The 121,524-nt window shown below is 42.7% G+C and overlaps 1 protein-coding gene across 1 annotated transcript; it reads left to right on the top strand.

Moving 5' to 3' along the window:
• Positions 1-37,743: 37,743 nt before the first annotated feature.
• On the top strand, positions 37,744-97,903 carry FOXO1 (forkhead box O1). Its single transcript, XM_070732786.1, has 3 exons — positions 37,744-38,683; positions 92,241-93,593; positions 95,025-97,903. The coding sequence occupies exons 1-2, from the start codon at positions 38,111-38,113 to the stop codon at positions 93,582-93,584; spliced, it is 1,917 nt and encodes a 638-aa protein (XP_070588887.1). The 5' UTR covers positions 37,744-38,110; the 3' UTR covers positions 93,585-93,593; positions 95,025-97,903.
• Positions 97,904-121,524: the final 23,621 nt, after the last annotated feature.

Here is a 121,524-nt window from a genome sequence, read left to right as displayed (position 1 = left end):
GGCCAAGTGTGATTGGACACACAAGGAATTTGTCTTTGGTGCATATGCTCTCAGTGTACATAAAAGAAAAAGATATATTTGTCAAGAATCGTGTGGTACAACACTTAATGATTGCCATGGGTGTCAAATAAGCAATGAATAAACAATATTAATCAAAATCTTAGGATACAAGCAACAAGTTACAGTCATACAGTCCTAAGTGGGAGGAAAAGGATGATAGGAATGATGGGAAAAAACTAGTTGAAATAAAAGTGCAGACTTAGTAAAAAGTTTGACAGTGTTGAGGGAATTATTTGTTTAGTAGAGTGATGGCGATCGGGGGGAAAACTGTTCTTGTGTCTGGTTGTCTTGTGTGCAGTGCTCTGTAGTGACATTTTGAGGGTAGGAGTTGAAACAATTTGTGTCCAGGACGTGAAGCATCAGTAAACATAATTTTTAAAAATTATTTTATGTTTATTGTAAATTCCACTTTTTGACTAATTATGGCACTTCATTTAATGTTTCTATATTGTTCTAGCCTTCTCAATAGTTTTCAAGAGATCAATGAATATACATTTTAATCCCAGTTTAAGTAATAGTACTGTTTTACAAGGACAAGATAATGGCACTCATTTATGCAAATGAAATATTTTCAGTTCAAAGGAAATGCTGGTTGTCAAGCACAATATTGTAGTTTATTTACTTGGTTTTTAAGATTCCTATCTTACTTTTCCTTTCTCAATTGGAGGCATCATACAAAAATGACAATTACTGACATGATGTGTTGGTTCTCTCCAAATCATTGGCACTGCGAAAGACAGGAGGATTTTGCGTTTTATAAACCTTACTTCATTAGTTGGTTGCTTATATCATGGAAACTAGAGACAATATACATTTTTAAATGTTATTTTTGTTTTTAGCACCCCAAAATTATGTAAGAACAGCTGTTTTCATGCTTGCGACTTTTTACCATATAAAGGAAAAGAAGCTATGCTGCATCACATTATCTCTCCCACAAGATGTCAGTATTTCACCTTGCTATTAAAGTAAACATCTCCACAGGCTCCAATGGAAGAGTAATCCTATAGTAGCTAAGCAATAGCTTTCAAAAGAACTAAAGCAAGATACAAGGAAAACATTTCTGATTTTTAAAAAAAATAATGATTACTTTTACCTCTGTTTCTAAATGTAGCCTTTTTTTTCTAGACAAGGCCACAAACATTTGAATTTACCTCCTGGCAATCTAGTTTGGTGTAGTGGTTAAGGTTCTGGCTAAGAAACCATTATTTTATCTTGCCCTTTGTAGATGTAACTCAAGGTGGCCAACATACCTAATATTCTTGCCTCCTATTTTCCCCAGACAACTCTTTGAGGTGGTTGTGCTAAGGGTGACTAGCCCAAAGTCGCCCAGACACCTTTTGTGTCTAAGGAGTTTTCTGTCGAAATCACCCTGGTATTCCCAAATATGGGAAGAAACAACTTTGCTTTCATTTAGTCTCTCGGCCCCATGCCATTCCAAGGCAGATAATTTTTTTTTTATAGTCGACTCGACAACTATAATTTTTACATGGTTACGTATTTTTGCTGATAAGGGAAAAGGAATAGAGCTTAGTATAAATCTATTTTCACCTTATGGTCTCATCAGCCAGACTTACCCTTACTGGGATTTGAACCTGTAGTGTGCTGTATGCAAGGCAGGATATTAACCTCTGTGCTACAAGCTCACCTCCAAATGAGCTTTTACCAAGGAAGAGGCATATGGTTGATTTTCTGTCAAAATTACCCAATTGCTGAGCCATCAAACCACACCCAGCCACCAGTATTTATAGAAGGAATGCAGCTCAGGTCTCGCAGTGTTCGCCTGAGAACAAGGACAGAAACACCAGCTTGAAGATGACGAGTGAGACCTCGTCGAAACGTCGGCAGAAATTTCCAAATCCTACACGGGAAGAAATCCGAATATACCAAGACCGTCATACCTGTACCCGTGAAAATCTACGAAAACATATATATATATATGTGTGTGTGTGTTTTCGTAGATTTTCACGGGTACAGGTATGATGGTCTTGGTATAATCGGGCTTCTTCCCGTGTAGGATTTGGAAATTTCTGGCGATGTTTTGACGAGGTCCCACTCATCATCTTCAGGCTGGTGTTTCTGTCCTTGTTCTAGGGCGAACACAGCGAGACCTGAGCTGTCTTCCTTCTATAAATACTGTACTGAATATATATATATACCAATACCTGCTATCTTGTACATGTCAAACATGTACAAGATAGCAGGTATTGGTATATACATAAACATAAGCAAAGTAGGTACAGGTAAATTAGGACCAGTAGGACAATGAGGGTGGACACAATAGTGCGCTTATGCACTATTATTTTAACACCAGATTTGCTTTAATTATGTTTGTTGGTATGGATGTTTGTTAGATTGTTTTGGGGGGATGGGTTATAATTTGGGTTTGTTATGGTTTGGGGGTTTTATTTATTGTTGTTTGACATCTTTATTGTTGTATCATTGTACAGTGGTACCTCTACTTAAGAACACCTCTACTTACAAACGTTTCTAGATAAGAACCATGTGTTCAAGATTTTTTTGCCTCTTCAGAACCATTTTCTACTTACAAACCCGAGCCTCCGAAGCTGTAACAGGAAAAGGCAGGGAGAAGCATCTGTAGGGCCTCTCTAGGAATCTCCTGGGAGGAAACAGGGCTGGAAAAGGCGGGGAGAAGCCTCTGTGGGGCCTCTCTTGGAATCTCCTGGGAGGAAACAGGGCTGGAAAGGGCGGGGAGAAGCCTCTCTGCGGCCTCTAGGAATCTCCGGGGAGGAAATGGCCTCCACCCTCTTTGTGGTTTCTCCAGTCGCACACATTATTTGCTTTTATATTGATTCTTATGGGAAAAATTGCTTCTCCTTACAAAACGTTTCTACTTAAGAACCTGGTCACGGAACGAATTAAGTTCGTAAATAGAGGTACCACTGTATTGTTTTTTATTGTTGTAAGCCACACTGAGTCCTACGGGATTGAGCGGCATAGGAGTCGAATAAATTAAATAATTGAATTGAATTGAATTGAATTGAACCATATTGGATAAGTCTCATCAGAGAAGCCAGGTGAAAAGTGTCTCTCCCATAAACAATATTACAGAAACACATTCCATTGGTCATCATCCAAGCCAGCACGAACTACGCTAGATGTTGGAGTTCCTGGACATTTAGTGACCCATGACATTTACAAATCAGATCCACTGAAATCTGGAGCACCACGTGAACACTATCGGCAGCGACAAAATCGCCATCAGTCAGTTGCAGAAGGCAGCTTCACTTGGAACAGCTTACATCTTATATGACAATACTTTTAATAATATTAAACAAGATCTACCTAACCCAGGTTCCTGGAAAGGATTTGAAATGGCAAATCCAGTTTAAACCTCTGGCCTACAGAGGCCTCCCCATCCAATCCTACTACGCTCCCTCGTGGTGGTGAAGATGTTCCTGGCCGGCATGAACAGAACACCAGGAATACAGTATACTCCAAGGAGAATCACTCAAGATGTGAAAGTCATTCCAAGTGGCCAGCTAAAGCAAACACGCTCCTATATTTTATTTATTTATTTATTTATTAGTTAGTTAGTTAGTTAGTTTCTTGTTTGCTTATTTATTTATTTATTTATTTGATTTGATTTGATTTGTATGCCGCCCCTCTCCGTAGACTCGGGGCAGCTAGCAACAATAATAAAACAGCATATGACAAATCTAATCTAATATTGGGCAGAGATTGCTGGTGGGTGGACGATAATTTTAGTGACAATTGCAAATGCATTATTTCATTTTGCACAAGAGAAGCTGTTTAAGCCACTCCTATTCCCCCCCTAAAAAACCCCCCTACAAGGATAGAAAATATTAAATTATGCCAATATAGTGCCAGATGATAGGGCTTCTCAGGTCAGATGGCACTAAGGATGAGAAAGAACTGAGGACCTCAAAGTACTAATGTTGTTTATGATGTGGCTAAATTAAAGCCTTCAGGACATTGAGTTGCTGATCAGTTGCCATGCAGGAGAAAAACTTCCAAAGTGCAGAGAAAGAATGGCAATGGGAAGATGAAATGTAAGAAGCATAAACATTGGAAGCCTCAATGTAATGAAAGATAAAATGAATCAGTTATATATTGACTTCTTAAGCATCAACAAATTGAAATGGGTTGGAACTGGACATTTTCACTCATGCTATTTCCTACTCAGATTAGAACATGAAAAAGCACCAATGTTGTTTTCATAGTAAGGCAGAATCTAGCAAAGGCAGTACTTCAGTTCAACACAGTCAATCATTGGATAATATAAATCACATTTTACAAACAATCCTTGAATACATCAACCACTCAAATTTATGCTCCAATCATTGATGCAAAGAAAAGGAGGCTGATAGATTTTATGTGCAAGTTCAATCTGAAATTGACAACCTAAGCAAGTTGTGAGACAAGTTCTCTTGCTAAATTTTAGAGAGCTGAGACAAGTAACTGTACTACAACATCTGTAAAGATATTGAAAATGGAATGGAAAAACAGGGAAAGCCTTACAAAAGATTTCCAAACTCAGAAGGATTTTTCCTTTCCACCCAGAACTGGCACGCTAAAGGATGCCGCTGGATGGATCGTTATTGATTCAATGCAGATCAAAGAAAGAACGAAAGGATATACTATAGAGATGTCAACATTCAAGACACCTTAGAATATACACTGGTTAACACCAAATTGGAGGTTACAGGAATTAATGAGGAATCTATGGCAAGATATTTCAAGAGACATAATAGGATGTGCATTATATGTTATTAAAATAATGCTTAGGATCATTCAATGAAGAGTAGAACTCCAGAAAGAAATGGATACTTCAGATGTTCAGGATGGTTTTACAACAGGTCAGAGAACAAAGTACACTTTTGCTGCAGTATAGTGGATAGTTGAACCAAAAAATATGCCCCTAAAAGTCAGTATACACACTTAATTTCTGTTGCTAAGTAAGATATTTGTTAAGTGAGTTTTGCCCCATTTTAAGCAAATCTCTGTGGCGGCCCCGACTCTCTGTAACCAACTCCCCCCAGAGATTAGAACTGCCCCTACTCTCCCTGCCTTCCGTAAAGTTCTTAAAACCCACCTTTGCCGTCAGGCATGGGGGAACTGAAACATCTCCCCCAGGCATCTACAATTTATGTATGGTATGTTTGTGTGTGTGCTTGTTAATATATTGGGGTTCTTTTTAAACTTTTTAAAATATTTAAATTTATTTGGATTTGTTACAATTTGTTTATGCCTTGTTGTGAGCCGCCCCGAGTCCGCGGAGAGGGGCGGCATGCAAATCTAAATAATAAATAAATAAATAAATCACTGCAGCTGTTAAATTACTAACATGGTTCTTAAGTGAATCTGACTTCCCCATGGGCTTTGCTTGTCAGAAAGTCGTAAAAGGGGATCATATGACCCTGGGACACAGCAATTGTCACAAATAGTATTTTTTATACTATTTTACTATACCAGCAACTGTTATTCATATGTTGTAGCCTCCAGTCCCTTAATCATCTTTGTTGCTCTTCTCTGCACTTTTTCTAGAGTCTCAACATCCTTTTTGCATCCTGGTGACCAAAATTGAATGCAGGATTCCAAGTGTGGTCTTACCAAAGCCTTATAAAGTGATATTAACACTTCATGTGATCTTGATTCTATCCCTCTGTTAATGCAGCCTAGAACTGTGTTGGCTTTTTTGGTAATTGCTGCACACTGCTGGCTCATATTTAAATGGTTATTCATTAGGACTCCAAGATCCCTCTCACAGTTACACGGTCGAAAGAGGCTGGATTGGAGGAAGATAAGCATTGTTTTAAAAGGGGAAGAAGAAAGATCAGCAGCTTATACAGTGCTGATCACACAGCTTAAACAATGCAAAGGATCTCCAAATTTTGCAAGACAAAGAACCTAATGATAAGGAAATATGATTAAATATAAAGGCCAAAGTAATGACAAACACAACTCCTATTGTAGCCTTAGAACTGATAATGAAGATGCTGAAGTGGTGGATAGCTTCTGCTTTTTAGGATTGCCTAAAAGACCAGGGGTGTCAAACTCATGGCATAACACTGTCGTCATATGATGTATCACGACTTTTCCCCCTTTCGTTAAAATGGGGGTGGGCATGGCCAGCACGTAACGCACCTGGCCCAGGCGCGGTGAGTTTGATAGCCCTGCTATAGATCCTAAAGGATAACCAGGAAACATATATCCCACAGACTAAAAGTTGGCAGAGTTGCAATGAAAGCCTTGAAAAAGATATTCAGATGCTGCACAATTCTCACCTTTGTAAAGAGAATTATCTAGGGCAGTGTTTTCCAACCTTGGCAACTTGAAGATATTTGAACTTCAATTCCCAGAATTCCCCAGCCAGGGAATTCTGGGAGTTGAAGTCTAGATATCTTCAAGTTGCCAAGGTTAGGAAACACTGATCTAGGGTTTTAACACTCTATGGAGCTGCTGGTAAATTTCCAGCAGCTGGAAATGTTCTGTTCTACATGGAAAGCAGAAAGGGGCTGCAGAGCTTGTGAGTTTGGCATTTACTTATTTCATTAATTGAAGCTTTAAAAATAAAGATAAAAGGTGGCAAGCTCAATGAAACAAGGAGTCACTTTCTTTTACCAAACACTTGGGTGATGAAGCAGTTCTTTACAGCTCTTCTAAACAACAGCAGAGTGAGAACCATCCAGATTTTACAGGGGGGAAAGTACCTTCATAATTTAACCCTATAAAGTAGCCCAGTTGGGTGGCCTAGAAATCTGTGCAACCAACCAGTCAACTAGGAATACATCAGATAATGGCTGTTAAAGCTACAACTGCAGCATCTTAAACATAAAGGGATGTTATAGTGTCTAGTGAAAATCACACTCCGATGCATCACTTGTGCTGGTTTAGTTCTATTGCTCTGTCAAGGCCAGCAACCTGATCAGAAGTAAACAGTATTGCGAGATGGTTGGTCAGCATAGCCTGGGTCAATGAACTCATGTTATTCTTTCCTCCCATAAACGTGAGCATAAAGTTGCTGGATTCGCTATCAGGTTTCTCCCAACTGATATTAGAAGCCTTACAGGCAGTGATTCAAGAATGTGGATCTTTGATAAACTTATGTTTATTGCGGAAATAATTAAAGCCCTCAAAGTAGAAATCCAGCAATTGCCAAGAGTAAGATAAAAGCCCCGTATATATTAGAAGGAAGGTTCAATTTGAATGCTTCTTTCTTTATTTTATGGGGCATTATAGCCTGAGACCCTTGGTTTTCTTAGTTGAGAGGAGCAGTTAGTCTTTAGATATTGTTTCTGTAATCAGTGTTCCCTCTAATTTTTTTTGGGGGGGGGCGGAAAAGTATAGTGTCTGAGCGGCAGTCCCTTTGGGACTGGGCGGCACAGAAATAATAAACAAACAAACAAACAAACAAACAAACAACCCTGTTTAGCCTCAGAGAATTTCAAAATAAAATACTGTACTGTGTGTCTATAACAGTGAGCTCATAATAGGGCAACTCTATCAATATCAAAATGCCACTTAAATAGTTGAGCTAGTTTCAAACCAGATTTTGATTTTCTTTCTCTCTTCCTTCCTCCCATTCTTTCTTTCTCTTTTCCTTCCTCTCTTTTTTCTATCTGTTTCTCTCTCTTCCTCTCTTCCTCTCTCTCTCCTTCCCTCTCACTCCTTCCCTCTCGGCTTCTGGGCAGGTTTGGAAAACTCTGAGTTGATGATGATTTTTAAGTGAGCGATTGCTCACTGCTCAGCTTAGAGGGAACTATGGCTGTAATAGGCCTGTCTGATTTCAGGCTGTTTGCTTCTGATCTTTCATACCATATTTTTGGGACTATAAAACACTCTGGATTATAAGACGAACCTAGCTTTTGGGAAGAAAACAAGATTTTTAAAATCTGCCTCTTCCTCCCAACAATTTGCATCCTCGCAAGAAACAGCTCGGTCAGCTTCAGCACAGCCAGATTTAGCACAAGCAGCTGATTGGGGTTTGGTTTAGCCTCCCGGAATACTGACAATCAGCTGTTCCAGGCTGTGGGGATTGCCGCTGCAGCCTATTGCTGCCTTCATGTACCCCATTTCTGGCCTCCCCACATCCCATTTTCAGCCTCCATGGGCCCTATTTTTAGCCTCTACGTGTCCTGTTTTTGGCCCATTCCAAGTGGCAGGGATTGCTGCTGCCTGGAATGGCCCCAAAACAGGACATGAGGCTGAAAATGAGGTTCTCAGAGGCCAAAACCAGGACATGTGGAGCCCAAAAATGGGGTACACGGAGGTGGCGATAGGTGGCTGGGTCAGCAGTGATCCCTGCAGCCTGGAACAGCTGATTGTCGGTATTCCAGGAGGCTGATCCAACTGCCAATCAGCTGCTCATGCTAAAGGCAGGCTATGCTGAAGCTGACCAGGCTGTTTGCTGCAAGGAGGCAAATTGCTGGAGTCAGAGGCTGGCGGGTGGACGCTCTGTAAAAAGAGACATTTCAAACACTTTTATGGGCATAGGAAGTGAGTCTTATAGTCTGAAAAATACAGTAATCATCTCATCTTCATAGATTGATCATTTGCCCTGTAGGACATTCCATATGTTTGGGACAGGCTCAAAGCCAGATCCTGTACATTGTAATGAATGCAATACATAAAATATTCATACCGCCAACAACGGCAATATTTAACAAGGAACTGTTTTTATTATTTATCAGTGTCATCACTAGCTTACAAGAGTTTATACAGAGTACAGATTCTGTGACAATGACAATAACCTGCCAGGTCCTGGAATCTTCAATTCAGTACTAAGATAACGTTCCATCTCATGGTTGAAGTTCTTGAATTACGGTGGTACTTCCAATAATATAGCACAGAATGCCACCTTTTATGCCCAGGAAGGAGAAGGCCTACAGGATGTAGTCAGGGCCGGGCTACCATTCCTGGCCCTACCAGAACAGGCTGAGAGCACGCACCTGCCCCCTATGTGTGTGTGCGGCCACACACGTGCACGCCATCATGCAGGATTCAGCTTCTGCACATGTGCAGAAGCTGAATCTCATGTGAGGATGTGCGTGTGCAAGATTTCCAGGGTTTTTTTGCTTCTGCGCATGTGCAGAAATGAAAGGAACCCAGAAATAGGCAAAAGCAAGGTAAGTGCCCACTTGCCACTGCCCGCCACTGTTTGCCTCTCCATTGTCCGCTCTGCCATGTCGCCACCCACTCACCACTGTTCGCCCCATGCGCCTCTCACGGCAGCTTCCCCATCGTCCACTCTGCCATGCCGCTGCCCCCTCACTGCTGTTTGCCCCATGCACCTCTCACACCAGCTTCCCCCCCCACTCTGCCATGCCGTCACCTGCCATGCTGTGCTGTGAGCGGCCCGCCCGACCCTTAACTTAGAAACATAGAAACATAGAAGTCTGACGGCAGAAAAAGACCTCATGGTCCATCTAGTCTGCCCTTATACTATTTCCTGTATTTTATCTTACAATGGATATATGTTTATCCCAGGCATGTTTAAATTCAGTTACTGTGGATTTATCTACCACGTCTGCTGGAAGTTTGTTCCAAGGATCTACTACTCTTTCAGTAAAATAATATTTTTTCATGTTGCCTTTGATCTTTCCCCCAACTAACTTCAGATTGTGTCCCCTTGTTCTTGTGTTCACTTTCCTATTAAAAACACTTCCCTCCTGAACCCTATTTAACTCTTTAACATATTTAAACTTGCTCCGGTAGCCTCCTGCAGGGGCACTGAGAGCATGTAGTCTGGGTGGCCCCAAGCTCCGGCCACGCGGCCTGCTCTGTGCTCTCCTGCGCGGCAGGCATCTCTCTCCTGTGGCGCGAGAGTGCAGGCGTGTGGCCGGAGCTCAGGCAGGCCACTTTAGCCAGCTGAAAAATTGAAAAATTGGGCTCAGTCATGTGATACATCAACTTACAAGCACACATATTCCCCACAACATCCCTGCCAGTTAGGTTGGGCTGAAAGTCAGAAACTGAGCCAAGTCTCCCAGGTTGCTTCTAAGGCTAAGGATGAATTAGAACCTGCTTCTCCTCAGGTCCAACATCTGTGACATACAGACATTTTGGGCAAATACATGATAAGCAAGAAAGCCATTTTGAAACATTCTTCCATCTATAAAAACTGAATTTGGCGGTAAGGTAAACATATTTTACTCTTCTGGATGCTCTGACAAAAGAATATATTTCCCCCCTTTTCTTTTTTCTTTTTAAACTAATCAGTAGCTGCCAAATGGTTATGTGTAGGTTTGGTTTATATATAACCGCAGGTGGCAGTTTTCCTGCTCCCTGCTTGATAACATTGTTAAAACCAAAATACAGGGTTAATCCATTTTTTTTTTAAAAAAAAGCCTGACACAATGATGCTTTGAATACTTAAGACAAATCTTAAATTTCATGCTTTTCACAGCAAAGGACTAAACACAGAGCCAAAGGCCTCGCACAAATGTTGTTTGGAGTTCTTTCAAATATCATTTAACAGTAGTGGGAAGCTACAACCAACTCTGGATCCTTGGTGGGTGGCGGTAATAATTCTGGGCAAGTACAAGGGGGTTCATCGGTTGTTGTGAAGCAGTAATGGGATGAGTGAAGCTTGCGTAGCTCCAGGCAACAGTTGCCAAGGGACTGGGATTTTGAAGGGGAAAGGGGGTGGGGGTGGGAAGGACATCCAGTTACCACTTTGACAGTGTGCTTCTGACCGACTGCATGGGTTTAATTAAGTATCCTCATGCAGATATAAGCTTAGGAGATCAATTTTCATACTCACAATAACATTCAGGATGCATCATTCAAATGCCAGTGTGGAAAGGTGATAATATCCCAAGATCTGTGGAAATGGGTGGGAGGGAGCCCAGGGGTGGGGAGCAGGCAGGACGGGGTGGAACACAATTCCACCGGTGGAAATGAAGATGCGTGCACAGCTCCAGCTGATTGACAGCTGTCACTTTCTGGATTACTGATCTCAGTTTGGCTCTCCTTTTTTCCCCTTTTGCTGCTGCTGTGTCTGTGCTCCTTGCTTTTTTCCTCTTTCCTCCTTCCTGGCCTCGGACGAGCTTCCCTCTCTCTGGCCTGGCTACCCTCCAGCCTCACACGGCCACCTCCTGCCTGAGGTGCAAGCAGAAGGTGTGGGTGGAAGTGGCACTGGCAGCATTTATGCTTCTGGCATCACCCATTCACCTAGCTACCCTGCCTGAAGTGGGGGGTGACCTAGGAAGGAGAGTGCAGGAAGCGCGAAGCAAATTGTCGCCCCAGCGAGCGACACTGGTAAGGTTGTAAGTTGAGGACTTAACAGTTCACTTGAACGATGATGATCATTCAAGCCACTCTCATCTGGTCCTATGGCCGGCAAGCCACTCCTAATAAGTCGGAAGAAGACCCCTTCGGAAACAGGCAATAGTGAGAACTGGTTTATTGAAATCGGTCGGCAGAACTCAGCCACAACTAACTTGACAGCTATTTATACAGGAACTTTGCTGACAGAAACACCAATCATGTAACTGTATTATGCCTGCCCAAACAGGGCTTCCCCAACAACAGCCAATGGCTGCAGGGAAGGTTTTATCCAATCAGATCGGCTGTGGATACATAACACTCCTTCCCCTTACGTTAGCACAAAAAGTAATCCCGAAGATACCCTGGTGGCCGCCGATCCCTGTCTGAACGACAGAGAGGGGCTACTTCCCCGGCTCCACCCAGGGGTTCTGCAGCCGGCGGAAAGGTACTGATTTGTTCAGGCTCGGGCCTGTTAAGGCTAGGGATTTCACCCGACTCTGTTGGTACTGCGGGGAAAACTTCAGGAGCCGGTGTAGTCATGGGCCTTCCAGAAACGATGGGTGGCACCACACTCTTGAATCCAGACTCAGGGTTGACTAAAGGAGGGCCCCTGCTAAGAGAACTCTCACTTGGTGGACAGCGGGGGCGGAGCTGATCAATGTGCCGGCGCCAACAACGCCCATCTGATAACTTAACATTGTAAGAGCGGGGGCCCCTTTCTGTGGAAATCGTTCCCGGAACCCAGTTCTGATTCCCTGAGTAGTCATGGGCATAGACTAAATCTCCCGGACGCATACCCCGGGGAGAAGGAGCCGGCCAAGGCGACTCCTGTGAATAGGTTGGGTTTAGGCGGTCTAAAATGATACGGATTTTACGGCCCAAAAGGAGCTCTGCCGGTGACTTCCCTGTAGCGACACAGGGCGTTGAGTGTTGGTTAAATAGCAACTCCGCAATCTTACACTTCCAACTGCCGTGGGTCATTCTCTGGAGAGCCTCTTTCGTTGAGCGCACCATCCGCTCAGCCTGTCCATTAGAAGCGGGGTGCCAGGAGCTGTTAAGGCATGACGGATGACGGCCTCTGCTAGAAAGGTTTCAAATGCTGCAGACGCAAATTGCGGGCCATTATCTGAAACTAATAAGTCCAGGTACCCGTGAGTGGCAAACAAGGCCATGAGGGAATCTCGTACCACCTGGTTAGTGGTAGAGGTCAGAATAACGACCTCGAGCCAGCATGAGTGAGCGTCCACAACTATCAAAAAGGACTGCCCTTGAAATGGGCCAGCCAGATCGATATGAATCCAGGACCGTGGCCCCGCCGGTGGCTCCCAAGACAGGGGAACCGCCCGAGGGGACATAGGTCGCGACTCCTGGCAAATGGCACATGAAGCCACCTTCTGTTCGACTTGCTTGTCCAACCCCGGCCACCAAACATAACCCCGGGCCAAGGCTTTCATCCGGACTATCCCGGGGTGACCTTTATGGAGGAGGGAGAGTATCCTATGGTGAAAAATCTGAGGAATAACCACACGGTCGCCACGAAGCAGGCAACCTTGCACAACCAACAGTTCTGAGCAGCAGCGGAAATAAGGAAGTACTTCTGGAGCTATCAATTTTGGTGGCCAGCCCCGTAAAACCCATGACAGGATAACAGACAGAGTAGGATCCCGCTGAGATTCGCAGGCCACTGCCGTAGCCGACAGAGCCAGTGGGTCATCAGTAATGACTAGGACGGTGGAAGCGGGAGCGGGGTCATCCAACACTATGGGTAGTGGGCAGCGGCTGAGAGCATCAGCGTGGGCAATATGATGCCCAGGGCGATAGAGTAGGCGATACGAGTAGTTGGCCAGGAAAATGATCCAACGAGCCATTCACGGGGAGAGGACAGCTGGACTTTGGCGGTTGCCAGACAAAAGGCCTAAAAGTGGTTGGTGATCCGTGACAAGGTCAAATGATCGGCCATACAAATAGTTGTGAAACCGGCGGACACCTGCAATAAGCGCCAGGGCCTCACGGTCAATGTGGCCAAAATTCCGCTCAGCTTTAGCCAGTGTCAGTGAAAAAAATGAGATGGGTACTTCCGACCCATTGGGCAGTTTATGGCTTAATACCGCACCAACACCAAATGGGGAGGCGTCACAGGTAAGGATAAGTGGCAGATGAGATGAGTATTGAGCCAAAATGGCTGTTGACGTTAGCGCACCTTTAACAGCCCTAAATGCATCTGCCTCTCGGGGGGCCCAAAACCATCTGGTATTCTTATCCAGGAGGCGGTGGAGGAGTTCGGCCAAAGACACTTTGTGTGGAATAAACACAGAATAAAAATTGAGAAGGCCTAGGAAGGCCTGTAACTCCGCCTTAGACTGGGGTGAGGGAGCATTCTGAATGGCAGCTGTCTTCTCTGGGGTGGGTTGAATCCCAGCGGCATCAACAATGAACCCCAAGGACTCAACCTGTGGAACTCCAAACTTACACTTATCAGCCTTAATCTTTAAACCAGCCTCCTGGAATTTGGACAATACTAACTTAACCCTTGTAAACAGCTCCGCTTCAGAGCGGGCAGAGACCAACATGTCGTCAAAGTAGGGCATGGTTCCAGGGACCCCGTAAAGTAACCTCTCCATCAATGACTGAAAAATTCCCGGGGCTGTAGACACCCCAAATTGTAAGCGGTGGCATCTGAAACCCCCCCTGTGTGTGGTGATGGCTTGGGCATTTGCGGCTTGTGGATCCACAAGCAACTGCTGATAGGCCTGGGATAGGTCTAACTTTGCAAAAATGATGCCGTCACCCAGCGAATGCAATAGGTGTTGAACCATCGGAACCTGGTACGCGTGGTGTGCTAAGGCTCGGTTAATCGAACACTTGTAATCCCCACAAATGCGAATCCCACAATCTGCCTTGATTGCTGTGACAATGGGTGTCTCCCAAGGAGCCTGATCTATAGGCTCCAGTACCCCCTGGGCTATTAAACGATCTAATTCAGCATCCACTTTTGGCCGCAGGGCTAGGGGAACCCGCCGGGGTTTGAGATGAATCGGCGGAATAGATGGGTCTAGGCTAAATGTGACAGGGGAGCCCTTGTAGCAACCCAACTTACCATCAAATACCTCAGGGAACTGGTTAGCCAATTTAGAAAACGACCCACCATCCCCGACCAAGTTAACGCCCGAGACTGAAAGGCCTAGAGAAGTAAACCAGTCCAGTCCCAGTAGACTCATGAATGGCCCATCTACCACTATAAGAGGCAATTTCCCAGATAAAACTTTGTAACGAACTGGGAAACGCCCCTGACCAACGACAGGAATTACTGTCCCCTGATAGTCTCGAAGTTTCATAGGACAGGCAAATAGGTCGCACTTGGACAAATGAGGAAAACAGCGCTTCAATGTACTCCACGAAACCAGTGAGTGGGCTGACCCCGTGTCCACCTGCATCAAGCAAGAAGCAGCACCTAAAACAACACCAAGTTCAATATTTTCTGTGCAGGAAGTCGAAGTTTGGCGGATGACAGTCGCAGCGGGCTCATAGGTCCGGTATATGGCATTGCAGTCAAAACGGCTAGGAGCACCATCACAGGGCGGCCAACGCGGCGACGACGAAGTCTGGTCACGTGATGAAAACGACAAAGATGACGCATACGATGTAGAGGACGATGGAGGTTGACGCCGAAATCTGCATACCCGGGCAAGGTGGCCCCAGTTTCCACAATGACGGCAGATGATGTCTTTAAAGGGACAGCTTGCGCAGAAATGGTCCCCGCCGCAGCCGCGGCACGGAGTGGGCGGAGGACGAGACCAACCCCCAGCAGGCTCCTTAGTGCGGGTAGGAGAGACACAGCAGACCTCGTCTTCTAAAGTTAGAACCCATTCCAATTCCTGAGAGAGGCGGGATATTTCTGGGCTGGGAGCAGACGCTGTGGCGTTAACAGGAGAATCCATAGCTGCCAAGGACTGGGTGGATAACTCGAATGCCCGTGCTTCGGCCAAAGCTGACTTAAACGTGAGGTCTTGGATGGCTAGTAGGTGGCGCTTGAGACGGCCGTCTCGCACCCTGAAAACCAGGCGATCGAGGAGGTAATCCTCCAAATCATTAAACTCGCAGTAAAGGGCAGCGCGGCACAAAGCCGCCACAAATTCATTTATTGACTCACCTTCGTTCTGGCCACGGTGAAAAAACTTATAGCGGCGGGCGCAACGGGATGGTGGTGGGGCGTAATGATCTTGCAAGGTTGACAAAAACGTTTGCCATGGAACATCGTGGATAGAAGTGGGAGCAAAAATGGCCCTTGCAGTTTCAAACATCTCAGGCCCACAAAACCCCAGAAAATAAGACCTTTTCCTATCACCCGAGATTTCTGTGTACCCATTTGAGATTAAAAAACAATCAAAACGGGCAACATACGAGTCCCAGGTCTCCCCTTGAGGGCCAAAAGGGGGAAAAGTCAATTGCGTGGACATCTTGACTTACTAAAATAACCGTTGCAGAGGAAGAAATAGGAAGAGGACGCATAGGAATGTTAAATCCTGGTCGCCAGTAATAAGTCGGAAGAAGACCCCTTCGGAAACAGGCAATAGTGAGAACTGGTTTATTGAAATCGGTCGGCAGAACTCAGCCACAACTAACTTGACAGCTATTTATACAGGAACTTTGCTGACAGAAACACCAATCATGTAACTGTATTATGCCCGCCCAAACAGGGCTTCCCCAACAACAGCCAATGGCTGCAGGGAAGGTTTTACCCAATCAGATCGGCTGTGGATACATAACAACTCCTACCCAGTCACAGGACCATTAAGTCACACCCATAAAATAAGCCACACCTACAGTGGGGCAGTAACAATTTTGACTGCCCATTACTGGGGGAGCCTAATATCTGGCATCAAAATGGAGATAACTTCACAACAGCTGCTCATCTAGATGTCTGAGAGCAGCCCACCTCATTAAAATGTCACTCTGCTAAACCTCGGAGGTTAACCTAATTCCACCCATTCTTGATATCAATCACAACGGGTAAACATGAATGTCTAAACCCTGACACAGTAGTTTAACTTAATTGCTCTTTTTCCATTGTCTTGTCCCACATCTAACTTGGTTCTCTTGTGCTCTGTTTTGGGTGAGTTATTCTGCTGAGAAATGTCTGCCAGTGGTGGGATTCAATTTTTATAAACTACCAGTTCTGTGGGCGTGGCTTGGTGGGCATGGTATGACTTGGTGGGCATGGAGTGGCAGGCATGGCGTGGCTTTGTGGGCATGACTTGGTTGGCATGGCAGCAGAAGGATACTGCAAAATCTCCATTCCTTCCCGACCTCAGGGGAAGGTTACTGCAAAATCCCCATTTTTTCCCAATCCGCTGGGACTTGGGAGGCAGAGAATAGATGGGGATGGGGCCAGTCAGAGGTGGTATTTACTGGTTCTCTGAACAACTCAAAATTTTTGTTACCGGTTCTTCAGAAATTCAGTAGCACTCAGGGCCCTTTATTTCGCTTAGTTTCTTTTGAATGTTTTGTTGGGTTGCATTGGAACAAATTTAAAACTATGAGTGGCTTTTATTCAGTGCTGTTTAAAATGAAGTTGGAGTAAAATACAAGGATTTTATATATAAATAGGTAAAATAAATAAAATTATATTGTAGAGGTAGAAGATTTGGCTCATATACTTGTTCTGCCAGGCTCTCTGATAGGATCCTTCTGAAAATTCAAGGGTACAAATTTCAGACAAACACACGTTTGAAAATTCAAAACAATGTCCTTTATCGCAAAATTCAAAATAAACAAAGCACTCTTTTTGTATTGCAAAGAGCACTCTTCCCAAAATAACGGGGTAGTCTGTACAATTTCCCTTAAGCAGTCATTAAGTAATTAGCTAGCAGCTGTGAAGAAACTTCACACCCCTTCTTCTTCCAACGAAGTCACACACACACACACACACACACACACACACGTTGCTCTGCTTTGGTTTCCAAGGCATGAAAAAGCAACAAAGTCTAGCAACACAAGATTCCTGACGAACTCTGATCAGATATTCTTCCACAATGGCCAAACCCACATGCTGCTATTTATAGCAGCAGCCCTAATTACTGGAGCCCCACCCAAACACAGGTGGCCTCACTTATTTCCTGTAATATGTTCTTACTTGGTCTCTTTTAACATAATTCTGCGCTTGCATGGGTCCAAAATGTCATCATCTGAATCAGCGGAAGATAAGGGAGAGTGAATCTGCCAAGCCCTCCTCTGCCGAGTCACTCCCACCTTCTTCTTTGTCCAAGGAAACTAAACTCTGAACTGATTCTGTCGGCAATAACACAGGCCTGTGACATGTTGAATTTTCCCCTGCATCCACCTCCCCATTCCCTGGGGCAGGAGCTGGGCCAGAGCCAATCACAACATATACTATTTGACTGTTGTCTGTATAAGAGGGTGAGAGACAGGTACCTTGGTTCATATATTAAACAAATGACCTATTGGGAACCCCGTATTAAAACAATATGCCTTACATGCAGTCAGAATCCAAAAACAACATTTAATATGGCACATGTCTTGCATAAAATGGTTTGACATATGTGGGACTGATTGTGGCAGGTTGTAGGGGTGATTCTGAAATGTAACTGTATCTTATTTTACATATTTATATATCAACTTATTGTATTTTACTCCGATTTCATTTTAAATTGTTTTATAAGGTTTTATTATTAATTTATGTTGGAACTTTGTATTCTGATATGGCTAATCAATAAACTAAATACTGTACTGCTGTTTGGAACTGTGACGACAAGTAGCCGAGAAAAAAATAAAAGTAACCTGGGATGGCAAAGAATATCACAAGGAGTCAGTTTTGTGACTGATCAAGTCTACCACACCACCCATTTAATGCGAATGCACATGATATGCTTTTAAAATTCCACATTTGTCTCCCAGTCCCTAAAGAACCAAACAATTTTATCATTGTTCTTCAAAGCTAAAATCTGCTGACGGTTAGGACTGCAGAAACAGAGCTGAAGCTTTTAGAAAATACAAAGACAAATATGAAAACAACAGAAAATGCGTTACAATAAACTGACCTTATTTCATCTCATTAAAAGTAACTTTCCAGATCCAATCAAATGTGGGGAAAATACGCACTTGACACGCAATGCCAATAAAATTTCATAAACATCTGAAGCCTATTTGGTAAGCAGTTAGAACAATGAACCAAACCAGGTTCCTTAGGGAGCATAATTGAAGAGTTTTGAATAGTTCTAGATTCTTGCATATGCATATTTGGGAGCCCTAAGGCAGCTGTGGTATTACTGCAGAACATATTTGGAGAACTTGAAACCATGTTAAGCTTTGTATCCAAAATGATGATGGGTATGTTGAAAGTTAACTTTCCTACAAACAAATACAGTGGTACCTCATCAAACGAACTTAATTGGTTCCAGGAGGAGGTTCGTAAGGTGAAAAGTTCGTAAGATGAAACGATGTTTACCATAGGAATCAATGTAAAAGCAAATAATGCGTGCAAATCCTTCAGGAAAATCCCAAACTTCAGAAGGGAGGTGAACAGAGGGCAGGGAGGAGCAGCTAAAGGAGGTGGGTGGAAGAAGCAAGGCTAGGCTAAAGGGTGAGTAGGAAGGAAGAAAGGCAAGGGGGGTGCCCCTCCCTTTTCTTTCTTCAAAAGACACCGTTTCAGTGCCTCTGCAAGCAAGCTGTTGTCTGCAAAATCTTTCCTCCTCCAAACCGCCCCTCCCTTTTCTTTCTTCAAAAGACACCCTTTCAGTGCCTTTGCAAGCACCTTGTTCTCTGCAAAATCTTTCCTCCTCCAAGCCGCCCCTCCCTTTTCTTTCTTCAAAAAGGGGGGGAAAAAGAAACCCCTTCATCCCAGCAGCAGCTGCTTGGGTTCGTAAGGTGAAAATAGTTTGGAAGAAGAGGCAAAAAAATCTTCGGGCTCATATCTTGAAAAGTTCGTTAGAAGAGGTGTTCGTAAGATGAGGTACCACGGTATGCTAAATCGTAACCAAACCCCTTCTCGGTTGCATTTTATTTTGTCCGTATCTTATACCGAAGGGAATTTATTAAGAATAAATAAATAAAAAACACGATTTAAGTATTGCCCACAAGATCATATTTATTTATTTATTTATTACTTAGATTTGTATGCCGCCCCTCTCCGAAGACTCCTACCGGTCAATGACTACTTCAGCTTCAACCGCAACAACACAAGAGCACGCAACAGATTCAAACTTAATATTAACCGCTCCAAACTTGACTATAAAAAATATGACTTTAACAATCGAGTTGTCGAAGCGTGGAACTCAATAGTGTCAACCCCTAACCCCCAACATTTCTCCCTTAGACTCTCCACGATTGACCTCTCCAGGTTCCTAAGAGGTCAGTAAGGGGCGTACATAAGTGCACTGGTGTGCCTTTCGTCCCCTGTCCAATTGTCTTTCCTTTATCTCACATATCATGTATATTTTCTTCCTTTCATATATCTTCTCCTCTATTTTTACATATTATCTTTATATATATTACTTCATGTCTATTCTCTTCCATATGTATTGTGTATTGGACAAATGAATAAATAAAAAATAAATGAAAATAAATTAAAGCTGCATGAAGTCTTTATAGATATAGTATAATTATGTTTGCTTGTGCATACCTCTGTGTTTATAAACTAGGCACCACCCGGGGGGAAAATAGATATAGGCTCTTCATTGAAAATATGCTACTAATCTACTACTTTCCTGTTAAAAGGCTCAGCCAGCATCCGGTCTCAAAAGTGCTACTTAGGGTCATCTCTAATTTATTGGACTGGGGTCTCTCAGTGAGATTTGCTTCTGTGTTAAAAAGGCTCAGTGTATGTAAATCTGAGTGAATCATACCAGTTACATTTCCCCACTGTATGTATTTTATTATTGAAGGAGTTGGGAAGCTCTGAATCTTTATGGAAGTATGACTCTCCAAGTTTGACAAATAAATTAATCAATACATCAATTATTTAGTAGCCCAGTTGAAGCTTAATGCTAACATTGGATTTACAATTATATACACGAGTCAGTTGGGTGACAGTGGTTAAAGCACCAGGTTGGAGACTATGAACCAGTGGGTGACCTTGGGTCAATGGGCCAGTCACTTTCTCCCAACCCTAGGAAGCAGGCAATGCAAACCACTTATTTGTTTGTTTGTTTGTTTGTCCAATACACAATACATATTGAAGAGAATAGACATGTAGTAATATATATATATAAAGAAAAGGATAGAACAAAAGATATAAAAATAGAGGAGAAGATATATGAAAGGAAGAAAAGATATATGAGATAAAGGAGAGACGATTGGACAGGGGAAGAAAGGCACACTAGTGCACTTATGTATGGCCCTTACTGACCTCTTAGGAACCTGGAGAGGTCAATCGTGGATAGTCTAAGGGAAAAATGTTGGGGGTTAGGGGTTGACACTACTGAGTCCGGTAATGAGTTCCATGCTTCGACAACTCGATTGCTAAAGTCATATTTTTTTACAGTCAAGTTTGGAGCGGTTAATATTAAGTTTGAATCTGTTGCGTGTTCTTGTGTTAGGGTTAGGTTTAGGTTTAGGGTTTAGGGTTCTGACAAATTTTACCCCCCCCAAAATAATAATAATAATAATAATAATAATAATAATAATAATAATAATAATAATAAATATTGCAGGGATTAATCCAGATAGAGGCTAAGAGTTGACTGAATCAAAGGAACAAAACAAAACAAAGGGGGGAAAAACCCATAGGTTTCAAGTTGCTCCCTTTTCTTTCTCTGCTACTGCCATGATTGCAAATTAAATTCTTTGTTATACTTAAATTCAGGTGAGTGTGGCAAGTTTTAACATGTGAGCTAGGGTCACACACTGCTCTTTGATTCTGTCTTTTGCAGCAATCCTTAATCCTTCCCTCTACAATACACTTGTAAATGCTCTGGCAATGCTGACAACGTGATAGGGTTTTACAACTTTTACTGGAAACACTGCTCTGAATAGAGGTTAGCTTAACACTGTTCCCCAAAATAATTACCAACAATCTTTTGAAAACAATTAATTTAAAACCCTGTGAGTACTTTATAAAGATCTGAGTTTGGTGGTCAGGCCAGTTTCATAAGATTCATGATCGTGCAGCCTTCTTTGACTTTGACTTATTTTGAGGATAGGCTTAAAAACTTATATAATTCTTTGTTGACCATGTGTGAGTGGACACACAAGGAATTTGTCTCTAGTCCATAAGCTCTCAGCGTACAATAAGTGTCTTGAAGAGCTACACTTTTGAAATTGTTGCAACGGGAGATATCCTCGGCAGTTGCTATAGCTGCAGTTTTTCCAACCAAATCATCAGTTCTGAGTGGCAAATGTTGCTATCTAACTGAACTTCTGAACCATTAAAGTCTGATAGGATAAAATTGCAACATAAGCAATTATCTACTTGTCTTCCCTTCACATGCAAGGAGAAACTGACAGTTGAAACGCAGAGAGAGAGAGAGCAAAGCTGACTAATTTCAAAACTTGCTGGTTTTGTATATGTCACGTTAACAGATAAAGCATATGTACAGGGGTGGCCCAGTGCTGGTGGAACAGGGACCACAGAAGGGGAATTGGGGAGAGATAACAAAACAACTGCTTTAATATAAATGGATAATATTTGAAGGGAAGGTAAAATTATTATTATTATTATTATTATTATTATTATTATTATTATTATTATTATTATTATTAATTAGATTTGTATGCCGCCCCTCTCCGCAGACTCGGGGCGGCTCACAACAGTGATAAAAAAACAGTATACAATGACAAATCTAATATTAAAAGTCTATAATAATAAATCTAGCATTAAAAGTCTAAAAAGCCCCATTGTTTAAAAATCATACATACAACATACCATACATAAAACTGCATAGGCAAGGAGAGATGTCTCAGTTCCCCTATGTCTGACGGCAGAGGTGGGTTTTAAGGAGTTTACGAAAGGTAAGGAGGGTGGGGGCAATCCTAATCTCTGGGGGAGCTGGTTCCAGAGGGTTGGGGCCGCCACAGAGAAGGCTCTTCCCCTGGGTGCCGCCAGATGACATTGTTTAGTCAACGGGACCCGGAGAAGGCCAACTCTGTGGGACCTAACCGGCCGCTGGGATTCGTGCGGCAGAAGGCGGTCTCGCAGATATTCTGGTCCGGTGCCATGAAGGGCTTTATAGGTCATAACCAACACTTTGAATTGTGACCGGAAACTGATCGGCAGCCAATGCAGACTGTAGAGTGTTGGTGTAACATGGGCATACCTAGGGAAGCCCATGATTGCTCTCGCAGCTGCATTCTGCACGATCTGAAGTTTTCGAACACTTTTCAAAGGTAGCCCCATGTAGAGAGCATTACAGTAGTCGAGCCTCGAGGTGATGAGGGCATGAGTGACTGTGAGCAGTGACTCCTGGTCCAAATAGGGCCGCAACTGGTGCACCAGGCGAATCTGGGCAAACGCCCCCCTTGCCACAGCTGAAAGATGGTTCTCTAATGTCAGCTGTGGATCGAGGAGGACGCCCAAGTTGTGGACCCTCTCCGAGGGGTTCAGTGATTCCCCCCTCAGGGTGATGGACGGACAGATGGAATTGTCCTTGGGAGGCAAAACCCAAAGGAGAAAACAGGAGGGAAAAGCTTATTAACCAAGTTACAAATTGATGCTGAGTTTGCATGAATTTCTTGATTTTGTTTTTCAGTTTCATCCTTCATTTGTTAAAATCAAGCATTTCATTGCTGGACTGGAATGAGTGGAAATGCTGTACCCCCTTACTGCTACAATGCTTGTGAGTTCATTGGGAAAAGTTGTGCATGAACATTTGCAGAGTAATTTAGGGTATATGTATATCTCTAAATGTGATGTGTGGTTGTGACTGAGTTGATTGACTGTTTTTAATATGGTGGAATCTTAGCTTATAGTTTTAATTAGATTAGATTTGTATACACATTGCTTTTGTATTGTACCCTGTGAGCCGCCCCGAGTCTTCGGAGAAGGACAGCATACAAGTCTAATTAATAATAATAATATTAATAATATTAATATTAATACTACTACTACTACTAATAATAATAATAATAATAATCATCATCATCATCTATATATATTTCTTTTTATTCTACCAGAGAATGCATGCACAAAATAGACATTTACTGTGTCTATTCTCCTATAAAACAAAATACAAAAGGAGCACACAACAAATTACAAACTTTAAATTCTGGGGAAAAAATGTTAATTCTGGCTTACATGTATGTTCTAGTCCTAGGCAAAATGTTTGAAATGTATTTATTCAAATATAAATTTTCATGTGATGTATACTTCCTCCATCCTTAATTCCATGTGGAAGGAGCTAAGGCAACAGAGGCAGTCTCAAAAAATATAATTTGAAGGGACTTTGTTTAGCTTCAGCAATATGGGTGTTTCAAAATTGGCCACACCCACTTTTCTAGGCTGATGGCACCCCATGTGCCCACGAGCCTGAAAAGTTAGGCTCATCCTGAGGGACCAGAGCTAAACCACATGTGTACAAGCTGATCTCTTTAGCCTGCATGTGAAATCTAAAATGTTGCCTTCAACCTTTGAAAACCTTCCAAAGTCATTATAAATGTGCAATTTTTAATGTGTCAGAAGTATTGGCTACATGGCTGAATATATTATACTGTATACATTTACACTTAATTTAAATATATAAAGTCAAATTTAGTTTTCCTCTTCGTCACCTTAAGGAGTCTGATGCTCAAAGGTCAAGGGTAGGCTTCAATCCAGAACAAACTGGTCATTCCTGATCTAAATGAATAAAAGGCACCTTTGGCTATTACCATCAACTTAAAGTTCTCCTACAATAAAAAGATGAAAAGACCCTGGAGTCAAGCAGGACCCTGGGGCATTGCTTAGACATAAATGTGTAATTTGATTTACAATAATACTGAAATGCTTGCCATTAATGCTTAATTCCCAGAGTATTTCTGGAATGTCCTTGCAATCTTCATCTAAATGCCACCCAGGTGTAGCTCTGCTTATGTCTTTTATCAATAATAATAATTTATAGCAGTATTTAAATAAAGTGTTGGTTGTTACATTTCTAGAACCTCTCTCAGTCTGTTATAGACTTTAAAAGGGTGTCAAATCTGATTAATTTCTACAAGCAGGCTAAAAACAGTGCTTTGAAGGACGCTGGGGACCGATTTCAGCAACTTCATGCTTCTTAAAAATGATGAGCACGGTGACATTATTACATCATGATTTGTTGGATTATATGCTGCAGAAAATGGGAAGAAGTCAAGGAAGTAAACAGAGTTGTAAAACATTGAAAGCGACATTTTAAAAAAGGCTAATCCTCTTGCAAATCTGACCTAGACTTTTTAAAATTAAAAATCAATTGGGGTGTAACGTGTCAAATATATTATTTCCTGGTTATTATTCAAGCATTAAAATTGTTTAATATATACAAAGGTGCTCTGAAGGATTAGACTCTTCCAGCATACTGCAATACAAAAATAAACAAAGGATGGCTCTCCGAGGTGGTATGCGGGCAATACTATAATAGCTGCCCAGCACATCAAAACAGCAACATGATACCGTGAAAAATACGTAGCTCTTAGTGCTGCATTTATTCTCAGGTACATTGCCCTTTGCATATGGGTAGACTCACATCATACAACCAATACTGAAACATAATCTTCTTTTTGCGTCTTGTGGCTAGTCCTGGCTTTTATTAAAACAGATGAGTTAGGGGTGGGTTTTGTTTTGATTTTTTGTTAAAAGGAGGTTTATTTCAATTATGTACAAAACGTTTCTCTTCATTTTAACTCAGGGTGATGAACAATGCATGGCAAGTAATGAGCTCAAGCAATAATTTCCAGAAACGTATTTTTAGGTGTTTTGATACTGCCAGATGGTAATGTCTTAATGATGGGGGAGTGAGGTGATTGGATAACCAGGGGAATAGTCATAATTTAGTATGCGCTTTGAGTCCCTACAACCAGGCTGCAAATCTCTACAATGTTTAATTGAAACAGCATTCATAAATTATGCATTTGTTACTGAAATGGATTATGTCGGTTTAAGGCTGTATACAAAATATGGTCTTGAATAGTCAGCGGTGACTTGTTAATTGCATCATGTTACTGACACTCCTTTCAAGATGGACAGCCAGCCGAGCCATTCTGACATGAAATGTTCCATCCATTCATTCATCTGCAATATCAAACAGACCAAGGAAAGGCTAGGATTATAATAATGACTCCCTTATGGTCCTCCTCCTTTAAAGACCCAAGCTGAAACACAGATACCTAAACAACCTGGAGAAAAGGGTTATGTCAGAGTTTTGAATGAGAAGCTGGAAATGCAGATAGCCCCAAGACCAAGACCTGCATGTACTCAAAAGCAGAGATAAACATCACGCTTCATTGAAATGGAATTAAAATGACACCCCCTGCCCCAAAGCCTGGAATTCAGCAGGTGTGACGCTTTGCCTACATTTCTGCAGTTACCTTGCAGGTAGACCCCGACTTGTCATCACAAGTGAGCCCAAAATTTCTGTTGCCAAGCGAAACATTTTTTAAGTAAGTGTTGTTCCATTTTGCAACCTTCCTTGCCCACAGCTCCTAAGTGAATCACAACCACCGAGTGAAGAGCTACCACAATTTTTACTACCACATTGTGGGCGTGGCTTATGCAGGACGCCCAGAGCGTAGATGAAGGGCCCACAGCGGTTCAGGAATATAGTCCGCTTCATCTTGTTACTGGCATCTTCGTGGCCGGAGGCTTCTAGGAAGTTTTCGAATTCCTCCATGTATGTGTCCCAAGTTTGTTTTATCTGGGTCGAAAAATGCTGGCGCTTGGGCTACCAGAGAGGCTTCCATGACTTCTCTTTTGCGTTGGTTTGATTTTCCTTCAGCGCCAATGTTAGATCGGAATAAGCAGAAGGACACACTTTGGCCTGATTTTTTTTATTAGGAATGGGCAGGCAAAACAATGTAGCAGTTACAGTGACACAGTTAAGTTCGTGGCGAAAATCGTGCAGTGCTGCTTCCCCATTTAAAGGGCTTCCTTACTGTAGGCGTGGCTTTGACAGCCATTTGGATTTTCCTGCCCGCTGGCTAGCCAATCAGCAGCCGCGTATGCAGATGAACCAGTTTAAACGTATATTAGCATAAACTATTTACATATTCCTACTTACATGAATACATAACACCCTGCATTTTCTTTCAACATCTTTAAGTGAAAATTGGGTGCTCTGGCGTGGAGCTCCATTTTCACTACCCCACTGCGTTCCCTCTTATCCGGGCAGTAGCCCATCTCTGCAACCACTGTTGTGAAGTGAATCATCCCTGTTGATTTTGCTTGTCAGAAGACCACAAAACATAGAAACATAGAAGACTGACGGCAGAAAAAGACCTCATGGTCCATCTAGTCTGCCCTTATACTATTTTCTGTTTTTTATCTTAGGATGGATATATGTTTATCCCAGGCATGTTTAAATTCAGTTACTGTGGATTTATCTACCACGTCTGCTGGAAGTTTGTTCCAAGGATCTACCACTCTTTCAGTAAAATAAAATTTTCTCATGTTGCTTTTGATCTTTCCCCCAACTAACTGCAGATTGTGTCCCCATGTTCTTGTGTTCACTTTCCTATTAAAAACACTTCCCTCCTGGACCTTATTTAACCCTTTAACATATTTAAATGTTTTGATCATGTCCCCCCTTTTCCTTCTGTCCTCCAGACTATACAGATTGAGTTCATTAAGTCTTTCCTGATACGTTTTATGCTTAAGATCTTCCACCATTCTTGTAGCCCGTCTTTGGACCTGTTCAATTTTGTCAATATCTTTTTGTAGGTGAGGTCTCCAGGACTGAACACAGTATTCCAAATGTGGTCTCACCAGCGCTCTATATAGCGGGATCACAATCTCCCTCTTCCTGCTTGTTATACCTCTAGCTAAAAAGGCATTCACATGACCCTGGGATATTGCAAGCGTCATAAATATCAGTCAATTGCCAAGCATCTGAATTTTGATCATGTGACCAGGGGAATGCTGAGAAGATTGTGTGGAAAAATGGCCATGAGTCACTTTTTTCCAGTGCTGTTGTAACTTCGAACGGTCACTAAATGAACTGTGGTAAGTTTAGTTACAATGCTGTTAATTTTAATATGTCAGTGTTCTGAGTAACATACCCATTGAAGTCCAAGGCAGGTAGATTCCTCAAAGAATTTATTTTTGTTTTGAAACATCAGCTGGTCTATCTCCTTCCCTCCTCCCTCCCCGTCTCAGGGCTTGTAGCAACTATGAGGCAGCAAAAGATGGCTTCAGCCAGGTTTGGTTCAGAGTTGATTGGCAGTGGGTTCTAAGACCCTTTACCACAGGTTCGCTTGTGCGCTTCTGTGCATGTGCAGAAGCCTCCTGGGTGGGTGGGTGGAGCCTTCTGTCGCTAGCGCTACCACTTCTTAGAAACAGGCCGAACCAGGAGCAACCCATCGCTGGAGTTGACATAATAATAATGTCTATGTTGGGCTTCTCATTGGGCAGTAAGGTAACTGCCTTACCCATTGGGGTACCAACATCAAATGGCATCACGTACTCAGAAAGAACAGTCTCTTAACTCCAGTCTTTAATAAATAATCCAAAACAATACCATGTTCAAGAGCAGTGAATCAATATCATATAGAGATGTGATAAGAGTAGAAGTACACTACACTCATCTAGGTGCCAGTAAACAAATTTTGGGGGGCCACCAGCCTGGCAATGAAATCAAAACTCTTAGAGAGGGAACCTACAGGATATTACATAATAGTACTCTACCATGGTTGTTAACCAAAATCACTTATAGTGACTTCAGATTCAGAGGAAAAATACATCTTATTCCTATGGTATATCATGGCAATCCACCCTCCATTTCCTGACCTTGGTATAGTGGCTGGTGTGCAACTTGAAATCTGTCTTTCCCATTGGGGGCAGGTAAAGCAGTCTCCTAAGACAGTGTTTCCCAACCTTGACAACTTGAAGATATTTGGACTTCAACTCCCAGAATTCCCCAGCCAGCAAATGCTGGCTGGGGAATTCTGGGAGTTGAAGTCCAGAAATCTTCAAGTAGCCAAGGTTGGAAAACACTGTCCTAAGATCCCTGGACATTCTTTTTTCCTGGACAGAATTATACTTCCCAGCAGCTCCTTGACTCACTAACTAGCCTAAACGTAGCTAAGCCAGTCACAGGCCCTGAATATTTACAACAGCTGTCTACAATGTCTACAACAGCTCCATCATCTGTTTTATGTTGGGGAAGAAAAGGATGTAGCCATCTTTGCAAAATATGGCACACTTTTTGCCAAGTTTAGTTTGCCAATCATGGCTCTAATATAAGAGAAAGAGCTGTCTAGGACGACAGTAAGGGGTGTGTGTGTTGTTATGTGTTTCTATGTTTCTTTTTCTTTTTTCTATTTCTATCTGTTCTTTTTGATTCTATCATTGTTTGTGCAATTTGTGCGATTTAAGACATTGTACAATACAAGATTAATGTAAATAAATATGAAATAAAGATTATGTCTTTTTTAATGTATATACAGCGTTCCCTCAATTTTCGCAGGGGATGCGTTCCAAGACCGCCCGTGAAAGTCGAATTTCCGCGTAGTAGAGATGCGGAAGTAAATACACTATTTTTGGCTATGAACAGTATCACAAGCCTTCCCTTAACACTTTAAACCCCTAAATTACAATTTCCCATTTCCTTAGCAACCATTTAGATTATTACTCACCATGTTTATTTATTAAAGTTTATTAAAAAAAATATTTATTAAAGGCAGACGAAAGTTTGGTGATGACATATGATGTCATCGGGCGGGAAAAACTGTGGTGTAGGGAAAAAACCCGCAAAGTATTTTTTAATTAATATTTTTTAAAAAACGTGGTACTGTGTAGACTTTTCGCGAAGTTCGAACCCGCGAAAATCAAGGGAACACTGTATATTCAATAAAAAAATTTCTAAGAGGAAAAAAGAGATTTTAATGTCTTTTCCTATTGTTTTGGTTTTCTGATAGGAGCTATGTTGGGGAGGGGGGAAGGGAAACAAACCTTACTGTAAGATTCAAGAATCTATTCTTTAATACAGTAGGATAACACTGCAAAAAGGAATAGTTCTTCATAGAACTATTCTTCTTTTGAACTTCTTAATAATCAAAATGCTTTCACATGCATATTTTTTTTTCTGAGGGAAATGAATCTGCGCTTTGGGTTGTGTATTTGGTGCACATCAGGAGTCTGCAAAGCAAGCAACTTGACCAGATGCATAGGTGCCTCTCTGAAAAAAAAAAAGCACAGGAAGGAAGTGACAGCTTACTTCACCCTTAAGAAGCATCCTTTGGGGTTTTCTTTTCAATCATTTCTATCAAGCAGGCAGGCATTTCCCAATTGTGAAATGAATTTCTTAGCCAGGTTACGTAAAATTTGGCGAACATTTGCTGCAGGTTGCAGCACTAGATGCACATATATAGTTATATAATTTCTTACAAAATGGAAACAAAAGAGACTTTTCAACAAAATAATCAAAAATATTTTATTCAATTAAAATATTGTAATGTTTGTTTCAGAATCCAAGCTGCCATATCGAGATGGTATGTTGCAAATAAATAAAGCCAAGTTTTGTTTTTATTGTTGTTGTCCCCACCTATAGGGAAAATTCAAAATAAAAAGGGAAACAGGTAAAAGCAGTTTTCCAGGTGGGAAACTGCTGGATTGCATAGATGGGGTTCTATGAAACTGTGCATTCTACCACCTCTGGGAGAAAGTTAGAGTAAACTGCTCAAAAAAAATATAAAGGGAACACTTAAACAATAGAATATAACTCCAAGTAAATCAAACTTCTGTGAAACCAAACTGTCCACTTAAGGAAGCAACACTGATTGACAATCAATTTCATTTTGTTGTCAGCACATTCAACTTTGTACAGAACAAAGCATTCAATGAGAATATTTCATTCATTTAGATCTAGGATGTGTTATTTGAGTGTGCCCTTTATTTTTTTGAGCAGTATACTGTAAGGGCCTTCTCAGTCAGTACTTCTGACTAGTCCATAAAACAAATTTCTTTTTTCAACTACCATCATTCTTTTGTTTCTTCCAAAGTCTGGTAGTGTGAGACTTCCTGGGAATCAGGCTTGTTGTAGGGGCCTCTTCAGGTCACAATAGACAGATCTGTTCCTGAATATAACCAAATCAGTTGTACCGCACCAGCCTGTTTTAAATGTTTGCTATTGACTTTTTAAAAAATATTAAGCATGATAATGAAATTATAATGTATAGTACATGAGATTTTCATGAGGGCATATTTGTGTTAATTATATTTAACCCCATTTAAAGCTATTCCTTCTTTCAGCAGATATGTACGTGTGGATATACACACTCATGCTGTTTCTTGACATTGCTATTCGCTTCAAGCATGAAAACAGGGACTTGGTGTTCTTCTGGATAAACTTGTGTGTTTTCCTATATGGGAAATGGAACAATGGTTTAGACTTCTGGCAACACAACCTTTTGCACTTTTAATCTCTCCTGAGCTTGAGGAACTGACATCCTGCAGTGTATATAGCCTTTCCAACTTCATGGTTGAAATTAAATGCATTAAGCTCACTGTTCCAAACAAGCCGATATATAAATAAAGGAAACAAAGCATACAATTAACATTTCCACAAATCATAAACTCCTGGTATGGCTGTGTCAATACCTCTTTCTAAGTGTAATTGTTCCACAAGTTGTTGAGCTACAGCTATGTTTGCTGCCAAAAGTTGGGTACCTTGCACCTTTTATTTACATTCTAATGTACAATAGATTAAAATGCTGAATATTGTGGTGGTGGGGAAGTGGCCCCTGTACTTATGAGACAATGTTAGGAATTTTTAAAAGTCAGCTTATAAAGGCAGTGCGGAAAATTCAGCAAGGACCTCATCTACTAACATTAAACCAGGGGTTGGGTTCTAACTTACCTCGCTACTGGTTCGCTTCCTCCCGCGCTGCCTGGCTGCGTGCACATTGTGATACGTGGGTGCATGCACACTTTACAGAGGTGCATACGCATGTGCAGTGCCAAAAACAGCTTCTGTGCATGCACAGAAGCCAAAAACAAGATGGCTGCACCGTAGACGCTGCCATTAGGGTCGGTTTGGGGGTGTGGCCAGCCGGTGATCCCTCCCGGTTCAGTGAACTGTGGGAAAATCCCGCTACTGGTTCTATGGAACTGGGAGTAGCCCATCTCTGCATTAGATAATCTCTTAGGAAGACCTTGGATTGAAGTTGGCTCTGCTAAATGGTAGGTCTCCTTGTTATAAGCCCCTGCTTCTCCACAGGTAGTCCACATTTAGTGACTGCCTTGGACAGAAACATTTGCAGTTACAAGGATGATGAAAAAAACAGTAATTTTGCAACCAATCTTTGCATTTATGACATTTTCTAATCTTGAAAGCAAAGGAAAGCTGAAATACAGTAAGATTGCAATTATGACAGCAGTTGCCCTTAGCCATCTCTTTCTTAATGATGGAGTTGCCAATCCACGTTGTGGTCACTAAATGAGGACTACCAGTAATGGAGAGAGAGTAGAGCTAGAATGTATTGGCTCAACAAGCTCTGGGAGACAGACTTCAAATTGTACACCAGCCACCACACCAGGGTCAGGAAATGGAGGACGGATGTGTGGATGCTGTCAAAGTCCCTGATGAAGACAATGTCTTCAATGGGACTAAGTGCAACCCAGCCGTGTGGGATCACTCATGAACGTGAATCCTAGAAAGAAGACTTGGACACATTCTCTCTCTGGGTGAAGTGACACGGTACCTCTTTTTATTTGGGAACATAAGGAAATGGGGATAATTACACGTACATGTCAAGTGATACACAAAAATAACATAACTTCAAACATGTCTTTGAGTTCTTCCTTTTCCCACAGATATCACAAACCAATTTCCTAGCAACACTTCCTCAGAGCAGATGTTTCTCACACCTAATTTCTCTGAAGCCTTCTGCCTTATCACAACCAATCTCCTTAATCACCGTCTCATCCTGTGTATGCTTCAGGCAATGTAAATCTCCCCCTTTGATCGTATAACGTCCTGTCCGGAGTGATGTAAACTTTGTTTATCAGTGAGATGTTTATTGAGCCCTTTTGTTTCCCTTCACCAGTGATACAGACTAAGCAGTTAGTGCCGTCCTATCCTGGCTTATAATAGAATCAGGGTAAGCAGAGTATTTTTATGCTAGAGGTCCAGATATAAATCCTATTCTAACATTTATGCCATACTGCAACACGGATGGCCATGATATACTGTGAGAATAAGATGTATTTTTCCTCTGAATCTGAAGTCAGTCTAAATGATTTTGGTTAGTGGAGCACTACTAGTATATTGGCCTATGTAATATCCTGTAGGTTCCCTCCCTAAGAGCTTTGATTTCATTGCCAGGCTGGTAGTCCCCCAAAATTTGTTTACTGGCACCTAGATGAGTGTAGTGTACTTCTACTCTTATCACATCTCTATATGATATTGATTCAATGCTCTTGACCTTGGTATTATTTTGTACTATTTATTAAAGACTGGAGTTAGGACACTGTTCTTTCTGAGTAGGTGGTGCCATTTGATGTTGATGGGAGAGAGGAGTCTTCCATTATATATCTGTGCCCCCAGGCTGAGTAGAAGGAATGGTTAAAAACTTGACCTGGAGCATGGAGATTTTGTGGTGACTTCTAGTTTCTATTGATACAGAACAGATACTATGAATGATCCATTTGTAGGTGTCAATGGAGTTGAATTTCATTTGGAGAGTCAACTCTACAATATGTGGATTCTTTTGGACCTCTGGCTCCTGCTAGAGCAGCAGATAGATTAGGTTATTATTAGAGTTGGAAGAGACCTTGTAGGCAGGGCCGCCATCAGGAATTTTGGGGCCCCATACAGCCTAAGTGTCTGCCCCCCCCGCCATTTTAAAACTATTTTAAGTCGCCAAGCCACTCCATCCTCCGGGGATCATTTCCCGCTTCACGCCAAGCGAGGCGGTCCCATAGGCCAGTGTTTCCCAACCTTGGCAACTTGAAGATATCTGGACTTCAACTCCCAGAATTCCCCAGCCAGCGAACGGTGGCTGGGGAATTCTGGGAGTTGAAGTCCAGATATCTTCAAGTTGTCAAGGTTGGGAAGCACTGCCATAGGCTATTTCAGGAACTGGGTTAAGCCGATTGTGTGGACTCGTCCAGGAGAAAGAAAGAAGCGGGAGTGGCGAGGGAAAGAAAGATCCTCCTGGCATCGGTCAGGCAGAGCGAGGCTTATTTACGGCTCCTTGGCACTTCTCCCTTCTTGGAAGAGGCCTTGTTGACAAAACCATGTGCTTTCTAGTGAGGGGAGAGGGGAGGGGGATCCCACACCCGGCAGCCACCAGCGAGGAGCTGGAAAGGATGAGGGGAGAGAAAAAGCAGGGTACCAGCAGTCGGGCGGGTGTCTTGAGGGGGCACTCCCATCTGGAAGGAAGGGAAGAAAGGCGAGGGCGAGCTATGAAGGAAGGAAGGAGGAAGGAAGGAAGGAAGGAATGGTAAAAGGGGCGATCAAGAGAGGAATGGGTGAATGAATGGACGGAGGGTGGGAAGGAAGGAAGGAAAGAGGGAAGGGACAGGAACAGAGGAAGGGTGCAAAGGAAGCAAGGAAAGGTTTGAAAGGGGAGAGTAAGAGAGGAAGGAGTGAAAGAAGGGAGTGAGGGAGGAAAGAAGGGAGGAAGGAGAAGGAAAGCAAGAAATGGAGGGAGGGAAAGAAAGAAAGAAAGAAAGAAAGGGGGAAGGGACAGGAACAGAGGAAGGAAGCAAGGAAACTTATGAAAGGGGAGAGTAAGAGAGGAAGGACTGAAGGAAGGGAGGGAGGGAAGAAGGTAGGAAGGAGAAAGAAAAGAAGAAATAGAGGAAGGGAAGGTAAAAGAGAGAAAGAAAAAGAGAAAGAAAGAGAAAGAAAGAAAGAAAGAAAGAGAATGAAAGAGAAATAAAAAGAGAGAGGAGGAATGAAAGAAATGGAAGGAGGGAAGGAAGGAGAGAAAGCAAGAGAAAGAAAGAAAGCAAGAGAAAGAAAAAAAGAATGAAAGAGCAAGAGAGAAAGAGAGAAAGAAAGAAAAAGAAATGAAAGAAAGAAGGAAAGAAAGAAAGAAGAAAAAGAAAGAAAGAAGGAAAGAAAGAAGGAAAGAGAAAAGAAAGAAAGAGAATGAAAGAGAAATAAAAATAGAGAAGGGAAATGAAAGAAATGGAAGGAGGGAAGGAAGGAGAGAAAGAGAGAAAGAAAGAAAGCAAGTGAAAGAAAAAAAGAATGAAAGAGCAAGAGACAAAGAAAGAAAGAAAGAAAGAAAGAAAGAAAGAAAGAAAGAAAGGCAACTCCAAGGAAAGGCTCACTGAGCATGAAAAGAGGGACTTGCCTCCCCCTCGCGCCTCGCCCTTCCCACCCGGCCGCCCGCCCGCGCTTACTTGCTCCCAGCGCCAGCAGCAGGAATTCGAGCGAGTAAGCCCAAAAGAAGCCATTGGCTCCGGGCAGCGGGCGGTGTTCACGGTCCCCCCGAACCCCCGGCCCAGCACCTCCGGAGGCCGAAAGGCACGGCTCTCTTGCCCTCGAGTCGCAATCCTCGGGGGGACACAAGGCCGGCGGAGAAGCCGGCCAGGCTCAGCCCTTTCCCGGCTTCCCCAATTCTGCTTCCCCAGCAGCGCGGCTTGGCTTCCGGAGGGCCGAGCCAACCCCGCGGTCATTCCTCCTTCCACGGCTGCCATCGGGGCTCCCTGCCTGTCTGCCGGCCTCCCTGTCTTCTTTCCTCGCAGGGGTGGAAAGAAGGTGAGGGCCGCGGTCGGAGAAGCTCCGCAGAGGCAGAGTTCGTCGCAATCGGGGTTGGAGAGTTTTTGGCGGGCGCTGCCCCCCCCATTATTCAATTTGGCCGGGTCCCTGACGCCACTCCCAGTAGTACCGGTCTATCGGCGACCCTGCTTGTAGGTCATCTAGTCCAACCTTCCGCTCAAGCAGAAGTCCCTACAGAAATGGTAGCCAGGGAGGTCTTTGGACAACTTTGTGTGATACACCATTTGCTATCTTTTCTAGATGAGGAGCGAATCATGCTGTTATCAACTCCTGGTTAGGCTACTGCAATTTGTTGTACATGAAGTTGCCCTTGATGTTGTCCTGCAAGCTACAGAAGGCACCAAATGTGGCTGCCTACTTTGTTACTAGCACTAAGAGGTTTAGTAGCAAAATCATCTCCATCCTGTGGGAGCAGCACAGTTCACTAGTAAGCTTCTGGGCCCAACTCATGGTAGTGATGTCACCTCTTACTCCTTTTATAGATTAACTTCTTGTTACCTTTGAGGTGATCTGCTTCAGGCAGAAACTGAATGCATATACAGTACAATATACATCATAATGGGAAGCAGAATCTAAGAGAGTATGTGACAGATCATGGTATTTTTGATGCACCCTCCTCATCTTGGAAGAGTTTGTCTACTCTGGTCAGAAAGCCACCCGTCCTTAATAATACCCTGGTTGCAAACAATGCTCTTCTGCGGGGAAAATTCCCATCACAGGGAGAGCATGGAATTTATTTATAGATTTTAGTTGATTATTGCATTACTGCTTTTAAATTATTGTTATATTTACATCACAGGGCACTTTGAGTATTGTAAGCAGGTGGCATGCCAGTGACCTGATCATTCATTAATTTTTTAAATCTGGAACTTCCTCTCCCCCTCTCCTACATTTTTAAATTGCCAAAGAAAGAATGGCTGGATTGAGAGGGAGATGAATATCAAGGAAGGAGTAGTTGGAAGCAATTGATGAGATCCTCGGAAAGGCAGGAAGGTCTGGACTCTAGGTTTGTACTGTGCATGTGATGGAGTTAAGTACCGTTTGTAAGCATCGATGAGTTTGGAGAAACATGGTGCATCGAGTTGGTTTAGAGTTGTTTTTTTTAAAAACATCTTTGCTTTACCACACTTTATTATTTTTTGCTTTTCACGAGTTTATTCTGAGAGAGAACAGTGTGCCCAGTATATACGGTAGTTTTTTTGAAGGGGAAAAAAGGGTCTTACATAGCCCTAGTCTTTGCATATATTAGTCTCCTTGCACCCAAAGGCCTTCCGGTAAGATCCTACCCCAAATGGGTGTGTGTTGTGAGGATCTTTATTAACCTGCTCAGTAGATTAATTGAGGGTCTCCTCCTCCTCTACTGTCCACCGCAGCGGATCTGAACGGCCTCCATTCTGCGAGTAAACAACCCACTTTAATTAAAACCAGCCTTTAAACTTCTTTAAACGGGCTTTTTTTATGCCCTGCGTTGTGCTTCTTACAGATAATATACTGTACATAATCTCATTATTTTCGTGTTCCCCTTTCCTTCCAAAAGCCCCGCCGTGATCTACTGACTGATGGTCGGAACGCGTTCTGGAATTTTTCATCCGATCTCAAACGCGACTTTCGATCTCTTCCCACGGCGCTCGCCGCTCACGCCCTCCACCCGCACATCCTGCCTGGCTCACCGCAGCCGCACCCCCGCGCCCCGGCCTCTCCCGCGGGCACACACCGCCGCTCCACGCCCGCGGGTGCCTCCATCCCACAAAGGGGAGCAGGGAGGTCCCGAGGCGGGCCACGCCGGGAAAGAACGCGAGGCGCTGGGTTGGCCCTGAGTGGGGGGGAGGCACTTCAATAAGCTCCCCATCACAAGTCCCCGGGGGCAGCGCTTCCCCCACTTTTAGCTTGGACTGCGAAAGTCCAGCTGTGTTGTGTGGGGAGGGCCGGGATACGAAGGCCCAGCTGTGTGTGGAGGGGGGGTTGGACTGCGAAAGTCCAGCTGTGTCTGTGGTAGAGTGGCTGGACTGCAAAAATCCAGCTGTGTTGTGGGGGGGCTTGGACTGCGAAAGTCCAGCTATGTGTGTGTGTAGGGGCTGGACTGCAAAAATCCAGCTGTGTTGTGCATGGGGGACTTGGACTAGAAAGTCCAACTGTGTGTGTGTGGTTGAGGGCCTGAACTGCAAAAGTCCAGCTGTGTTGTGCGGGGGAGGGGCTTGGACTGCAAAAGTCCAGCTGTGGGGGTTGGGGCTTGGACTGCAAAAGTCCAGCTGTGTGTGTGTGTGGTGGAGGAGGGGCTGGACTGCAAAAGCCCACCTGTGTTTCTGTGTGTGGGGACTTGGACTGCGAAAGTCCAGCCATATGTGTGCGGTGGAGGGGCTGGACTGAGAAAGTTGTGTTGTGTGTCTTTGGTGATTGAGACTGTGAAATCTAGCTGTGCGGGGGGGGGGGGTGTTGGGCTGCGAAAGTCCAGGGGTGTTGTGTGTTTGTGGGAGATTTGAACCGTTAAAAGTCCAGCTGTGCGCGTGTGGGGAGGCTTGGACTGCAAAAGTTCGTGCGCGTTTTGTGTGTCGGATGAAAGGGAAATGCCCCGACGCTCTTCCCTCCCCGGGGTAGACGAGAGCGCCTCCCGCCTCCTTCCACTCAGGCGGGCAAAGCCTTAGGGGCGTTTCTTTCGGCCCTTTTGGGCCGCCCCTTCGCGCTCTCGTCCCTTAGGCCCGGGCAGAGTGGGCGGCGCTGGCGCTCGCTCCTCAGCCAGGACGTCGAGCTAACTGCGTGAGCCCTGCCCGCCTGTCGCTCAGCCAGCCAGCGGACGAGCGAGCGGCCGCCGCGGGACGGAGTTGGAGTTTGTCAAGTGGCGTCTGGCGCTCAACAGGAGGCCGCTGCCAGACGACGAAGCCGCCCGCCCTGCTCGAGAAAGCCCGCTCTTCTCTCTCTCTCCCTACCCCCCCCCCCCGCCCTCCTTCGCCATGGCCGAGGCGCCTCACCCCGTGGAGACCGACCCTGATTTCCAGCCGCTGGCTCGCCCGAGGTCCTGCACTTGGCCTCTGCCCCGTCCGGAGCTCGCCCCGTCTAGCCCTGGACAGACGCCCACTGCAACTCCGGCCAGGGCCGCGTCTCCGTCCCGCTGCGGGCTGGTGACGGCCCTGGGCGCCTCCTCCTCTTCTTCCTCCGCCGGCGGCGACCTGCTGAGTTTGCTGGAAGCGAGCGGAGGAGGGGAAGGCTTCGAGGCGGGCGGCTCCGGGGACCTCGGAGTTTCGGGCGGCTGCCTGTGCGGGGAGTTCCCGTGCCTCCAACACCCGCAGCCGCCTCAGCAGCACGTAGGGCCCGCCGCCTTGGCCTCCTCGGTGGCGGGCCCTCGCAAGAGCAGCTCTTCCCGCCGCAACGCTTGGGGCAACTTGTCTTACGCGGACCTCATCACGAAGGCTATCGAAAGCGCCCCGGAGAAGCGGCTCACCCTCTCCCAGATCTACGAGTGGATGGTCAAGAACGTGCCCTACTTCAAGGACAAGGGGGACAGCAACAGCTCCGCCGGGTGGAAGGTGAGGCTTCTTCGGGATTATTTTTTTGGAGGGCTGGGGGTCGCTAGCACCGCCCGGCCAACTTGGCTTTCTTTCGGCGTAGAGGAAATGCGGAAAAGGCAAGACTCTGCCTCGCCGGGAGGTAAAGTGAGGCCGGCTGAGGAGGAGGAGGGAAGTGGAAAGAGCCCAGCAGTGTAGCTGTTCCAAACCCTTGTGGTTTCCTCCGCTTCCTGCCCCCCCCTCCAAAAAAAATCTGCAGAGAACCGGGGAGATCATCTCTACAGGTAGTCCTCGACTTACGAACACAAAGTGAACCTATAATGTATGTTGCTGAAATGTTGGTTGAAGTGAGTTTTTTCCGCATCTGACCACCACGATTGTTAAGTGAATTCCTGCAAGTTGTTAGTAACGGGGTTGTTAAGTGTATCTATTTTTCCCCTTGATGTGACTTGTTGAAAAGTTGCAAAAGGGGATCTGCCTGACCGCAACCATCATAAATATGAATCGATTGACCAGTGCCTGAATTTTGATGCTGCGATGGTCATTACCCGTGAAAAATAGTCGTAAGTCGGCTTTTTCCGGTGCCATTTGTAGCTCTGAACGGTCACCAAATGAACCATCGTAACTCGAGGACTACCTGTATGCAGTCTCTTTTCCCCCCTTCCTATTCATGCTGGGGTGTCTTAACATAGACTTTTAGTTTCCACGCTGCGTCCTCTTTCTTCTTGGTGTTCGGTCAGTGAAGAGCTGCTTGGACAGTGTTATGTTGAAGAAAGGGTCCCCAGATCCTTTGGTCCTTTCCTGTCTTTGTCCCAGTTGCTATACATAACTTGCTAGACAGCTGGTTTCAAGCACAGCTGTGTCATTTCCTCTGGTATTTTTGAGAGGCCCTTGAGTGATCCAGGCACTTGAGCAGTTTTGCTTGAGTAATGCAGCCTTTCTGAACTCGATGCTCTTGGAGTCTTTCACGCTCCCCCACGATAGTCCAATACATCGGGAGGGTTGTCACATTGGCTAAAGTTGGATATAGGAGTAGCTGGATATTACTGATCTAGCTGTATTGCCCGGTGCAAAGTTGACTTCTTTCTATATCGCTTCCACATTATACCAAGGCAATTTTCCTTCTTTCTCTGAAATCTATCAGAACTCATAGCCATGGTCATTTAATTCATGTTAAGTATATCTGATAGCTTTGAGAAAGTACAAATTAGGAGAAACACATGCTGTATAACATTTCTCAACAGTATCATTTGGTGGTTTTGTTTTGTTTTGTTTTTAAATAAAAAAAGGTGCTACACTCGTATTTTACTAGTGTATATGGTTGCAGATGTTATCTAATGGAGGGAAATGACTAGTTGAAATGCTTGAGCTTTTGGGAGTTCTTTCCAGTGGGCAAGATATTACACCTTACTAGCATTTGAGAATTTCTCATGGGAGTGGATATGTTTTCTTGGCTCCTGAATTCTCATCAGCTATTTAATTTCAGTAAAGTAGCATACAATTATTATCTGCACACTTTCCAAAGGAAAAAAATTGGAATTGACATTTTTTGGTAGAAGGAAAAGAACTATATTAAGGAGATACAGTATATTGTTAATTCACAACAAAATCCCCAATGTTACAATGTGATAATTACTGGTAGAAAAAAATACCAATGTATTCAGGCAACACTTGATGGCAATCTTGATCAAAGTAAGTCTTTTGCTATTGTGCAGTATTGTCAATCCAGTATTGTCAATTCCAGAAGAATATTATGAAAATATATGAACAGTGGAACTTGGTAGCAGGTCATTTGAGAAAAGAAATAGTTTGTTGACTTTCCCATCTCCATTTCTGGGGGGAAACTAGTTAACGCTGATTATTTGCTTAGTTAACATATTATTAAACAAAACATAACTCCCAGATTTAAAGTTTAGTTTCATATTGTTAGCTTTAATTAATTCAATATTTGCATCTATAATAAATAGATCCCCTAGATATAATGAGCAGACCAATAGTTTTCATTTTCAGGAAAGGAAAATAGGAAATACACTTTAATGAAGTCATGGGCAATCCATTAAAATAGCTGTTCAAATGTTTATGGATTGTTGAGATTGAATGTTTAGTAAGAAACTATTTCCAGTTTCCTTTTGGATGGACGTAATTTCAAATATACCGGTAATTGATCTCTGTTGTTTTTGTAAACAGCTATAATTTGAGTATGGTACAAATACTGAAATTCTCTGCAGAAATCTGCTATGTATTAATACAGTATGAAAGCAGGAAGAGTTCCTGCCTTTAACTAGTTTAGAGAAAAAAAATGCTTTTTTTGGTGAAGCTTTTTCATCCAGGAAAATATATGCTGATTTTTACGTAGCATAGCTGTGCAAGGTTCTAACCACTGAGGCCTACTACGTATTTATTTGTTTGCTTGTTTGTTTGTTTGTCTTCTAGGCCACCCAATCCTGAAGGACTCAGGGTGGCATAGAAGTAGAAATAGGCTAGAATAGGGTGGAAAATATGTACAATATTCAGTATTCTGTAACGTGTATCTGTTGTGTCTTATTCTCAGTGTCAATTGCTTAAAATGTCAATACAAATATTTGTGTGTTTCTCAATACTTGCATTATTTGGCAAGTACTTTTCCTTGAAATGCCCTTTGTATACAATTTTCTGGTGAATACATTTGATAGTACAGTGGTACCTCGAGATACGAGTTTAATTCGTTCCGGACCTGGGCTCTTAAGTCGAGCAGCTCTTATCTCGAACGACTTTTCCCCATAGGAATTAATGTAAATAATTTTAATTGGTTCCAGCCCTCAAAAAACTCACAAAGTTAGTCTAAATTATGCAGAAAGACATGTTTTTAATGAAGAAATGTACATGTACATATAAATGAATAATGAAGTTTCTTTCACTTAACTTGTAAACTTTCTTAAACTTTTAAATTTACATATGTTCAACTTCTCTGCCACCCCATCCTGTAGGACAGAGGTCCCCAACCCTTTTTGCACCAGGGACCGGCTTTAAGCGATCAAGAGAGGAATGGGTGAATGAATGGACGGAGGGTGGGAAGGAAGGAAGGAAGGAAGGAAGGAAGGAAAGAGGGAAGGGACAGGAACAGAGGAAGGAAGCAAGGAAACTTATGAAAGGGGAGAGTAAGAGAGGAATGAGTGAAGGGAGGGAGGGAGGGAAGAAGGTGGGAAGGAGAAAGAAAAGAAGAAATAGAGGAAGGGAAGGTAAAAGAGAGAAAGAAAAACAGCAAGAAAGAAAGGAAGAAAGAAAGAAAGAAAGAAAGAAAGGGGGAAGGGACAGGAACAGAGGAAGGAAGCAAGGAAACTTATGAAAGGGGAGAGTAAGAGAGGAATGAGTGAAGGGAGGGAGGGAGGGAAGAAGGTGGGAAGGAGAAAGAAAAGAAGAAATAGAGGAAGGGAAGGTAAAAGAGAGAAAGAAAAAGAGCAAGAAAGAAAGAAAGAAAGAAAGAAAGAAAGGAAGGGGGAAGGGACAGGAACAGAGGAAGGAAGCAAGGAAACTTATGAAAGGGGAGAGTAAGAGAGGAATGAGTGAAGGGAGGGAGGGAGGGAAGAAGGTGGGAAGGAGAAAGAAAAGAAGAAATAGAGGAAGGGAAGGTAAAAGAGAGAAAGAAAAAGAGCAAGAAAGAAAGCTGCAAGCCCCCCCCCCCCGAGCCCCCCAGGCCGGCTGCAACCTTTTAAAACACGCGCGCCGCTTCGCAGCTGTCTCCTGAAGCCGAACGCGGAAGTTAGCGTTTGGCTTCAGGAGACAGCTCCTTGGCGCTTGTATCTCGAATTTGGGCTTGTAAGTAGAACAAAAATATCTCTCCCCTCCCAGCTCTTATCTCGAGTTGCTCTTAAGTAGAGCAGCTCTTATGTCGGGGTTCCACTGTATATATATATATACATTTTTTTTAAAGTGGAAATCAAGGACTACTGCATTCTGGTTTATACTCGGAAAGTTCAGCTTAATTTGGTTAAATTTATATCAAATAAATATATCCTCTTCCTAGACACAAATAGTTGTTTTGCATTTGATTGATTGAAAACTAAATGGCACTTACATTTATTCCATTACATTTGTATTCAGCAATTTTAACATTAAAATAAAATCTAGTTTTTATAAATCTTGGTAATATATTTACTTTGAAATACATGATAATAAAAAACCCTTATTTTTCTTGAGTGGTAGTATAATGCTTGAGCCAGGCATTCCTGTTGTCCATGTTTTTTTACCTCTTAATGATGAAAAATGCTCTTATAATATATTACATTCTTTAGTTTTAAAACTTAAGTCATTGCAAAAACAACTAATCAGACTGCAGTTTGGCTTAGCAAAAGCCGCACCTTTCATCAATTTCATCATGTGTTATCTGTATTGTATCTCTTGAATCATATAACAAAGTACAATAATTTGTATGGATAAAATTAGAGAAATCAGAACTGGGCTGTAGGAATACCAGTGACCACTAGATGGCAGGGAAGAGACACAGAAAACTCCATTTTGTTTGCTTCCATCTAGTAATTGTCCTGGGTTTTGCAGGCCAGATCTGGTGACCTTAGAAAAAATAAACAACCTCTGTTGTAAAGCCTGCATATAGATCACAGCTTATTGCTCACCTTGCTGCAGAAATGCTTTTTGAATTATCTGAGTTTTCTGTCGGTAGAAGTAGTTTTCAGTGACTTGCCCTCTTTGCATTTCCAATCTGTTCGGAAGGCTTCAAAATATGGAAAATGGTGTGGTGAATTGTACAGAGAAGAAGAATTGCCAAAAATGCTACATATTTTTTCTGTTCATGGTAGTCTCTGTACAAAAATGGATAAAAACTTGTATTTAAAATTCTATACTTCAGTGTTTTGGTGATATAACAACAACAACAACAACAATAATAATAATAATATAAGATATAATTATATTTGTATGCCGCCTCTCTCTGGGGACTAGAAGGATTAGGATATAACCTCAACAATCTCTAATTGTTAATTCTGGAGAAAAACATAAAATTTTGTTCTTTGAATGCCAATTTGTGTGAATCGGTTTATTTGAATCTTTAAAAAGTGAGCTAAAACCTGCCCAAAGTACATGTCAATAACAATTTATTGACTTTCTAGCACTTTATAGAGACACTATATAGTGGAAATTATATTGTTAGGATAGGATTAAAAGGAGACTCCTAGTATAGGATGTGGGTCTTTGTCAGTTTTAGCTCTGCAAACAAGCTTGGAGATGTAGCTATCCACACCCTCAGTGCCCTCTGCCTGAACTGATGGATTTGTCAATTCGATTTTTGAATAGAAATTTTACTCAAAAAATAAATCCAGTAAAATAGATTTACTCATCCATATGTCAAAGTGATAAGGCAGATTGCATTGTGCTCTATATTCATAAGTCAGTACAGGCTGTTGATGACAAACCAACCTGTTACTGCTAATGAAAATTATGTGACATTTGTGTATTTGATTCAGCTTATTTGTTTCCTGGACTCAAAATTAAGGACAATGTGACAACCAGTAAAATAGGAGCTTCAACATATCCATATGAAGTAGATATTCCATATTAGAAATGAATATACAAACAAAGAAGCAATTCTTCTCAGTTTTAAGAAAAGAGATCATCTGTTTCCTGAGTACTTTTGCTTTCTCGTTACTTAAAATTCTACATTTGTTGCTGATGAAAACTGTGATTCTCCCATTCTTAAATGTTCCTTACACTTTTGGGCAAAAGTTGGCAACTAGATGTTTGGGGCTATAATTCCTATAAAGCCAAACCAGGATAGTCAGTGATCAAAGATAACCTGGACTTTAGAAATATCCAGGAATTAGAATTCCTACGGAAGGCGGGGAGCGTGAGGGAGAGCCCCCACCATCCCCGCCTTCCGTAAGAGTCTAAAGTCTCATTTATGCCGCCAAGCTCGGGGTCATTAGATTCTACTCCCTGGCCAATGAGTGTATAGTGGGCCTGTTTGAATGGACATAATAGGCTTTTTTAGTTTTTTAAATGTAATTCTTAATTTTAATTAATCATATCTCGATGTATACTGGTTTTATATGTTGTAAGCTGCCCCAAGTCTTCAGAGAGGAATGGCATATAAATTTAATAAATAATAATAAAATAATAATAATAATAATAATAATAATAATAATTATTATTATTATTATATCCTTAGGAGTCATCTGAGTAATTCTGAAAAGTGAAAAAGTATAGAAGGCGTTCTGTTTCTGAAGCACTATAAACATTTTCAAACAGTATACACTAATTTTACATCCGCTTTCCAAAATACTTTGCACCCGCTTTCTGAAATACTAAAGTTCCCTCAAGAAGATTTTTAAAAAAATTACCGTCATCTGGTTGTGACCAACTGTTGCACGTTGTACCGCATGAACTAAAAAAGCCTCTTCTCTTTTCTGATATTTCCATATTTTTAGAGTATTTAGGTTGTTGTAAGGCTCTTTTGCATAGGTTGGGCAGGAGAGAAAACTCACTTTTTTCCAGGTTTTTTGCAACTTGTAGAACTTTGGTGAAAAGGAACATCAAGATCACTTGGACAGTGGAATTATTGTGATGCTCGGATGTGCCTTTCAAGTAAAGTGAGAAATGAATTCTTAATTATCTGTATTTGTCTGAAGCACAGATATAAAAAAGTATGCCACTGATAATTTTTTTGTCTGCAGCTTGGATTTCCGGGTTTCATTTGACACTTTGATGATCTCTCATTAGAGTGGAAAAAATGACAGCCTCTGATAGGAAACAGTGTAGAAACTCAGGACTTCTCAGTGATGCGTTAACAATGTTTCCTTCTCATTCTGTTTTCAAAAAGTAAGAAAAACAGCTTGTATTTCTTTAAATCCCAATCATCCTATGTTGCAAAATTATATTTCTTCTTTAAACAGCCTTGCATATGTTTCCTATGCTGGAAAAATGGAAGTCACTGGTCCAGTACTGTGTTTCCCTGAAAATAAGACCCTGCCTTATTTTTTTGAACCCTGAAATAATTGTTTGGCCTTATTGCCATACACTCAAAAGCCTGATTGGGTTTATTATCAGAGGATGTCTTATTTTGGATAAAGCAGGGTATTATAATATTGAAGATATTATTTTTGTATTATTGGTTCATGCAGGCAATACAATGCTGCAATTTCGCTGAGGCTCCCCTCGCTGGAAACCCCACCTCCGGACTTCCATTGCCAGCGTAGCACCTGTTTTTGTGCTGCTGGAATTCCTCTGCTGGGATTCCCCTGCAGTATCATAAAAACACGGAAGTCTGGAGGTGGGGTTTCCCATGGAGGGGAGCCTCAGGGGAATCCCAGCAGCGCAAAAACGGGCGCTTCGGCTGGCAAAAGGGGTGAATTTTGGGCTTACACGCATTAATCGCTTTTCCACTGATTCCTATGGGAAACATTGTTTCGTCTTACAAACCTTTCATCTTACAAACCTCGTCCCGGAACCAATTGAGTTCGTAATCGATAATAAATGTGCTTACACTGGCATAAACGTCTCTGCCGAAAGAATGCTGGTCTGTGATATTAATTCAAAGCCCACTAATAGGAAGGTAAAAAAAATGTGCTATATTTAGAACATATCAATTTTGTATTTGTAAATAAATCATTGGATGTTGCTTGTTTATTTAAGTGATTTATGTGGCCACCTATCTTGGGACTGTGACTGCACTTTTACTGATTAAATTAAATGAGAAAAATATGTCAGTTTTACCCATATAAGTTATTCGCATCAAAAATGCTGAGTTTCAGGGCTTTCCTCTTTGGCACATTTATTGGTTTTTCTATGCTGCCACTATTTCCCCCCCCCCCCCCCCGAATAACACAACATCTGGCATCCTTCACCTGCATACTATGCCTTGCCATCCACTTTTCCAAGTGTTGTAAGGAATATCCTTTCTGGGTTCATATGCCATCCAACTCCCAGTGTCCCTGTTATTTCTCAGCTTTCATTACTTTTTCTGAATGTATTGTTTCCTGTCCCGATAGTAGAAAAGAAAAATCTTGAGCGATGCTTTTCTACTCTGTGGTCCTGTCTGTGACATTTTCCCACATTGCTCGAGAAGTGGCAAGAAAGCTGTACTTGCATGTCAGAATGCTAATTGAGGACACGCATAATTTTGACACCTGTCCAACATACAGCTTAAAGAGCTGCAGTGTTAAAAGCAGACCCCCAAATGGAATTTATTAATACTAAATAGCTTGGAAATGACAGCTTGCTGCCATCCAATAATTGTCTGCCAAGAGGCATGTTTAAAAATATTTTTTCAGGATGTGCTTTCCCATGTTTTACTGCCTCAACATTTCCTCCTACTGATTATTGTAATGGTTCTTCTTTTATGTGCTTGCCCAGGAATTTAAAGCCAGTCAGGTTAGATGGAAATTACAAGAAGAATTACTGGTTGTGCTTTCTCTATATTTTATTCTCTTTCTCCCTCCCTCCCCCTCCCTCTCCTTTCTTATAAATGCAATTGAGTGTACATTTTAAACTAAACACAGAAGTAAAGATGGTGGCTACAACCATGTGATCAAAATCTCTTAATGGGTTGTAATATGTAATTTGATTTATGTGGACTCAAATGATGTCATTTGCATTTTAAAGTTTTTGGCCATTTGCATTTAAAAGTTTTTTTAAAATAAACTTCCTTATTTTGTATAGCTTTTATGTGCAAGTAAGTTCCTGCAGTGTTGTGAATGGGCTCTGTATCTTTAATTTTTTTTAAAAAAATTATTGCACTTCATTTATACCCTTCTTTTCTACCCAGTATGAGTGATCAGGCTGACTTGCATAAAGAGATAAAAAAACAATGTTCAAAGATAGGATTACATTTTAAAAAATGACATCATAAAAGGCCTAATTGAAGAACCACAAAAATTTTCCAAAAGTTATGAGCCTGGAGAACAGACACACCTGTAAGAAAGAACACTTAAGTGATTCAGAAGAAGCATTCTTTTTCAAGCCCCCCCTCCCACAAAAAAAAACACCTCCAAAAGGAGAGGTATTTTCAAGAGAAATTTTACTTCTTGGTGGTAACCCTGTGACTCAATACATTTTAGAAAGATAATGTCATAAATACCAAATGAGTCAAGTTTAGTCATTCTTTCATATAATATATAAGTCTCATTGATTAAGACCAATAATAACATTTGAAGAATGACGTATATCTGTTTTATTTCAAAAGCAAGATAATCTCATTGTTTAAATATAATATTAAACCCAGATATGTGTTAAACAAATATCCTTCTGAACAGAAATACTAAGTGTGAATTCTTGAAAAGTTTGTACAAATGTACGTTTCATAAATCTACAGTACATTACCATTTTTATTTTTTAAAGTTCCTCTTTGTTTTTATTGATTTCTTAGATTTTTATTCCATCTTCATTACTTTACAAGTGACTCAAAGATATTAAACGTTTAATCAGGGATGGAATGATGGCTTCATCGATTGAGGAAGACTAGTGTTTGAAAACGTACAATATGTGTTCTTGGTCCTTTTTAGTTTATCATTTCCTCTAAATTTAAAGGGTGCATTTAGTTTTTAAAATGTGCCATTCTGTTAGCTCCTGTCAGGTGGTGGCTCTGGAAAATAAAAAGCACTGAAATAAAATTGGCAAAGTTATGAGAATCTATACTCGTAAATAATTATAAATAGTAAACTAATATTGAAAAAAAACCATTAGATAATTGCAAACTATTAGAACATAGAAAATAATAAAAATCATTAGAAATATAATTTGAATATAACAAACTTCATGCTCGCTAATATGAGGGTATGGAATGAACATAGTGTATTTTTGGATTTAAAAAAAGCAGTTTTTCTATGTTACAAGCACAATTGATAGATGCAACTGAATCCAAGGTGTGTGCATTCAATTAAAAATAAACTGGTTTTCTTATTTATTTGATATTTTATCCCATTTTTATTACTTTATAAACAACTCAAAGCAGTGAGCATACATAATACTCCTTTGTCTTATTTTCCCCATAACAACAAGCCCAACCCCTGAGACATGGGTTGGGCTGAGAAAGAGACCGACTAGCCCTGTCACCTTTCACATCTAAGGTGGGATTAGAAGTCATAGTTTCTTGTTTACTAGCCCAGCACCTTTCTTTAAGAATTATTTCAGAGATTATTTTTGTGCAAGAAACAAACAAACAAACAAACACTGTTTTTCTACAAATACTTAGGACTCTTTTATTTCTACAAATAAAAGGAAGAGGAAATCTTACTTAATAGGTTTTGAGGAAATGTTAGAAAATACCCCTTTGAAGAGTTCCTAAACAATGTCCTTTTTTCCCGATCTCTCAATAAAGAAAGGATAAGGGGACCAACACTGTATATCAATTAGCAGCCTAACCACTGCATTTTTTTTCTCCAATGGAATTTCTGGATACTTCTGCATAGACCACACTGCCATGGTATAATAATGATTGTGTAAAAACTGCTGCTAGACCAGTGAAGGGGAATATTTCTAGCTCAGTGTTGAAATAAAGATTCCCTGGGAGTCTCTGAACTTAATTGTTTATTTTTTATTTATTTTATTTATTTTGTCAAGTACGTTCTGGCAGTATGCAAAGATACAACAATGTTTATATATGGGTCATTCTTTGTCAAGTGGACCAGGTGAAATTGAAGCCTTATTTGAAAAGAAACCATCATAAAAACAACATACTGTATATGATAGGAAAAAACGTGCTCTTTCTAATGAAATAAAAATGAAGATGATTGAAAGAGAGAAAACAGAGAGCAATAGGAAAAAATGTGCTCTTTCTAATGAAGTTGATTGAAGGTAATGAAACAGAGCGCTCTGTTTTCTCATCTTCAATCATCTTCATTTTTATTTCATTAGAAAGAGCACGTTTTTTCCTATCATATATGTTGTTTTTGTGATGGTTTCTTTTCAAATAAGGTTGCAAAAATAGTCAAATAGACACCTGCTCCACTTGACAAAGAATGACCCATATATGATATTGGTACTAATAATACAGAAACATTAGGACAGGGAGGGTAGGCACGCAGTGCACTTATGAATTTATTCCTTGCAGACATTTCATTACCCAAACTAGTTAACATCATCAGTGTAAGTAGGAAGTGGGATTCGCTCTCAGTTTATTCTACTTCTATATAAAGTGAGAGCAAACCCTGCTCTTTACTACTTACTACCATAGTATTAATGATGTTACCTAGTTTAGGTAACAAAACATCTACAAGGAAACAACCAAACTCAGAGAGCACCAGGGACCTCTCACTGTTGCTAGATCAGACTCGCTCAGAATTATTTATAGCTTCTATATTAGGCATAATGAAACATTTCTACCACCACCGGTAGTAGTAAATTTATATGAGTCCTTGCAGACCTGATCTTCAGAGGGGGTGGCATACAAATCTAATAATAATAATAACAACAACAACAACAATATATTATTATTGTTGTTTGTTGTTTGTTTTTGTTGTTATTGTTGTTGTTGTTGTTGTTGTTATTATTATTATTATTATTATTATTATGGCAACTGATTGCAAAATAGGCTGAACTCTGCCCAAAACTAAATACTGCTTTTCTGCTTGCAGTTCACATTCTACTGATTTTCTTTCTCCTTCGTTCCACCCTGCCCCCACTTAACAGAGCTGGGGAAATTACAAATGAATAATAATTATGATGTGATTTTTTAACAGAATCCCTACATTGTTCAGATGTAACTTTCTCTTCGTATTTGGGATAGGGTGGGGAATCTTACTGAACACTATTTTTTTAACAGCATTGTTATTTTTAGTAAGCTTATTTGTCACTTTAAGAAAAAATAAATAAAGGAAATAATTGAAGTGTCCCTCTACAGTTTTACCCCAGGAATATATAAGCATCAGGAGCAGGAAGAAAGGGATGAAAAAAGTTCTGAGATTTCTCCAAAGAATTGTTCTGGCCTTCTTTCTAAATACAGTGGTACCTCTACTCAAGAACTTAATTCGTTCCATGACCAGGTTCTTAAGTAGAAAAGTATGTAAGTAGAAGCAATTTTTCCCATAGGAATCAATGTAAAAGCAAATAATGCATGCAAACCCTTGAGGAAAGAAATAAAAGCTTGGAATTTGGGTGGGAGGAGGAAGGAGAAGAGGAGGAGGACAGTCGCTGGCGAAGGAAGAAGGTGAGGTGAGGGGAATCAAGAAAAGCCGAAACTTTAAGGCTTAAAAAAAAAAAGAGGGACTCTGAGGCGGTGAGGAGGAACACGTGCCTCTCATACACCTGGTGCAAGGCTGCCTCCCATACATGCGCCAGAGAGAGAAACTCAGGCAGGTGAGAGGGGCGAACCTCCTGCTCCTTTGATCAAAAGGCGGCTGCTGCTGCTTCCTGCTTCCTCTTCCTTCCCATGGCAGGAAACTGGCCGGGTTTTGTGCCACTCTCAAATTTCCTGGGAATTTTTTCCAGGCTCGGGTTCTTAAGTAGAAAATGGTTCTTAAGAAGAGGCAAAAAAATCTTGAGCTCCTGGTTCTTATCTAGAAAAGTTCTTAAGTAGAAGCGTTCTTAGGTAGAGGTGCCACTGTAATTCTAGGAAAGAGTCCTATATGGCTCAATCTTAGTGAGACTGTTCAAGAATCAAATCAGTAGTGATTTGATAATAGCTTATCTTGGACTAGTGAGAAGTAATAAAACAGGGTGAGCCTGCAAACAAGCATTTGGAACAATAGTGGGTTCTAAAACCCTTTACTACTAGTTAATGCTCACGCGCAACACTTCTGCACATGCGCATAAATCCTGGTCTGGTGGGCAGAGCCTCCCACCGCCGGTGCTACAGGTTCTTCGATCTGGGCCAAACCGGGAGCAACCCACTGTTGATTTAGAAGCATTAGAAGAGTGGAAATAACTTAATTTATTAAAAATACATTTCTGTGTGTATTAAAAATGTAATGGCATAAGAGAGTAAAACCACGAGAAAAGATGCATAGCCACTTAATAGACATGGCGATTGGGCCAACTGTATTTAAAAATCGAGGGATCAATCATTAAAGAATGAGTTATGAATACATTACATAAAGAGTTGTGATGGAAGAACGCTGACTGGTAATACAGTTCTATATTTTAAAAAATTACTTCTACTTTTAGTAGCTTCTAGTTGATTGAAAAAAGCTATTACACATTTTATGTTAAAAGACTCAAGAATGGAAAGCTAAACCCAAGTTTTCCAAAGTATTTTACCAGTGCCATAAATATAATGCTGCCTGCTAATGAATAAATATATAAATTCTCATGCTTTTTATTTGCTGCCTTTAGCGTGATGGATTAAACTGAAAATGTTATTTTAATTGCTGGTAACAAAGTATACAGAATGCTAAGGGCAGCAGCCCCTGCAGAGTATGGTCGAAACAATGGATGACGTCCTATGGCAGGGCCAAGAAAGCAATAGAAAACAGGGAGACATAAACTAAATTATAGAATAGCTAATTTCAAGCCAGAAGTCAGAGAAGTTGAAAAGGCCATTTTGAAGAAACAAATAAAGGAGGAAGCTGGAAAATAAAAAATAGGGAAAGTGGAAAAGTGGAGTAGGTAGTGGGGCTGACTAGTCCTTTAAGTAAAGAATCGGGAATGACACATGCAACATATTTCTGGAACTTTGTAAAGATCTGGTCTGAATAGCAAATATAATGAAACCTTGATTTAAACTGCAAATTGGAAAGAAAAGATGTATTAAATTGAAGAATATATCATCTGTAGTTACGTGCGAATAACATTATTAGGCAAATTGACACAATGGAAATTTGGTCTGTTGCATCCCGAGTCCTTTGCATTGAGGCTTCACTGTATTATCACTAATCCAAATTAATTACGGCAGGGAACACGTTCAAATTCCTTTTCTTCCATTGAAAGGAAGTGAAAATTGTATGGCATTTTATATATGGCATATATAAAAGACAGATTCCTGATTTTTAGCACATTCAGCTGTTTGGTATTTAGCAATGTTGAAACATTGGCAATTAGAGGTAAGATAGCAAATCTTATATTTAAACAATTTATAAACTGCTTTTCAAAATGTAACATATCAGAAATGTATATATCAGGAGATTGTATATAGGAAGAATATATATCAGGTGTTATACACTTATGTATCTGCACACTTGGGTTGTATGGTTTTTAAATGATTGGTTTTTAGATGCTTTTTTAAAATATTAGATTTGTTACACTGTCATATTTTTATTATTGTTGTTGTGACCCACCCTGAGTCTCCGGAGAGGGGCGGCATACAAATTTAATAAATTATTATTATTATTATTATTATTATTATTATTATTATTATTATTAATTATTATTATTATTAAGCACAGCTCTGTGAGATGAGTTGAATAGACAGACAGACAGACAGACAGACAGACATACGGAGAAAGGGAGAGAGAGAGGGTGAGGGAGAGAGAGGGAGGGTGAGAGTTTGTGCGTGAGAGTGTGACTCACACAAGACCATGCTGCTAGTTTTCATGCCTAAGGCTTTCACCCTCTTCTATTTCTAGCTTGGTTCCTTAGCCACTAAACCAAACTGTCTCTCACAAGAAGAAGCTCCTCTCTTTCATTTGGGATTGTTCTGCACAGTGGGTGGTCCCAGTGCAAGGAAGACCTACTAGACCTACTAACCATTTTTCAAGGCTCCTTGAGGTCTACTGATATTAGAAAGTCCCGGTCTCTGGTGCAACCCAGGATGGTTTTGAGGGACCACATCTTGAACTTCATGTATCTCATGTAACGATTTAGGCAATTCAGGTCAAGGATTCCCCTTAACCAGTGAACCATTTTTATTTTTTTTTGCTTTTCTAGTGTTCCAATTAAAATGATGGATCATTTTCATTTCTTTTACAAATTCACTGGTGGGATGATTAATGTGTGTTTCTTTGTGTGTGTGTTGGGAGTAGGGATCATCTGAGGTTGGCCTTTTGTTAATCAGATGAAATTGACAATAGTTCTGCCAGCTTCCCCTTTTAGACTTTGTGACTAGAAGAATGGTAAAAGTAATTATCTGGGGAAAATTAAACATAATACTATTACCTTAGAAATCACTTTTCTCAGGGAAGCAGGGACATGATTGATGTCTAATGAAATTGTATTTCAAAATGCGATTGAGTGTACATTTTAATTAAACACATTGGTAACATGTGTTTAATCTGATATTGCTACCCTTCCTTCCTTGCTTCCTTGCTCCCTCCCTCCCTCCCTCCCTCCCCTTAGCCCACTGGGTATAAAGGGATTCTTACACAGTGTCCCTCAGGAGAAATCACATCCTTTACGATCTGTCCAGCTTCCTTTCTCAGCATGAATGGGTGGAGCAGAGAAATATGATCACAGTCAAGTCCTTTAATCCAAAGACAACAGTTAGGCCATCCCCTTGGCCAAATGGAGGAAGTGACATCAGAAAGGAGATTTCTTGAATGAATTTAGCTTCTAGCTGATTTATGCATTGGAGTCATTCATGTATAACTTAAAGCTGTGATGTGGAAGAGCTTTCAGTCTGGTCCAGCAGGTTTAGGAGGAGTCGATAGGGCCCGTGGGCCAGGTCTCCATTCCTTTACTTAATGCAAGACAACTTAATTTTCAAAATGTCTGTCAATGACTACTTCAGCTTCAATCGCAACAACACAAGAGCATGCAACATATTCAAACTTAATATTAACTGCTCCAAACTTGACTGTAAAAAATATGACTTCAGCAACTGAGTTGTCGAAGCATGGAACTCATTACCTGACTCAGTAGTGTCAACCCCTAACCCCCAACATTTTTCCTTTATACTATCCACGTTTGACCTCTCCAGGTTCCTTAGAGGTCAGTAAGGGGCGTGCATAAGTGCACCAGTGTGCCTTCCGTCCCCTGTCCAGTTGTCTCTCCTTATCTCATTTATCTTTTCTTCCTTTCAAATATGTTCACCTATACTTTTATATCTTTTCTTCTATTCTTTTCTTTATTTATATTACTACATATCTATTCTCTTCAATGTGTATTATGTATTGGACAAAATAAATAAATAAATAAAATAAATAAATAAATGACTTTTAAGATAGGGTGGATCCATTCATCCACAAGGTCTCCGTGATATTTACAGACAACACTACAAAAATAAATTTGATGGCGATGGCTTTTTTCCCCTCCAGTAAGAAAAGAAGATTCAAAGTTACTGGACGTACATTTCATGAAAGCATAATAGCTCTGGTGGCAAACCATGAAATGGCAGCAAATGGAAAAATGTTACCTGAATCCTCTGAATCTAAATAAATGATAGTAATATTTTTGGTCTGAGGCTTCAGATATCCCAGACTTTCTATCCGATAGAAAGAAGTGGCATAACTGGCCCACTCAGAGACCCAACTTTGCAAGGCACCTGTTGTTTTAAAGGCTGTTGCTCTCAACAACAAAAATCGAAATCTCCCTTGTGGTCAGATACCTGGATTTGTTTGTTTGTTTTTCAGTTCTGACTCAGTTTTCATCACCCTGCCCTGTTTTTCCAGGGCTTAATAGAAATTGTAGGTGGAAAGAATTGAATTAACTTTTGTTCGAGAAGTTAGGCTATTTTTTTTAGATGTTTGAATCTTGAAATTCAGATTTCCAAGAGGAGGAAGAGGCATTCCCGACAGACATAATAGAGGTTGCATAAGCTCATTGCAGGTTTTTTCAGAAGGCTTTCAAATTTTGGTCATTAATTTATGTTTGTGTTGCTATGGTACTGCCACAGGAATATTTTCCTCTGGAATTGCTATCATTTACCTCTTCCAAATAAGGTAGATGACATTACCACCTAAAATGATTACATTCCAGAGCTTTCTCTGTTGCTCTTTTCTGTTTTGTGGTAACACAGACAACGACTAGACAATGTCGTTTGGCAGGTTAGGGGAAGAGCCTTTTCTGTGTAGGCCCCGGCCCTCTGGAATCAACTCCCCCAGAGATTTGCACTGTTTCCACCTTCCTTGCCTTTCGTAAGAACCTGAAAATGCACTCGCGTCGTCAGGCTTGGGGTCATTAGACCCTAGCCTCTGCCCAGTAAATGTGTTGGATGTGATACTATGCATGTGATTGTTTGATTTTAATTATTAGTTTTAAATAATTTTTAAATTAACTATTCTACTAATTGGCTTAGAAATGTATCTTTTTTATCAAAATGTTGTAAGCCGCCCCCAATCCACTGAGAGGGGCGGCATAAGTCCAATTAATAATAATAATAATAATAATAATAATAATAATAATAATAATATGTATATGCAATAAAAACAAAGGAAAAAAATTATAGACGCTTTGGAGAGTAACTATATCTGGTCTCTAAATACAGCTGAAGTGCATCCAGATTGATGAGCAAGTGAAAGACAATCGGAATTAGGTTACAACCACATAATTAAGACACTCTTGAATTAAAAGTTTACAATATGGATTTTGCCAATCTTATTGCCTCCTTGCTAGTGATTAATGTTTACTTCTTAATTAGTTTTCATTCTTTATATTTGCATATGGTGTGGGGTGTTCTTAATTACTGTCTGTACCTTGCATAATCTTTTCATTTCTTCATGGCAGTGATATTTCACTGTAAAAGGAGGCTATGATACTAGGAAGTCAGTAACTAAATCTCCTGCAGGAAAGAAACACCAATTAAAGGAATATTAAATACTAATCATACTTAATCTGCAATTATAGATAACTGGCCAGGATGAATGAGTAGAACTTGCAATAAGGACAAATTCAATTTGTTTTGCAAGAAATCTTGCTGGATATAAAGTTTTTAAAGATCATACATAGAAGAACCTTGTCTTGTGTATGTCTCATTCAATCTAGCAGTTCTCATTTCCACCCCTTGGAGTTCATATGTTCATCTTGAAGATGGCGCTCATCGATTTTTGCAAAACTTTCTCAGGAAAACCAGAACAATTCTGTATAAATACAACCTAAATGTATGCCTTTTTTCTAGAGTTAAAGAACAGTGGCCTATAGGAGGAGTTGATTTCTTCAGCCTTATATTTTTCCAATTTTTTTTCCTTTCTTAAAATTAATTAGGGGTTCTGTTGTTTCTCCACTTAAGATACAGTTTCCTTCTAAATTCACTCACTTTATTGAAAACATGCCTTTTCTTTCCCAATGAATTGTGGGAAGGTGCTTTTTTTTAAATGTTAGTAGCAAGGCAGATTGATTCAGTTATTTTTAAACTTTCCTGTGAAAACAGCATCTGTGAGTGTATCACAATGGGTCATGATGTATTTCCTTTACCAGGATGAAAAATAAGTCATTTATTATTTCAGCTATGACTTTTTGACTCTTGGGTCTTTTAAATCAAAATAATGCAGGATGCTAGAAGAGCAACCTGGGTACCAAATTGCACTTTTTAATATATTGAACTACAGTATAAGCAAGATGCTTGTAACTTAAGAAAATACAATATACAGTATGTTCTTGCAGGTACAGTATAATGCATGTAGAATAAAGCAAAGTAATTTATTTTGGCCTTTCAGAACAATTCTAATTTTCTAATTCATTATAGGAGCCCCACTTTCCTAATTTCTAGAGATGGCAAACCCCCTTCTAAATCTCTGGATTCCAGGACTCTGTAATTTAAAAGGATGGCCTCCTTCATATTTAGCTTCAGTTCGCTCTCCTTGTTAATGTTGACATCAGGGAAAGATGAAAATTCCCTAGCCATCATGCTAGGAATCGAAGGCCACACATTGTTAAATTGCCAGGTTTAAGAAACACTGATTTAGGATCTAAGATTTGTCTCCAAGAAGAAGGTGTAACAGTAATATTTGCACAATTGGCCAATAGAAAATTCTATTCTATTCTATTCTATTCTATTGTCTAATGTTGAATTGGTCTAATGGATCAATCTATTGGTCTAATTTCTTCTGGCACTGATAAGTGAAATCGTAAAATAAAGAAATTAATGGCTAAAAAAGGTCTTCATAACTCTGAAGTAACCAAGAAATTTATATTTTCCAATTCTTGTTTTCTGCTGAATCGATTGATTCCATTTCCTGATGGAAATATCTACTAAGCCAGGCTTGTCAAAGCTAGAAATGAGAATTCCTAAATATAAATGTCTGGAAGTTGACCCAGGGACTGTTGGAGAATCAGGTCTATTTTTTAAAAAAAGTTTTAATTCTCAGCAGTTCCCCAACAGTTGGAACCTATGAATACTTATGCTAGAATTGAGGATATCCATATCCAAGGGCTTTTATTTCCAGTTAGAAAAAGACTTACAGCAGATCTTAAACCGAAAAACTTTGAGCATCTCTTCTCAACATGTTGGAAGGATTATCAATGGAGTTTTTAAAACTCTGGAAGGTGCACAAAGGTTTAATGTGTTCAAAAATCCCATGCTAGGAAGTTCTTCAAAATATCTGCCCTATCTATTTATTAAAACAAATATCGATTTATTTATCAGAAGACAGTGCGAGTGAATATTATTACAATATCCTTTGAAAAATACTGTAAGAATTTTATAACCAAGTAATCAAGCCAAATTGCAGTCACATCATTACTGCCTGCATTCTAAAATTAATCTGAGTTCTAGCCAAAGAAAATTAACCTTTGTTTTTATTGTCATGATATGCCTAATCTAGATATATTTAGCAATGTCTGCCAGCTTTCATTATGAAAGTTAGGGACTTTTAAAGCAAGACAAATTCTTGGGAAGAAGTACCTTATGTTCTTTATACTGTATTTATATTTTTACAAGAAAGCATCCAAGTTCTATCATTTTCTTGGGCTGCGGTATGGTAAATTGAGCAGTGTTAAGTTTTGTTCCTTGCTGCTAAAGTCAGATTGAAATTTCAAGCAAATTTCTACTACTTATTCTAATCTATGCACACTCTCTCTAAGGACAAAATAATGCATGATACAGGCTAAGAATAAAAAATGGGATGGAAGGAAGTTTTAAAAGGAAGTCTTCGGAGAGGGGCGGCATACAAATCTAATAAATTATTATTATTATTATTATTATTATTATTATTATTATTATTATTATTATGTGTCCTTTTAATTCTGATTACATAAATACACAAAAATGCATTCAGTTTTGCCTTTGTCTCATCAATGTTCAGTGATGGCCCTTTGAAAATGTATTTAATAACAACTCGGCAAGTCTACTTTTCTTCTCTACCACACTCGCTTCCTGTTCTACTTGCAGACAGAAAGGTAAAAGAGAATTCACAATTTACTACACAGCCTTTTAAAAATATTCATTTCAAAATACTGTACAGTAGTTCCAACAGTGCTGCCCTCTAGAGTACACTGTGCCATTCCCTTATCCTGACATTCCCACTTAAAAAAAATACAAGTCTAATCCCTTCAGTTGGGGTTAATTACTTCAAATATCATCTAGAAAGTTTATAATGGAAGAAGGATCTTTATTGTAATTGATCCCTTACCCAGAAAAAATCTGAGATCCTGTAATTGCATAGAGGGAATTACATATGCCTCCTCTATATGTCTCTGATAATTTTACAACTTCAACCATCTTTTAAAGAGGTTTAATTCGAAGCGTTTCCTTTTGACAAACACTTTCCCACAGTTCTGATTCATCCAAAATTGTTGTCCCAATTTCATTCTGTGACTACCACAATTATGAAATCAAAAAGCAGCCGCCATACACAAGCAGGAGGTATCCTCTGACACGGGAAATCCTTCTAGAACCCTCCCCCCCCCAAGAAGTTTTAGAGGGAAAAAGAATTAAGCCGGGGGTTAAAGAGGGGAAAGCAAAAATAGGACTGAGGACTGAGCTTGGTTTATTGTCTGGAAAATTCTGCCCTCCAGTTGGGGGAGGAGAGGAAAATAATAATAATAATAATAATAATAATAATAATAATAATAATAATAATTTATTAGATTTGAATGCCGCCCCTCTCTGAAGACTCGGGGCAGCTCACAACAAAAATTAAACCAGGTGTAAGCAAAGCCTTGAGTGAAAGGAATTCTTCCTATAAGCTTGCTGGTCAGTATCATGTCCAATTTTCATTATTGTCCCAGCTTTTCTTTTAAAAGGAAAAGGGCCTTTTGAATTTTCCTTTCCTGGGTTTCTGAGGAATTGTGGGGTCCAAAGGAAAATTCTAAGGAGACGTTCTATTGGGAAAAGAATGATAACTGATAATTAGAAGCCATAAATTGACAGAACTGTGTATTTATTAAATGTATCTGTGTCAATGAAAACGCTAGGTGAGATCATCCAAGGGCACGGGATGAGTTGTCATCAGTATGCTGATGACACCCAGTTATACATCTCCAACCCCTGTCCACTTGGTGAAGCAGTGGAAGTGATGGGCCAGTGTCTGGAGGCTGTTAGAGTCTAGATGGGTGCTAAGAGGCTCCAACTCAACCCCGACAAGACGGAGTGGCTGTAGGTTCTGCCTTCCCAAGGACACTTCCATCTGTCCATCCATCGCTCAGGGGGGGACTTTTGACCCCCTCAGAGAGGGTCCGCAACTTGGGCATCCTCCTCGATCCTTTTAGAACATCATCTTTCAGCTGTGCCGAGGAGGGGGGGAGGGTTGCCCAGGTTCGCCTGGTGCACCAGTTGCAGCCCTATTTGGACAGGGAGTCTCTACTCATGGTCACTCATGCCCTTATCGCCTCGAGGTTTGACTACTGCAATGCTCTCTACATGGGGCTATCTTTGAAGAGCGTTCGGAAATTACAAATTGTGCAGAACACAGCCGCGCGAGCAGTCACGGGCTTGCCCAGACACAGGTACATATCTCTCCAACACTTCGCGGTCTGCATTGTCTGCCGCACTCAATTCAAAGTGTTGGTTATGACCTATAAAGCCCTACATGGCATTGGGCCAGAATACCTACTGGACTGCCTTCTGCCGCATGAATCCCAGCAACCGGCCAGATCCCACAGAGTTGGCCTTCTCCAGGTCCTGTCAACTAGACAACGTTGTTTGGCGAGGCCTACTGGAAGAGCCTTCTCTGTGCAGGCCCTGGACCTCTGGAATCAGCTCCCCCTGGAGATTCATACTGCTCCCACCCTCTTCGCCTTCCGCAAGAGTCTTAAGACTCACTTATGCTGCCAGGCTTGGAACCACTAGATTCTTGCCCCCTGGCCATGAATGTGAGGAGAGAAAGCTGATTGAATGAAATGATTATTTTTATTATTCTTTGGGCTTTTTGTTAATTAATTGGATTAATTTAATTAATTGGATTAAGATGTTTTATATTGTTTTATTTTGTGTTGTAAGCTGCCCCAAGTCCTCGAAGAGGGGCGGCATAGAAGTCAAATAAATAAATCAAAATGGGAAAAATCAGGTTTTGACATAATCTTTCTTTTGAGGATTGTTCTGTTTCAAAAGCACTCTGAAATGACTTAAGCACATTTCATGCTTACTATGGACTAGGGAAGAAAGCAAAAAGTAAAGAACAAGAGAAAGGAGAGGATTAAAGAGGTATGATTGTATCTTCGAACAGACATTAGAGAATTAATAACATTTGCTGTATAACCAAATAGGCTTATAGGTTGCCATGCTCTGTTTCTTATCACTGATGAGTGAATAATATGAGTCGTACTTTCCTTTAAAAGATCTATTGATGACGTTCTCATTTCATATAATCATGCTTTTATTGCTTTCCTTTTTCCTTCTTTGCTTCTGCTGAAGTCTGAAGTTATCATGTAATTTGTATATAATAACCTAACACGTAACCTAACCAACTAAATTATGCATTAGACTGAACTCTGATGATAATAATTTAAAATTTTTACTATGAAGGTATCCCCACCTCAATCACAGCTTTGTGCTTGGGACTCTCCCATATTTTTTTTTCTCATCTGTGAGCATGGACAAGATGAAATAGCTGCAGTCCATTTTTTGAGGAATAACAATTATGGACTTTCTATCTAGAACTAGCCTGAATTGTTCAAGATGCTGTAATGATGTTCTTTATTTTCTACATTTTGCACCCAGATGTGTGAGAAAAGTTCAGTACTAATGAAGACACAAATCTTCTAGCACAGACTTGGGCATTTTATAGCCCTTTGGCTGTTCCCGTCTAACCTGCATGACATCAGTTGGAAATTAGAAATCAAATGTATATACCATGCACACAATATAACTGCATTGCTTTTTTTAAAAAAAGATGACTGCTATTTTTTAAATTTTACATATATGTGTGCATCAGTGTCTACATCCCTTGTTGTGCCCTCCACAGGAGCTCCAGTTTCTCATCTGGCTCCTTGGGAGAATTAATTGCCCTGTTCTAGCACCACCCAAGCTTGTTCTAGACCAGTGATGGTGAACCTTTTTTTCCTTGGGTGCTGAAAGACTATGCGTGTGCGCTATCCCACACATGTGCATGCCAAGACCCATAATTCGATGTGCGACCTGCCTCGCACTGCCCTGGTGTGTGCCCATGGCCCCCATCCCCTATTTCCTAACTTCCGATAGGCCTTCTCTTCACCCGCCCCAGAGGCTTTCTTGGAGCCTGGGGAGGATGAAAACTGCCTCCCCCGCCTTGCCAGGGGCCCTCTGGAGGCTTGAAATGGTTCATTTCTCAACTTCCGGTGGGCCCGGTAGGCCAATTTTTCACTCTTTTCAGGTTCCAGAGGCTTCTCTGGAGCCTTGAGTGGCTGAAAATGCCTTCCCCACTCCCCGGAGGCCTCCAGAGTCCGGAAATGCCCTCCTATAACCTCTGTGTGGGCCAAAAACCAGCTGGCCAGAGTGCATATACGCGCTGGAGCTAAGTTAGGGCAACAGCTCGTATGCGGGCAGATATGGCTCCATGTGCCATCTGTGACATGAATGCCATCGGTTCGCCAGCCCAGTTCTAGACTTTCTCCATATAATACAAGAGATCACATATTAGACATCAGAACTAGTAGCTGTTGGTTATCTTAATATTTAAACTCCATTTTAAAAACACAAATAATCATTAATTATGATGAATATGTACATTATTCATTATTAGGTACAAAATAAATAAATAATACATTCCTCATTATTTATAGTCCACCAAAGTATGCTTTATGGAATAAATAATTTGCTCAAGTACTGCTGGTCTTGCTCATAAAATCGTGGTGTCAGTTCAAAGAGCAGGCAAGCAAATTATAACAGACAACAAGTAATTTTAAATAATTAAGAGCGCTGTACAAGTAGGAGGTAGTAAGGTAATATTGGAAAAAGATTGGGGGTGGAACGTTGCAATCTTTTGCTTGCTTTCCATCTATCTGTACAGAATATATGGTTGACTGAGGATAGTGAACGTTATTGTTTTACATAATGCAGGAAGCAGATGGGTGATAATTGATGGCCTGTTTAAAGGATGAATGAATTTGGGGCCCCTGGTTTCCTAATTTTAAATGTTGTGGGTTTAGGGTTTTTTTTGTTTTTTTTTACATTTGTCACAGATTTTATTCTTGCTTTACTGCTGTTGTTTGTCTGTGTAGCACAACTCTGTTGTTGAGGTTTAAGGATTCACACACACACCCTTTCTATTTTATTATATAATAATTTTATTTAGAAAAAACAAGGGTTCCCATAGTATTTCTGAATTCTTACAAAAGCCTGGATCTTTCAGGAAAAGTAGATAATAGACAGATTGGGGCAGATACTATTGTCTTCTTAATGCATACACTTTAAATTGTATTTCCATCCCTAGCACAAACTTTAACAAAACCCACCAGTGATGGGGAATGGAATAGGAAAGGTTGTACAGTATAACCAAACGGGCTAAGAGAAGGTATTTATTTTAATGTATTTATTCAAATGGTCAAAGCAATGGAAACTGCAATTTAATGTTTCCAAATGTAAAATAATGCACTTGGGGAAAAGGAATCCTCAAACTGAGTATTGTATTGGCAGAAAAGGATTTAGGTGTAGTGATTTAGGGGTAGTGATTTCAGACAGTCTCAAAATGGGTGAACAGTGCAGTCAGGCGGTAGGGAAAGCAAGTAGGATGCTTGGCTGCATACGGTAGCTAGAGGTATAACAAGCAGGAAGAGGGAGATTATGATCCCTCTATATAGAGTGCTGGTGAGACCACATTTGGAATACTGTACTGCATTCAGTTCTGGAGACCTCACCTACAAAAATTGACAAAATTGAACGGGTCCAAAGAAGGGCCACAAGAAGGGTGGAAGATCTTAAGCATAAAACGTATCAGGAAAGACTTAATGAACTCAATCTGTATAGTCTGAAGGACAGAAGGAAAAGGGGGGATATGATTGAAACATTTAAATATGTTAAAGGGTTAAATAAGGTCCAGGAGGGAAGTGTTTTTAATAGGAAAGTGAACACAAGAACAAGGGGACACAATCTGAAGTTATTTGGGGGAAAGATCAAAAGCAACATGAGAAAATATTATTTTACTGAAAGAGTAGTAGATCCTTGGAACAAACTTCCAGCAGACGTGGTAGATAAATCCACAGTAACTGAATTTAAACATGCCTGGGATAAACATATATCCATCCTAAAATAAAATACAGAAAATAGTATAAGGGCAGACTAGATGGACCATGAGGTCTTTTTCTGCCGTCAGACTTCTATGTTTCTATGTTACTTTGGCAGCTGTGTCATATTGTACAGCTAATTATCAGTGAAAGTGACAGTCTCATCTGATTCATGCAAGTTCTTTCAAGAACCTCAAAATGGTTGTTGTAACTCTTCCTTTTGCTTTTACTTTTACTCAGTTGTAATTAACGAATGGCTGAATTCTGGTGTGATGAAATTTTTCACCTTGACATAAAACTAGTTATCAAAGTAAAAACTTCAAGCCTATTACACAGCTGATAACCTAGAACAGTGGTGGTGGCTAACCTTTTTGGTGCCGAGTGCTCAAAGTACAAGTGTGAACCCCCAAAATATAATCTGAGCGCCCCCATGCATACAACACAGCCCCTCCACACATATGGTCCCCGCGCCCCATTTTGGGCCTGGAAAGCTTCCTGAAGCAACCTGGAAGCCAAAACACAACGGGCGGCTACTTCTGGCCTTTGTTGGTGTAGCTGGGCACAACTTCACCCTGAGACACTAGCCTGTTGCCGCTGCCTCAGCTTCTTTGCTGGCGCAAATGGCCTGCAGTCTCAGCCTCTTTTTCAGTGTGAACAGCTTGTAGCTGCAACCTGTGTGTCATAGGTTCACCATCACAGACCTAGGTATTTTCATATAGGTGTAGTGGTTCTCCACCTTTCTAATGCTGCAACTCCTGAATACAGTTCCTCGTGTTGTGGTGACCCCCCCAACCATAAATCTAGTGCCAATTCTCCCAGCAGAGCTTTAAGCTGATTGGCAGGAAGGGCAGAGGGACACCCCCACTGTAAGCGCCTGATTGGCCAGATTGTAAAAATATGTTCCAAGGCGCCAGAATGGAAGCTTTAGTTCCTAACACCATGGGAAACTTGTCTTTTCCCATCGTCTTAGGCGACCCCTGTGAAACGGTCGCTCGGCCCCCAAAGAGGTCCCGAGTCTGACCCCCAGGTTGAGAACTACTGAATAGAGTAGGGTAATCCTTCACTTAAGGCTACAATAGGGATCAGAATGGCCAGTGAGGCAATTGCAGAACACAATGCAATGTGACTGCATCACATAGCGATGACAATCCACGCAATCCTGGTTGTTGTTTCAGCTCCAGACACAGCAGGAAGTGGAGGAAGTCCCAGATAAAGAAGGCCACAGGGAGTGAGGGGGGCTCAGTGCAGGTCATTTACAATTTGGGAGAGAGGATTGTTGTGGCGTGGCACGAGCTCAGGAAGGCTGGGGAAAGAATATGCTGTGGTTTAGGGCTGTGAATGTGCTTGGTGCACTGTGGCTTTGGGGGCAGTGTGAAGCTTTAGCCAGCCTGGAAGCCTCAGCTGCTACTATCTGACCCAACAGTGTGGTGCAGAGGGGCTTCTTGGCATGCTGCAGCTCTGGGGCCGCCACAGCTCTGAGGGTATCACATCCAGCCTCCCACATCCCAGCAGCCGTTGCTGTCCAGCACTCCAGGCCCCCTGCCACCATGCATCCCACCATCCTAGATGACCTTCACTGTTGTCTTGTTTTGTTTCTACTGCTGAGGCTTCCTCAAGTCTCATGAAAATGGTTGCACCATTTGTAGAAATGGCAACTGCAGCGTTCTCACAAAAGTTTTGGAAAACTTCCAAAGCTTCCCAAAGGTTTTCTGAAGCGAGGGGTCATGGCTGCTCTCTGAGCTTGGTTGTCTTCTTTCAGAAGTTTCAGTACCCAAAGTAACGTCATCAGTGCTACAACATTTTATTTTATTTATTTATTTATTTGCTAGTTAGTTAGTTAGTTAGTTTCTTTCTTTCTTTCTTTCTTTCTTTCTTTCTTTCTTTCTTTCTTTCTTTCTTTCTTTCTTTCGTTAGTCCAATACACAATGAGGGTTTTAGTGGGTATATATCTATATACACATAATAAAATACATGATGAATGTTATAGAGGAGATACTCATAGTAAAATATATCTAAGAAATAATAGAAGAGAAGATATAGTAATAGAACATATCACTGAAAGAATAGAAGAAGAGATATAGGAATAGAAGAAAGGTATAGGAGATATAGGAGAGCAATAGGACAGGGGACGGAAGGCACTCTAGTGCACTTGTACTCGCCCCTTACTGACCTTTTAGGAATCTGGATAGGTCAACCGTGGATAATCTAAGGGTAAAGTGTTGGGGGTTTGGGGATGACACTTTGGAGTCCGGTAATGAGTTTCACGCTTCGACAACTCGGTTACTGAAGTCATATTTTTTACAGTCAAGTTTGGAGCGGTTAATATTAAGTTTAAATCTGTTGTGTGCTCTTGTGTTGTTGTGGTTGAAACAACCAAGCTGAGAGAGTACCAAATATCTCTCATTTCAACCCTGAGTTACAAATATTCCCCTTCATCGGTTTCCTGAAGCATCCCAAGAATGGAGAAAGACATGTGTCTCATTCTGGAGATCTTTTGGAAGATCTTAGAAGTTTTCTGAAGGCCACGAGAACAGAGAGCACAATTTGGAGAATGGCACTTGCAATTTGGTGAATGGGGCAAGCAGCCTCAGGAAGAAGGCCTGGTGGGGGCCAGTAGATGCCTCACATAGGGTCAAGCTACGTGTTCCTGATCAGCAGGAGGAGGAAAATGGTGAAAATCAGCTGGTCACGGCAGGGCCTATGGAGTACGGGGTGGGCTTTGTGGGGAGGTGGCACCTGGCTGAGACTGCTTGAAGACCTCAGGCCTCTACTTCAACCCCAGATCTACCACTTTTCTTGTTAAGTGCTGCTCTGCAGGGCAGCCAAACTGGCATAATTGGGGGAGGGAGGGTAGGTGAGGGAAGTTGAAGCATCTCTGTGATCATAAATGTGGGCAGGTTGCCAAGGGCCTGAATTTTGATCATGTGATCAGTAGTCACTGCAATGGCTATGAGCCGTTGTAAGCCGCCCTGAGAGAAGGGCGGCATAGAAATCTAAATAATAAATAAATAAATGACTGCAAGTCACTTTTTCAGCACCATCGTAGTTTCGAATGGTCACTTACAAGTTGTAGACTTGTAAGCATTTTCTGATTACTTTGACTTTGACTTACAGTGTCTGAAATCACTATCCAGCTGAAGGATCGCAAGCAGATTGAAGTAGTGAAAGCAATTTGGGGGTGACAAGCATGAAGACTTGTTGAGTTTATATGTTAAGGGAGAAAACCTAAGATGCAGAATGTAGAGAATAAGGAAGATGATCTTGACAGAAATATGCAAAAATCCTTACCCAAAATAAGGAGGGTTCAATTTGTAAAAAAATTCTTAGGTACAATTATTATTATTATTATTATTATTATTATCATCATCATCATCATCATCATCATCATCATCATCATCATCAATTAGATTTGTATGCCGCCCCTCTCCACAGACTCAGGGCGGCTCACAGCAATAATAAAAACTATGTACAATGACAAATCTAATATACAGTATTTAAAAAAATATCTAAAACCCCTTATTTAAAAACGAAACATACACACAAACATACCATACATAAATTATATAGACCTGGGGAAGATGTCTCAATTCCCCCATTCCTGACGGCAGAGGTGGGTTTTTAGAAGTTTACGAAAGGCAAGGAGGGTGGGGGCAACCCTAATCTCTGGGGGGAGCTGGTTCCAGAGGGTTGGGGCCACCACAGAGAAGGCTCTTCCCCTGGGTCCCGCCAGACAACATTGTTTAGTCGATGGGACCCAGAGAAGGCCAACTCTGTAGGACCTAACTGGTCGCTGGGATTCGTGCGGCAGAAGGCGGTCGCGGAGATATTCTGGTCCGAGGCCATGAAGGCTTAGGCAGTTGCCTTCCTATTTCAGTACAAGTGTACAGGCACTAGCATGTTAAAGGAGATGGTGCTGGATTTCTAGAAGCACAGAGAGGAACCTGCCCCACTGTATATCAAGGTGTGTGTGTGTGTTGAGAGGGTTTCCTCTTTTAAATTCTTGGGAATGCTTTTTAGTCAAGATCTCACCTGGAAAAATAACACACCCCTGGTGATTGGCAAGGCCCAACGGAGACTTCATTTCTTTAGAGTCTCATGGAAAAATCACGTGGAACAACGGCTGATGACTTCTTTCTATCAGTGCACAATAGAAAGTGTCCCCACATACTGCATTACAGTATGGTACGCCCGTTTAACTGCTGTGAACAGGAAGGCATTACAGAGAGTGATCAATTTGGCACAATAAACCATTGGTCACCCTCTAACACCATTGGATGGCATCGCCAGGTCTCGCTGGTTTAGCAGAGTAAGGAAGATACTCAGAGATGATTCATACCCTGGTCAGTGTCTCTTCGCACTTCTACCATTGGGCGGAAGACATGAACACTTGTTGGGTTACATGCATAGCCAGCCGAAATCTGGGGCTGTCAGACTCTTAAACACAACCACAACCACTCCATGCACATGTGGAAACATGACTAGATTTTCTTTTTCTTTCCTAATTACTTGCATAGGGATTATTCTTTATACTATTTATGTTGTTTGCATTTTATGTCATGGTTGCAGCGAGGCTAAAACCAGTTTCGTTGTATACATGATGCACAATGACAATAAAGACTATACTATTACTGGGTGCCAGTGGGAGGGGGGAATTTACAGCACAATCAGACTTGCAAAGTTCTGTTATTATAACCAATCTCAATAAAATTAATGTTAATCTTCACATGGAGTTGATTCCTCATCTGCTATATTTTAACTGCACTGACACAGAAGCACCAGTTTTAATCCCACTTTACACAGGCTTCAGACTCACTATAACTTTAACTTGGATTAAAGAAGAACCCAGATAGTATTTCAATGGTAGACGACTTGAAACCTCTGAGAATTAAAATGGCCTTGATTGTGCTTTTGCTATCCAAAATTTCTCCTTACATTATGCAGTGGGTTCAGAGCTGTTGCGTTACCACCATGTGTGTGAATAGGAAGAGGGATTATTTTTTTTTTCCATTTATATATTGGGTAGCCAGACTAATGGGTGACATCAGTTGTTGTTTTTATTTCATGTTGAGGATGTGGTAGCTTTTCTAAAGAGATTTAAGGAGGAGAAGAAACTCCTTGTGTCATTTAGAAAACATTAAGTTTCTTTTGGGTACAATCTACCCGTCCAATTTTTTGATCAGCAGTTCCTTATGACTGTACAGAGTCCATGAAAGGGAAAGAAAGAGAGGGAGTGATTGTATTATTACGTTGACTGTGATAACAATAGCATGACAAAAGCACCTCTGCTAAAGTCCATCTATTTACGTTGATATTTAGCAACTTCTAAATCATTATTTCCATTCCAAGGTGGCCAATGCAAAACCCATCACTCAGTGGCTGAATATGAAATTAGAGAACAGAGAGATTAATTCTTGACTCCAAGGCCATAAATAGTTGCCGGATACTATGAATTTGCTAGTGATTTCCTTATGTGACTCAGTCACTGCAGAAGGGTGTAAGACTGGCAAAGAAGGAAGGAAAAAAGAGAATGACCCCCAGCAAGATAGATAAACTTAGTCACAGTGATAATGAATACACTATTAGAAATATCTGAAAATCCATATTAGGAACAAAATATCTATGTGGTTTTTAAGAATCAACATCAGTTTGAGTACATAACCAAGAAGTCAGCCAGCCAGTCAGTCAGCCAACCAAACACCCATTAATTCCTAACCCCAACATTAGCCCTAATTAAGACCCCACCCAACCCAGAGTGCAGGGGATGGGGCGAGGCACACAAGTTAAAAATTCAGGTGGGGTGAGGAGGGGGGTGGAGCTGCCCTACTTACAAGGCCTTTCACAAAATGACACCTGGCTCACCTTGTAGCCCTAGGTCTTCTGTGGCCACTTGCCACTGTTCAGTTGCATTACTCCCGGTCTAATTATTGATTCACCTCATGGTGGCGGCACCAACAGCCCTGCTCAGCAGGAACCCGCTGCTGGCCCACGTTTGCGGCCACTTTTACGCTTCATCTCCATTTTGCTGTCAGAGCAATCCGGAAAGCCTTCTGCAGTCAATAGCAGAGCTCCGATCACTCTTTTATAGGCTACAGGGGGTTTTCCGGAAGGAATCTGAAAGTGAAACGGAAGCCACGAGGCGCCGCATGTGCCAATTCTGAGCCTGTTTCTCACCTGCAGAGAGCTTTCTGGAAGGCTCTGGTAGTGAATAGGAGGCCCGGAGGCAATGTGCGTGTTAATCCGGACCTCATTTCTTGGCTGCAGAGAGATTTATGGAAGGCTCTTGACGGGAAAATGTCTAGGGATGATGTGTGGAAGTGGCGGCAAGTGGATGCAGAATTAGGTTGGGCGGGGCTGTATGTGCCACTGGTGCCAGGTGGATCAATAATTAGACCTACCTACCATTTTTTCGGGGGTCAAATGAAAATAAGACCCGGTCATATTTTTGGAGAAACACGGTACAAAACTCTTATATGTAAATAGTTTTGGAAAAATTTAAACCCAGTTTTTCTTAAACAGACCAAATAAAGAAAATTCTGGAGGTAGATGTCAGTAAGCAACAAGAGTGGAATAGGAATTAAAACATTCAATCTTAATTAATCAACAGAGTTGGCCTTTAAACAATGTTAACATTAAACAATATTATCTATGTACCTTTTGATCTAAAGGCATTTAAATCAAGAAAAACCCTACTACTGTATTTCTCTCCCCCCAAGTGTATTGAATCTGTTGTATAAAAACAATTATTTTCTTATATATGAAACGTACGTGTGTGTGTGTGTGTATATACACCCTGTTTCCCTGAAAATAAGACCCTGTATTATATTTTCAAACCCTGAAATAAGTATTTGGCCTTATTGCCATGCACTCAAAAGCCCGATTGGGCTTATTATCGGGGGGGGGGGGGGGGGGGAAATTATGTCTTGTTTGGGGGAAGCAGTGTGGATGGATACACAGACAGACAGACAGACAGACAGACAGACAGACAGACAGATGTTTGTTTGTTTGTTTGTTTGGAATAAGATTACCTTTTAAAAAAGAAATATGGATGTTTAGCATTGGCAAAAGCAAGGTTTTAATTCCTTTACCTACATGAGAGTGAGAATGGAACTACACTGATGTAAGTACAGTACTGTAAATTTAAAATGTTTATTTTAGAATTTTAAAATTAAATTTTAAATATTTTAAAATTAAAATGTAAATTTAAAAAGTACTGCAAATTTAACATGCTCAGGGTGTTTTCCTTTTGGTCTCTTTGTTTTTAAGTCTTCTGTGGGGCTGTGTTCTGTGTTTCAAGGTTTATAGCAAAATTAAATCAAGAGTGATAAAGAGAACAGAGAAGATAACTATTTATCGAGTGCTTCACAGTTGAAAAATTTTGGAAGGGGAGAATTCCGTAAGATAATTAAATTCAGAATGTAAAAGCACTTAAATGAACTACAAGGCAGTCTATTGATGAGTTGCATTTCATCATCTGTGCGTCCTTGTGGAAAAAAGAAACCTCTACATAAATGTTGATTATTTCCTTTTAACTGTTCAAATTGGTCTGGAAAGAAACTGTGACAAGATTGACAGTAACTTGAAGAAAAACAAACATTACATACGTAATAGGTGCAAACAAATAAATACTAGGAGCTTGGACAAACCTCTCTTTAAAAGGAAAAAGTTTTGCAGAAATGTTGAAAAGTAGAATTGTCCTGAGCAGCAGAATGAGAGTTGGGATATTGGACTGTTTTGCCAGCAGTGAAATAAATTCCTGGTGTAGAATAGCACCATGCACCGTGCAGTTAGAAACTAGAACTTTATAGTCTGGTGCATGTTGCTTTGATAAATCCCCCTGGGCCGTTTGCGTGTCTTTTGATCTCGGTTTGCTGCCTGCCCCATTCATAAACTTGAAGCTAGTGTTTGCGGCCCTGCAGGAAACTTTCAAAGGCTGCACTGAGTTCCTTGGAGGTTGGGTGGAATACAAATGTAACAGGCTATTTGTCTTCCTCATTATATAGTGTGTATGGCATGTTTTTCCCCTCCGTGTTTGTAATACAGTACTGGAATTTCTGAGCAAAACTCATCCTGTGAGGGGAAGGGGAGACAAAGAGCGGGTGAAGGCAGTGTGAATGGATGCCTGGGCCGCTTCCATTGTCATTTCCAGCCTGTTATGCCAATTCTTGAGTGCCTCCATTGAAAACAATGGAGGGTTCTTGGCTTAGGGCCCTGTCATTCCTGTTTTATGATTCTGAAGTTGCAGGAAATACTAAATAGGAACAAAATATAAGCTAAAGAAGTTGGTGGCATTTTATTGTCGGCTCAGATGGTTTTTAAACAGTGACCTTTCAAAAGGGTTTAGTTGGCCTAGCTGGACAATTAAATGACAGCTTTCATCACCGATTTTAACAACTGTTTCCTTTGATAACTAAATATCTGTAATTCTAGCGAATGGTTCACTGTAGGTATAAATTAAAAAAACATATGGGACAGGCTTCAATGTTTATGGTATGTACTGATAAAAGAAGTTTGACTCACAAGGAAAATGTATGTAATTTATTTGTTGCTTATCTTGCCATAGGATTACTCTGGGCTAGTGATGGTTTGTGTGCCAAAAGGGGTGTGTGGGGTGGTGGTGTCGCATACATGCATGCCCACACCCATAATTCTATGTGTCCCCTGCACATGTGCGTGTAACAACCCCCCACTCCCAACACAGAGCGGCATGCCTGTTTTTTGATCTTCCCAGGCTTCAGAGCCTTTCTAGGCACCTCGAGAGGATGATAATGGCCTCCCCCCAACCTGAGGCCCTCCAGATGCAGAAAATCGCCCCTTTGTCAAGTTCTGGTTGAACCAGAAAACCCCCTCCCCTTTTTTTGCTTTCCCCAAGCTCCAGAGCCTTTCTAGGAGCCTGGGGAGGGCAAAAATGGCCTTCCCCACCCCCTGGAGATCTGGAAATGTTCTGTTAATCGACTTTGGTTGAACTGGAAGTTCCTTTTTTTTGTGTGTGCTATTCCTAGGCTTCAGAGCCTTTCTAGGAGCCTGGGGAGGGCAAAAATGGCCTTCCCCACTCCCTGGAGGTCTGGAAATGTTCCATTAGTCGACTTCCGGTTGAACTGGAAGTTACTTTTTTTTGCTATTCCCAGGCTTCAGAGCCTTTTTAGGAGCCTGGGGAGGGCAAAAATGGCCTTCCCCACCCCCTGGAGGTCTGGAAATGTTCCGTTAGTCGACTTCCGGTTGAACTGGAGGTTCCTTTTTTTTTGCTTTCCCCGAGCTCCAGAGCCTTTCTAGGAGCATTAACAGACCATTTCCAACCTCCCGAGGACTTCCGGAAGGGGATGGGAGAAGCCATTTTTGTCCTCCGCAGGCTCCAAGAAAGGCTCTGGAGCTTAGAGAGAGCAAAAAACAGGCCTTCCCCACCCCCTCCAGAGGCTGAAAACCAGTTGTTTCCTGACTGCCAGCTGGCTCAGAAGGCCCGGAAATCAGCTGGCCGCCCCATGTGCACACCAATATAGTTCACCATCATGGCTCTAGGTAGTTTACAACAATTAAAAGCAAGAAATAATATGTATATATGTGAAACAGAAGTAAAATGAAAGAACAATAAAATAAACAGTGGAAAATAAAACAATGAGAATACATTGGATTTTCCTTTCCTCTCTTCAAAATTATCTGTGAATAACCTGTAATTTCATACTGGCAAAAATAAGGCACCTCATGTACCAGCAGTGGCACATTATTTTACAGGTAATTTTAATTATTAATCATTAATTTAATAAATTTTTGTGTATGTATGTTTCTATTCATTCATTCACATTCATGATTCACAAGGTGGATTATAATCATGCATTTATTACATTGAGAAATCTCCAGGGACTAATTTTAATGGCCACTGGCAGCTCTGGTTGACAAGATAGGTATTTATATATATTTGATAAGTCAAAAGTTAGAACCCTCATATATATATATATATGTATTTTGAATCACCTAAGATGTTTGATTACTTTATGGAGTATGTAGTTTTCTTGGAGGAGCCTCACTTTGGGATTTATTTTGGCTTTCTAATAATCTACTTTACAGTACAGTATTCTGTTATTCCAGAGCATCTTGAATTTAGGGGTTACTGTCTTTAGTGTTAAACAAAGTAGTTATTTCCCCAACCTTGCTGGCTTTTCATTACTTTCCATGAAACACATGAGGGTGCTAACTTTTGACTTATCAAATCCATCACTTTGTCTATATTTGTCCTGGAGGTTTCCCAGTTCAAAAGACTTTCCTGAGTCCACCTATAAGACAGATTGCAAGAGACCATCTTAATGGACAATTCTGATCTGTATTTAAAGGAGAACTGCTCATAATAGCAATAAAAACAGATAGTCCTTGGCCTACAACAATTCACTTAGTGACCTTTGAAAATTGCAATGGCACTAGAAAAAAAGTGGCTTTTATGAGTGTTTTTCACACTTACTACCGTTGCAAAATCCCTGTGGTCACCTGATCAAAATTCAGATGGTTTGCAAAATGGTGTGGTTACAGGTCATGAAATCACCTCTGGCAACCTTCTGACAAGCAAAGTCAATAGGGAAAACCAGATTCACTTAACAGCTGTGTTATTAATTTAACAACTGTAGTGATTCATTTAAATGGGGCAAAATTCACGGAACAATTATCTTGTTTACCAACAGAAATTTTGGGCTCAATGGGTAGTCCATCGAAGACTATCTGTATTTGAAAATCATTATAAAAATGTAGTAAAATACCAGGATCCAGAGGCTGAAATACCATGAGGGCCTGAATGTGAAAAATGCCAATGAACTGAGGGAATACAATTCAACAGAGTTTTCCATTCAAACCAGGTAAAAACCTGGCAGTTACACAATATAATTGGCTAAGGGCTTTTTCCTCACTCATCTTTGAGTTGGAAAGAAAGTAGGTCAGTATGAAAAATGCTGCGTCTCCTGCTTTGTTTTATTCAGGGGTGAAATTCAAAATTTTTCCCTACCGGTTCTGTGGGCGTGGTTTGGTGGGTGTAGCAGGGAAAGGATACTGCAAAATCTCCATTCCCACCTGTTCTGCCAGGCTCTCTGATAGGAGCCTCCCGAAAATTCAAGGGTACAAATTTCAGACACACATACGTTTGAAAATTCAAAACAATGTCCTTTATCACAAAAGTCAAAATAAACTAAGCACTCTTTTTGTATTGCAAAGAGCACTCTTCCCAAAACAACCGGGTAGACTGTACAATTTCCTTTAAGCAGTCATTAAATACTTAGCCAGCAGCTTTGGAGAAACTTCACACCCCTTCTTCTTCCAACAAAGGGATACACACCCACATGATACACACCCACACGTTGCTCTGCTTTGGTTTCAAAGGCGTGAAAAAGCAACAAAGTTCAGCACATAAGATTCCTGATGAAACTGCAACAGATATTCTTCCACAATGGCCAAACCCGCATGCTGCTATTTATAGCAGCAGCCCTAATTACTGGAGCCCCACCCAAACACAGGTGGCCTCCCTTATTTCCTGTAATATGTTCTTATTTGGTCTCTTCTATGCATAATTCTGCGCTTGCGTGGGTCCAAAACATCATCATCTGAATCAACGGAAGATAAGGGAGATTGACTGCCTGGGCTGTGTGCCAAGCCCTCCTCAGCTGAGTCACTCCCACCTTCTTCTTCGTTGGAGGAAACTAAACTCTGAACTGATTCTGTCAGCAATAACACAGGCCTGTGACATGTTGAATTTTCCCCTGCATCCACCTCCCCATTCCCTGGGGCAGGAGCTGGGCCAGAGCCAACCACAACACCACCCCACTCCTGGGACCAGCCAGAGGTGGTATTGGCCAGTTCTTTGAACTACTCAAAATTTCCACTACCGGTTCTCCAGAACCTGTCAGAACCTGCTGAATTTCACTCCTGTTTTTCTCAACAATGACTGCTGCCCTCTCACTCAGGCTGTCACCTTGAGCAATGATAGCTGGATCCCCAGCTATCTTTCTCCTTCATGCCAGCCTCGCTCACTGGATAGAAAAATAAACTACCAATAATTGTTCATACGTGTTCTGGCATGGTTTTCAGGTCTGAGCTTTTTGTTTTTTTAACGTCACTATTTTTCTTACCTTATTCTTATTGTGGCAAGAAAGCAGACTGTCCAGGGAATGGGGTGGTTTCTATGGGGCTGAAAATAATGGGATGTTCTTTAAAATGTTCTAGCTATCAGAATATTGTTTAAGTGTCTTCCAAAACTGTTCTGCTCCTTAGACCTTGGGATTTTACACAGATGATCCAGATTGTAGTTCTGACTCTTCTTTCTCACTGATCAGAGGCTCAGGGATGATAATAAAGACATGGATCTTATTTATTTTTATTTTATTTATTGGATTTGTATGCGGGCCCTCTCCGGAGACTCGGGGCGACTAACAGCAATAATAAAACAGCGTACAATAATAATCCAATACTAAGAACGATTAAAACCCATTAATATAAAAACCAAACATACATACAGACATACCATGCATAAAATTGTAGAGGCCTAGGGGGAAAGAGTATCTCAATTCCCCCATGCCTAGCGGCAGAGGTGGGTTTTAAGTAGCTTACGAAAGGCAAGGAAGGTGGGGCTAATTCTAATTTCTGGGGGGGAGTTGGTTCCAGAGGGCCGGGGCCGCCACAGAGAAGGCTTGCCTTCAATATTAGCTCTTGAAGCCCCTGTTCACCCATCTTTGCTCTTTTTGCTCTCTCCTAATCCAGGGATAGGCAAAGTTGGCTCTTTTATGACATGTGGACTTCAACTCCCAGAATTCTTGACCTAGCATGATTGGCTCAGGAATTCTGGGAGTTGAAGCCCACAAGTCATAGAAGAGCCAGCTTTGCCTACTCCTGTCCTAATCCCACAGAGGACCAAAGCAGCTTGATAAATTGTAGGATCTACTCAGAAGAAACTACTTGTGTCCTGGTTTGTGTCTTTATGGTAGAGGTTGAGTCACTGCTTCTGACCAGTGTTAGATCATCTGCCAATTGTGGCTGGAATGATTTTGTCTGACTCAGGTAGGTCTACATAGTGAACAAGCATAGGCTGTTCAGCTGTTTCCTGTGGAACTCTAGTACCAGTATCAGCACAATATTGTCCATCCTGCAACATTAGCACTCACAGGCCTGCCAAAAGCAGAGGTTTTCTTGAAGTCTCTTCCAGCCTTCTGATTGTGTCAGTATTTGGGATGTTGTCCCCTCCTTAATTCAGCAGTCCTTCAGAAACTTTTAAGGGCAATACTTCTGAGGTTTACTTTTCTTTCTCAAAATCTTCGCCCTAAATTTATTTTTATTCTGCTTACAAAATAATGAAGACTGTATGGTCCTCCATGAGATCAGTATTCTCATATCTACACATCCTAAAAGAAAAGGAATTAGGCCACTCGCGGAAATTATCCTGTTCTCTCCTGTAGCCAAAGCAAAACTGTCCTTGAAGATGTTGAGTCCAGCAACCATATAGGAGGGGATGATGTCACGGCTGATCTTCCTGGTCAATTGGAACCAAGAAGATGGTTGAACACATGTCCCAAAGCTGCTTCGCTGTGTGGTTTAGAATGTCCACAGAAGAGGTCTCGTGTCATTTTATGAGGGAAAACATTACTTTTCAGACCACAACATTTTACACCAATTTTAGCCTGGCTGTACAGCGAGTTGGTGGTAAAATAGAGGCAATCTTCTGAAGATGTATCCAAGAAATGTTATTAGCATTTGCATTACAGCAAGCAACATGAGAATGAATTGAAAGTTTGTTAGCTTTGAAGGGGAAAGGCTATTTTGTTTTCATGGCTTAGCATGTTATAAAAATAGTGTGCTTGATTGTATATGGTACAGTGAATTCTATGAAGCTCAGAAAATATTTTAATTAAACAATCATGTAAAATATATTATTTGAATGCAGTAATTGAGTTCTTTTAAGAACACTTATATGACTTGACTTTTTATGGTAAGTAAGATTTTGTGCCGTTTCTTGCTACCTTGAGTTTAAATTTCTTCTTTTTAAATATGTTTGATATTTTTGAAATTTTATTTTACACTGTACATTTCATTTTCATTTAAAGTACGTATTCCTTAAGGCTAAACCCCAAAAAACAGAATGTAAAAAATATATTGAAACATATAGAAAATTAAGAAATCGGCAGCTAAGGTTTTATTTCATTGATTCATAGATACATGCAGAAACATGAATTTCTATGTAATCTCAATTCTGCTATAAATAGGGTGCACAATAGCTAAAGAAACTGATGTTCAATTCCAAAGAGATGTAGTTCATAACTGATTTCAAAAAATATTAGTGTATGAAAGACATCACCTGAAATCTTGATACAGTGAATTGTCCTTTAAAGAAAGCAGTACAACAGATCACTGATATAACTATCTCATTTTAAATATCCTCTGAAAACTCTTTTCTATATATTAGAATGGAAAACAACCAAATCCTGAAATACAGAATAAAATCAGAACATTTTACTACCATTATCTGCATGATAATGATTTTTTTGCTAAATAATTTTGATAAGCTTCTATCAAAATCCATCAATAGGGGAAACCTTTCAAAACTAACATTTACATAAGCGTTCCCATAGTTTGATAATGCATATAATTTTAGAAATTCTTGATAAAACAGCCATGTCTTAAAAGTGATGTGCTAATTTGGTTATATAGTTATTGTAAATGATTTGGACTCAAGCTTGTTTATTTTAAAATGCCTCAAAAAGATTCTAAATGGAGTATAAAAGAATTAATGTCAGTGATATTGTAATACCATTATAAAAAAATCCTACTACATTCACTCCTAATCAGATATCCCTTACTTCTTTTTAATGGAATAGCAATACCTTTCCCCATAGATGATATTATTGCTAGAAATGGAGAAGATTTTCAGGTTTAACTGAAACTCTGAAATGCCAATACATTATGGATGGACAAGCTATGGTCTAGGGTCATAGAGAGTCCTAAACCCCCAAAAGTGTGACCTCCTGGAATCTTAGGAACTTGGTTTGCTTTTCCTGCGGGCCAACTAATCAGCAGGATCAGCTGGACGGCAGGAAATGGATCATTGGTTTCCTGCTGCTGTAAAGGCAGGAAGCCCAGCAATCTGGTGTCCCAACTGCTTGCTGATTACTTATTCAAAAGATTGGTAAGGATCAGACCATTGGTTTCCGGTTGCTAATAGTCTTTGAAAATCATCAACCTGTATTAAGCCATAGGGACCTCACTGGCTCAGATTTGTCTCTGTAGAGCAGTGATGGCAAACCTTTTCTCCGTACTGAAGGAGTGGGTCCAGCAGTCACATGGGTTGCTCCTGTCCAATCCGTTGGAACTGAGCCTAGTATTAAAAAAGACTGCTGGATCCGCCCCTTCCCCAGAATTCGCTCAGTTCGCATCCTCGGATGTGTGTGAATGCTCGTTCCTCTCGATAAAACACCTTCCCTTCGATCTCTCTCAGCTAAAAACAGTAAGAATTTTCCTTTTTAGCTTGCCGGCAGTGGATTTTACTCAGCCCTACAGGGCTTTGAGTTGGGGGAGAAGTTAGCGGCTCAGCCATTCGCGGTTTTTCCCTCCGTGCTGTAGCCGCGGCCGGTTTGTTAATTCCGGCCTTGGAGGTCCTGCCGTGAGCAAGCTTTATTCTTTCAACTAATTAAGGGCTATTTACCTCCCGCGGTGTGGGACTTGTTTTGTCTCCCGGGCTTAGTCGCTCCTATTGCAATTAACGGAGCAGTTATTTTGGCGCCAAGGCTCTGACGCCCAGTAAGTTGCACTTTCGGTTCTGCCCTAAGGGGTCGGCCATTAGTGCCTACAGCCCGCCGCCTGACCCTGGAGTCGTCGCTTTGAGTTCCCTCGGGCCTATTCTCCACGGAAGTGGCCTCCAACCAGTGTGCCTTGGTTTTTCTTAAAGTTAAGTTAGTGAGGCCTGCCACGCTGCACTTAAGGACAAGAACTCTTGGTATCGCCCAGGATTGCCTCTTAAGGCGCAGCTGCTCCTGAGCCTAGGAGCAGGGTCACCTATCCTCTTGGGAATTCCACAAAATAATTCTTCTCCCCCCTATTTTTTGGCTCAAGCCTTGTCTTCTGTAATTGCTCAGACTATGGCTTCCCTTCCCAAGAGAGGCACTACCAAAGGTTCCAAAGAGGTTAGGCCTACTGGTAATCCTTCTGAGCTTCCCCAGGCCTCTTCCTCCTCTTCCTCAGGCTCTCAGTCTTTAGCCAAGTCCACTAGGGCTGAGAAGAGAAGGGACCTAGCCCTACAAAAAATACATGATAAATCAGCCAAACGTTTTAAGGTGCAGGCCCAAGTGCATATCAACCCTACCCCCCCGGAGGCCTCTAACCTGCCTCCCTCTGGGGTACCTGTGCTATCCCTGGATGAGCCAAACCTAAATCCACCCCAACCTAACCTATGGGGTTTAGGGCCAGAGGAGCCAGATATTACCGAGGATTTCCCCCAGCCAGAACCTGTTCAGGGCCTCAGGGATCCTCAGGCTTTTCCGGCTGATATTTCTTCCTTGCCACCGGAGTTTCAGTCTATCTTGACTATTCTGACTAACACTATTGATGCTAGACTCTCATCTTTAAATGTGCCTCCTCTGTCTCATCCTCCCCCTCGCTCCTCCCGTCCCGTGAGTTCTTCTCCTTCCTACAGAGCCCCAGTCATGGAGGTCTCTGACTCCTCTCAGGAAGAGGATGAGGAAGTGGATGCAGAAGAGGATGATGACCCCTTTCAGCGTCTGTCGGAGGATGAGGAATCTCAGATTAAGATTCCAGCCCCAGCTGCTATTTTCCCTTCGCAGCTTTTCAAATCTCTCCTGCTAAAAGCTAGAGTATCTACGGGGCTAGCCGGGCAAGAGAAGCAAGCTACTCCTTCCACAGACCCTCCAGAGGAAAATCTTCCTTACTTCATGGAGGAACAGGAAGACAATGAGGTAATTCCTATGCCCAAGTTGTTTAAGGATGCCTTGCTTAAACAGTGGGACCACCCAACCATAGGCTTCACTCCCACTCCCAAGGACAAGAAGCTCTACAAGCTCTCCCCCTCCTATGAGGAACTCCTAACATGTCCCAGGCCAGATGAACCAGTGAAGACGCTCCACTCAACTGCTGCCATGCCTGGCGAGGCAGAGGAGGTCCTCCGGCCAGAGGACAAACGACTTGAACAAATGCTCAAAAGAAGTCTCCTTGCAGACTCATGGGCCATTAAGAGTGCTGCAGCGGCATCCTTCTTTTCCAGAGCTATGCTCTTATGGCTTCGTCAGCTCCAACTACACCTGCCTCCAGATGACTTACGGGGCCAACAGGATTTCAACAAAATCTTCGCAGCTGCCCAATATATAGCAGATGCTACTCTCCAATCTTCCAGATTTGCAGCCAGGTCAGTAGCAGCCTCCACAACGGCCAGAAGGCTTCTATGGCTCCGCCCTTGGCAGGCGGGGGTAAGACAGAAATGGCAGTTAGCTATGGGTCCACTGAAACGTAACCTCCTCTTCGGAGATCTTCTGGACCCTCTCCTTACGGAAAACGCAGACAAGAAAAAGGTCTTGGGACCTACCACCAAGAAGGCCCCGAAACCGCAGTCCTTTCGGCGCACCGGGCGTCAGCAGGATCAAAGCTTCGCATTTCACAAGAGCCCAGGTCAGTATTCCCCTCGCTTTCGATCCCAAGCTAGAACCACCAGGGGCAGAGGGTCCCGCTATCAGAGAGGATCCTCTACTACCAGAACTTCCAAAAGAACCAGATGGTAAGTTTTCTCACCTGCCTATAGGCGGTCGCCTAGCCTGGTTCTCTTCCGCCTGGCACCGCTCTTGTAAGGACCCCTGGGTCATTGACACAGTGGAAAGGGGCCTAAGGTTAGAGTTTATTTCTTCTCCCCCTAACCGTTTTATTTCTTGTCCCTCTCCCAGTTCCTCTCCATCTCGTATTCGAATGGAGGAGGCTATTTCTCATTTGTTGACTATTAGAGCTATTCAACCGGTCCCCTCTCTCCAGAGAGGTTTAGGCTTCTATTCCATCCTCTTCATGGTTCCTAAGACTTCTGGAGGATGGAGAGCCATCTTGGACCTAAAGAAATTAAACCGCTTCATTAAATATAGAAAATTCAAAATGCACTCCCTATCTTCCATTTTATCAGCTCTTCATCGAGGAGACTTTATGGTGTCTCTAGATCTCACTGAGGCCTACCTCCATATCCCCATTGCCAAGGTCCATAGGAGATTTCTGCGCTTTGCCTTTCAAGGCAGGCATTTTCAGTATAGGGCTATGCCTTTTGGGCTCTCCTCAGCTCCCAGAGTTTTCACTAAACTCTTGGGATCCTTGGCGGCTCATATCCGGGCCTTTCCCATTCATATTTTATGTTATTTAGATGACATTTTAATTCATGGTAATTCCAGAGCTGGTGTAGCTGCAGACCTCTCCTCTACCATGTCGGTTCTACAGAACCATGGTTTTTCCATAAACCTTAACAAGAGTCATCTTGATCCATCCACTTCCATCCTGCATCTGGGGACTATCATTAATTCCGAAATATCCCAGGTTTTTCTCTCCAATGAGAGAAAACGCAGCATTTTGGATCTCATTGCTCGCATCCTGCCCCAGCAATCGGCCTCCATTGTCACCCTATCCTCCCTTTTGGGTAAAATGGTGTCATGTATTGGTATTGTTCCCTGGGCCCGCCTTCACGCCAGGGAACTTCAATGGCTACTATTACCATTTCAGAGATCAGGCCACAGCAACTCGAACCGACGCATCACCATCCCACCGACGGTTCGCAGATCCCTCAAGTGGTGGACTTCTCCAGCCCTAGACAAGGGATCCCCCTTCCGGTGTCCCGACCAGTTTGTAGTCACCACAGATGCCAGCCTCTCGGGCTGGGGAGCCCACGCCCAAGGTCTTTTAGCTCAGGGCACATGGTCACCGGAGGAGGCTTCCAAGCCCATCAATTGGCTAGAATTAAGAGCCGTGTCTCTAGCTCTAAAGCAATTCCAACCTCACATATCCAACCAACATGTGCTGATTCTCACCGACAATATAGCCACCAAAAGCCATATTTGCAGACAGGGAGGCACAAGATCCAAGGCCCTCATGAGGGAGGCCCTGAAGTTGGGTCTTTGGGCAGAGAAAAATCTCCAATCGCTTCTAGCCGATCACATCTCGGGGAGCCTCAACGTCCAAGCGGACTGGCTCTCACGAGCCACCATAGATCCAGGCGAGTGGAATCTCCATCAGTCACTGTTCCACCAAATCTGCCTCAGGTTCGGCCATCCAGTGTTGGATCTATTCGCGACCAGAGACAATGCCCAGCTTCCCCGCTTCATCTCCAGGTTCCCGTCTCCGGGAGCGGAGGCAGTCAATGCCCTCAGGAGTCCTTGGCCTCCAGGCCTACTGTATGCCTTCCCTCCAATTCCAATTCTGCCAGACGTGATCAACAAAATCCTCCTGGAGAAAGCACGTGTAATCCTGATTGCCCCTCACTGGCCTCGCAGGCCCTGGTTCGCGGACCTTCAACAACTGTCCGTCCAGGACCCCTGGCGACTCCCCGTTTCGGAGGATATGTTGCGGCAGGGGGCCTCCTTCCATCCGGATCCAGAGTGGTTCCACCTCACCGCCTGGCTGTTATCCGGAGGGACTTAGACCTGCGAGGGTATGACCCAGACACAGTGGAAATCATTCTGAAATCTAGAAGGGGGTCTACCAATCGGATCTACGACCATACTTGGTCCAAATTCCATCAGTGGTGCTCGCAGGAGGGCTTATCCCCCCTGTGTCTTCCCATACACAGGATAATCGCCTTCCTTATGAAAGGTTTCCACCAAGGTCTCTCTACCAGCACCATCCGCCGCCATCTGACCGCTATCTCTTCCGTCTTGGCGGGGCCTCGCAGGCAGCCCCTCCGCTCCTTTCCAGAAATCCAAGAATTTCTAAGAGGAGTGGCCAACCTCAGGCCTTCTAAAATCCACAGATATCCTACCTGGGACTTGCCACGGGTTCTCCACTCTCTTACTCAGGCACCTTACGAACCCCTGAATTCTGCGTCCCTCAGGTACCTATCCTTTAAGGTAGCATTCCTGGTGGCGATTACATCCGCCCGACGCATATCTGAGTTGGCAGCCCTTTCTATCAGACAGGACCTTTGCCAGTTTCACCAGGACAAAGTGGTTCTGCGACTGGACCCCACCTTTCTACCAAAGGTTAGTTCCATGTTTCACAGATCTCAGGATATCATATTACCTTCCTTCTGCCTCCAACGAGAGCATCCCCTGGCAACTAGATGGCACACTCTGGATCTCACTAGAGCGCTAAAGGTTTATATCCAACGCACAAGATCCATCCGGAGGTCTGAAGCACTCTTCATAGCCTACCATCCCAGATCCTTGGGATCCAGAGTGTCTTCTACAGTAATAGGTCGTTGGATCAGAGGGACCATCTCTAAGGCCTATGAGACAGCTTCCCTCTCCATTCCAAGGAATATTACAGCGCATTCCACCAGAAGTGCTGCCACATCTGCCGCTTGGGCGACTCAGGCTCCGTTGGAAGAAGTCTGCAAAGCAGCCACTTGGGCCTCGCCAAATTCCTTCATAAAGCACTACAAAATCGATTCGTACGCATCAGCGGACGCTGCCTTCGGCAGAAGAGTACTCCAATCCGTTATCTCTCACGATAGCAATGTACTCCCACCCTAGGGACCTATCTCTTGGGTATGTCCCATGTGACTGCTGGACCCACTCCTTCAGTACGGAGAATAGGCGTTGATTGCTTACCTGAACGCCTCTTCTCGTACGGTGAGTGGGTACAGCAGTCACTTCCCTCCCTATGTGTGGTCCTCTTTACCTTCTATTCTATTTTCTTATAACACATGAGAGTTGAACATTAAAGAGCTTCACTACTGAGCCTAGTCTACGGATTCGCGAATTCTGGGGAAGGGGCGGATCCAGCAGTCTTTTTTAACACTAGGCTCAGTTCCAACGGATTGGACAGGAGCAACCCATGTGACTGCTGTACCCACTCACCGTACGAGAAGAGGCGTTCAGGTAAGCAATCAACGCCTATTTTCCTCGGGTGCCGAAAGAGCATGTGTGTGCGAGTGCCCATACCCATAATTTAATGCCTGAGGAGGGCAAAAACAACTCCCCCTGAGACCCTCTGGAGGCTGGAAATGGCCTGTTTTCCCAACTTCTGGTGGGCCCAGTAGGCTCGTGTTTCACGCTCTCCAGGTTCCAAAGGCTTCCCTGGAACTGGGGGAGGTTAAAAAACGCCCTCCCCCATCACACCAGAGGCTCTCTGGAAGCCAAAAACACCCTCCCAGAGCCTCTGTGCAAACCAAATATCAGCTGGCTGGCACACACATGCACGTTGGAGCTGAGCTAGGGAAACGGCTCACGTGCCAGCAGATATGGCTCTGCGTGCCACCTGTGGCACCCATGCCATAAGTTCGCCATCACTGCTGTAGGACTTTCAGCTTCCAACTTTCAGAGCATCTCCTCCTGTACATATATAACTATAACAGGAAGCAAATGCTAGCTTTGCTGTGGATGGACATAAGTGGGCTTCTGATTGAAAAGTAGACAGGAAATCAACATATCTGATTTAGTGACCTGGGAACATTGATCAGGATGCAATGTGTTTCAAGTCCCACAAACATTTGGTAGCCAATTGCCTGCAGCAAAACAATAAATATTACTCAAATGAACAGCAATAGCACTTAGATTTATATACTGTACCTTTTCAAAGTGTTTAACAGCCCTCTCTAAGTGGTTTACAGAGTCAGCCTATTGGCCCCAACAATCTGGGTCTTTATTTTAACAACCTCGGAAGGATCAAAAACTGAGTCAACCTTGAGCTGCTCAGGATCGAACTCCTGAGTGGCCCAAGGTTCTTCGATCCTCCTCAGGATCAAAGCCCTGCAGTACTGCAGTACTGCATTCTGAGTCGCCTCGAGAAGGGCGGCATAGAAATCAATCAATCAATCAAATAAACAAACAAACAAACAAACAAACAAACAAACAAACAAAACCATTGCACCACCACAGAATAATATTTGGAAAGGATGAAAATAGTGAGAAGTCTTGTCTCTCATTCCCTGACATTGTGACATTGGAGCTGTATAAGGATTACACAGAGACATTCTCCCATTCAGGAAAACAGTTGCCCGAACCAGAGGTCACCAACCTTTCGGACCTCAGGGACCGCTAAATTCATAATGTTAAATCCTGCAGACCACTAATATGATGTGCCTAATGCCTGGCTGGGGTGGGTGTGGCTAGGTGATCATGTAACTGGGTATATCGGCGGCATCGAGCTCTGGCTCCAGCCGTGGTAGCGGTCGCTGTGCCTCGCATGGCATTCTGATCGCTGAGGTTGGACAAGGACAACCCATTCTGAATGCTAGCCCCACCCTACGAGAAGAGGCGTATCTGATAAGACCAACGCCCCTTCTAGCAGATTTTACAAGCAATGTTATAGAGTTCACATTTCTTGTAAAAAACTGTGCAGATTGATTTGTAAAGTGGGGCCTTGAATCCTTCTTGTCCATTTCACAATCTCAATAAATGCCTGTTATGCGGGTTTTTTGTGGTGTGTGTGTGTGCGTGCGCACGCGTATCAGATTCTTCTGTATTTCATGTCCAAATGTCTGGATTCAAGTAAGTCATTGCTTTCTCTCTGGGGTCCAAGACAACTCGCCATGGCCAATTCGCCATGGGACCATTCAACGCTGTCTTAATCGTTTCATTCATCTACTTTTATTATTGATGACCCCATTTTCATTGAAATTATTGTGACTCTTGTATTTCTGGACTGAATTTATTATTATTGGCCATGGTTCTGTTGAAATTAATATAACTTTTGTATTTGTTGAATTGACTGTGACAAGTTGGCTGCAGTGAGTTGGCTGTGACAAATTGTCCCATTATGTTCCCTCTGCTTCCATACACTGGTCTACAGTGTGACCTATAAGTGTTGGGAAATAGACCATAATTCTGTTACGCCTCCATCACAGGATTCAATGGGATTTATTTGCAGAAAGTCTTGATGGCTAAACAATTTCCCATTATATCAAAAGCTTAGATCTGTCTTTCTGTGTATCACAAGTAGCCAGATACACATCGCATGGACTTGAAATGTGGGCTATAAAATTAAATTTCCCCTTTCTCTGTGCAGAGGGGCACAATGGCAGTTTTATTACTGCAGGAATTGCTGTCAGTTAGAGAGGGATTCAAGTTGCTAGTACTGTACTCTTGATTTTGCCACTTGGTTGAGTGGAAAGGACACTGATTTACCTAAGTTATATCCTACCTGTTCCTTGCTTTGTAAGCTGGTCAGGAGGAAAAAAGATCAAACAGATCATCTTCCAAATGTAATAGGGAAGTGATGGTGAATTTATGGCACGGGTGTCAAAGGTGGCAGGCGGAGCCATATCTGCTAGCAGCTCCAATGTGCATATGTGTGCCGGCCAGCAGTTTTTCGGCTCACCCAGAGGCTCTGGGAGAGCATTTTTGGCTTCCTGAGAGTCTCCAAGGGGATGGGCAAGAGCATTTTTGTCCTCCCCAGGCTCCAGAGAAGGCTCTGGAGCCTGGGGACAGCGAAAAGCAGGCCCACAAGGCCCACCAGAGGTTGGGAAATGGGCTGTTTCAGGTCTCCAGAGAGCCTCCGGGGGGCAGAGGAGGCCATTTTTGCCATCCCGAGGCACTGAATTATGGGTGTGAGCACTCGCGCATGCACAATAGCACACGCATGTGTGCTTTGGGCACCTGAAGAAAAAAAGGTTCACCATCACTGTAAGAGGGGGATATGTGCAGTGATGAAATCTACTTACCTTCCTTATCGGTTAAGGCGTGTGCACTTTTTCACCCTCTGTGCATGCTCAGAACGCTTTGCGCATGCACAGAGGATTAAAAATAAGAAAATTGTGACTCTGGGTGGGTGGGCAGAGCCTTACACTGCCACCGGTCCCAGTTCTCCAAACCACCGTTACCATTACCGATACACCCAGACCAGGCCGAACCAGTAGCATTTCATCCCTGGATCAGTAAATAGAAACATAAATGTATGAAAGTGGCAATAGAATAACCATGCCCACCTGCAGAAATATTTCCAGAGTTAAGTTTGCAAAGTTAGAGAGAAACCTGGTGACCCCCACTGAAGATTTATCGTGGATGAAGTTGCAATGAATCCTGCCAAGAAATGGAGCAATAAAATTTGACACACTGAATTGACCCACGGAACTTTGAAGTGAAACTCCTGCTTAGTTTGGAAAAAAATGGCATTCAAATCCTTTCTAGGCATAAGGGACAGACTCCAAATTCAGTCACTGCACTTGCTGTCCCAGTTGCCAAGTTCCAGTGTTTAAAATTGTACCATTATCAAGTCATGTCTGTGTTTGGCAAAGATTTGCAGACACAACATCAATAATTATGCTAAATATTTTTGCAATACTTATTTCTCTTCCACACTTTTTTCCAAGTAGTAAATCATACTGCAGTTTCTTTAATCTCCCCCGGCTTGTGAAAAACAGGAATTTATGTAACAGGCACTCTGCTGCAAACTTTTTCCTGTTTGGAACTTCTGTTGTTGTTGGCGAAATTTGGAGAATTAGCTACTCGAAAAGTGACCTTGAATGTCCTTTGTATAAGAATACTAGATTGTAACTTTTTGATGACTAAGGAGGCCTCTGCAGTTTCTGCAAAATACTAAATGATTTCTTTTGTGGATGGAGTGATTAATTTGCACAGATAGATCTGCACACACAATTATATTTTCAATATAAACATATTTTAAGCTTTGGAAAGTTAGGATATATGATGGCCACAAAACATCTCTGGTATCAAATTCTTTTTGGGAAATGGATTTTAATCTGAACAATCCAGAATGTTGTGTTTTTTTGTAAATTTTCTAACCTCATGTTCTTCTCACACTGAATGATCTAAAGTTGCTTCAAAAGTTCTTAGCTGCTGATGTTGCCAAGGAAAAGGTATAAAACTGTTAGTTATTCTGTCTGTCTGTCCCTCTTGAAGTTATTTTCAGTGGGGATACTATACAGTGGGACCTCGACATACGAGTTTAATTAGTTCCAGACCTGAGCTCGTAAGTCAATCAACTCGCATCTCAAACGAATGCCTTTAGACTTTGTTTTTCGCGCCAAGATAACCAGAAGCAAGGAATTCTTGCGCCACCTAGCGGAAGCTCTGCTCGTATCCCGAATTTGAGCTCGGGTGTCGAACAGAAATTTCGCTCGCATCGCGGCTCATAACTTGGAATACTTGCATGTGGAGCAGCTCGTATCTAGAGGTACCACTGTATATTGAAGTAGGAAGTAGGAATATACTTTTGCTCAGCAGGAGTGAAATGCTTCTAGTTCGTTTGTGTCTGTCGGGCGTTGGAGATCTGGTTGCAAAGGGAGCGTGAGGCTCCACCCACCTGTCTGGACGTTGCCATTTGGGTTCTTTTACCCTCTGCGCATGCACAGAAAGCTTTGTGCGTTCACAGAGGGTAAAAGAACCCAAATGGCGGTGTCCAGGCAGGTGGGCGGAGTCTCATACTCCCTTCGCAACCAACTCTCTGATGACCAACAGGGAGCATTTAATCCCTGCTAGAAACATCATACAAGATAAAAACAAACATGTAGAACAGTGATGTATTTTTGCCATTCAGTTATGAAGCTGAAGAAGGTTTGTACTTCTCACCTGAAAAGATACATGCAAAGCAAGAATGTAAACCTTGACCCCCCCCCCCCCATTTCTCACCAGCTGCTTTAAACATTTTAATTCTCTCTCTCTCATATGTTCCTCTAATATTTCTAACAGGCTTACCATACTTGTTCAAATGAAATCTGAATACTTTTATTCTGGGTTTATCTTATTATCTTATTCTAATCTTATACATAGGTATACACACACATACACACATTTTTTTTAAACAAAAAGGTAAAAACTAACACAAGCTGCTATAAAAGAAAAAGAAATACAAAAGCAAACAGTGCAAGAAAAGAAAAGAAAATGACAAAAGTTATAATGAAGTGGCTTCCAATATTTTTCATAGCCTTTATAAGTATAAATCTATATTTAACTTGTAATCTTAAATATCATGTGGTCCTTGACTTATGACCATGGTGGAGCCTGCCCATTACGCTCATAAGACATAACTCTTGTATTTTATGACATTTTTCAAGAGGTTTTTAAGTAACTGGACTAGACCCATTCTTGAATACAGCTCACCCGCACTACATATCAGACATCAATACAGTTGAGAATGTCCAGAGATATTTTACGAGAAGAGTCCTCCATTCCTGTGTTTGCAATAGAATACCTTATGCCACCAGACTTGAAATTTTGGGCTTGGACAACCCTGAACTACACTATCTTAGATCTGATCTAAATTTAGTTCATAAAATCATCTACCACAATGTCCCACCTGTCAATAACTACTTCAGCTTCAACTGCACTAATACACGAGCATACAATAGACACAAACTTAATGTAAACTGCTCCAAAACTCAATTAAAGAAAATATGACTTCAGCAACAGAGTGGTCAATGCCTGGAATACATTACCTGACTCTGTGGTTTCTTCCCCAAATCTCCAAAACATTAACCTTAGACTGTATACTGTTGACCTCAATACATTCCTAAGAGGTCTGTAAGGGGCGTTCATAAGTGCACCAATAATAATAATAATAATAATAATAATAATAATAATAATAATAATAATAGTAGTAGTAGTAATAATAATAATAATAATAATAATAATAATAATAATAATAATGTCAATTGCAAAAGGCCACTTTACTGGGATCGGCCGCCCCGAGTCTGCGGAGAGGTGCGGCATACAAATCTAATAAATAATAAATAATAATAATTTGCTGCTACATCATACAGTCCCTAGGTGCTTGTGAAGCGCCCGACTGGTGATGAAATACGAAATCCAGCATAGTGATCTCATTTGCTGTGTTGTACTGACATAATAATAATAATAATAATAATAATAATAATAATAATAATTATTATTATTATTATTATTTAGATTTGTATGCCACCCTTCCCCACAGACTCGGGGTGGCTCACAACAATAATAATAACAATGTGCAATGTAACAAATCTAATATATAAAAGAAAGTATCTAAAAACCCGGCATTTAAAAACCATACAGCAGATGTACCTAGCGTCCCTGTTCTAATGTTCCCATCTCCTCAAAACTATCTCATGTATACATGTTTATACTTTTATTGTAATCTTATACATGCTTGACAAAAATAAATTTAGAAATAAAGAAATGAAGATGTTTTTGGCAAAAGCTTTGTAAATGCAGCTGTGCGCATTATCTACCTGTGTTCCATGCTGGATAAACCCACTGCCCATCGTTTCTGGAAACTTTAACAAGCTCTTTTGGGCAGTGTGAAAGCTATCTGTGCCTTTGCTGCCAACCCACCTGATTCCAGTCCCTTCTAAGACTTCTACTAATAGAAAGACATGCCCGGGAGTGCTGGGGAATGGATTCTTGGCTTTCTATTTCCTTAGCAGAGATAAAGTAGTTCTCTGTTCAGACCAGTTAGCTGGTCAATTGGCAAGTGAAGGAGTTGTAGTGGGTTTGAAGCCAGGTGCCATCTTCACTGTTCTGTCTAGGCAGGGTCTCCTCCTCCTCCTGTCTCTCAGCATTGCATTAGTCTAGTCTGCTTCCTGAGAAGTTTGTCTTTGAGCTGCCGGGATGGAATTATTGATGAATCCAGACTTTCCAGATGCTCTTTAGGGAGGGGAAAAAACCCCTAGCTTAGCAGATCCTGATTTTTTTCTCTCCAGCTATGCTTCCATGAGGAGGGCTTTTTATAGTAATCCGGCTGAAAGTCTAGTGTCCAGACATTTGATAATCTATGATGTTAGTTTTCAGATAGAGCAGGTGTGGCTTCCGGCATGCATGTAGCGCTTACCGACAACTACTGAAATCCTGTTGATTCTAACAATGAACAGTGTTATTATTTGGTGTGGCAACCACTGATTTGCTCATCTTGATTCACCCTCTTTGCATCTTATGATAGGTTTTGTTGATGATAGAAATACAATTTAAAAGTGAGTGTGCATGTGGAGGTGGAGATACTATTTTATGTCGATTATTGTTATATTTCTCATTTGATGAACTTGATGGATTTGTGTGTGGAGGGGGGGATACAGGATATATATATTACCTTGGCAGAGGAATTTAATATCTTTCTTATATTTTCCTTTCTTTAGAACTCAATCCGTCACAACCTCTCCTTGCACAGCAAGTTCATCAGAATACAGAATGAAGGAACGGGGAAAAGCTCTTGGTGGATGCTTAATCCAGAAGGAGGCAAAAGTGGCAAGTCACCCAGGAGAAGGGCAGCCTCCATGGACAACAGCAGCAAGTTTGCAAAAAGTAGAGGGAGAGCCGCCAAAAAAAAATCAGCTCTTCAGGCAGGCCAAGATGGAAATGGTGACAGCCCAGGAGCACAGTTCCCGAAGTGGCCAGCAAGCCCCAGCAACCACAGCAACGATGACTTTGATAATAACTGGAGTACTTTTCGACCTCGAGCCAGTTCGAATGCTAGTACCCTTAGTGGAAGACTTTCCCCAATTCTGCCAGAGCAAGATGACCTTGGGGAAGCGGATGTGCATTCCATGGTCTATCCTCCATCCGCCACCAAAATGGCCTCGACTCTGCCGAGTCTTTCTGAAATGAGTAGTTCCGAAAATATGGAAAACCTGCTGGATAATCTCAACCTTTTGTCTCCGAATACATCATTGACTGGGTCTACCCAATCACCACCTACCACCATGATGCAGCAATCTACTGGTTATTCCTATACATCATCCAGCACAAATATAGGCTCAACCAGTGCAGACTACAGGAAGTATAGCTATGCTCAGCCTAGCATAAATTCTTTGTCCCAGATGCCCATGCCGACAATTCAGGACAATAAATCGAGCTATGGGACCATTAATCAATACAACTGTCCAGGACTTCTTAAGGAGTTGCTTACTTCTGATTCACCGCCACATAATGACGTCTTAGCCTCGGTAGATACTCGTGTTTCCCAGCCTAGTAGCCGAGTGTTGGGACAAAATATATTAATGGTCTCTAACTCTGCAATATCACCATATGGCAACCAGCAGCCCCACAACAAAATCATTGCCCCCAGCGCCCACTCTCACCAAGGACACGTCCAACCCACACCAGTAATAAACAGCCACACTTTGTCTCTCACCCTTAGTGCTGTGTCTCATGCGTCAAATGTGACTCATTCAACCTCAGCAAAAAACTCGGTCCAGGGGCTCATGAGCCACCCGATGCAAGTGAATAGCATAAGCCCCTTCACCACGGTGAACAGCTGCAATGGGTATGGAAGAGTGGGGATTGTTTCTTTCCATCAGGAGAAGCTGCCTAGTGACTTAGATGACATGTTCATTGAACGATTGGACTGCGATATGGAATCCATAATCCGTAACGATCTGATGGATGGGGAAACGTTAGATTTTAACTTTGACAGTGTGTTACCTAACCAAAGTTTGCCGCACGGTGTTAAAACGACAACACACAGCTGGGTGTCAGGATAAGACTGGAAGGTTAGTTCCCTTTTTGTTATTTTGTGACTATGTCGCAGTACATTCATTATATTAAAGCAATAGTATAAGGGCAAAATTGAGCTTAGAGTGGTCTCTTCTATTAGAATGAAAAGCTGCATATACGTTCTATTTTCATGAAGCTATCACATACAGCATATTAAAGGAGCTTCTGCTCTAGAGGGGAATTAGACAGTGGGAAAAGGTACAGTAGCTGTTATATGTAAAATGTCATTAGCAAATGTCATACAGTTTGGTTATATGATCAAAACACATATTCTAGATCAGAAAGTTTATAAACACATACTTTGCCTTGTTGATGAACGATGATTAATAAATACATAGAGATAATCCTTGACTTACAATCCTTCATTTCAATTCTGTTATTAATTTAACAATTTCAGTGATTTACATAACATAAGTGACAAGAAAGGGACCAAACATGGGGCTAAACCCACTTAACAACTGTCTCCCTTAGCAACAGAAATTTTGGGCTCAATTGTGGTCGTAAGTCAAGAACTACCTGTACTTAAAATTATTATAGAAGCTATAAAAAAGCTATTTGATGAGATATGGAATTACATTTTGAAAGGATCTAGATGATGAATCGCACTTTGTCAGTGATGGCGAATCTATGGCACATGTGGGACCATAGGTGGTACGTAGAGCCGTAACTGAGGGTATGCAAGGTATTGCACTATGTCATCTCCAGCATGCATGCGGGCACTTGCCAGCTGATTTTTGGCCTTCTTTTCGGCCATTTTTGCTTTCCCCAGGGTCAGGGAAGCCTCCTAAAGCCTGTGACAACAAAAAATGGCGCAACTGGTCAACTGGAAGTTCATATCTGAACTTCTGAATGGGCTGTTTTTTGCCATCCCCAGGCTTCAGGAGGCCTGGGGGTAGCGAAAAACAGCCCAACAGGAAGTCCAGAGGCTCCCTGAAGCCTCTGGACTTCCCGTTGGGCTGATTTTCAGTTAGACCTGGGCCCATATGCGGGAGGGGCAGCGTGGGGGGATTATACATATTCGTGGGGGGGAGGTCATTGCATTATGGGTGTGGCTGCGCCTGCTAGGGCACACAAGCTTACCCTTTTGACACCCGAACCAAAAAAGGTTCACCATCACTGCACTATGCGATTTTAAGCAGCTCATCAAAAGGCAACAATGGACATCAAAGAGCAAGCTACCACGTGAAGTCAAATATAGCTTTACATTTTGCTTATTTTGAGTAAAACCACGGGAAAGACAACACAGCCAGTTTTTAAGGCATGGATACCTCAATATCCTCCCTGACAGACTTATGGCAGACTTATGTCAAAGTATCAGAGTTTGCCAGATCCTGATGAAAAAGTCATTCATAAATGCATTTTTATAGAGGCATTTGATCAATCAAGAATGCCGTTTATCATTGTATGTTTTCTTTCTATTATCCTAGGCTACAATTTAAAGTGCTTCAGACATCTCTGACTACAAGAACTGCACATGCATAAAGAAGTCCAAAGATGTTCTTCATCTTTTTTTGCAATTTCTTGCATATTTTTTTTTCTTCTCGTCAGTCTTGGCTGCAGATCTCTCTCTCTTTCTCTCTTTGTTCAAAATGTTTGCTGCCAGATACTTACAGGGTATTCGCTGCTGTAAGTAAGGAATGTGCCATTGGAAGTGTCTTTATTTGGAAGTGCCAAACTCACTACTATGTCATAGAAAAGCAGAATATAGTTTATGCTGCAGCTTTTCCCAAATAGATGCTAACATAGCAGCAGTATGGGTAAAGTGGTGTATAGAATAAGCTGTGGAAGTAAACATCGTTTCTGTAAGAACGTATTAGATTTGATTAAAATTTACATGGTGAACAGCTTGATTAATTTTCTTTTGGTGAGTTAAAGTTGCTGTAAATTTTATATGCAACAAACCATGGAATATAACCCAACCAAAGTTTTGGTATTCAGATTTCTACATTAGAGAGTATATTGAGAAACTTTGCATTTAGATTTATTGTAGAGCTCATTTCCAGATTGATTAATTTTATTAATCAAACATAAAATTTGTAATAAATCTATAACTATTTTCTTACATTTTCTGTTTTACAAGCTTCTTAAAAATATGCAGAATCCCATACTTTAAAAACATTCAGCATATTTTATACACAGTATTTTAACAATATAAGAGGAGAGAATTTTTATTAGCACTCTGTAAGATTTATATGAGAAGGTTTTTACATATAAAATTTCGGGTTTTTATCTGGCATGAAGATGATCTGTATTGTTAGTACTATATTGACTGTCCAAAAGTCTTAAATGTTGTTAAATACTTTGTACATACAGATCATATTTGTATTTATTTTATGAAGTTTTATAAAGATTGTTAGGCATTTGTGTTAATATTTTCATTAATAATCCATTTTAATTTACCTTTTTTTATTGCATGGTCCCTCATTTCTTTTTTTATTACTGCCTCCTATTTTGATTTGAAGAGATCATACAGCTAGAAACTGGTTTACGCTAATTATGATGTAATAATGTATTTTGTAGAAAAAAATATTGTCCATAATAATGTTACAATGGTTTTGTTGGGGTTTACCAACTGTTGGCTTCAACATCTTACAATGATCAAGAAAAGTTCCAATAATTTGCTCCTAGATTGATAAGAGCAGGCTTACAATATATAAATAAATATAAATATCATTTAAATTGTGAGCTATATGTTATGTCTCTTTGACATAATAGCTGTGTTGTGCATCTTTCTTTTATATGATGTTGAACCTCCTCCCTCCAAAATCTAAGCAAAGAAAATATTTATTCAAAAAAGTCTTTAAATCCTAGCAAACTGAATTTTCAGTTCTCCAAAGTAGATTTCAGGGGCTCTTGAGTAAAAGGCAGGGAGACTGGCAACTCAAAATTGCCACATCAATTTGTTTCAATATTTTGGAGAGTGAGGTCATGAGGAATAGCCATGGATGATTTAATAGTGGACATTAGGTGAGATTCAACCCCTGAGGAACATTTAAGCTTCAACCTTCCTCCAATGATTTAATATGTGGTTCAACTGCACATCTCATAGAGGACACATACAAGGTATTCTTTGAAGACCTTATTTTCATATAAGACCACATGGTGGAAAGCTGCAGGCATATATGTTAACTACCACCAGAATACCGCTAAGAGGAGAACGTTTCTATGAGCATATTGTAACCTAAGAACATTCTAGTAATGCTGGTAAAGAATCCTGGGAAAGACTGTTAAATATTTGTGTGTGTCTCTGTATGTTTCAATTCAGTATGAATATTAGTTGAATATTGCTTGCCCCAGATAAGGAATACCTCTGCTCATTTTAAACAACTGACAATTAGCGTTACCTGGACCCAATGCTCAGTAACGCTGTTATAGGTCAGGAGGACAGGAAAATTAAAATCGTAATGGAGTGTGGTGTTATAAAAATCAATGTGAAGATGATCATACATGTTTTTGCATATATCTTTATATTCTGTAATTTTAAATAATAGCTTATGATGGCTTTGTTAATTGTGTCAGTTGCTTTTCCAAGCAGCCAGGCTATTCTGTCTTAGTCGGTAAAAGAAATATGTAATAGAACTGTTCCAATTTAATGTATTGTTTTCTAATTATGTATTAACAACTGCATTAATGAGATCTCTGCTTTGATAAACTGACAAGTTCTATGAAATGATAAGCTAATGTTATCATGTTGAATGGTGACAACTCAACAGAGCATCTTTTTAAAAACGAGATGATTATTAATATGGACCAGTTCCTTAAAAGTCTTAAGTGCAATTCTACACATTCTTATTGTGATATAACTCTGCGCATTCAGTGGGTCTAACATCCTAGCCATCCTGTCTCAGGATTGCAATCTTAAGTTTGCACTTGTTCCAATGAATTAGATGTTGCTACAACTTTTAAACAATGTTAAGATCATAAAATGAAAAGTTCAGGCTTATTCATTTATAATCAATATTTCAAGAAAATGATTATGTGTTTTATATGGACATAAAATTAATGATGTGGTTTAAGATAACAGAGAAATGTAACTGCATTGTAACTAGATCTTCTAAGAAAAGAATCATTCTCTATTTTGGTCTCCCTTTACCAACATGTTGACATCTGCGATTTGTAAAAAGAAGGCAATTTGATTCCTGAACACCTCAGAACTACCTTTTGGATATATGTGGACAAAGTGCCTGATGTTTTTCCAAACAGAAAATAATCCTTTGTATAAACCCGTACATGTATATGCATTACTTTAATGATCTTGTCCTTCGTATGGCTATCTGTATGCTGATAAAGGATTCTGTTTATTTGTTATTGTTTGTACTCATTCAGAAATGCAAAGGCATTTAAAATCTTCTAATCTATCTTTACAGTAATATAATGATAAGAGGCTTTTTAAAACAACTTCTTGGGCATTTTTTTTAAATTGGAAAGATAATATATTTTATAAATAAATAAATATATACTATTTTCCTTTTTAATATATGGGGACCTGAGATCGAGGGGGTATGATTTGCTTCAGGAAGTCATTGTCTGAGGCCTTATTTGCACCCAAGGCCCCTAGATCTGATTCCCAATTCTGCATTCACTCATGTATGGGGTTATTTGTGTTCCTTATCTGCTACCTTTCTCAGTAAACTTCTGTTTCAAGCTGTAACATTTACCATGCACAACCAAAAGTCAGCAATAAAATGATGCCACTGTAGATTTTATTTTAACAGCTGTACCAACTTCTACAGCTGGAATCTTGGTCTATGTTAATTTGGTATCCTTATTCCCTGTCACTGCTCTAGCTGTACTTGAGGTGTGGGGAGGAGTTTGAGTTGCCTAAATAGAGGTAACAAGTTGTTCCCGTGAACATTGAATTATGTTGACTTAAAGTCTGTTCACTTCTCCTCTGGTATATTCTGTGGCAGAATAGATTTCCTTTTTCTAAATTATCATCCCCGTGGCATTTAAACTAGGAAATTGAGTTTAGTGCCACTATAAAGCAAGATATACTTAAATTGAGATTTCAGAAACCATTCTCTTTTGCAGTTAAAGGGAAAAATGGTTATATGCAAATGAATTTTTAAAACACCACTAAGAAAAGGCACTAACAGTAATTAGTGGAATGGGAAAGTACCACTTCTTACTAATTAAAACCTCATCTCCCAAAGCCAATGGCTAATATAGCACTTCTTTTAAAACATACATATACACATACTGCTCAAAAAAATAAAGGGAACACTCAAATAACACATCCTAGATCTGAATGAATGAAATATTCTCATTGAATACTTTGTTTTGTACAAAGTTGAATGTGTGTAACAGCATGTGAAATTGATTGTCAATCCATGTTCCTTCCTCATAAGTGGACAGTTTGATTTCACAGAAGTTTGATTTACTTGGAGTTATATTGTGTTGTTTAAGTGTTTCCCTTTATTTTTTGACCACCTTTTTTGTGTATGTATGTATATACATATACATGTATATACACATATATATATCTGCAGTATTCATATAATAATAGCAAATCACCATGGAAAATAACCAGGCACTCTTTTTGACAGCTGATTTACCTCCTTCAGGAAGCTTAGGGAAGCTTCCTGAAGCCCCGGAGTGCAAAAAACAGCACAACAGGCAAACAAAATGTGTTTTCTGAACTTCCAGTTTGCCCATTGGGCTGTTTTTTGCACTCTGGGCCGTCAGGAAGCTTCCCTGAACCCTCCAGAGTGCAAACAGGAAGTACATGTTCTGAACTTCCGGTTTGTCTATTTCACCATTTTTTCCACATCCCAGGCTTCAGGCACAGAGGCCTGTGCACATGTGTGGGGACGGGGGGGGGGATTGTCCACGTGTGGGGGCAGCACTGGGGGAGTGCACATGCATGGAGGGGGAGGGAAGGAGTGTGGGCACATGCACGCATATTAGCGTGCACACACACACACCCCCTTTTGGTATGTGAACCAAAAAAGATTCACCATCACTGGTCTTCTTGCTCATCTAATAGCCTGGGTTACTGAGAATTTTTAATGACATATTTAATACGTATATTATTTATTTATTATTTGTTAAACATATTTATATGCCGCTCAACTCCTGAAGGATCTGGGCAGCTTCCAACAGATAAAAACAGTTCCTAAAACAATAAAAACGTTTATTAATAAACCCCGATTTAAAACTAATGTTCCTCATTCATGTCCAGATGGATTAGCATCAATGGTCCCAGGCCTATCAGAATAGCCAGGTCTTACAGCTTTACAGAAAACTGGTAAGGTGGAGAGAATACGAATCTCTGGAGACACTTGGTTCCATAGGGTCGGAGCCATCACAGAGAAGGCTGTCCTCTGGGGGCCCGCCAGCTGACATTGTTTGGCTGACGGGACCTGGAGAAGGCCAACTGTGTGGGTTCTTACTGGTCGCTGGGAGTTATGCGGCAGAAGACGGTGTCTAATTTAACACAATTATTGTATGTGTATAATTGTATATGTAGATTTTTAGGAAAAAGAAACATATTCAGTCATGAGATTAATGATTAAACTTTTACTTTAATAAAGTAAAAGCACAGGGCCAGCTATTAATTAAATTGATTGCTTAATTCAAGTCTGTGCAACTTGAACCTCCACTCCATTGCATTCCAGGTCACAGAATTATTCTATCAACAGCAATATTATCTTGCACCAGCAGTAGATCTTCTGGGAGTAGGAAGTGGATACAAATCTATCTCCAGAGAGCTCAGGCCTTTTCATGCACAAGCAATCATTTTAGCACATAAAAAAAGCAATGGCAAAAATGCCACACCACAAAGTAATCAGAATCAGTGTTCCCTCTAATTTTTTGGGGGGGTGGGCGGAAAAGTATAGTGTCTGAGTGGCAGTCCCTTTGGGACTGGGCGGCACAGAAATAAATAAACAAACAAACAAATAAAAAACCCACCCTGTTTTGCCTCAGAGAATTTCAAAATAAAATGCTGTACTGTGTGTCTATAACAGTGAGCTCATAATAGGGCTACCCTATCAATATCAAAATGCCACTTAAATAGTTGAGCTAGTTTCAAACTAGATTTTGATTTTCTTTCTCTCTTCCTTACTTCCATTCTTTTTCTTTCTCTTTTCCTTCCTCTCTTTTTTCTATCTGTTTCTCTCTCTTCCTCTCTTTCCCTCTCTCTCCTTCCCTCTCCCTCTTTCCCTCTCGGCTTCTGGGCAGGTTTGGAAAACTCTGAGTTGATTTTTAAGTGAGCGATTGCTCACTGCTCAGCTTAGACGGAACTATGATCAGAATACGATTTAACTGGAATTAAAATTTAAAAAATGGAGCTATTTAGTAAGATGGAGAAGTTCCAGTGTCCTACAAAAAGGGTTTTGTGGATTTTAAAATAGTATATACTACTGGTCTCTGACCAGTCATGGCTTGTATGACAATAATACTCATAGCCCTTCACTGGCTAGCATGGCTGACACTCGGAAATAGACACCTTCACAAAGCACATCTGCTCTAAAGAAGGTTAAAGGGAGAAAGGTGTGATGAAGGCATTGGGCCCTGGACACAGTTGCCTACTTCAAATGCACATATAACATCAGTTAACCCTTGCTTCTCCAGTCAGGTTTACAACATATACACAATGGCATGCACTGTTCTGTATAATTTACTTGAGAAAGTGTTTCAGGGCATTTTACACCCTGTTTCCACAGCTGTGGTTAGACTCATGTTTGCATAGTTATAGGGTGAGTACTGTGACTTAGCCTTGACTATCTCAGAAACCAGATCTATCACTCAAGTCTATCCCTAAGAAGCTGTATCTGATCCTATAGCATTTATAGCAATAGCATTTAGACTTACATACTGCTTCACGGTGCTTTACAGCTCTCTCTAAGCGGTTTATAGAGTCAGCATATATTGCCCCCAACAATCTGGGTCTTCATTTTACCCACCTTGGAAGGATGGAAGGCTGAGTCAACATTGAACCTGGTGAGATTCGATCTGCCAAACTGCTGGCAGCTGGTGATCAGCAGAAGTAGCCTGCAGTACTGCACTCTAACCACTGTGCCACCGAGGTTTCCGAATATTTATCTCCACAGCATTTGGGGTTAACGTGGCAAGCATTCAAAAAAAAACCCACACACAAACACACACAAAAAACCCCTCAAAGAATTTTCTGAATTTATTTTCCATTTAATGATACTCATGGCAATTTTGCCTTTTATTACATTGCCTTTTTGTGTTTTGCCATGAGTGCTGTATAAAAGGACAAGCATGATAAAAACTATATGCCTAGCTACATGAACCATCATCCAGTATGATTTACATCTTATGAATACGTTTAGCAGAACATGAGCTGCTACTACTACAGTACTACCAATCACAAGCAATGTCCCGGGGCCAGCATCAAAATGAGAGGATTTGCTTTGGCAAGGGGTTAGGGATTTATATACATAAATAGACAGCAGCCACTTATTTTAAAAACTAGATCTGCAGATTATGGAAATTGATTCCACTTCATACTGCCTTTGGCATTGCTTTATAAAGGCTTGTCTTGCTTGGAATGCCTTCTGCTTCTTGTAATACCCAAAACTATGAAGATTACTAAAGTTAGGATTTCTATAGTCACAAAAACTTTTTCTCTCAACCGCCTTCAGAGGAGCGGGCTACTGCCCAGATGGGAGGGGATGCAGTGGGGTAGTGAAAATGGAGCTCCACCCTAGAGCACCCAATTCGCACTGAAAGATGTTGAAAGAAAATGCAGGGCGTCCTGCATAAGCCACGCCCACAGTATGGCAGTAAACATTTTGGTAGCTGCACCTTCATCAAAAGGAGGAACAAAATTATTCAATCTTCCATATGCCTCTTAAAATGACAAATAATTAACGCTAGCTGGAAGGAGAAGGAGGAATATTGGCAAAAGAAATAGCAGAGGTATTTGCAGAATAAAACAGCTATGATGATGGCTATGATTGCATGATCCAAGTCCTGCTGTGTTTCCTTTTTTAGGTGTGTCTTGTCTATAACCCATGTAAATGGGGGCAGGACTTAGATCACCTGATCGAAGGACTCCATCTTGAGCTGTCTGCCCCTGAGTTGAAAGAGGAAGAAGAACTGAAAAGCAAAATCAGGAATCGGGTAAACAGGGAGAAAGAGGCAGCAACCCACAACAGTGACTACAGAATAAGACCTCAGCAGAGAACCATCATTAATTTAACTAGGTTTCAGGCGGGGGTTCCTACCTACCACTGCTACCAGAACGATGGGCGCAGAGTTCTGTGTTGATGGCATACATGTGTGCGTGCCCCAGTGAGATTTTGTTTCTGCACATGTTCAGGAAGCAAAATCTCGCGAGAGGACATGCGTGCACAAGATTTCTGCATTTTTTTTGCTGCCGGGCATGCACACAAGCAAAAAATTGCCAAAATTTCTCTCGCATGCATCCTCTCGCGAGATTTTGCTTTCTGCATATGCACAGAAGCAAAAGCCCGCTGGGGCGTGTGTACACGCATGCTGGTGATGCGGAACTGTGCGCACAGCTTCATTTTCGTTACAGGTAAGGAGTGGGGCCCGTACTGGCTAGTGACCCATTAGTGCTTCAGATTGAACCCTTATGTGTTTGTTCATTTAGTCTTATTTCAGAAATATGCCGAGAGTATCCTATATTTTATGAAGTATACCCAATTAATCTGTCATTAACTGTCATGTTAAAATTGCTTTAACCGAGTGTTTCCCAAATAGTGGGTGAGCCCCCCTGGGAGGAGTACAGAGCAATGCCAGGGCAGGCATGAGTGACCCTGGGGAACACGTGTGGTCCCTCTTGATCAATTCCCCCAGATGGGGAGTGTTTTCCCAGTTGCACGGTGCTCCAGGCCTGGAAGAGAAGGTGGCCAGGAGGCAGGGGTGGGCTACTACCCGGACGGGGGGGGGGGGGGGGTACCGCCCAGACAGTGGGGTAGCAAAAATGGAGCTCCACCCCAGAGCACCCAATTTGCACTGAAAGATATTGAAAGAAAATGTAGGGTATCCTGCATAAGCCACACGCACAGTGTGGCAGTAAACTTTTTGATAGACCTTCACTGCCAGGTGGGACAGCTGTGTAAGTTCTTGTTGTTCTTGACGAGTGCCGTGGTAGCCATAAACGGCATGGTGAAGCTGCTGCTGGACAGAGAGGAACATCCTCTGCAGCTGGATGAAAGCTTCAAACGGCACCCTAAAGCCTCCTTCCACACCATTCGCTGTGAATTCCCAGTAGAGGTGAGACTTATGGGTCAGGTTGGCTTTATTAAGCTGGCCTGAGCCTATGTCAAAAGTGGCTTGTAACCACAGTAGCCTAGGTCTGCCTAACCAGAAACAGGCTCCACTGAGTTCAGTGTGACTTATTCCCGGGTAAGTGGGTAGAGCAGACTTCCATAGCCAATAGTTTGTATCAACCTTTGCTATGATTCTGCATTCGCTTGGTTGCCGTGAGATACGGGGAGGGGTTTTGGTCATTGGAGGGTGGGAAGAGTGCAGGAGGCCCTGTGAAGTGGGATAAGTTTCGTTTTCCTAGAAACCAGGTGACCAGGAGGATACCATTAGAAGTTGCATTCCATAATTTGAGTTGGGTCTGATGATGTGTCCACCTGACAGTTATGGACATTAGGGATTGGCTAATCTCCAAGAGGGTGGTCAAAAGGGGTTTTGATATATGCATGTATCATGCCTTTTCCCTCAATCTTTGCTTTCACCTTGTTTGCTTTCAGTTCTGATTTTTGATAAATTCACTTTTGGAACCTAAAATGGACTCTGAGTTTTATTTTTCTTAAATTCTGACTGTAGCAGCTGACACTTTGCTTGCAGCTTATAATAAGTAAAATAATAGACATTAACACTAAAATTCAATTGGGATCCAGATCGGAAAGTTAGGGGTGTGCAAAATGTTTACTTCTTCCTGGGGGTGGGGTGGGGTGATGTAACAGACAATAATTGAGAACATTGCTTTAACCATTGTCATAATAAACGTTCAGTGTTCTTCCAAAAACTCGGGAGCTAAGAGAAATTAACATGTCATACAAATGACTGAACAATAATAGAATATAAAACCAATTAAATAAAAATCAAAGAATGACACAGACCAAAAAAACCCCCAAACCCCTCAAGTGATTCTTCAATGGATTTTCCATGTCTTATTAATTAGCAGCTTGAGTAATTAGAGGCTCATCCAAGAAGGACAGATCCAATTTTCCCTCATTTCCAAAAAGGTTTGCAGTCGGTACTAAGACTGCGCAATTATTTATAATGTCAGATTTGTAAACCACGCCCGACAAATGCTTAACTTGGGGAAAAGAAGCCCCTGAAAACCGAAAACCACTGACAAAACGCTGATCAGAATGAAGATGTACTTGGGCATTCTGCTGCTCTCAAGTTAAATCCCTTAATGCTAATTAAAGCCATGCTCTTAGACTGGGAATTTTCACCTTGCAATTAAGCATGCTGATTGCAGCAGGTGATCACCATGTGATTAAGATGGGGGAAAGAATGCTAACATCATCCTGAGTGAGCAGCTGAAATCATTTCTGTGGGTCTAAGTTTTATGTCTTTCCACACTCCTCCTGTCCACCCATGCAGGTTTAAGCACTCTCTTCTCAGCATCAGTACCAAAGTACAAATGGTTAATCTTCAGCTTTCTCTCTTCATGTCTTGTGTGCCATCAGGGACTCGGCACAAACAGCCAGCCCCTGAGGGCACCTTCCAGCTAGGCCAAGCCCCTCAGGTTCAAGCCAGAGGGCTAACTTTCCCTTTAGAGATGCTGTTGGAACCAAAACTGGGTGTGGGATCAGCCTTGATCCATGAGTGGAGCAACCAGAGCAGACGCCAACTGGGCACTCTGAAGATGAGGGATTCAACTGCCATCACGGAGCCAATCGCTGGTAGGGCTCCCAGACCAGTCCAGACAACTTAGTGTGCGTTCGACCAACCCTTGCTCGAGCTCTGAGGTGCCCAGATGGAACTTGGCCCAGCCAACATTCTCTTTCCCAGGGAGCCTACATGGACACTCCTCCGCCCGGTGATGCAGATGACCCGGCAGCTCAGGTTTGGGGTCCCACCAACTGGGCAGTGAAGCCTATGGGAAATTTATTTATTTATTTATTCATTCATTTATTTATTTATTTATTTATTTATTTATTTAATTTGTATGCCGCCCCTCTCCGTAGACTCGGGGCGGCTCACAACAGTAATAGAAAAAACAATGTAGAATACAAATCTAATAATTAAAACTAAAAACCCATAATTAAAAAAAACATGCATACAACATACCATACATAAACAATATAGGCCTGGGGAAGTTATATCAGTTCCCCCAGGCCTGACGACAGAGGTGGGTTTTAAGGAGTTTACGAAAGGCCACGAGGGTAGGGGCAGTTCTAATCTCATGGGGGAGCTGGTTCCAGAGGGTCGGGGACGCCACAGAGAAGGCTCTTCTCCTGGGACCCGCCAAACGACATAGTTTAGTCGACGGGACCTGGGGAAGGCCAACTCTGTGGGACCCAATCGGTCGCTGGGATTCGTGCCGATCCCTGGCCAGCCACTGATGCTTGATCCACCAATAATGAGTCAGGCCCCTTCAGGCTGGGCCTTCTTCCTGGGCCTGGGATAGGTACAGTGTCAATGGGCCCCTGGGCCCCTACAGCAGCGGGACCCCATGCAGGCATTTGGTCCAGCCCACCTTCCATGTGGGGGATAAAATTTTATTGTGTATCAAATATATAACGTTGTGAGAATGACTAGGACCAACATTTTTGAGTCCTTTCCCAATAGTTAAGATAATCAACCCAGCTTGATTTGCCTAGAACAGTGTTTCCCAACCTTGGAAATTTGAAGATATCTGGACTTCAACTCCCAGAATTCCCCAGCCAGCAAATGCTGGCTGGGGAATTCTGGGAGTTGAAGTCCAGATATCTTCAAGTTGCCAAAGTTGGGAAACACTGGCCTAGAATATTGGGAAAGATTCAGCCAGTCTTTCATTGTAGTTTATTAAAACTGACAATTGGGTCTAAATTAAGGCCACAGACCCAACCGCCCCCTCTTCCATTAATCATACAAAGAGAGACTCATTACGGGGTGAAAAATTTTTTTTGACTCTAAATTGTATAGGGGTATTTTCAATATCTAGTGCATTAGAAGGGGTACCCTTTGTATGAGGCTACATGGTTAAAAAGTTGGGATGTAAAAGCTGACAGATTGGTAAAGCAATTCCATAATAAATATCCAGATAAGCCAAAGGGTCCCCCTGTGGGGTGGGGAGGGGGGGAAGAGGTGGTTAGTGATGCTCTGTTAACCCCCCTATGTTATTTTTCTGTCTCTTTCTTTAGGATGCCTTTTTCTTCTGAGGGGAGGCCGTCTGTCAGGCCGAAGTCATTTTATTTGGGAAGCCATTTTATTTGGGATCCTAATTAGGCCTGCCATATTTTATGCCATTCTACTATGCATTTTCTATTGTGGGAAAATAGGAAGGGGGAATTGTATGAAGTTGCTAGCATGTAGCCATAACAACTTCTTTCTAGAAAGCCAAGGGCATCCTTTATCTCTGTCTCTGCATGGAAAGAGATGGGTGGACATGTGCTGGATTTGTGGGTGTGGGGCCAAGGACTTGAACTTTCAACTGGGTGGTGAAACGTGGAGGATTTCAAATTCGGGTTTCACCCAGATGTGCCAACATGGCTCTATTAATAAATTGGAACTTTGAGGAATACTTAGCCTTGGACTCCAATTTAATTTTGGATGCTATTTGGAACCCTGACAACAGGCCCACCTAACTTCCCAATCGCCGTGCCTTTTCTACCATGCCTCAAATATGTTGCCTTCATGTAATTCCACAGCCTATACTTGAGGCACCATTAAGATCCCTTAGTTAATCTGGTTTCAAAGTCATATTTTCTCTTTGAAGCCAACAGCAACCAATGTCAGCAGTAGGGGGTTCCTATCAGTACGGCTAATTGTGCGCAGCTCCACATCTCTGGCATGCGCATGTATGCATCCGACTGAGATGTTGCTTCTGCGCATGTGCAGAAAGCAAAATCTCACGAGGGGACATATGTGCATGTGAGATTTCAGTGAGTTGTTTGCTTTCATGCATGTGCAAAAGCAACATCTTGGTCAGATGCACGCGTGCACGCTGGAGAGACGGAACTGCGGGCAATTAGCCGTACTGGCGGGAACTCACTACTGAATGTCCGTTTCAAGATGCGCAAAAAGAAATCACACTTGTTCCTGCCGACATGCAAATGACTGTGGAGGCTGGGATCAGCCTGGCTCCTACTGGTTATGTCACGCGAAAGTGTCGCATCCTTCAGTACTGGAACCCTCACCATTAGGGTCATTCCAATTTAAAGATATGAAGAATCTGGTTCTTTCCAAATGGGTCTCCCTACACTTTCCACCTCCTGGGACCTGTAAGTCTGAGAAGTGGGAGATTTGGAAAAGCCATATTTTCCTGCAGTACCCACTATCTTCTAGGCCAGTGATGGCGAATCTATGGCAAGGGTGACACAGGTGGCATCTGGAGCCATAACTGCTTGCACATGAGCCGTTGCCCCAGCTCAGCTCCAACGTACATGTGTGTGCCGGCCAACTGATTTTTGGCTTGCATACAGGTTCTGGGAGGGTGTTTTTGGCTTCCAGAGAGCCTCCGGGAGGAGATGGGGAGGACATTTTTACTCTTCCCCAGCTCCAGGGAAGCATTTGGAGCCCGGGGAGGGCGAAACATGAGCCTATTGGCCCACCAGAAGTTGGGAAATGGGCTGTTTCCAGTCTTGAGGGCCTCTGGGTGGCAGGGAAACCTGTTTTTGCCCTCCCCAGGCATTGAATTATGGGTGTGGGCACTCGCGCATGCGCGAAAGCCCACATGCATGCTCTTTCGGCATCCGAGAAAAAAATGGTTCGCCATCACTATTTTAGACTGTAAATCAGCTTTCCTGCAGATCCAGGGAGGGGGAGAGCTAAACCCACATTTACAACAAGATTGTAAAGCAGGTGATTATCATGCTGAGGGGAGGGCGGATGGAGAGTTCCTCTGGATCAGATGCTGCTGGGTGGAGCTCCTTTGACAGCAAACTGAGTGCTAATTCCTCTCTTAAAGAAAGAAAGGGAACCCAACCCGTACTGATTTTATTTATTTTATTTATTTATTCAATTTTTATGCCACCCTTCTCTTTAGACTCAGGGCTTACAACATGTTAGCAATAGCACTTTTTAATAGAGCCAGCATATTGCCCCCACAATCCGGGTCCTCATTTTACCCACCTTGGAAGGATGAAAGGCTTTGAGCCGGTGATGAGATTTGAACCGCCGACCTTCAGATCTAAAGTCAGCTTCAGTGGCCTGCAGTACAGCACTCTACCTGCTGCGCCACCCTGGCTCTTTTGTGATTGTCAGAGGTAACCAATAAAGAGGAGCCCCAGTCTGCAGATGAGTTGGCTGCCAGGCTTAAGGAGTTAAGAAGGCATTGACCTATGGCTAAACACCGCAATTAATGCATGCCCAGTTCATAGTTTCCTCCTAGCTGGTAAAGTCCAGAAAGGAGAGGACAATACTGTAAAGCCAGAGGATTTAATTAATGCCTTTGCTTAACACACCCTGCCCTTAGGAAATCAGGCAAGCTAAAACAGAGGCAGAATTCAGGTTGGCAGTTAGGGCAGCAAATTTTACACGGTAGCAGTTTTCTGTCAATGGAAAGGTGGATTGATAACCCTTTGAGCCATGAGGAAAGGCCTTTAGAGAAGCAATTATTATGACAATATTAAATAGATTTAAGAAGTCATTGTAACTCTCTGGAAGCAGCTGCTAAGTCCCTGGACATTATTATTATTATTATTATTATTATTATTATTATTATTATTATTAATTAGATTTGTATGCCGCCCCTCTCTGAAGGCAGCTCACAACAACAGAAACAATACAAATCCAAATTTAAAACAATTTAAAATTTAAAACAATTTAAGAACAATCATACATCTCATACAAACCACACATAAAGCGGAAACAGCCCAGGGGAATCAATTTCCCTATGCCTGATGACAGAGGTGAGTTTTGAGGACTTTGTGAAAGGCAAGGAGGGTGGGGGCACTCCTAATCTCCGGGGGGGGGAGTTGATTCCAGAGGGTCGTGGCTACCACAGAGAAGGCTCTTCCCCTGGGTCCTGCCAGACGACATTGTTTTGTCGATGGGACCCAGAGAAGGCCAACTCTGTGGGACCTAACCGGTCGCTGGGATTCGTGCGACAGAAGGCAGTCCCAGAGATATTCCGGTCCGACATGAGTCATAGAATCATAGATCTGGAAGGGGCCTTGAAGGTTTCTAGTTTAAGGCAGGAATCCTTATTACAGGAGCTATTTCTTATCTCCACCACAACTCCTTTCCATCCTTCTTGGACAGAAATCCCCCATTTCCCCAGGATGACCCAGATCCTGTTCTGGGCTCCTTCCCCATCTCACTGTCCTCCTTTCTGGGCACAAGAGGTTGAGTAGGGCTGGATCTTTTCTCGTGGGCAGCCAATTACAGGGTCTCCTGCAGGAGGGTGTGAACCCCAGAAGATCCCACACTCCCTGCAAGGTTGCCTTAGAAGGAGTTTGGACATGAATGTCCTATTCCCCCCCCCCCAACACCTTAATGGTCTTTGCTCTTGGATATTTTCCATTCCTGGAATTTTGTGTATGTATGTATGTATGCATGCATGTATGCATGCATGCATGCATGCATGCATGCATGTATGTATGTATGTATGTATTCATTCATTCATTCATTCATTCATTCATTCATTCATTCATTTATTTATTTATTTAGTCCAATACACAATGAGGGTTTTAGTGGGTATATATCTATATACACATAGTAAAATACATGATGAAGGTTATAGAGGAGATACTCATAGTAAAATATATCTAAGACATAATAGAAAAGAAGATAAAGTAATAGAACATATCAATGAAAGAATAGAAGAAGAGATATAGGAATAGAAGAAAGGTATAGGAGATATAGGAGAGCAATAGGACAGGGGATGGAAGGCACTCTAGTGCACTTGTACTCGCCCCTTACCGACCTCTTATGAATCTGGATAGGTCAACCGTAGATAATCTAAGGGTAAAGTGTTGGGGGTTTGGGGATGACACTATGGAGTCCAGTAATGAGTTCCACGCTTCGACAACTCGGTTACTGAAGTCATATTTTTTACAGTCAAGTTTGGAGCAGTTAATATTAAGTTTAAATCTGTTGTGTGCTCTTCTGTTGTTGTGGTTGAAGCTGAAGTAGTCGCCGACAGGCAGGACGTTGCAGCATATGATCTTGTGGGCAATACTTAGATCTTGTTTAAGGCGTCTTAGTTCTAAACTTTCTAATAGACAGCAACAGTCAGATTCAGTAAATATGAAACTGGACTTAAGGGAGATCCCACAGTCAATCCCCCCCAAAAATAAGTTTAGCTAAAGCAGGATATTTCTAGAGATTCCTTTTATTCCTGGGGAATTGCTACAATAACGCCGGCTGACTTACCGGCCCCACGGCGATGTTGCTGAAGGGCCGGGCAGACTCGGACCCTTCAGATGGCGGCCGCCATCTTGTTTTCGGCCGAAATCTCGCGAGACGAGATTTCGGCCGGGAATGCCCTGCCCACGTGGCTGGGCATGTCGCCAGGTCTGGGCGGGGCCTGCTGGCCCTATTTAAGGGGCAGCAGGCCGGGAAACAGCCTTTTCGCCCGGACCTGGTTGCCTGAGCAGACACTCCTTGGTGCTGCTCGGCCGCCATTTTGTGTCTCCCTCGTGTTGCGGCCGCCATTTTGTGGCCTACCGAGGGGGCGAAAAGTGCTTGGAAGACTTCTTGCTTTTACTACTTCACCGGAGCTGTTTGCAGCGATCCCCCTCGGGCCCGAGGGGGACTGGTAACCTCCTCCCGGCTGGGAGGAGGGCGCGGTGGGGGTGTTGGGTTTGGGCCCCCGGTCTTGGGCGGGGGGGTGTTCCTGGATTGCAGGCCTCTAAGGCCTGCCTGTGCAGGGAGGTTTTCCATCTTAATAATACATTATTAATAAATACTGTGCAATATATAGATATATCTTTGTACTGTTATACCCAATACAGGGGTTAATAGGGGTAGCAGGGGCTCCCAGGCCCTAGGTAGGGCCCTGTGGGGGGAGTTGGGCCTGCCATTCGTGCTGTGGGTTTCGGCCTAGGTGGTTTTGAGTGGCTTATTGCTTACCTAAGGGGAAAGTGTGATGGCTCCTAAGAAGAGGCCTGCCACCGCTCCTATGGCTCCGCCAGCAGCGCGCCCCAGGAGGGCCCTTAGGCCTTCTGCCCGGGCCCGGGCCAGCAGGGAGGGGACTGCTGGGGTGGTCCCTGAACAGGGGGGGGGTCTCGGTGCCTCCTGCCCCTCAACCTGATTTTTCTCCTGCTATGTCTTGGGCCAGGGTGTTGGAGAGGCTCGATGAGCTCGAGCAGTGGAGGAGCGGTGCGGTCCCCGGAGTGTCCAGCGATCAAGTGCCTGCGGCGTTGGGGAGGGATCCGGCGGCGGCCCAGGCTGGGCAGCCGGCTCCGTTCGGACGGCAGGCCCCTGCAGGGCCGATGGCGGCTTTCCCGGGCCCCACACCATTGGGCCCCCCGTGGATGTCTTCAACCCCGTACGGGGCAGGTGAGGCTGCACCACACACCACATCTCTGTCTTTTCTTCCTCCCCCCGCCCCGGGTTTTCCCCCGGCGGGGGTCGGGAGTGGGTCCAGCTTTTTGGGGTCCCCCGCGGGCACCTGCGGGCAGGTGTGGGCTCCGCCGGTTCCTCCTCCGGGGCCGCCGGCGGCCAGCGCTGCTCCGTTGTCTGGGACGGGTCCTGCGGGGACACCAGCGGTGCCAGGGGCAGGGGGGTGGGTTCCTCCGGCCCCTCCTGTCATGCCCCCGCTCCCGGTTTTCCCCTACCCCCACGGGGCGGGTGTTTTTGGTGTGGCGGCCAACTCGGTATGGGACCCCTTCGCTTGTATTAAAGCGGGGGCCATACCGTGCGGGCTGCCGTCCACCCCTCTAGGATGCCACCTTCACCCGTCGGTCAAGGAGGCTATTTGGCGGGGCGAATACGTCGATCTTTTTTCGCTTTTGAACCGCGAGGTTCCCAAGCAGGAGAAAGAGATTGTCCCGGGGGAGAAAACGAAGAAGACCAAGGTAACGAAATGCTTCAGCTCCTGGCTGTATGCCTTTCTTACCTATGGGTCGGTAGTGATCCAACGGCAGCCGGCTATGGCCTCTGCCATGTTTAAGTATATAGACTTAATTGCCAGGGCCCATTTTGAATATAAGGGCACCATCTGGCGCCATTATGATAAGGGTTTCCGCATGAGGATGTCTGTGGAGCCCAACTTGCCGTGGGATATGGTGGTCCCGGACCTGTGGTTCCGGGCCACGCATATGTCCGGGAAGGAAGGGTGTGAGCGCACGGATAGTGGGCACTTTATGGAGGAGGAGCCCGGCGCGGCTTCGCCGGCCAAGGCGACTCCTGGAGTGGCTGGCAAGGGGGCCTCGCCTGCTTGTCATGAGTTTGCTGCAAAAGGGGCGTGTTTTCGTCCCTTTTGTAAATACAAGCATGCCTGCGGGAATTGTGGGGGGTCCCATGCAGCTTCAGTCTGTCCCCGCCCCAAGAAAGGGGCGGAGAAGAAGGGCGGGGGTCCAGGAAAACCTCCCCCACCAGCTGGGGGAAAAGGGGCCCAGCCCAATTAATGTTTCTGTACTTGAGGGTTGGTTGATCGACTACCACCCTCGCCCGAGAGCCGAGTTGCTCTTGAGGGGCTTCTCCGAGGGATTTAGGATCCCTTATGTGGGTATTAGGAGGGCCTTCATGTCCGACAACCTCAGGTCGGTTGTCGGACATGAAGACATTGTACGGGCTAAGATTCGAAAGGAGGTGGCTGAGGGCAGGGTCCTTGGGCCCTTCCCGGAGCCGCCCTTTCCGAATCTTCGTGTGTCCCCCTTAGGTGTGGTCCCCAAAAAGGCGAGTGGTGAATTTAGGTTGATTCACCATTTGTCTTTTCCAAAAGGGGAGTCAGTGAATGACTTCATTCCTGACGAGCTTTGTTCCGTCCGGTACGCATCCTTTGATGCGGCCGTGGCTATGGTTAGGGAGTGTGGGGTGGGAGCCCTTATGGGTAAATGCGACATTAAGTCGGCATTTCGGCTCCTCCCCATTCACCCAGGCGACTTCGAGCTGCTGGGCTTCCATTTCGAAGGTGGGTTTTATGTGGATAGGGCATTGCCGATGGGCTGCTCTATTTCCTGCTCCCTCTTTGAGAGCTTTAGTACCTTCCTCGAGTGGGTGCTCAGGAGGCGGAGTGGCCTGGGGTCGGTCGTTCATTACCTTGATGATTTCTTGGTGGCCGGGCCTGCGCAATCAGAGCAATGCTTTGCTTTGATGCGGGACTTCGAAGCCCTTTGTGCTCAATTGGGGGTGCCTTTAGCCTCCGAGAAGACCGAAGGCCCTGCCACCAGGATTACCTTCCTGGGTATTGAATTGGATTCAGTGGAGCAATCTTCCAGATTGCCCCTGGATAAGTTGATTAAGATCAGGTCCAAACTTGAGGCGGTCCTGGGCTGCAGGAAGGTTACTCTTCGGCAGCTCCAGGAGTTGGCTGGGATTCTTAATTTTGCCTGTCGGGTAGTGGTGCCTGGTAGGGCTTTTTCTCGCCGGTTGTATGATGCGATGAAGGGGCTGAGTTTGCCCCACCATCGTACCCGCTTATGTGCAGGGGTCAGGGCTGACCTCTGCGTGTGGCGGGAGTTTTTGGAACGTTTTAATGGGTTGTCGTTTTGGCGGCAGGAGCTTCTTTTGGAAGCGGAGCTGCAGCTGTGTTCCGACGCCGCAGGGACTTGCGGTTTTGGGGTAGTGTTAGGTGACCAGTGGTGCTGGTCGGCATGGCCTCCGGAATGGAGTGCCTGTTCGTTGGTTAAGGACCTAACCTTTTTGGAGCTTTTCCCCTTAATAGTGGCCTTAGAGCTCTGGGGGGAGCAGTTCAGGGATAAGACTGTGCACTTTTGGTGTGACAATCTAGCGGTTGTCCATGTTGTGAACGCCCTGTCCTCTAAGAGTGACAGGGTGATGCGGCTTGTCCGCCATTTTGTGCACAGGTCCTTGTCTTTGAACGCCTTGTTTTTGGCTAGGCACGTCCCTGGTTTAGATAACGGGGTGGCTGACGCCTTGTCCCGTGGTCAGTTGTCCAGGTTTCGGACCCTGGCCCCGTGGGCCCGAGAGTCGCCGGAGGTGTTTCCAGCCCACCTGTGGAGCCTGGGCGGGCTCTCGAGAGCTGGAGAGACGAGGCCTCCAGGGCGATCGCCTTATCGGTAGCTCCTAGTACCCTGCGAGCTTATCAGCGTGCAGGTAAGGAGTTTGGGGATTTCAGGCTGGGTAAGGGTTACCCCCATTGCTGGCCTGCCCCGGTTGAGCACCTAGCTGAATTCTGTGTCCTGCTGAAGGGGCGTGGCCTTTCAGTGAGGACTATCAGGGCTAGGTTAGCCGGCCTCGCCTTTCTGTCCAAGGCGGGGGGGTTTGGTGATTTTACGGGTGATTTTCGCATCCGGAGGATGCTGGAGGGTTGGGTGAGGGAGCGACAGGGGTTTCCCGCTGACACTCGTCGGGCCCTGACGGTTCAGCAGCTGTCTCTGATTAATCAGATGTTTGGCAGTCTGTGCGCCTCTCCTTACGAGGCTCGGCTGTTCAGGGCTGCGACTTGCGTTATGTTTTTCGGGGCCCTCAGGGTCAGCGAGGCAATGGCCTCCTCGCAGTCTGACTTGTCGCTCCGCGCCTTCCAGCTCGCTGATCTGTCCTTTAGACAGGGGGGTGTCTCTCTTTTGGTGAGACGCTCCAAGACAGATCAGTTACACAGAGGGGTTAGACTTGAACTTAGTGCAGCCACCGATAAGTCTGTTTGCCCGGTGGCTGCTTTGCAGCAATTTTGTGTTTTGCGAGGGTCAGGGCGTGGGTACCTTTTTATACACCAGGATGGTTCCCCCCTGACCCGGTATCAATTCTGGGCGATAGTGTCTAAGGCTATGTCTCAGGTAGGCATGGATCCCGCCGGCTATGGAACGCATTCGTTCCGTATCGGCGCCGCCACTAGCGCGGCACTTTCTGGTCTCCCGGCCCAACGGATTCAGGAGATCGGCCGCTGGCGGTCAGCGGCATATTTGGGTTATGTTAGGCCCGCTGAGGATCCGGGGCAGGGTTTAGGCTAGGTAACCTCTCTGTGTGTGTCCTCTTCCAGGTTCCCAGTCCAGGCAGAAACCGACGGCGCTGCTGTGTGGCCACAGCATGGTCTTCTGGGCCGGCCGCTCAGCAGCCAGAAGTGCCATCGGGACCCAGCTGTCGTTGGGACGGTGGGTCAATGTTGTTTGGATGGGCCGGAGGGGTATGCGGTGGGAGGGCCTCCTACCGACGCTGCTGGGTACGCAGCATCTCAGGGCGGTACCCGGCGCTGCTGGGCGGGCGGCTACCCAGGGTCGCGCCCAGATGGGACTGGGTGGTCGGCAGCCCATAGCCGCACCCAGATGGCTGGTCTTGCACCTCGGTGGCAATGACCTATGCCTGCTTGGCGGTCTACCGTTGATCGTCCAGGCGCGCGAAGACCTGCGGCGGCTTCGCACGGCATGGCCCACCACGCAAGTGGTGTGGTCAGAGATCCTCCCACGGATCGTTTGGAGGGACGCCATTTCCCTTAGGGCCATCCACCGGGTTAGACGTAGGGTGAATAAGGCCGTGGGAAAGACTGTCAAAGAATTAGGGGGGATTGTAGTTGCCCATCCCCTCATCACTGTAGATCGGCCGTGGCTTTACCGGGCCGATGGCGTTCACCTGTCAGAACAGGGGAACGCCATTTTCTTACAGGACCTGCAGAGGTCTCTGCGTGAGCTGGCGCAGATAGAGGGGGGAGTCGGGGGGCCAAGATAGAGATCTGACCCCCGCTCCGTGGCAGGTTAGGGGCGGAAATCTGGGTGGTTTCAGCAACTGCGCGTTCTCCCTTGGGCATCTTTGGGGATGATTGACAGGTTCTCTCCAAGACCATGGTGGGTGCTACCTGCGCTCTTGGGGGGAACCTGTCTTTGGGTCCCGCTATTGAAGTCCCAGGGTAGGGGTGAGCCGGCGGGACCCCCCTCATGCGAGTGTATGGCAGGGTCTCAGGTGAGGGAGAGGTCCCTCACCTGGACCAGCATCGATTACGCCCATAGTTGCCCAGGAATGTTGACCTTTTACGTCATTTCCGCCCCGGAAGTGTTTGTTTGACCCTGCAGGTCCATTTGGTTCCGGGTCATAGTTAAGTATGTTGATTATGCAAATTTATGCTAATTTATGCTAATTTAATTAATAAATTATGCAAATTTATTATAATAAAAATGACCCAAGTTTAAATCCAGCTCTTGTGTCCGAGTCGTTACTCCGTCTCTTCTGCAATAACGCCGGCTGACTTACCGGCCCCACGGCGATGTTGCTGAAGGGCCGGGCAGACTCGGACCCTTCAGATGGCGGCCGCCATCTTGTTTTCGGCCGAAATCTCGCGAGACGAGATTTCGGCCGGGAATGCCCTGCCCACGTGGCTGGGCATGTCGCCAGGTCTGGGCGGGGCCTGCTGGCCCTATTTAAGGGGCAGCAGGCCGGGAAACAGCCTTTTCGCCCGGACCTGGTTGCCTGAGCAGACACCCACCCGCCCTTCCCTATTTTGCAGTGTGCCTAGGGGTCGCCTGCGGGGGCCGAATGGGAATTTTTTGCAGCTTCGCCCATTAGGCCAGGCTGTTTTTTCGCCCATTCCACACTGGGGAGATGGATGTGCGGTTAGGGGGTGTTTGCATTTAATTAGGTTAATTGGCTTACCTCTGGTCATTGGGTAGGCAGGTTAGGGGCGGAAATCTGGGTGGTTTCAGCAACTGCGCGTTCTCCCTTGGGCATCTTTGGGGATGATTGACAGGTTCTCTCCAAGACCATGGTGGGTGCTACCTGCGCTCTTGGGGGGAACCTGTCTTTGGGTCCCGCTATTGAAGTCCCAGGGTAGGGGTGAGCCGGCGGGACCCCCCTCATGCGAGTGTATGGCAGGGTCTCAGGTGAGGGAGAGGTCCCTCACCTGGACCAGCATCGATTACGCCCATAGTTGCCCAGGAATGTTGACCTTTTACATCATTTCCGCCCCGGAAGTGTTTGTTTGACCCTGCAGGTCCATTTGGTTCCGGGTCATAGTTAAGTATGTTGATTATGCAAATTTATGCTAATTTATGCTAATTTAATTAATAAATTATGCAAATTTATTATAATAAAAATGACCCAAGTTTAAATCCAGCTCTTGTGTCCGAGTCGTTACTCCGTCTCTTCTGCAACAGATCTTCCTCCCTCCCCCCCTCTCCAAAGGAGGAAATGTTTGGTGCGTATGTTAATGAAATCATTCTAGCATTCATGGAATGTATACTGGAATCCTGTGTCTGGTCTTCTAATTACAAGAGAAACACAAGAAAGATGGTGTTTTATGACTTGAGTGTGTGAGCACATGCCACAAGCACAATGACTGTGGAAGAAAACCATCCTGTTATTTCAGATTGCTTAAGACTCGGGTACCATGAATAGCTGCGTAGAAATCTTGTTTGCCGATATGAACTCATGGATTTAGTTTCCTTCCAATTTTTTATAATGCTACAGCAAATGGCTACTTTTTCCTTATGTTGCGTAAATATACATGTAACTCTACAACTGCACGGTAATGCCGATTTTAAAATGAAGAAGGTCTGATTATTCACCACTGTGCAATGGTGAAGTCTTGTGCATTGAAAAATAGCCCCGCACACACCCAACATGGGTTTCCTGCCTGTAAAAATCCCTTTCCCTCTTATTGAGGTCAACAGAGAGAGGTAGTCAGGAAATGTTGCAAAACAGTTTCTGCGACTTTTCCTGCAATCCCACAAGGAGAGTTAACAATATTCCTGGATTGGAGCTCATCTGATTTGGTAATTCAGAGAAGCCAAAAAACTACAAGGCACAGTCGCCTGGGATAATACAGAAGGGAGAAAAAGTCTAAAGGAGACGAGACAGGAACCATTATTTGAAAATGTTTTCAGGCCCTATTGCTTCCTCTTTCTCTCCCTACATCCCTGCATTCAAATCTAGATTTATTTACTTATTTATTTACTTATTTACTCACTCACTCACTCACTCACTCACTCACTCACTCACTCACTCACTCACTTATTTACCGTACTTATTTACTTATTTATTTATTTACTTATTTATTTGTTTGTTTGTTTATTTATTTATTAGATTTCTATGCTTGAGGAGACTCAGGGGGCGTACAACATTAAATAGAACAATATATAAGAAATCTAAATCTAAATCACTATATAAACTTATGAAAATTTACTAAAAACCCCATGGTTTTTAAAGCTTTATGTAAGACCGGGAGGGAGGGGGGTGGTACGTATCTCTGGAGGGAGTTTGTTCCAGAGGGCCAGGGCCACCACAGAGAAGGCTCTTCTCCTAGGCCCCGCCAGTCGACATTGCCAAAGGGAAAACTTTATTTTGTATGGAATAAATCGGGAACATGGAAAGGCAATGCTTCTTCAGTTTGGGTTATTATGGCATTCTCCTCTGCAAATGGCTGATTGCCTCTTACTGTGTGTGGTAGCCTGACAGCAAAGCTGGGAGCAAATTTGGACAGTGAGGAGATTGGGGAGGAACATGGGCCAGCCCTGGAGTCTGTGGAAGGCCCTGACGAGTGCTCTGTGATTGGAGGCAGAGATGGCGCCAGGGCAGTTTGACAGTTATCAGCTACCTTCGGAGTCAGACATCAGAGAGGCAGACAAACAGCTGGAGTCTGTTCCCAGTGTGGGCATGCTCAGAATTGTCAGAAGGGAACAGTTGACGAACAAGGGTCGACTTGGGAGTAAGGCCACAGGTGGACGATGAATGCCCCCTCCCACAGGGAATAAAAGAGGAGTGAAAGAGGAGGGAGTTTGTAGGAGACAATTAGTTCATTTGGGCAAAGACCTGCTCCTGCGTTCTTGCAAAGTATTGTCTGTTACAGTGTGAAGTTTGAAAACTATCAGCTTGGCAGGTCTCCAAGCCCAATAAAGGTCTGCTACTGGGAAATATCTTGAAAAACTGTTGACCGGGACTTTGCTGGAGAGGAATTCACTGTAAACTAAATCAAAAGGTTTTTATCGAGATGTGAAGTTGGTTTTGTGCTTTTGGGGAAGCCTAGATCAGAACGCTGTGTTAGGCTGATCCAAACAGCTTAAGAATTGCAAAGTGTCCTTTAGGTCAGTGTTTCCCAACCTTGGCCACTTGAAGGTATCTGGACTTCAACTCCCAGAATTCCCCAGCCAGCAAATGCTGGCTGGGGAATTCTGGGAGTTAAAGTCCAAATCTCTTCAAGTGGCCAAGGTTGGGAAACACTGCTTTAGGTTATATGATCCACCCCAGACACTTTGCTTTCCAGTCTCTGCTTGAATGAACCTAGAGAAGGGCGTCTCCCACTCCCTAGGTAACTGGCTGCATTGTCAAATTCCTCTATTAGACATGATTTGTCAATATATAACCAGAACCTGTTTTTCTGTAACTTGATTATCAGTCCATGCCGTGTCTTTGGGGATTATTTTATTCATTTTTTATTCATTTGTTTATTTTGTCAAGTATGTATTGGTGGTATACAAAGGAATAATAATATTTACGTATATACGTGATACTAGGAAAAGAAGGGAAAAAACCCATTAGGACAGGGGACGAAAGGCACCCTGGTACACTTATGTACGCCCAGTGATGGGCTACCAAAATTTTTACTACCACACTGTGGGCATGGCTTATGCATTTTGTTTCAACATTTTTCAGTGCAAATTGGGTGCTCTGGGGTAGAGCTCCAAATTTTGCTACTGGAACTGCGTTCCTGACCATTCCCATAGGAGCTCATCACTGTGTACGCCCCTTACTGACCTCTTAGGAATTGGGAGAGGTCAACAGTGGATAGTCTAAAGGTAACGTTTTGGGTGTTAGGTGATGATACTACAAAGTCTGGTAGTGAGTTCCATGCATCAACTACTCGGTTACTAAGGTTGTATTTCCTGCAATCGAGTTTAGAGCAGTTTACATTAAGTTTGTATCTGTTTTGTGCTCGTGTGTTGCCATGGTTGAAGCTGAAGTACTCTTTGGCAGGAAGGATGTTGTAGCAGATGACTTTATGGGCTATGCTTAGGTCGTGTTTAAGGTGACATAATTCTAAACTTTCTAATCCTATGATTGTAAGTCTAGTTGCGTAGGAAATTCTGTTGTGTATGGAGGAGTGGAGGGCTCTTCTGGTATAGTATCTCTGGACATTTTTATGTCCAAAATGGAGTGTGGGTTCCAGACAGATGAGCTGTATTCAAGGATTGGTCTGGCGAAGGTTTTGTATGCTCTGGTTAGTAGTGTGAGATTATCGGAACAGAAGCTACGTAGTATTACGTTAACAACACTTGAAGCCCTCCTTTTTTTGTTGCAATGGCCTTTGCCACTTAGGTCATTTGATATGAGTATTATGGACTTCTATGTAATAGCCCTCCAGCCATTTTTCCTATATCCTAATTTCTTTTTCTTGTCAAGGTTAAGCATGCCCATTCTTTCAAAACCGCCTTATAGGAGTCTTGATTTGCCTAATTGGCTGTAGGCCCGTTCTGATTATTTTCTGACCAGGATCTAACCAGCATAAAATAGAATTAAACTACTACTTCCCATTTTGAAGCTCTTAATTGATACAAGCTAATGTGAACTTTACCCATTGTCCAGGGTTGCTATGGTCATGTTTGGGCTATGTACCAACTTTAAGTGCTTTGTTGCTTATTTCTGATGTGGAATACAGTTTTTCTTTGTTCAAAGAGGTGCACTGGACTGAATAGATTAATTGCATGGGGATTTGTATGTAGACGCTCATTATGTTGAAGAGAACAACTGGAGACAAGAATTATAAGCTGC

This window comes from Erythrolamprus reginae, chromosome 1 (assembly GCF_031021105.1).
Source record: "Erythrolamprus reginae isolate rEryReg1 chromosome 1, rEryReg1.hap1, whole genome shotgun sequence".
Lineage (NCBI taxonomy): Eukaryota > Metazoa > Chordata > Lepidosauria > Squamata > Dipsadidae > Erythrolamprus > Erythrolamprus reginae.
The sequence above is the reverse complement of the archived record's forward strand: the minus strand, read 5'-3'. Positions and strand labels throughout refer to the sequence as shown.

Coding starts and splice junctions, on each gene's coding strand:
- FOXO1 (XM_070732786.1), top strand. CDS start 38,111: ATGGCCGAGGCGCCTCACCCCGTGGAGACCGACCCTGATTTCCAGCCG. Junction 38,684..92,240: donor ACAGCTCCGCCGGGTGGAAG/GTGAGGCTTCTT, acceptor TCCTTTCTTTAG/AACTCAATCCGTCACAACCT.